The 144,179-nt window shown below is 39.5% G+C and overlaps 1 protein-coding gene across 1 annotated transcript; it reads left to right on the top strand.

Annotated features, from left to right (window-relative positions):
- Positions 1 to 1,793: 1,793 nt before the first annotated feature.
- klf7b (Kruppel-like factor 7b) lies at positions 1,794 to 118,715 on the top strand. Its single transcript, XM_041807756.1, has 4 exons — positions 1,794 to 2,249; positions 76,810 to 77,461; positions 101,088 to 101,211; positions 113,515 to 118,715. Exons 1-4 carry the CDS (start codon positions 2,148 to 2,150, stop codon positions 113,564 to 113,566), a joined length of 930 nt encoding a protein of 309 aa, XP_041663690.1. The 5' UTR covers positions 1,794 to 2,147; the 3' UTR covers positions 113,567 to 118,715.
- Positions 118,716 to 144,179: the final 25,464 nt, after the last annotated feature.

Genomic DNA, 144,179 nt, shown 5'->3' on the forward strand with positions numbered 1-144,179 from the left:
AGCTAAAGTTAACATAGATAACACACATAGCTACCTTAGCTTTAGCTAAAGCTAGCATAACTGTACTAGCTTGGTAATTAGTATTTTCACATACTCCAACGTAGCTAAGTTAGATTAAGCATTGTGAGCTCTAGCTAAAGCTAACATAGCTATGCAAGCTATGTAATTAACATTACTACATGAAGTTAGGGTAGCTAAATCACCTTTAGCAATGTGAGCTTAAGCAAACGCAGCTCAATTTAACATAGATAACATACATAGCTACCTTAGCTTTAGCTAAAGCTAACATAGCTATGCTAGCTACATAATTAACATATTACATAAGAAAATGTGCTTAATTTAGCTTAAGCAATGTGACCTTAAGCAAACACAGCCCGAGCTAACATAGATAACATACCCACATAGTTACATTAGATGTAGCTAAAGCTAACATAGCTATGCCAGCTATGTAATTAACATTATTACATAAGCCAGTGTAGCTAAATTAGCTTTAGCAATGAGAGCTTTAGCAACAGAGCTAAGCTTAAGAAGCTACATAGATAATGTATCTACTTGGCAACGCTCACTTTAGGTAAAGATAGCATAGCTATGATAGCTACATAATTAACATATAACATAAGCCAATGTAGCTAAGTTACATTTAGCAACATGAGCTTTGGAGAACAAAAGTTAAATCTAATGTAACCATGTAGCTAACAGATACCTAGCTTACACAGCTGCTTTGTGCACTTAGATTTAGTCACAGCAGCTACGTTATGATGTTGTTACACTATCTACACAGCTAATGGAGCTAACAGAGCTACGCCATGGCCCTAAAAAGAAGTTTAGTCAGGTTTTATTTTGAAAAGTTTAAGTGTGTATTTGTGTTCTGAAACAGACAGCCACTGGAATGCAGTCTCCAGCCAGAACCCTCTTTTCAAGTCAAAACCTGACATAATGTGACTTTAAAAGTACTCTGCCATTATAACAGGTGTACCTAAGAACATTTTTAAAATAATTTCTTTGTATGTCTTGAAGTACTTTAGGTAGATGTTTACTAAAGTGAAGTATCTGAACCAATCACAGAACAAACAGTTGTACTTTGTCAGGTAACAGTGATGTTCAGAAACAATACGTTCATGTCTGGAGTGTTTTTTATTTCAGTGAGGCAACAAAAATATGCTAATGAAGCTGGATGTTCTCCAAAAATAAACAAAAGGGGGATAAAGTGTAGTGAAGTGAACAGGTGGGAGGATCGTGCTGTGCTCTTCCCTCTTCTGCCTCCCTGCTCTCTGCAGACTTCACCACATGGAAACCACATGGAGGAGTCTCTGCGGTGGAGCTGTAAAACCTCAGAAAAAACAACACACATCCTATCTCCAAAATCACAGCTGCTACATCTGATCTTCAGCTGATTCTTTCTGCTCAATTATACAGGTTTTTAAACATTTTTGTTGCTGTTTCCTCACAGCTGCAGAAAGAACAGCGCTCTTGGTTTCTCTCCTTTCTGCCTGTGCAGCCTGTAATGACTGAGAGAGGAATGCTGCTGCTTTTATATAGGCCTCTAAAAATAACTCACCCCTCACTGCCATCTACAGGCAGACTGACAGCCTGCTCCAGCCAATAGCAGCGCCACATCCAGGAAAGCTCCGCCCCTCCCCTCTGTCTCAGAGCCTCCTTAATTGGACGCTAGTGACATCATCAACCCTATTTACCTTATTAGGTCACGCATGAAAGTGAGTGACAGCTGGCTCCGCCTCTCGCTCCCTCCCCTCGCGCGCCGGTCGCCTGGATTGCAGCGGGGTCCAGTCTGCTGCTGCAAGCCGAGCAAACCTGGCAACCTGGCAGCTTTTACGGGAGACCGATTGGCAATCTGGCAATGCGGAAATAGATCTGGCACCCCCGATTCCTGACTGAGGAGAGAGGCGTGACAGAGCGAGCAGAGAGGAGAGGGGATTGCATTGAGAAAGATAAAATAATCAACTCTTCTTTCCTCTTTTTCCTTTTTTTGAGTAAAAGTGCTCAGGTGCGCTCCTCCTGCACCAGCTGGGATTTTTCCAGCATTTGTTTCTTTTAATTTGACAAGTCTGAGAAGAAAGGAGGAAGAAGATTTTTTTTATCGCGCGGATTCCGGACTTCTTTACTGACTTTTCCTTTTTGCATCAAGCATGGATGTGTTGGCGAATTACAGTATTTTCCAGGAACTCCAACTCGTTCATGACACTGGTTATTTCTCTGCGATGCCTTCCCTGGAGGAGAACTGGCAGCAGGTCAGAGATACGTTTTATCATCTTGAAGGGGTTAGAAACTGGGATGTAATGTCACATGTGCGCTGGTTGCTGTTTTCTGAGTGTGTTTTCACTGTTTAGCATCAGCAGAGCGCTCCGGAGCGGCAGCAGCAGCCCCGCGTAGTTGCGTCTTTTTTTTTTTTCCTCGCTCACATGGAGCACGGCGAGGTCCGCTGACAGGAGAAAACACATACACACATAGAGGGGGGAGAAAGGGGAGGAGAGGGGAGAGAGGATACAGACAGAGCTTTACGCACTGATGGCACTGATGGATAGACAGCGTTTTAAAACGCGTAAAAACATTCTTTACTTTTACGCATGGCCACTTTTGCACTTTACGCAAACCCACCTTATTGTAAGGTACCCTTTACACTTAAGGGTTAACGAAACCCTTAAATCATTCATGTTAGAGCAGGAGCACGTTGTCTTATGAAATCATGGCCATGCTCAAATTCATCCAAATGTACCAAGACTTTACATGGCTCTGACAAAAAGCCTTAAACTCGAGGAATCAGGCAAAAAATGTTGCTTTCTCTAATAAAAGTGAAATTTCTTTCCTCAATTCGACATCCTAAGACGACTCAGACTGCTTACCCCAGACTTACCCTTTTATTTCACCCCTTTTCACTGCAAATAGGAAGATACCTTTGCAGCACATACATAAATAGCAGTTGTTCTATCTAAAACGCTATAGAGATCTGCAACATTTCTTTCAAGTTGGTCCAAAATTAGCTCCTCTTGTCCCTTTAACTCACTTGCAGTGCATATTTTACCTCAGTATGAGCGTTGAAGTTTAAGGGGGACTTCAAGGGTTATACAACACACACTCCCCTTTGGGCTTTACATCAACAATTCTTAATTTTAAGGAGTATTTGAACATTTAAAGGTTAATTAAACCCTTAAATAACTCCTGTTAGAGCATGAGCGCATTGTCTTGTGAAATTATGGTCATGTTTAAATTGATCCTAATCTACCAAGACTTAAGATGGCACTAAAAGCCTTAATATCAAAGAACTGTGATAGAAAAAATGCTTTTCCTTGAAACATGTTGATTATTTCCTTAATTTGACACCCTGCGGATCGAGCAGAGCTTGTTTACCCCTCACTCAACCTTTTAATTCCCCTCCTTCATTGCAAATAGGAAAAATCTTAGTCAAATATACATTAATTGCAGTTGATCCATCTGAAAATGCTATTCTGTTCTGCATAATTCCCTTCAAATTGGCATTTTGGACATAAGAGCAAGATTTGATGGTCCAGTCAGGACCAAAGTGAGCTCCTCTTGCCCCTTTAAATCACTTATGTAATGCATATTTACCTTCATACGAACACTGAAAGATAAAGGGGGGCTTCTACATAAAAAAGACATTACACACTCATTTTTGTGATTTCCCTTAAACCATGCCTTAATTTTAGGGTACCTTAAACAGTTAAGGGTTAATCAACCCATAAATCATTCATGTTAGAGCAGAGCACGTTGTCTTATGAAATCATGGTCATGTTCAGCATGATTTTAATCAACTAAGACTTTGCGTAGCACTAAAAGCCTTAAAATCAGGGAGAAATGACAAGAAAATGTTTATTCCCCTTAAAAATGGTTCATTATTCTTCATTATTCTTAAAAGCCTTAAAATCAGGGAGAAATGATAAGAAAATGTTTATTTCCCTTAAAAATGGTTCATTATTCTTCAGTGTGACATCCTTATAATGATCAAGCTCAGCTTGTTTACCTCTCACGTAACCTTCTGATTCCCCCCTTTTCAATGCAAACAGTGAATAACTTTTAAAAACATACATGAATTGCAGTTGTCCCATCTGAAAATGCTGTTTTGATCTGTACATTTTCTTTCATGTTTGCCGTTTGGAGGTAAGAGCAAGATTTGATGCTCCGGTGGGGACCAAAATGAGCCCCTTTAAATCTCCTATGCAGTGCATATTTTACTTTAATATGTACATTGAAAGCTCAAGGGGGCTTCTAGGTTTAAAAAATGTATATATCCCTTTGTTTTCCTTAAAGGCACAGGTGATTTAGACTCTTTTAGGAGTGCTGGAGCACCCCTGAATTTCATCAGTACCTTACCAGGTAAAATTTGACTCAAATTTAGAAAAATCTTTAATCTACTTCTAACCTCATGATTTAAAGCCCCTCTATAATGAACGACAGAGAAACTCATAAGTAAATGATGCAAAAGGTAAGTTCTGTATTTTAGGGACAATATAAACAGTGTGACAAGTCCTGCATAAGTTGATATAGTGTGGTTGAACTATGGCTCATCAATGAGTAGACTAATGGTGAGGTAGTAGGAGGATTTTCTTGAAATAAGTGGTTTAGCAGGAGGATTGCACACTTGAAAGGAACTCTGCATGCCACAATGTGATGCAGACCTGAGAACCCCTAAACGCCTGATCCTAAAATTGCCCCTGCTTAAAGCTTTTGAGGTGTTTTGTCTTGTTAAATGTGCATGAAAGAGACTTATTGCTGTGTTTGTCTTTCATTGACTGCTCATACAGTGAGTGAGTACAGATTGAAGGTGAAAGTGGAGTGATTTTTGCTTTGCAGTCTGAGCTGATGCTGGAGGAGAAAAGGCTCTTTTTAGAGTGGCGGATCTGATCGATAGACTGTCTGTCACTCTGATATGTTTGGATTATCACACATGCACACACACTGAACACACATCTATATGTTTATATATAGAGAGAGACACACAGATGCCACAGAAGATGGACACATGCCTAACAGCGAGTGACTGGTTCTTAAATAATATATCCACATCTGCCACTGTTTGTTTGCAGATAATCCTGCTGAATAATACATTATATGCCACTATAGAATATTTACCAGACTCTGTATGAGGGTTATTACATTTTCTGCCATGTGAAAGCCAGACTGGATTTATAGAAAGTGGAAGAAATAGAAGTTATGGTTATTATCTGTGCTCCAAATCCAAGTAAAGCAGCTGTGTGGAGACAATCATCATTGGCCTGTTCTGGTTTCTCAAATTTAAGTGGGTGTTTTAAACAGTTAAAGGCTCAAAAATCTTCTGCACACCATCTGTTTGACTATTTATAGTAGAAAAATGCAATAACAGAGGTGCTACAAATAATTTCCCTCAAGTTTCTCTGCTTGAACATGTCAATGGAAGCTGCTTATTTGTAGCCATCTTCCTGAACCTGATTTATCCACCATTTTAAGATGACTAAAGTATATCAAATTGTCCCAGCCTAGGTAAAAATCAGCTCACATGCTATTTGGTTGGTCAAATGTGTGTATTGAAAGTGGCTGGACCACGTGTGCACATATGCAAATCCCAGTGAATGAAGCCCAGCCATCATCCCTCTTCTCTGACTGTCTTACTGACACAAATTCTCACCGCCTCGTCCTATTTTTAGTCAAAACAGCTCGTAGTTTCATCCCCTGTAACCTATTTTTTCCCCGTCTGTAAGCATATTGTTAATTGATTGAGAGGTTTTGTAGAGTTTGGGGTTTTGATGTCATGTCTCATTTTACGCAGAATGGCTGGAAAAGCTGTTTAAATTGGTGCCTAGAGACAGAAATGTAGACCTGGGAAAAAGCAATTCTACCCAGTTTATCCACACTTTTATTGGCAGAAAGCTGTTTTACATATTTCAGCCTGGTACAAACACTGTTAGAGTGAGATGTGGGTGTTGTTGGGTTGGGAGTTTAACAGCAGTACCAATGGGATGGTAGAGTTTTAGGCAGTGAGACCAGACGTGAATGTAGCACCAGCCCATAGGCTGTAATGCCACATGGGCAGTCTTAGAGATTGTTTATGATTTGGATCCTCATTAGTGGTTTTCCTTGCAACAGCTAGAGGCAATAAGAGGTCATTGGAGACAATTAAAAGCTTTTTTTAAGGGAGGTCTGGCATTCTCTGAAATTATATTTGGTGGTCTTATTAGGATAAAATAAGAAGCTGGATACTAGTTTACCATCTGCATGTCCAATACAGAGTTAGCTCTTTAGCCTAGCTTGGCTAAAACACAAAGCAATGGAAACTACCAAATACTGTAAAGGGGCATTCCGCTAGTTTTAAAACTGTCAGAAGTCCACATAGTGTTGTGTGTATTTAACCTCCTACGTCCTAAGTCTCTGCATATCAATAGGACAACATCACATTTGGATTTCCTACAACATAGTAATCATTTCTGATAGTTAAACATTTTCAGATAATTTTCCAGAATGAGCATTTAAGTTTACTTAATTTGGTTTAATGGTGGAAGAATTCCCTGAGATTTTTGGAGGATTTTTCATGGAATTTTTAGATTTTTTTTTTTTTTTTTTTTTTTTTTTTTTGCATATTTTGGGCATTTCTATGGAAATTTGGGAAGTTTAATTTTTCATCTTTTTGGATTTTTTTGGTGGAAGGCATTGCTTAGAAAATTGTATTTTTTCATGGAATTTTTGGAAATGTATTTAAATAAGTTTCTAAGAAATTGAATTTAAGGATTTTTCATGGCTATTTTAGATTTTGTAGATGTTTTGGGAAATTTGCTGTGAAATTTTCAAATTCTTTCATGGAAATTTTAGGGAGATAATTTTATATGTTGAAGAGTTTCATTTGAAGTCTTGGGGGGGTTGCTCTGACTTTTTGGGACATTTTCATGGAAATGTATTTGTATGTTAAGGGGAATTTGTTTGGAAAATTTGGGGACTTTTTTTTTTTATTTGTCATTTTGTGGAAGAAGTTGCAGAGAAAATTTATTTGTTAATTTTGTGGATTTTGGGGGGGACTCTTTGGGGGGTACCTTTTGAAATTTTCAATAATTTTCAAAGAAATTTTAGAGAAAATTGGGGGCATTTCCCATTGTTTTCAAAAAATTTAGTGAATGTATTTCTACATTTTGGGGAATAAGCTTTGAAATGGGGGTGATTTGCAAATTTTCAGGAATGAGGAAAATAATTGGAATGTTTTGGCTTTATGATAAAGTTTCACTGAATCATTGGGGAATATTTGAAAAAAAATCTGATATTTTTTATGGGATATTTTGATAAAGTATGTTTAGAAACGTTCACAAAACTTTTAAGTAATTTCTTTAAATTTAAGTTAATTTGTGGATTTTGGAAAAGAGAACTTCCCAGAAACGTAGAACTTGTAAGTCCATCATCAAATTTACTTCCCTATCCTTCTCTCAATGACTGAGAGCATTTCTGACAGATTGAAGACCACCAACACCTGACCAACTGAGTGGGTCTGATGGTGATAAACCAAGTTATGTGATGCTCTGATGGCTCTGCCAAATCATCCCTGTCTTTGAACCTAGAGTAGCACCAAATCTACAATGACAAAATTCACTTTCTGTAAATATGCATGCTGTACTGCCCAAGCATTGTATCCTCATGCATTCACCCCTGAAGTGGGTGAGAGGTGTCACAACCTTCAATTTGCTTCTTATTTGGCCTAAATTCATTTAGCCCACAAGCTGTCAACCTTTAACTAGGCTAATGATGCAACTTTAGTGTTATCAACCAAAGAATGCTAAAAAAACTGTAAATTAGCAACTCTCCATTTAACAAATTTCCTTAAAAGTAAGAATGAAGCCAACAAAGTCTATCTGGGAGAAACTGCCATCTCTGGGGAATAATGCACCAGCTGCCATTTCTTCAGCTCCTTTAATTTGTAGTTTTTGTTTTTACAGGGCAGTCATTGGACAGTAGCTTTCTTAGTGCATAAAAATATCTAACAGCAGCATGGCAGCTGTTTTACTCTCATATAACCCCCCAGCCATACACCAAGCAGCAGACAGCTGGCAAAGAAAGTGGAACAAGCAGCAGCTAAAAAGAAAGATATTTTTATAAGCACTTGGGGGAGACCTCAGTGATGGTTAATATTGTATCATTGCTAGACAAAACCGGCTAATAAAAACCCATTTATTTAATTCTGAATGTGGCTTGAATAGAAACAGTTTCTGTATTTAGTCGTCTTGACCATTCACAAATATATCTTTGCTAAGATGCACGTCTTAAATCTGCTCCCTTTGTCCACTGAACCAGTAAAGTTAAATAATGTCTCTATGTATGTGAAAATAGTAAAGCTAACAAGTTAGCAGTAGATCTAAACACAACCCAGAGCAAATAGTTTGCTACTTTGTGCAAGCTAGCTAAAGAAACAACAAGGAAAGATGTGATTGACATTGTTATTAGACCACTTCTACTCGAACTTACTTGCTAGCTGTGTCAGACTGCTTTAAGTGTTTGTGCTTAGGTTGGCTAACGACATAAGGCCTGACATAAAGATGATAGCCTACATATTTTCTAATTTTCTGAGCCTCAGATTCTGGTAGTGTTGCTGCCTTCAGCAGCCTCCTATCATGGTTGATTTTAGCTTCTAAAAGTGTCTCCAAAATCACAACAACTAGCTAAAGCATGCGATTGTATCTTGCTGAATGCAAGTTATAGAGACAGAAAGATTTTCCTTATATAGAGGCTAAGTGACAACCATGTAAAAGTCATAATATTGATGACCATCTCATTAACTTTAACTCCTGTAGCCAAAATAACCCTGTGATTGATTAAACTTTTGGTTTTATTAGCAAATAACTAAGCCAATGCTCAACAAAACTCTAGTTATATAAGTCTTTAGTCCCTGACCAGTTAGCTAAAGCTACAGTAAGTTCAAACACAATTTAAGCTAATGGTAGACTACTTTTGCCATGTTTTTTTAAGCTATTTCTACCTGCTTCAAGTGTTCATGCTAAACCAGGCTAACAACATCTTAGACTTGAATTTTAGCTAGTAAATGTTTTCTAAATCAAGCAGCTCAAATATTCAGTGGATGTTTCTGCTTTTAGATTTTAGATTTACTCCCTTTTGTTTTTGCTTTTAGATTAAAAAAAATCTTCAGAAACACAACTACTTGCTGACTCATGCTAACTTGCTACATGTCTTGGACAGTAATGATTTCTTTCTTTAGTTGCTAAAACCATTTAAAAACATAATTTTATGTTGCATGTCTTTTGTAGCTTCTGTTTTTTGCCTAGTGATCTGGTTTTATGAGCAAACAAGCTAGGCTATTCTATGCTAGTTAGCTAACCAAAGTAAATTAAGAAACTATTTAAGCTAACCGTAGACTACTGTTGCCATGTAGCTATTTAACCCTGTTTCAAGTGTTTCTGCTAAGCTAGGCTAACAATATCTTTGACTTGAATTGGTGGATAAGCATTTTGTAATTCAAGCAGCCTAAATGTTCTGCGAATAAACTGTTTTTAAATCGTTTTCCATCATATTTTTGATTTTAACTTTTACGAAGTATCTCCAAAAACACCACTACTAGCTAATACTTGTTATTGAAACTTACTAGATGTAGGGCTTAGACATTGAAGATTTCCTACTTTTGTTTCTAAAAGAAAAAATTTAAAAGCCATAATCGAATGTCTCTAACTCCTGTTTTTGGCCTAATAGTCTGCTTTTATCAGCAAAAATCCAAGCTAAAAATATCAACACTCCTGTGCTATTTTGAGCTAATTAGCTAGCTAAATATAGTAAGTTAAGATACAATTTAAGCTAATGGTAGACTGCTTTTCCCATATTTTTAATCTAGCTGTTTCCACCTGCTTCAACTGCTTGTGCTAAGCTTTGCTAGCAACATCTTGGACCTGAAATGCAACTGATAGACATTTTGCTGTTTAGGGATGAATCCCATCATGTTTGGAGTGAGCTTTCAGAAAATAGCTCGATTTTATTCATACAAACCAGTGCAGTTTTTATATTCTCCAAGAGAGTCATTAAGATTCACGCTCAGATTTTCAGAGTGGAAAGTGCCAGCTTATTGAGTATGGAAGAACACAACTGAGAGGAAAAGATGAGTTTCCTCAAATTTATCTGCACCAGTGGGGACAAACACTCACAGTGAGAACACACACACCCACGCTTTTTCCACTCCTGCTCCTTCTGTCTCCCTCCATCCCCTCCTTCCCTCCATCACACACACCCACACCCACACACACACATGCTCGGCTGGCATGCACTAATGGAAAGCTATGGTCTGGCAGGACTCATCCCGCCACTTTCGACAGTAATTGGCCGTTTGCTGTCAGACGGACCGAGCTGCACACACGTCCACAACCATGCACAAACAAACAACAGGATTTGTGTGCGTCATTTATCTTCCTTGTCTGTCGCTGCATCATGCTCCTGGTCTTTGTTTCCTCGTACTGGCTTCTTTTATCAGCTGCTTTGCATCATGGCTAAACATGTGGAAAACACACACTCGCATGCATGCATAAACACACACTGATTCTCTCTCTCTATTCCTCTCCTGTCTATCAGCCTTGTTGCCTCTGACAGCACTAGTCCATGTTCTGCATATAATTGCTGCATCTTTGCAGGTTGAGAATGATGTGATGGGCTTTAGGGATTTGTGTGTGGTGTCCAAGGATAAAATGGCAAACCCAGACTTCCCAATTAGATGTAATCCATTTATTTCAAAGCAGAGCCACGCCAAAGTCGGATGAGTAGGAGTGGAAAACAGACACAGTGAAAACTAAGGCTACATGGAGTGGAAAACAGATGCAAATGCTCAGGTTTTATGCTGCTGTTTTAGCTTAAAGATCCACGTTTAAAGACTCACACTGCGTGCAGGTGCAGTGCTTTACACGGTCAGATTCTCTCACCGTCTCCCTCTCATCCTGTCTCTTAATTTGTGTGCACGGTGTGTCTGTAGATCTTCTCAAGCTGATTGATTTATTTGCTGCGGGGTCGTTACAGCACGATGCTTCCAACCAGCTCCGTGTTACTGATACACACAGTCTCCATTAAGGCCCTGCAAGCCTGCAGCCCTGCACCTCTCTCAGGAGTGCAATCTGTGCGTCGTACATACAGCAGTTCATGATGGCAATATAGCTGCTGCTTTAACCATTTCATGTCTCATCCTCACAGGAATGCTGCAAAGAAACACGATCAGAAATCTTAGTTAAATTGATCTTTTTTTTTACATTAACGTATCCATTTCAAAATAGAAGCCCAAATTCAGAAACTTGCCCTCGGAAGTTGCCTAGAAAACTCCCTATGGTCATACAGTGACAGTGCTGGTAACAGGGCTTGATATTAACACCTGCCAGCCAGCCAAATGGTGGTGGATCCCAGCCATGGCAGGTAGTGCAGCGACTCCCACTAGCCACTTTGGCAGGTTGAATTTATCAGTGACACATCCTGTGCTTTACTGTAACTGTGCTCTGCTGTTATAATGCCAGTGTTTGTGAACACTGTGACAGTGTTCTTTCAAGTGATGGGAAAAAATCTTCAAAGTTGGAGATACACTGTTCATGCACATGAAGATTTGCATATCTGTTTCGAGAAAATCTAACATGCCATCATCAACCTTGATATTAAACTATATTTACAAAAAAGAAAATTGTGGCTATTGAAAATTTTGAGTGACTAGTAACTTTGGAAAACAATTAGCCACTGTAGCTGTTAGCAAAAAAAGCTAATGTAAAGCCCTGACTGATAATATTTATTCAAGTAATGTAAGGGTTAATGACATTTTCATATAAAGACAGTACACTAAAATCAAAACCTAGTAACCTTTTAATTATTTTTACTGAATTACAAGATACAAGCTGTCCTCTTTTGTTGCAAAGGGATGTAAAAAGCTTTTATAATCATCACTCTTTTTTTCAAAGCTGTGTTTAGTTCAAAATGTAAACAGCAATATTCATGCAATATCATTTTTGGACTGGAATTCTTTGTTATTGTAGGAATGTGATGGTAATGCCTATTATTCAAGACTAAATGGGTTAAATATGCATCATATTTCAGCAGATATTGTAATCAAAAGATATGCTGATATTTACGACATAATATCCATCATACTGACAAATACAACTGGAGAGATTTAGGCAAGACTAACAGATCTACAACAGCTGAAGTCTTTTTTTCTGTTCATGCTCATTCCCTAAACTTTGAAGTGCATTTTAAAGACTGAAGTTTCAGGTCTGAACTACATTTATATGTTTTTATTTATATCTGTATGTGCTGAAATTAATTTAAAAATATTGGCATATCAGAATTTGGGAAATATTAATTATCGTGCATCCCTAAAACTGATAGCTCTTTCATTGAAGACTAGGAATCGGGCACTCAATCCAGGATGCAATATATGTCACAATATTGAATATACATTATACATTTTTTTAGTTTTTTTTTTTTTTTTATAGAAAGAAATCAAATTGAAGTCAAGTAGTAGATAAATATGAGTCTTTTATTTTAATGTTATGAGAGTAAAAATGCTACTAAGGTTAAACTTTTGCTTTAGTTTTCTTTATAAATAAATAAATATATGCTGTTTTTCCTTCATAAAAATTACAGGGATTATATATCACTAATTAAATCATAGTTTGCACAAATAGGGAATAAATCTTTAAATGTGCAGAGTTGTATTTCTGGCATTGAATCATAGACCTAAAGACTTTAAAAGTCTCTTAATTTTATCCCTCTAATACAAGTTTTCATTCGTGTTTTTGAAAGTTGGGTCATTTTTACTCACCCTTATGCTTTAATTGTCATCCACAATCCTTAATATAACATCTGTCTACACTGAAATAGCACTTATTCATACAAGTAAGGGTTCAAATTTGCTTCCCTACATTTGTCATTGATGTGTTTTGGTGCCTTTCGCTTTGCATCTTGGTGTGGTTTTCCCATTTGCTTTACATGCTGCATTGTTGTTGTGCTATTTGGACCATTTATCAGTCTCTTTCAATGCAGTGTTTCATCATATATTTGTATGATATAATATAGATAGACCATATTTTTCTCATCCTTTGTTGTTTTGTAAGGTACTGTTCCATGTTGAAGACACATGCTCGGATCTATTTAAGGAGTTTTGCATGTTTAATTCATTTAAAGTGGGCTTGCGTAACTATCCCAACACTGAAAATAATACCAAATGTTTCCTCCGCCACTAGAAGAGCCAAGATATATCAGTCATTACAAACTCAGCGGTGCAGCCTCTCTTGTGTGAGTCCATATTGTTTCCCCTCCCTCTCATCTCTCCCTAACCTGTTAACCTACTGAAGGACCCCCTCCATGAGCTCTGTCTTCTCTCTGTCTCTCCCTCAGTTCCTCTCTCTCTCCCCCTGTTGGCTTCAGGCCGGCCCTGAGAAGTTTGACAAGATAATGAATTGCCATGCATGCTGCAGTTTTTCACATTTCACAGCCCAGTAACTCTGCATGTAGGGACCGGGGGAGGATGGATGGAGGGGATGTGGGGGGTGATGGTTAGAGAAAGTGGAGGATGAGAGAGAAACAAAACAGCGGCAGAGGTTAGAACGAGAAATGCAGGTGGAAGTTAGTCAGGAAAGAGAGGCCTTTTTCCTTTTTTATTTTAAACTTTTTGTCTCTCTTGCCACTCTTCCTTTGTTTCAACACACACTCAGAGATCGACTCACACACGCAGAGTTATGTAATTGTCTGTGGTGCACAGCTGCTTCCTCATAGTCACAGCAGACAGAAAAAGAGGAAGACGAGGGCAACAAAAACAAATGAATGGAGAGAAAAGGAGGAAAGAGATAACAGGGAGGTGGAGGAGCAACAGAGAGGACAACCTGAGCCGAGAGATTGAAAGAGGAAGGAAAGATTATGTAAAAAATACTCCATTAAAGGGAAAATTAAGATGAATTTACCATGCAGTTCCTATGCAAATCAACCAGATCTTTAATTGTTTCAATAACTTTAATTATAACAGCAGAGCAAGCATAACTAGTGCTGGAATGATGCACATATATATCAAGTTTATTCAATTAAAATGAGGAAAACAGTTTTATGAACTTAAAAAATGGTAGAATTCATCCATAAAGAGAGAAAGTACAAAGCGTCTGGTCTTGTATCATTGGCCTTGTTGACTCTATATTTTGCTCAGTAAACAGTGTTGAGGCTAATGTGTCATCACTTTTAAGGACTGTTATCACTGCCTAACTTGGTCTGGAGTGAATTACCGTAATAACTATAATATGGGTTACTGTAAAAGTGACCTTTAAAAACAGTCAACTTTTTATAGATTTTCAGGTCAGCAGGTCAAAGCTTTGATTGTCCATTACTCAAGACTACAGATAGATAGATAGATAGATAGATAGATAGATAGATAGATAGATAGATAGATAGATAGATCTGTCTCGTACTTTCTTTCAGAACGAAAGCAGGTCTGTATATAAACAGGAAGTCAGTGACTCTTTGTTTAAGACAGTACAAAAATCCCAAATGAAACAAAAAGCAGTGTTAAATGCAAATAATTGACAATAAAAAAGAGAGTTAATCACATTTTTTAAAATAAATTATTTGACAGCCCTATTTCAAATTTTAAACAAGTACTGCTTTGTAAAATATAAGTAGTGTTATGTTGTGGTATATGTATGTTAATGTATGTAGTACCTCCAAGCAGCCAATAGGCTGGAGTCATGATGTTTCTGGGTTGTCCATCCATCCAAATACAGGCTGGTTAAGCTCACCTGCACGTCGGTGTCATCTGGGCCTCCGGCCTAGTTTGCTCTAGCAGCGTTTCGGTGAACGGCGAGCCCAAGCTTCATTGCAGTTCAATTTTAGTTCGATTGGGTTTTAACTAAAAAACAAGGACTTGTTCATTCAACTCGTTTGTGGGAGTTGGTTTGATGTCCGTTGACAAGTTGGCATCCTCTCCTTCCCTCAGTGGCAGCTCCCCGCTACCTCCGCCTTGTGACGTCATTTAAAAGTGACACAGTCGCAGCTTCACGCACACCGCTGGCATGGTGCATTCAAGACATTCCAACACCGCTTAACCCAGTGTTTATTTCCAACATGAAATCCAGTCCAAAACAATTTACAAAGAGAAAATAAATGGAAAGAAGAGGAGCTCTATTTAGCATGCTTATCATTCCTAACACTTTGTACAAGTGTGCACTGACTCAAGGATGAAGTCATTCAATTTTAGAGGTCATATACACATCAAAAGTCAAGGTCACCAGGCCTCATCCTCATCCCTAGCTTTCTTACCTGGCCACTTAAGAGTCAAGGGTTGAAGAATCTTTAAGTTTCTGGTGTGCTCGCAAAACTTTCTTGTGCTCCTCAGAAACTATCTGGTGCTTAAGGGGTTCTTTCTGTTGAGCACCAGATAGTTTCTGGTAAGCATAACCATCCAGAAACTTAGTCAAGCACTCAAGAAACTATATTTTTCTGCCAGTGTCCGTACTTTTCAGGCCATTCTTATAAATGCTTTATCTTCAGCACTCTTTGAAGGATTTTCTTCAAACTTTGCAGAAATGTTCACCCTTACTCAACGATGGAATGGTTGGATTTTGGACGTCATGTCTTCAGGCCTCATGTCCACCCCCCCGTCCTACCCTTTCCTACCCTGATTCAAAGATATTACCATTAGATTTTGGAGGTTATAGTACAAAGGTCAGGGACAAAGGGGGCTTGTGTGCAACCATTAGTGATGAATGTATCTCAAGAATGCTTTGGGGGATTTCCTTAAAACTTTGCACAAATGTCCACCACAACTTAAGGGTAGACCGATTAAATTTTGGAAGTCAAAGGTCAAGGAAATACCTGAAACTTGTAGATTTTCTCCTTACACCATCTAAACTTTTTACAGAATGTTCTCTGCAGCTTGGTAGCTCATGTTTCGTATCTGTAAGGCATTTCTTATAGCAGCATATTGGAATTTAAACTCTGATATTGCCTCGCTGTTTTCCCATTTTGCTGCAATTTTATTTGAATGGAAAACCCGTCCATCTTTATGCCTCAGCAATGATTGACTGGCAATCCTTGCAGGGTGACCTACCTCTGGCCTGATGCAAGCTGGGAATGACTACAGCCCACTGTGACTCTGACAGGACGAGCCTAACGGAAAATGGATGGATTAAAGCCTAGAATATGATCGACAAGCACCTACAGGGAGTTATGAAGCATGCGAACATTTACTTCATCATAATTAGGTGTGAAATGGCCCTTTATGAAAACATTAAAGTTGAAACCCTGAAAATTACAGAGAGGAAACATTCAAAGCTGTAAAAGGTGACAGAAGTGTTCAAAAAGAAGCTTTCAGTGTCTTCTCTTTTTACAGCGTGGAAACTGGTGCCAATATTTTCCTCCTTATGAGCCGCTCTAATCACTGCATTCATTCATTTTCTCTTTTATCGTTCCCCCAAACACACACACAGTTATTGTTCTTTCCTCATAATTTGAAATCACTCGAGTCGAACCCACACACACTCACACTCGCACACTCTCGCCCCAGAGCCCATAATTCAGTAAGTGAATAAGGCGTTCAGTCTACGGTGGCAGAGATTAGATAAGAAAGTGAGCAGTCAGGCTGCTGCGGCAGGAAAGCAGAACAAATGAACTGCACTGGTGATGGAGAGAGCGCTTTTACTGTGAAAACCATCGGCCTGATCTTTCAAGATGAGTGCTTCTCTATGGAGGGCAGCTCTCCAGCACTATTCACCACAGAGCCTGATTACTACAGTTTACAAGGAGATTTAGCCATTCATCTCTCCACGCCTGCAGCACACTGTGGAGATCAGCTATTGTGCACTGAATCATCCCATTGTGTGTCATGTGTTGCTTATATATATTGATTTTCCCGTATTTATTAGGGTCTAACACTCGAGGAAATGTGCTTGTTTGCCTTGTGATCTGCTGTCAGATGAGAAAATGTACATCAGTTTCTTCTCTGTAGCTCCGGCAGAGGCAGATGTTTAGTCTGGTTTATATCAGAGACTGTAAGCAGAGGAAAACGGCTGTCACGGCACCAAGAAAAGTGAAGCTTCCGTAACGGAGCAGCTGTTCAGTTCACATAATCTTTCAGAATTAGTTTAAGATCAATTAGGGCTTGTTAAAATGCATCAAAATCTGACTGTAGCTGAGAAAAAGCTTGACTGTGAGAGGGTGCTGAAGAATATAATACTGTATCATCTGCATAAAGATCAATTTTACAGTCCCTACATTTTTCTGCATTGTCATTGATATAGAATGTAAACAGACGAGGACCCACAATTGATCCCTGGGGTACTCCTCAGCTGATCACACTGAGGGTAGTCTTTTCATTACTTGAAACAATTGTTTGAGTTCTGTTTGTTAAATTTGTATGAAACCAACCAACATGCAGTTGTATCGGCGCTAATTATAAACAACCTATGTAATAGAATTGAATGGTTAACTGTATCAAATGTCTTTGATACATCCTGCTGAGCCAGAAAAGACAAACTGCTTTGTCTACAGGAACATCAAAATCAACAAAACCCCAATTTTTAGACATCGATACTTGAATTTTAGCTCTTATCTGGTAAGTGATGTTTTAACAATGCAAACTAAAATAGAATTTACTTTAAAAGTGGCTGGGCACTATATGGACAAAAGTATATGGCCACCTGACCATTACACAAACAGGGACTGTAATGGCATTGTATTGAAATTCATGTACGTTAATATGGAGTTGCCCCCCTTTTGCAGCTAAAATGGCCTCCACTCTTCCTTAAAAACTTTCTAAGATTTTGGAGTGTTTTTGTGGGAGATTTTGTGCCCATTTATTCTGTAGAGTATCTATGAGGTCAAGCACTGATGTTGGACAAGAAGGCCTGGAACAATCTCTGTTCCAGTACATCCCTCAGGTGCTTGCTGGCGTTGAGGTCAGGGCCAGTCAAACTCAGCAAACCATGTCTTTAGAGTCCTTGCTTTGTGCACTGGGGCACAGTTGTGCTGGAATAGAAAAGGGCCTTCCCCAATCTGTTGCCACAAAGTTGGAAGCATAGCATTGTCTGTGGTATGCTGCTCTGTGATTTTACATGATCTTCTGCTTCATGGCTGAGGAGCTGTTGTTCTTAAACACTTCCACTTTCTAATAATATCACTTAAATGAATATCAGTATCATCATTTTGTTTTGAAAGTTACAGAAAGTACTTTTTCAAATAACAGTTACATATGCTTTTTATTTCTGTATCTCCAAATAATGAATACAATATTTAATAAACCTCCAAAGAGTATTTATTGTGTTATTACTCCTCTATTTTTTCTCATCACCCCTCTGTTCTCTGTTATGAGACTGGATTTCCTTTTACCCCAAACACACCAGTATTTGGGAAGTTATTTCAAAAAAGAACAGCCAAGAAGGTTTCATTTGATTCCTTTTTATTAAGAGAAATCCTCCTGGTAATCGCTGACTGAGCTGTGTTGACGCACAGATACACACAGTCACAATCACACACAGGTGTGTTGTGTGTCTCTACATCCTGCTGAGCCAGTGTTTGCAGACCGATTGGCTCAGGGATAAAGCCTTGTGACCTGGAATCCATCCAACCCCTCTCCCTCTACTCACCCCGCTCTCTCTCTCTCTCTCTCTCGCTCTCTCTCGCTTTTTGTCTGCCTGTCTTTCTTCTCCCTCACCCCGCTCTCTCTGTTGGCCCCCCAAACCTCCTTTTGTTTATGCATATTTTGAATCTGCACATTTTAAAAACAGTGAATGAAAAGACAGAGCCTAAATATAGAGTAAGTTTTTCTTGTGGTCTGAGTCAGCAAAGAGAGGAGGGCTGATTGGACACATTTTTCCAAATAAACAACGACTTTTTAGGACCTGCTTCCTCATGTTCTGCCTTCTTCTTTTTTATTTTTACCGCCGTGGTATAAAGTTTCCAGAATTCCCCCAAAACTTACTGACTTAAAGAGGGATTGAAAAAATAATAGTGCATTTGGCCAAAGAAGACAACATCATTAATCAAAATTACAGAAATATGAGTAGCTGCACATATTAAATTGTTCAAAAGAAATTCCTGCAGCTCTTTTTATCATTGTTATCATGGATATGCTGAGTTAATGTATTTAAAGCTGCAGTTAATGAACTCACATGCTCATGTTTTCCCTCTGCAGACTTTAATTTTGCACATTTGTTTTAATATCTGCACATCTGGACGGAAACACGCCTTCTTCCTGCCTCTTTAGCTCTCAGCTCCTGTGAAAACCAAACAGAGAGTACAAACACACATGCAGTACATGTGACTACTGTGTGTTTGGGTAATGACATCATTCATAGTGTGCAGAGGATGTTGACAGTGGCAGAGGAAGCCAGTGTCTCTCTGTGTGTGCTGGCCTGACCAGGCCTACAGTTGGCAGCAGGATATACAAACATGCTGCTGCTTTCAGAAAGATCTAGTCGACTACAACGCTAAATGAGACTTCAGCAAGGTGAAAAGTTACTCAAATGCTTGTGTAAAGCAAGTGAAACATCCTGATTTCAGCTGTAAACCTTCCTCCGTTCATAGTTTGTGCACTCATTGGAGATCCTTCTTTATATTCCTGCTGCTTCCCTAATGACTAAATGTTTCCAAAAAATCTGTCACTGACATTGTGATGGTGCCAGACTTTTGCCTTCTGAAGTCTTCTCCAAAGGTAAAACTTCTGTGCCATAGTAAACCCTCTGGTTGAACACACTAAATTTTCATCAGTGAGAAATGATTTTTAAAAACATACATTTTGTGTTTTCCGTTCTTTGTTATGTAAGGAAGAAAGGAAATCACAACCACTCAAATGCAGTGAAAATGCACTTGGAAGTCTCTGTAACCCAATATCTGTTGGCTTGTGAATTACCTAAAATAAAAAAGGTTGTTTTCACACCTGATAGTCTGGGGGCAATGCCGCCCATAAAGGGGGATAAAGGGGAGAGCTTTCTGGGGCCCAACCAAACTCCGACCCATGGAGGTCAGCAAGATTATGGTCAATTGTAAATGTAATCTGTGATAACAATATTTCAGTTTTAACCAGAATAATAACTACTCTTATCAAAGCAACAAACAATAGTTTCATTTGCTTTGGTACAATAGAGTCTTCTTAAAACAGTAAATACCTTTTCTTAAAACAGAATTACCTTTTTATTAGTTAATACTAGTATTATTAGTGCACAAAAATCAGAATGCCAGAAAATAAAGTAGAAGACATTCAGACAAGTTAAATAGAAAATAAATGAATAATTATAAAAAGAGACAAAACAATAGGATGAAAATTGGCCAAAATTGGGCAAAGAGTAGCTAAATGTTGGCAAAGGTGGCAAAAAGTGACAGAAAGGGGTTAGAAAAGGTAAAAACGTGGCAAAAAAGGGTTAATGTGGCAAAATAAAGAAAGAAAAACCAAGAACAATGGGTTAAATTGGCAAAGAGAAGGGGCGAAAATGGGCCACAATTGGTAAAAAGGTTGCAAAAAAATGGGGAAAATGGGTTCAATGTGGCAAAAAACTTCAAACAAGCAACCAAAAGGGGCAAAAAGCAGCAAAAATTGGTTAAAAGGTGACTGGTCAAGTGGAGTCAGTGGAGCTTGTTGGTGGATAAGACTTTCATTGGGGCTCATTGATCTTGTTTGAATGGTGTCATGCTTTCCAGATCTGATTAAAACTGTCCACAAAGCTACATTTGAGATAAAAGCTTTACCAGCTGCTGTCATTACTTATGGCTACCAATGCAACTTAACCCCACCTGCAGCTTTCACAAACTCATACCGAAGCAGGTTGAAACTCCATGAAAAGCTTTCTGTGCAATTCTTTGGACTTCTTTGTACATATTTTGCTAAATAAATATGGACCAGTTTGGATAAAATTGCAGCTGTGCCTACATCCATAGCTTAAACTACCAGCAGCAGCCATTGCTGTCAGCTTCCACTACTACTAAACTAAATCCCAAAAGTGGGTACAAATAGCTCAAGCAGATTGGTCAGATTGGTGCCTGTTCTCAGACCTGGCACAAATGTTTCAGACTGGAGCTTTGCAAGATGGATCTGCCTGTTGACAGACATGGAATCTGGCCAATCCATCTGCTTTACAAGGCTACTTTCATTTTAAAGTTTCTAGTCTGTTAACATGGAGGAGGCAGGGAGAGCTCAAAATGTTGTCCTTCACTATCGTCCTGCCATCTTCTTTTACAGATTCTTTGAATTGGAGCAAATGTTTAGTGACATCTCTAAATGTATTCAGGAGATTTTTTTGCAAAGTTTGGTGGTAATGTTTGAGTTTTTATACATAACAAAGCAATGGAATCTTTGTGGATGCTTGACTGGATAAGATGTTCTGCTTGCAAGGCAGTATCAGCATCCTGCATATATATTCTAGTTTGCATGAATATAAATCTAGCTCTACGTAGAGATAAGGCTGAAAATCTGAGCTGTATTCTTTTTAATTGACAAAATTATGAATTACAATCGGTGTACGTGAGATTAGCATAGTCTTCCTGACAGAGTTACATCAGATAAAGATTATAATAAGTGTAAAACAAAAAGTCATTATGATGTTTGTTCTGATATTGGATGGAACCTGCGGGGGATTATTAATACAGAGTGTAAACTGATGGCAGCATTATTATCTTGTCATCACAGAGCAGAGCTTAAATGTCAATATGCAATAATGTTGAACTGTTGCCTCAGAGCCTCACTGAAGTACGTCTGCATGAAACCATCTCCTGTGCAAGACTTTCATTAGGGATGTCACATCGTCTCAGGGCATTTGAGCAGAAGAAAGTCTGTGTCTGACTGCCTGTCTGCCTGACTGTGATGGCAGTGTGGAGCCAGAACAAGAGACAGAGTTGCAGTGAGGACGGAGCGTGCTAGCGTTCCGGTGCGCCTTTCTGCATGAATGCGTGGTGGTGTGTGTGTGTGTGTGTGTGGGTGCAGATTGGGACACAGTAAATGGGTCAGATGCAGCGGAGGAGGATGACCTTGGGAATTTGTCCTGTTTTTCTTCCCGAGTCTGCAGACGCAGTTCTTTGTCTCAGAGATGGAGAGAGATAAAAATACAGTGACAGCAGAATTAAGAGTCCACTTTACATTTTTATTGACTGGAAGGATTATTTCTGCAAAGTTGAAAGCACACTATTTACAGTTGAAATATGTTTTAGCATAAGAAAGCTCTTCAAATCTTCCTGAGAAGTTCTAATTTTCTTTTTTGACTTTTGTTTTTTGCTTTTTCATCAGTTTTGTTTGTCTTGTATGGTATACACCGTTTTTTTACTGGTGTCACACTGTTTGTCTGGTTAGCAGGTGCTCAAATATGCTTTAGGAGGAGAAGAAAACAGCCGTTAACACAAAGATGCTCTGAGAAAAATCAGCTTTCGCAAAACTTCTATTATTTATCTATAAGGATGGAAATGCATTTACCAAATTTGCCCAGTGTAGCCTTTATTTCTTTCACCCTGAGACTAAACTTCTCTCGACAACCAGGCTAAATAAGCTCAACTAAGAGCATCCAATACACAACAAATTGAAACTACATTAAAATGTACATCAGGTCTGAGTGGAGGCTGTACAACAGATGGTCACTTTTTCCTGAACTTAACTTCTTAACTTATATAAGGCTGATTATGATTTGCATTTTATTAGCATGTGGTTAATGGATAATTAGCAATTTATACTGTTTGCAGAGTTCACAGATAGGTGCTTTGCTGTAGTTGGACTGCTGTTTTTTTTTATTATAATAATAATAATTTGGTAGTGCTACTGAAGAGGAACAGTAGTTAAATGTGTGTGGTGCTGAAGTTGAAGACAAATTTCCATATTGGAATATTGAACTGCATCGTATGGTATCATATTATACTGTATCATATTCTATCTCATTATTTCCTATACTATTGCAGTGTATCGCATCCTGTCATACTGCATTTCATCACAGCATATCCTATCCTGTTCTGTCCTTCCATGATGCATTGTATCCCATCGTATCCTGTTCTACTCTATCGTATTGTTATTGTTTCGAATCTCATCTTATCACATTTCATTGCATCACATTTATTGTATCACATCATATTAAAGTATATTGTATGGTATCATATTGTATTCTCTTGTCATATCACATCGTATCAAATTGTATCACATGCTATCGTATCGCACAGCATTGCATGGCATCCCATGTAATATTGTATCATATTCTGTCATACAGCTGGATAAAATAAAAGATAAAAAGAATGTAAGAAAATTAAACAGCATGAATAAGAAAAGAAAGAAACCCTGTTTCACTTGCAAAGTTGAAAAAGGAGCAGTAAATAAAAATTTCAAGACCAATTTTAAAGAGCTAACTGAAAGCCCCAGATTCTGTTGTTCGTTCCACAGAAGACAAGCACAGACACTAAAAGCTTGAGAGACTCTGGTTCTGGTAGTTAAACCAGTTCCAGAAATCCTGAGAGGAGAAGGATACCTCATAAGAGATTAAAAGACATTGTACCCTATCATACTGTATCTCATCTAATCATTTCTAACTGTATCAAACTGCACTGTATTGTTTAATATGTAGCTTTAATTTGTCATCTCACATTGTATTGTATTGATCTGATAGTATGTTATCATATCCAAGCCAACCTTGTCAAATAACAAAGCTTCATTTCATTTGGTGAGTGTAGCGTAGCGTAGCGTACCATACTGCATCACATCACATCAAATCATTTCATATCATTGGAATCATAATGAACTGTATTGAATCGTATTGTATTGTACTATATCATATCAGATTGAATTGTATCATATTGATTTTATTTCGAATCGTACCGTATTGTATAGTATTGTTGTTTTACTGTGTCTTGGTGTACTATATATCTTATTGTATCAACTTTCTAACTGTCAAAATTTAACATATTTCTTAAATTTCGACTAAGTACAATTGCGCTTTGAATGTGTTTCCATTGAAGTGAGTTTTGGGCATGAGCCTCACAGTTCTCATAAGATCTCATCTCACGTGAATCCACTGCAAGGAAGCTGGACGCTCAAAACCTGTTGCGTGTTGATACGGTTATAATTACATCTACAGTGGTTGCCTTGACAGCTTTGGACAAAAGAGGCAACAGATGATAGTTAGGAGGCAGTGTCCATATATATTAACCTTGCAAAGCAGATGGATACGCCCGTTTCCTTGTTTCTCACTGGCGAATCCATCTTGCAAAGCTCTCGTCTGAACCATTTGGGCCCGGTTAGAAAGTGACAGGACCAATCAGCAACGAGGGGCAGTACTTTCGGACACAGCAGAATCATAACGTAAACAAGCAGCAGCAAGAGCTGGTGCAATCATGTCGGAAGAGATTAGCGTGGATGCTGCTAAAGCTCCAGTTTTATCAGAACTTGACGAAATTTCTTCATCAAAAGAAAAAAGAACAGCAGTGAGTTGTTTTCTTTTCAAAAATGACAAAAGTCGCGTAATGGCATGTCTATAGTCGCCATGGTTGGCGTTATTCCTCGGTAGCTGCGCACACGCATCTCGGTCGCAGCGACGTCACGTATTTTGTTGCTCTAATTGACCTGTAAAGATGTGACAGACAGAATGCTCAACCAATCACTCAAAGTATTTTTCAAAGCCTCTGCCCTTTCCCAAATGCTGAGTATTGAAGGTTTTCCAGATGGATGTGTGAAACAAATCCATCTGGCATGTCAGGTTACATATGTATGGCAAAGGCCACCTATAAGGGTATAAGTATGATTTTAAGAAAAGTCTTGGTCTCCTCTTCTGTCCACACGTACTGCAACATGTTGTTTTGGATTGAACTGGTCATCGTGCGGACACCGTGCGGTACGTCCTGTGACTTGTAAATGCAGAAAAAGTGTTTCCATTGCACTTTTGGGATATATTTCTATATCAAAATGTCAAAAAAACCTCCTTAGAAGAGCATAAAAAAATTTATTTGAGAGGTTTTTCGAAATTCGTGTGTTTCCATTACCAGTTTTTTATTGCACAGTTTAGATTTTGTGCATACCTAAGGGTAATGGAAACACAGCTTGTGTCATACAATATGATTTTTGTTTAGTATTGTTTCATATGTACTGTAAGAGTTTAGGGTCTAAAGTTTTACAAAGCTTTTGACAGTGATACAGACGATACATTTTAATGTTGTATGAACAAGATAAAGAACTGTTTTTTTTAAGGAAAACCCCAAAAGATACCATGTAAGGAGATGATAAACACAGTCCAGAGGTCCACTATAGGGCACAGGATGGTCCAGGATCAGCCTCATTTGATGAAGTCTCCTTAGGCTGGCTGTCTTTGATATCATAGCATTAGTATGTTTGAAATGTTGAACACGAACTTCTTCTCTGCTCCAGCTTTGCCTTCAAACCATAACTCTGCACATACTTAGTTTAAAAGCAAACTGTGAGGACGTGAGCTGTAACTTCTCTGCGCTCAGCTTCATTAGCCGCTCGTCTCACGTCTGCTTTTATGTTTCCCGATGCTCTGATTGGCTGAATCCACCTGATCTGATCTCTGGATATCAAACAGACGGGAAAACAGCTGCAGGGCCACGAATGTTTCATGTCTGAGTCACTAACTGAATCCACATTATGTCATTACCTCTGATGTGTTTCCTGCTGCGGCTTTTAGTCATCGACTCAGAGTTTTACAGGAGGGGAAAGTTTGAAACTAAAATAAACCTGATTGGATCGTTAATTTAAACTCATTAAAGTTCAAACAAGGAACTCTTCTAATCAAAATACTTTCAAAATCAAACATTTTCCACAAATCCTTTATGCTAGGTATCTTTTCCTTCCACTTTTTGTCACTCATGTTTGAATTTTTCTCTCATCAGGTTAACTTTTTTTTAGGATTTGTCATATTTGCATATTATGCAAGTATTTCTAAATAAAGATGTCTGTTTGTGGCTGCTGCATGTGGACAAATGTTTGTGGTGTCTGGCCCAGCAGTGCCATCCCCGCCTGCTATACTGGGATATGTGGGTCGTTGTCTATTTTCATCCACAATGTTGCCAGCAATACCGGGGGGAATAGACAAATGCTGCAGTGTCTGCATACATGTGCCTGCAGACTATAGCGACATCATAAAAAAAAAAACAAGAATAGAGATGAAATGAAGAAAAAGACTTACAATTAAAAGGTGTGTCCACAATTATGCTTCATTTGAAATTACATATTTTGTAAGTACAGAGAAACTGTTAATATAAACATGGACTTTTTTGTGAAACTCTGCACAGTTTTGGCAGATTAACACCCTATTGATCTGTCGATGTCTTTTTTGTAAGGCTGCATAGCCTGTTTTTAATTACAGGTGTTTCTTTTTACAATATTGAGTCCTCCTGTCATTTTTGTTGGTTAATCTGTGCACAAATGAAAAGTAGAGGTTGAGGCTAAGCCAGTTTCTGAGCTATTGCAATGAGAACCTTGAGGAAGTTTTAATAAAAAAGTTTCAACAATGGAGGCTGTGTTATTGCATGGATAGATGAATTTATGTAAAAAGCCTTTCCAGAGAGAGTCGGAGGTGTTTAATGGAGTGGTGGGTTTGATTCAACCTTTGTGAACTTAAAAAAAAAAAAAAAACACTTAGAAAATGTTACAATCATGCAGTGCTACACTATGTATTTAACCAAAAATATTAGGAACACCTTTTAGTAAAATGCTCAGCAGCATACCCTTACCAATTATGACACCTTCAAAATTAAACATTAAATAGAATTATCACCCTTTAGTGTGAGAGACTCCACACTGGGTGTCATGTAATCACAGATTTTACCATTTTCCTATCGTGTGAGATGAACGAGAGGATCAGCTCAGCACACCACACAGTACCAAATTCTGTTCATCGACTACCAGAGCGTCGGCCTGGTCTCTCTCAAAACGCCAAATCATGCCCAGACAAACGATACATTCGAGTGAAGAGGCTGCTGTGGTTAGCTGTTAGCTTCGTGCCAGGTCCAGTGTGGTTGCCATTCTGGTCCAGCTTCCTCCTCTACAGAACATGTTGTTAATCGCTCATTAATTGCTCGTTTTGTTGTCACAAATCAGCAAGTTTCACCTCCAATTAAAAACATTATGCTTCCTGTTCACTATCGTTGCCATGGCTATGTTCTTGATTTACTTCCTCCTTCAGTCAGCTTATTTCCTGATTGACTATAACTTAACAATGCTCATGTCTGCTCGGCTGTCCTTGGTGTTCGCCACACACTTAACACTACAGTCTTGAGTCAGTGCCTCCAGTCAGGTTAGACAGGCAAGATAATCTGAAGAACCATCTGAGGGGAAGGGAGGGTTCAGCCGGATAATAAACATGATTTTCGACCCGTACACACCTATGTCATAATTTTGCACAAAATTTGTTTTGTTGTTATTTTATACAGAGTACAAAAATATGATCATCATGAAATTCGCCTGCTCTGTGTATTTAGATCAGTGGTTCTCCATATTTTCAGCCCACAACCCCCAAAATAAAGGTGCGAGAGACTGTGGACCCCCACTGTACCTGGAGGTGGTTGTTGAACACAGTCATGCAAAGTCAAGAATAGTCTTGTACAGACAGTACTTTTTTAACGTTACTTTGATTTCAGCATAAATATCACCAAATTACCATGCTTTTATATTGCATTTAACTAAGTGGATATTTGTATATAATTGTATGTTATATGTACTATTACATATTTTTATTCAAAATTGTTGAAATATACAATTTTAGAAAATTTTGAAATATTCTTTGTTTTTTTAGAAGGCACCCCCTGTCAGTGTCTAATGACCCCTATGTTGAGAACCACTGATTTAGACCACCTTTATGCCTGCACCCTTGTCCCTTTAAAATTTCTTGTATGATCTTAATACAGGAGAGTGTTAAATTAACTACTACTATTCCTCACAGAGCCATGTAACTTCAAATTAGTAGTTCTGGTTTTATCATTGTTACTGGTTTATGGTTTCAATCGCATTTCAAACATAAATGCAAAACCGTCCTTTAGTTCATTATGTATAGAGGAATATAGCAGTAGGCTTCACATTTTTTGCCTAAGGAACACCTCAGATCAAGCCAAAATCTCTAGACACAACATATCCATGCAAAATAGCCTCTCTAGCACATGTAACCATATCTTTAATAGTTGCATAGTTTTGGCAATTATGTACAGTTGTACAAATTCTCTTGGTGTAAGGCACACCAGTGTGCTGCATGTCATTTGGCAACCACTGGTATAGAGTTGCTGCTTTGGTTGCAACTCTGTGCTTGCTTTGCCATGCTTGCACATATGCAAGCCATTCAATGCAGCCACGCTGCCACTGAATATGTGTCTGTGAATGGCAAGAGTGTGGAAGTTTTGGAGTATTCCAGCTATCTTGTTAGTGTAATCCATTGATTCACTGACTGTGAGGCTGAGATCAGCTACAGACTTGGATTCCCACATGAGGCTATGGGTTCGCTGGGCAAGGTGATGTGGCGCTCACGGTATCTGGGCAAATGGATGAAAGTCTGAGTCTTTCTGTCCTTTGTCCTCCTGGTCGTACTTTATTCTTGAGAGGTCTGGACTCACACTGGTGACCAGAGGTGCCAGATGGATTACTTTGTGAAACTTCCCTGCAGGTTGCCAAGACTGTGTGTCTAGTGCTGACGTGCTCAGGAGGGCAGGGATGGGAAGGGTCAGCTGCTGGATATGGGAGCGGCAGCTGTGCTTCTAAGGGCACCTGGTGCACTGTCCCAGGCCTGATCCAGCTCACCACATACTGGGTTAGCTGGAAAGATACCTGGAGAGATGGGGCATGGGCCTGACACAGGCCTGGATGATAGCCATCAGGAGGCCAGGGCAGTACAGGTCCAAGGTTGACGCTCTAAAGTGTCGGACCAGCAAATGCTCCCATACCTAACCTGGCCTATTGTGCACATATTTCTGTCTTTGCACTGGATTTAGGTGTTTTATTCTGTTTTCATTTGTCAAAGTTGATGTCATTTAGTGAAAAAATAGCTTGGCAAATAAAGTAATTCCCATTTAAATGTCTTAGTGGTATGTGCCAGTGTATCTGCCATTTTCTTGCATTATTAGCATGAAAATATTAAGAGCACACCTTGGAAATATTCTGAATTTTCTCAATCAGTAAACAAAAAAAATTTGCTAGTTCATGAGATAAAGTAATCTGCTTTTAATCCACAGTTAAGCAGTAGTTGGATTTCCGCTTTGAATAACCCATTTAGTTGTACTGGTTTATCACTGTTCCAGTCTACATTACAGCATGAGACCAGTATACCCTCAGAGAGTTGAGCTCTGAGCTCGGAGCAAAGACTCATTCTCAGATTCATCCACATTAGTGTGGACATGACCTCCGCTTCCAGCCGGATAAAAGGCGAACTTCACTTTGATGCCAAATGTAGAAACAATCTGTGTGTGGGTCTGTGTGTGTCAGAGACAGAGGGGGGAGCCATCTGAATTATTTAGGGATGAACTGCAGGACACAGCAAAGTGGAGAAATAGAGGGTGTTTCTCTTTTCCCCCCAAGACAACTTTCTAATGCAGAGAGGCCGTCATCAGGCCAGCGTGGAAACACACAAACACAGAAACACACAGAGGCATGCATGAGTCATGTGTCCACCCGCTATGCTTTCCAGCAAAGCCATGAGATCAGTGGCTTCCTCAAAATACAAAGAGCTCTGGAGGTGAAGGAGAGAGAGAGAGAGACCCGGTGTTAAAAAAAAAAAAAAAAAAAAAAAGGTGTGATGACAGTAGAAACGTCCCTGGAGCCATGCACATTCGCAAGCAGTGTTGATCATCTATCTTTGTGAAGGCTCTTCATTGACTACAGCAGCCTTTCCTAAACATAAGAATGCCACGGCCCATTTTAAAAACATGAAAATCTTTGAAAATGCCAGGCAGAGTTTAAGGGAGAGTCACCAGTAAGTTCAGTGCCGGTTAAACCGTAACACCAGTTCTGTACATAGGATGAAATAAATGATTAAAAGCTGACATTCAAGAGAAATCCACTTTGTATTTTGTTAATTCTGGACAATATTTGTACGGCCGTTTTGCCTTTATTACATCAGGCATCTGAAGAGAGAGAAGAAATATGAGGGGGACTAGTGGTGGAAGACATGCACCAACCAGCACCAGGATTGGGATTCAGATCTGTGACCAAGGGCCTTGCCTTCTCTACAAACTGAGCTAACTGGTCCCCATTCTGGGCCTTTTTGAAATATAAACATGTTATCGAGTATTTTATAATCATTTAAAACATGATTTCAGTTTGTTTGTGTTTTTGATTATCAGGACTAAGGCATGACTATTGACTGCAATCATATTGCACATGTGCAAAAAGCATCTTTTTGTAATTTTGCAAAATCTTGCTATATGCTATTATTACTATTTTTATTGTTTTATCATTATAATTATTGTAAAGCACTTTTCAAGTCGTCCGACTTGCTTTTACACAGCAGGTCACACCCATTCATACCCTGATGGTAGAGGTTGGAGAATGGAGAGTTAGCTATCAGTATTAGCTAATCCCATTCAATTGCATCCATTCACATTTACATGCAACCAATGAAGCAGTGGGAGCAGATAGTCTAAAGTCCCATGAATACAATCTGTAAATCAGCTTCACTCCACAACAGTAAAAACATCAAACAGCAAGGATGCTAAGTTGGTTTACAGAATGTTGCTAGCATTAGCAGTGCTAGCCTTCAGTCAAGGTTAACGTCCACATTCCTGTGCTGAAAATTGTCCCTCAATGCTTTGGTTATATGTGAGTATAACCTGATACAACCTCTAGACAACTTTCCCCCTGTTTTGTGGATCCATATAGTATTTTACGGCACTGTTTTTATGACATGCTCTCAATGCTCTGGCAGATAGCAGTTTTATCAGATTCAAGAGCATTGTGGCACTAAGGCAGTAGTCACTGAGAACAACTATAGTGGCTACTTGTGGCGGGCAGCAGCGCTGCAGTGTAGATGGTGCGTTTGATCAGGATTGTGGGCTTGAACTAATAGAAATGTTGAGAATTAATTTTATCGATCTGTAATTCTGGTACTGATAGCCCTCTAAGACCAACATTGTCATGTACAGCAGTAAGAGACACAGGTTATTAAACATCAGATAACTTTTGAACCATAAATTATAGCCACTTACTATTGTCCAATCAAGTAGCCTACCATTGTGCCACTCTAAGGACACTATCTATGCCTTTTAAATTCCTTACAGAGGCGTTTCTTGCAAGCCTGGAACTTAGCTGACTTTACGGGTATTTAAAGATAAAATCCACACCAGTAACTCAGACCTTGAACGTCTTTTAATCAAATTTTTAATCAATTTTTCAATATTTTTTGCTGCTAGCAGCTAATGCTATCCACCATTTTGTATCCCATACTGCTTTGTGATAGGCTGTGACAACCAATGGCAGGCTTTTCTGTCATTGAATCATGCTGTATCAATCTGCTCATGTCTTTACATTTAGATCCTGGTGGAGACGGCTGAATATCTCATGATAGAGAGAAAGAGAGACAGAGAGTCAGTGACGTGGCCCTCTATGTTTCTGCAAACAGGAGCTGCTTTGAATAATGGCCTAAAAAGAGGCAACACAGAAGTGCAAGGCCTTTTTTATTTTGTAAAAATGAGACATTGCCATAAAATGATGGCAAAGTCCTGTGCACCGCAGAGTGGATGTTTTACAAGCAGTAGCCATTGAGAATAACTACAGTGGCTACTTGTGGCTGGGCTCTGTGTTACAGCTTAGACAGAGCACTTGACCTGGATTGCTGGCCTGAACTGATAAAAATGTTAATAATCAGTTTCAGTGACTTGTAAGTCTGGTGCTGGCTAATTGCACACCTCCCGAGGCAACACACAAAGAAGAGGTTATTGTGTAAATGTGGCCTAAAACTTCCTCACAAATGCATCATCAGAAATCAGTGATAAAGATAAAATGCTTCAAAGTATTGGAGGCCAACAGAAAATGTATATATGTATGTGTGGGCATTGTAGGCCGTGTTGCAGAGCATTCTGGGAATCAAATGAATGTAGTTAATCTGTGTTTTCTTGAGATATTATGGACTTGTGAGCTTCTTGAAGTCATAAAAATTGACATGTCCTAAATAATTCAGTGTGATGAAGATGTTTTTGTAGCTCAGTGGTGGATTTTAGTGAGCTAGCTCTTTGATTTTTAATGTTTAGGGAGATCAGTTAAGCTCATTTGCACCCGTACAATACAAAGAAGATCACACACACACACAATCGCACACATCTGTTTCTGAACCTGTTTCACATTGTGTTACTGATTGCATGTTACAGTGCTGAATATAATGACTCAATTAATAACCCTGATATGATTTGTCTGTCTTTGATAAATTTTCATCGCTCTATTAGAGACGCTGCCATGAATTAATTTAAACGATGGAACATAAAGGAAGGGATCAGCTGCTGCCGTGCCTTAATGGATTGACCCTTTCTGTATATGAGGGTCTGTGTATGGGTGAGATAGGGGGGTGATGTGAGGGATGAGGTCATTGTGTAGTGTGAGCATGCGTGACTGTGTGTGTGTGAAACAAAGACATTGGGGAGTGTGTGTATAAGTGATGACTTCATTCGTTATGCATTTATTTATGATCAGTGTTTCGCCTCAGGCACAATGTGTGCGTGGGTGTGAGTGTGTGAGAGTGTGTTTCTCACCTTAAAGGGAATAGACAGATGAGATGATTAAATATTCAGCTTTATTCTAGTGATTTTAGACAGGAAAGTCAGTTTCCATAACTCTGCATCTTTGGACTGTGTTTTTAAGGCCGGTTTTAAAGGAACACTCCAATATTTAAAAGTAAAGCCTGCCACAATGTGGATAAAACACCCAGTTAGGACTTATTTACAGACAGTTTGGCTATCAGACATAAAACATGCTGTATGTAAAGTTGGGACAAAACATCAGAACAATATTGTTTTTCTGACTTATACAGTACTCTTACGTACCTGGTACCAAAGACGGATATTTTAATATGAAAATATGCATTCGTCTACTTCATTAATCCTAAAGGCATCATTTTATGAAATAAATGAAGGTAATCGGCAACAAAGATGTATTCTTCAGCTAATTACATGTTGTGATGTAAATTCATAGGATTGTATAGAATATATATCATTAACCACAAAATCAATATTTTGGAGTATTATCTCTGTCTTGGGCCTTGGATCATATCATGCATTGCATTGTGTAGAACTGTATTATTTACCATCATTACCTCTGCCAAGGAGGTTATTCGATCTGCTGGGTTTGTTAGTTTGTTAGTTTGTTTGTTAGCAACATAACTCAAAAAGTTATGGACGGGTTTTGATGAAATTTTCAGGGAATGGCAGAAATGGCATAAGAAAGAACTGGTTGGATTTTCGGAGTGATCCGGATCACCGTCTGGATCCAGGAATTTTTTAAAGGATTCTTTACTGTTGGGAGATAGGGCTAATTGGCGGAGGTCTGCCCTCTCCGAACTTTTCTAGTTTTATATGTAGATCATTTCTTCTGTAGATTGGATCCAAATTGTTTTGTTTTGATTCAATCCAGTATAAACTAATCATGGAATCAAAATACTTTTTGCTTGAATAACAATGACAAAAAAAAGGGGAAAACAGGATCATGACATAAAAGTCTCTTTTATAAATGAGCTCAAAGACAGACTAGGTCCCAGGCCTCCTGTGCAAACACTGATCTCTGAGTGAAATCCTCTCTGTTTCATATCACATCTGTAGGCTGTATTGATGTATTGATTATGTCACTAAATTCATTATTTTAAACAAGACATGATGGTTGTCTACCCTTGCAAAAAAAAAAAATTCCGTGGATACTATGATAACGGAATTCTTCTCCGAGTTTAAACCAAGGAGAGTGTTTACGTTCGGGTCTGTTTGTGCCACGTTTAGCGTTAGCCTCTTAGCTAAAGTTTAGTTCTGCTGTCCCAGCAGGTGGGCTTTATGAGCTGCCATTGTACTGAATCGCTTTTCTACAAAGTGTACAGACAGGCAGATATTTCGAAAGTTATCCCTTCTTTATATTAATTTAATTTAATTTATACTTAATTTTGGAGGAGAGAACTGTGACTGTATTTCACAGCCAGCTAGCAAGCACGTCATGTAAGTCTTGGTCACCGTGGGTCGGGTGAGATTCGAGATGCTGAGCCAGAGCATGGTGGAATGGGCTATGACAGAATGGTTAAATGCCTGTAGACTTTTGGGTAAAGAGAAAAGACAGTCAAAATAAGAAATCAATAAATCCTAAAACCCACGTGCTAGACATTAAAATGTGAAATAAAATGGAATTTTAAAATGTACATATTGTATGGTGTTAAAATTCATGCAGTCAATTCAATTCTGTCTTAATTTCTTGTATCGTAAATTATCAGAAGTTATCGTATCATATTGTACCATATTGTGAAGTGAATTTTCATATCATGTTGTGATACTGTCTTATCATACTTTTGATTCTGCGCCGTAGCATTTTTGTTTGAAAGTCAAAAAAATTCAGTTGTTATGGTATATACGGCATCAAGCACTATTAGATTACCCTGGGTTGTAATAAATACACTGTTGACCTCCATTCATGATTCTATACCGGTGACCTAAATAAAACTCTCAACCGAATTTCAACTAAAAGGGAAAAAAAAAAAAAAAAAAAAAATATATATATATATATATATATATATATATATATATATATATATATATATAATTAAATGTAAATGAATAAAATATGATGGAATTCTTTTTTAAAATAAGAAGGCTTTTTCATGATATCTGTTGGCCTGATCAGGCAGCAACCTCAGTCTATTGAACATTATTAGCAAAAGCAGTGGAAACCAAATACACACTGATAGAATCTTAAATGTTTTTTCCTTTGAAGTATCACAAGGTTTTTATGTTTTTATCATCATAAAATGATGTTAAAAGTGAGCAGAGATTGTGCCTCTGTTTTAAATCTATCAGTAGTGTATATCAGCCAGCTGAAGATGTGTGATAGAGCTCTGGTCTGAGTCAGGACACAGACATGCATTGCTGAGCAAAAGTCATTGATAGTTTTGCATAAAATGTGCACAAAAATAAACAGGAGTAAGTGTTTTAGTTTCTTGTAGTTAATCCAGCAGACATATCTTCATTCCCTTTCTTTCTGTGAGTGATAAACTGCTCTGAGATCAGCTGGGTGGCTCATGATGAGAGACAGTTTTGTGTTTGAAATTCAGTCCAGCTGAGCTGTTAAATGAGATTTTTCTACTTGGCTTAAGTGCTGATTTAAAGTTTCTCTTTGGTGTATAAACTGTTAAATAGCATCATCTGAGGACGGTCAGAACTGCTCTCTGATGCACATCAGCAGGTCCTCAGCATGCTCTCCCTGTTAGCTTTGATTTAATTTTAAGTGCAGGAAGCATCAGCAAGAAGTTGCTGTAAAAAAAAAATAAGAAGAGCATATTTACATTGATTCTTTGGCTGGAGAAGATTTACCGGAAACCATAATGACTCAGAGAGCCCTACCACCCTTGAAATAAAAACACAACCAAAAGATTCAATCAGATGTTTGCTGCAAAGGGCAGAATAGTTTCCTCTGGCCTCCTCAGCAAGAAAACATTTTAGGGGTTTACATAGATGACAAAGAAGAGTCCATTTGAAAAAAAAATCTCTTGAGACATGAATACAAGTCCTAGGTATATTTTATGTCACAGGCCTGGATCAGGATATGATGGAGCAGTATGGTGGGGTGTCCCATTATGATGCCTGTTTCTGTGTTAAAGTCACTGTAGTATTTATAAAGATGTTTCTGAAAGACAAAGAAAGTAGAAAAATGGGACAGCTGGTACAACCAGTAACAAGAATAAAGGAATGAAAGTTTACAGTTTGAATGTCTTTATACATCTGCCCACTCTGACCTAATGTAGACTAGTTTTTAGGGGGCTGGCAAAAAAAAAAACAGGAATTAACAGATTTTGCTGTTAGTATTTACAGAAAACCTGGAAATGGTAAAAACTACATGTTTTTTTGGAATTTTACATATTTGTTTGCGTAAATGTTGCTTATACTGTGGTCTTATGAGTTTCCACTGGGATTGTACCTTGTGGAACATGAGCACCCTCTGCTGGAGGGTGGAGCCATGTGAGAATTACTCATTGAACCCTGTGTATCATAGCCATTCTTTAGTGTGCTGTACCCTTTGTTAATTGATTTGTGATACGCTCTGCTAAAATATTGTAATGTAAGTTTATTACTACTTATCCATGTCATATGCTTATGGACTCAACACCAGGCAATTCTGTGACAACATTAATTTATTATTAAGAATTTAATCTCACCATTTGTTATGCTGTGCTCCCTAAAATGACACAATATGGTGCGACACAAAACGATATGATATGAGATGATACAGTAGCTGGGTCTCTATTACCCTTTATCGATCTTCATCGTACTTTGAACGTACCTTGAAACCAGGTTTTGTGTATTTTTTTTCAAACATTCAAGCAATGACCAACAAATTCAGACCTAAGGCCTGAAGAGGGCACCATCTTGATCTGCAGAATAACGGTCTTTATAAGGTAGTGAAAGCTTTAACTTATGATGTTATATGTAGTGACAGGGAGTCTGCACATAACATTGAGCACACAAGCACACTGTGGTAGAGTTGTTGATGTGACTTCACGCAGGGGAAAGGTGACTATCTTCTTCTTCTACTCTATTATTGCTGGGTGACTGCCTCTAACTCTATCATTTTCAGTGTGTAGATGTTTGCTTTTGTTCTCCTCCCATCTCTCATCACTCCTTTGTCTCTGTGTTGTTCTCCTGCTTTTCTTTGGCCCCCTCATCGCTGTGAGCAACGAAGATTAGCTTGGCACGTACGACCTGCACACACATACACAAAACCCACACTCGCTCCAGCGTCTTATAACAAGCTGTTAACCCCCGTTTATAAGTGTGGCCCTCTGAATTAGCTCGGTGAAAGGGAGTGTAATCCCTGCCGGACGGTTTAATGGTAATCTCCATATCCTGATTAGATTATACACAAACACAGACATGCACATACACTTCAACACACTGTCTGCCACCCTTCCAACAGGCTGAAGTAAAACCAGTTTTTACCTAAATAAGGCACATTTTCCTGCTTTTATCCAGCTGCTGTTTACTCTCTGTTTCATCTGTAGCTGTTTCTAGGTTATTCAGAGTTTTGGTTGACATTTTTTTATCTTCATGATCACACACGTCTGAAAACATCTGAAAACACACCTCTGATAAAGTCTTTTTATAGCACTAATGCCTTTATGTTTGGGTAACTGTCAGGGAAGTGACAGAAACATGTGAAGTCTTTGTGGCCTGCAGATGTGTTAAAAGCATCAATAACTCCTTTGTACCTCATATTTATTTTTAGTTTTATTTCTAACTACTTCATATTCACCCAATACAAAACTATTTTTAGGTTGGCATATTTTACATAGACTCTATGAACTTGGACTCCAACCCAAATTTTATGTTTTACAGATGATTATTTGGTAGCATTTCCGTGTGATCTGCATGTAGACAGACAAAGCTATCAGATCATCAAATGGATCTTATCAGTCGTGTCTGGCTGTATTCTGTTTCCTGTTCTGTTCCAAGAAGACCAGCTCAGTCTACTTGAAAGGCAAATTTTGCTCAAAATGCATAATGTGCATTATCCATCCATTTTCTACACTGCTTATCCCTTTATGTGGTCGCGGGGCCTGGAGCCTATCCCGGCTGTCATTGGATCAAAGGCGGGATGCACCCTGGACTCATTGCCAGTAAATACCAGGGATGACACATAAAGACAAACAACCAAGCATACTCACACTCACACCTACAGGGCCAATTTAGAGTCAGCAGTTAACCCAACAAAAAGGTTTTTTTGTCTGTGGGAAAAAACCAGAGTACCTGTAGAGAACCAACACACACACACACAGGGAAATCATGCAAGCTCATATCCTATCCTATCCTATCCTATTGTATCCTATTGTATCCTATCATATCCTATCCTATTCTATTGTATTGTATTGTATCGTATGGTACCCTACTGTATCGTATCATATCCTATTGTATCTTGTTGTATCCTATCATATCCTATTGTATCGTATTGTATCTTATGGTATTGTATCATACCCTATTGTATTGTATCGTATCCTAATGTGTCATATCGTATTGTATCCTATTGTTTCGTATCCTATCCTATCCTATTATATTCTGTCATATTGTATTATATCGTATCGTATTGTATCCTATTGTTTTGTATCATATCCTATCCTACTGTATCGTATCCTATCCTATTGTATCATATCACATCATTTAGCTTTATTTCATTTCTTTTTGTAAAGAGTTGGAATATTTGCATTTTGTGCCATATCAGATCCTATGGTATCATATCTTATGGGATCAAATTGTACGCCATTAGATAGCATCGTATTGTGTCATACCAAATTGTATTGCACCACATCGTATCTTATGCCACCAAAACACATTTCATCTTATTGTGTTGTATCACATCTTATCACACTGCATCATATCAAATATGCCATCCAAACGTATTGTATCGTATCTCATGCCACCAAAACACATTGTATTGTATTCTATTGTATCCTATCATATTTTATCATATCCAATTGTAGCGTGTCATATTGTACCAAATTGTATCATATCGTATCAACCCATATTATATTGCATTGTATTGAATCATATCGCACATGCCATCAAATTTAAAATATCCAGTCAATCATATTATATTGTATCATATCGTATATACATTAGCATTTTTATATTTATTTAGATTACCTGTGTTTAAACTCTGACTTGGGTAGTGAGTCTTGATCTGATGTTTGGAGACATGGTCTATAAGCACATTGTTAGCTGTATTTGCATGCAGACATCTATTGATATAGGTTAAGTAATGATAAAGGGTCTCAGAGATTTGTTTTTTAGTGTAGAAATCTGACAAAAGTGAAATGGGAAAACAGAATCTCTCTTCCGCAGTGAGAAACATGTATTACTTTGAGTCCTTCATCACCAACATCCAGATTTTTAATTGTTAGGTCAAGTCTGTTTTTGAAGGTTAACAGATGTGTTTTTATTATTTTTAATGAATTTATCTGCTCTGTTTATTAAATTTAATTCCATCCATCTGTTCTCAATAAAACACACCAACACTAAAGTGTGTTATGTTTTTGAGCTGTGACCTCCGCCGTGGTCGGACAGACTTCACTGAGCAGCAGAGACGCCGTTTGCACTCTCACCAGCTGCTGACACACACAGACAACACACACTCAGCCATCATTAAATGAACGTATTCTTCAGACTGCAGGCTGTCAGCAATACACCAGGAATACATCAGGGGGTAAAAGTCAGCATGTGTGCCGAACCACACTCACACTCAGAGAGCACCATGCTGCTGACATCATATATAAACACCATCATCATGCAGAACATCATTTAACAGCTTGTGGTGTCTGTCTGTGTTTAGACTGATGTGCCGGTGATAAAATCCAGCTTGTTGTTCATAGGAGAAGCCATTTAAACTAAACGATCGTCACCAACAATAAACTCATTTAGCTGCATGAGAAATGGCCGACGAGCGACAGTTCACCCAATAACTGCTGGGAGAGCTAATGAGCTCTCTGCCAGCGGCCGGATGAGAACAGGAAGTTTAAGATGCAACTGTAAGTGAGGTATTAATAAGGTTTCTGCCTTATTTACTCATTGAGAGATTTATACATGTCACTTACAACAAATTGAAAACTATTTAGGTAATCGTGCTTGGTTGCATGGCTGAGCAATGGCTTACAATTTAATAAAAATTGTCAGTGAAAGCTGAAATTATGCCAGTTTGCAGCAGCAGTATTTAACTGTAAAGATGCTTTGAATATTCATGGCCCCCTTGAGTCATAATCCAATTTTTGGTGACCCCTTAACACTTTAATTTTCATGTCAGAGGAATGCCTTTATGTAGCTTAATTTTCTTTTGATCTCGTCATAAATTTATGTTACCAAAAAAGTTTCATTTGCATCATTATTAGAGCAAAATTACCCTTCCTATCCTTATTAAATGCTCACTGAATAAACATGCAACCTGTTAAAAACAAGGTGGACAAAGGCATAGGTTTAAAAAAAAAAAAACTTTGCTCATTTTGTGAGGCCTGCATTCCAAATGTGATGGCAAAGTTGCTGATTTGATGCTGGAAATTTTGGTGCATGTCATCCCCCGCTCCCTTTTCCCCATATTTCTGTCTCTCTTCAGCTTCCTTGTCAAATAAAAAAGGTTTTAAAAATCTTCAAAATGGACACAATAACTGAAGCCAGTGCTGGCGCTGTGATTGACTAGTGAGCTTTTCAAGGTGTACTTCGTCTCTTGCCATGTCTTGAATTGGCTCCAATTCCATGTAACCCTGGACAGGATAAGGCAGTAAAAGAACATAAAATCTTAACTATTTTTCAAAAATGTGGAAGGTCACAGGTATAAGGATAGTTTAAACTGATTTTTTACTTACAGTCCCACAAATACAAGCACTAGACAGTTTGAAATATTGACTTCACAGCAGTAAATCCACAGACCATAGATCTCACAAAACTTATGAGCTCAAGTGTTACAAAAAGAAACATTTCTTGCCTGATACATAATAAAGGCACTTGTGTTATTGCTGTAATTCCACAACCTAGGCCCTTTTTTTTGTATTTCACCTGACTCTGGTGCAGGTGTTTTTGTGTTTGCTGTCATGTTTCTGAGCACTAAGAGTATACAACGTCTAGCTTATGCTTCCCAGCCTGCTTTCATTGGCTTTTGAGGGTCTCTAATCTGGAATCATTAAATGATTATACTGATCCTACACACCTGATGATTATTTGGACCAATAATGGGGAGCAACAAACCTTGAATCAGGCCATGCCTCCCCAATCATTTGGAGCCAGCCAAAGCTAAGCTGACACATTAGATAGACTGTTTCATATAGCTATTGCATGGCAATATCATATTATGTCACAGTCATTATGGGCCAATCAGAGCGACAGGACAAAATGAGGTACCAGACATGCACAGCTCTGGTAGTAACCTGAGCTCACCAGGCAGTCACTGCTGCAGTTTACAAACATTGGATATTGTTGCTGAATAAAACTGATGCAGTTGAGAAATGTGCAAAAACATCACCAAGAATGGCTTTTGTTGTGGTTCTTTTCTCGTGTTTTTATACAGAAATGTGGCCCAGTTCTGAATGAACAACCACAACACCACAACAATGTTCCAAGCTAACTGCTACACCAGAGGCCACCATGCCAGCTCACAGTACAACTTAACTCCATCTTTAACTATTGCAAACTCATGCCAAAGTTAAGAGAAGTGCGGAATCATCTTTTTTGTCATGAAAGTTTTTTAGTGCTGTTCCTTGCTCTCTTGATAAAGGAATGTGGGCCGGTCCTGATAAGACTACCACTATACTTTGGCTACATCCAAGCTAATTGCTACAAATTACATCTGCTTCCTGCGTGTAGCTACTGCCTCGTTCTCCTCAAATGACACTGATTGGTCAGGTCTGCTTACAGACCTAACAGAGTTGTTTCAGATTGGAGCTTTGAAAGATGGATCTGCCTGATGACAGACATCAAATCCAGCCAATCCAATCTGCTTTTCAAAGTTAAGCCTAAATGGTTTAAATAAGAAGTAAAGGATAGTTTTAATTCTTCCTCAGATTAGTTAGATATAGATCATATTTTCATCTGCAAGTAAGTAATAATAAAGCCACATATTCTTTAGGGCCTGTCTTTCAATGCTCAGACCAATGTCACCTACTAATCCAATTAGTTGCATAGATGTTGAACATCAGATTTATTGATCTTCTTTCCTTTAGGAATATGATAACTTGTTTTGACCCTTAGGACAAGGAGAGTATAGAGAATATTTAAAAAAAAACATTAGTTAAATTTTGCACTAATTCTAATTAGGGAGTTTCAACAATAGAGAAAAACTACAGTCTTCAACTGTGATTCCTGCAGGTTCTTGCTCAAACTGCCCCTCTAAAGGACAGATCCAGTGGGCACCAGTGACATAAATAGCTTATACTCCTGAAACCCAGCATCCACAAAGTCAGCAGCTCGAGGAGCAGCAGGGCGGGCGGGTCAGAGAATTACAGTAACAATGTTAGCCTTCGTCACATCCAGTACTGGCTCTGCCCTCTGACAGGCTCTGCAGGCCTCAGGTACTAAAGCCTGATCCTCTCACTTCTTCTCTCTGACACCAACACGGCAGAAAAAATGTCAGTGAACTCGGTCAGACCCCCCTCCAGGACCCTCCACGGGGGGGCGGGGCTGTAAAGGCCACGTTCGACACAGCTTGACTGACCTTAAACAGGCTTGTACTCCTTCTCACGCACACACACAGTTATAGATGGGTTGTCATATTGTCACAGGCTGTAGAAAATGCAGCAGTAATATCAGCATTTTCCAAAGCAGAATTCAGAGCGCTGCTACCTGCTGACAGCCGCTGATACTGAAGTCAAACTCACCTTTCTTCACAAAGCACAAGTATAAAAGTAATCACATGTGAATTTGCATACTTATCATGATTGGACCAGCTGCCGTGCACACGCGGCGGTATGTCTTTCATAGACCTAAATAAAGCCCCAGCCCCCTGTGGATTTGGATGGAAGATAAAAAAATGTGTGTGTGAAGAGTGTGTGTTTGCATGCTGGTACAGTCACACGCGTGCTATCTGCTCTTTGGCTAGTTGGCAGGAATGCAGTCTCATATCTCAGCATTTACATAATGTTCTACTTCAGTGGGTTCAGTGGGTTCAGTGCAGTGTGTTAAGTAAGGCTAGGGGGTTCAGAAATGAACTCTGTGGGACGCTTTATTATCTCAGTATTAATGTTTGAAATGTGTTTATTGGACGTGCATACAGAATGTTCTTTAATAATCATCTTTTTCTTTGAAAATATCATTAGCATATGCATACAGGATGTGCACATTAAAACGAGTGACTACACTTGCAGCAGCAGCAGCTTTATTGTCTGAAAGTTAACTTTTAATTTAAAGAGATTTCATAAAGCACATTTGTAAGCAGTTCACTAATGCAGCTTTAATGAAGGAGAATGAGAAATGCAGAAGTATTTACAATTATTCTATGTAGTTTAAACTTCTCAAACAGTGATATTTCTTTTTGGATTGTAGAAAATTATCTTAGCCATACTTTTACTTTGCTTTTAATATTTATTTTTGTCTCCACTTTGAGATTTTAATAAGATTATGAAGGTTATAGAAAGTGGGGTTGTACTGCAGTGTGTTACATTGAAATGTGTTGCATTTATCAAATGGGGCAGTCAAAATATTAGAAACACCTCGTCACTACTGCAATATACCATCCGTACATTAAAGATGCATTTACATTTATACATCTCTGATAATGGTGGTAAAATTGAATATGAATATAGATTTGTAAAGGTGAAATTCATCAAGAATTTTTAAGATTATGATATATTGAACAAACTTTTAAAATATAAAGTAAAATTAGTGTAAGATTTTATACCATCTGTGACCATAATGTAAGGTAAACAGTTAATTCTGTTTGAATTAAGGATGCAAGCACACAAAAGAAGAATGTATTTACTGTCTGCTTTGAAGAAACTCCATGTACTAAAGAAAATAAGCATACAGATATTTAAATTCTTTTGCAGTTTACCATAAGAATAATATGTACATCAAACATAGAAAAGGAGGGTAAGTGCTACATGGGGTCAAAAATATCTAGAACATTGAAACCAAGATCAGGTGCTCTTCAGGAAGAGAGGACGAGGATATGATGTAAAAAGAAGAGAAATGACTCGACAGAATACTTCTAAGTAAAGTCCATTGTAGAAATGAAAGCCATAACTGGAAATCAGAGGCACCTGATGTAAAAAGAATCTTTTATGGTACACATGAATGATAAATGAGATGAAATATTGTAGCTAAGATAAACTCAGAGAAGTAGAGATTTTTTTCCTAAGAGGCACCAAAATAGACTCAAACCAAAGATCTGTTAAAGGCTCTTTCAGATAAACATTACTACATGAGCACAGATTTAATTTTTTTGTCCCATTACTGTCATTACATCACTGACAGAACTAGTGTCACTGACAGTGATGACACATTTAAAACTGCAGGATATTTCATCCCTGAGCTCCAGAACTACACAAGACTTTTACTTTTGCACAGCACAGATTCTGTGCAAAGCAGCTGCTAGAAAATAAGAGACACCTGGTTTCCACTTTTTGCCTCACAAATATTCAACATCCAGACGTTTTTTTTCCCGGAGCGATTTTGTTGAACCTGTTTGCAAACACAAAACAGAGCGGATTGATCGGGACCAAAGCAGAGCCAGAGGGCAGGTTTCAGACCTGGTCCCAGAGAGTCTGGGCCCTGACAGACAGCGGAGGGGACAAATGAGACAGTGTCAATATTGAAACAGGCTAATGGGCTAATGAATGTGGAGAGTTGTGCCTAATGTTCCCCACAGAGCTCCTAGCAAAACCATTAAAGCACTTTTATATGACGAGACAGGCACAATGCAGTAACTCGATTTATGGGGTACTTTCATGGTCAATTAGGAAGGGCGAGCGAGGAGAGAGAGGCCTGATAGGAGAGGTTAGACTGTGTGTGGTATGTGTGTATATGTGGCTGATATGAGCTTATTAGCTTTAGACAGGGTTACGCCTGCTTTTGTCAATATTGTCCTGAGCAACGTTATCTTTGATTTGGTCGGTGAGATCAGTGTGCAGACAGAATGAACAGCGACTCAATAAATATTCTGCCAATCAAACTTCATCAGACCTGACCAGATGTAATTGGACACATGTGACCGACTGGACATTTTAAATAGACTGATACCACTTTAAAGAGATATCCGGGACTCATTACAGCCTCACAGGTCAAGCTGAATAATAAAGTTTGACATTACTTTTATGAAAGCTTTTTCCCCTCTATGGAAAATTCTTATCACCTTCAGGATTAAGTTTTATGTATCTGACTGCAGGTGTGACTTAATGTCCTTTTGTCCTAAAACATTTCCAAACTTTTTACCCTTGAGGGTCCGCCATGATGTCAAAGATCAAACTTAAAGGCATAGAGTCATCCTGTTTATTAAGACTGACACTTGTGCATATTTAAGAATCTGTTACATTTGTTTGCTCCCTGTAGTTAACACTGCATTATACAAAGCGTTGACGTAGATCCATGTTTATTTTGGGAGTTCAGACACCAAGCTGTAATCCTTAATGCTTTGACTCCCATGCTTATTGGAAATGATTTTGTTTGCGATAGATCAGATGGCACACAGGTGGTCAAGGACACCTTCATCAGCACTGGATTGGTTGTGTAGACACAAAGCTTACTGGCATGCAGTCTGGACAGGCATATGAAAGCGCTGTCTCTAGGTACCTGAAGGCCCAAAATACATTGTTAGCATGAAATATAAACATGAAGTATAGTTTCATTTTATTACTGTTACACAATTTGCACTGAGGATGATTCTTTTGCACTGTTGCCCAATCAGACCAATCAGAGCAACAAAACACGTGACGTAGCTGCTACCAAGCTGTCCCCCTACCGACGGAGTAAACTCCACATAGAACTGCAAAATGCGAACTATGGCGACTGTAGACATGTCAGTACACCACTTTTGTCGTTTTTGAAAAAGAAAACAATTCACTGTTCTTTCGTCTTCTTTTAACGATGATGGAATTGCTAGTAAGAATCACGGCAACGGGCGTATCCATCTGCTTTGCAAGTTTATGTCATTATTGAGTCAAAAGCAAATGAATGGATTGGGTAACAGACTGAAATTTGTATCAAATAAAGTGAAATTAAATACTGGAGGGCCCCTGCTCTTCCCTTAAAAATGTCCAAATGGTGTAGTCCAGCACTGCCAAATAATGCAGATTAAATCTAATCATAGTAAAAATATTGCTCATACATTGGGAAATTATGTTTCAGAAATACATTTAAACGCATAGGTATTTGCAAATATTATGCAACTTTTGTTGCTTGGCTTGCCAGCTAAGGGAGACCCTGTGTAATATTCTTTCTGGGGGCCCAAAATCCCTAGCTAGGCCCCTGATTAGAGTACATTAGTTTATTGCTTTAAATATTGGCTTCAACCTCAGGCGGTCTTCATTCTGATGTGGAAATTATAATGGTTATAAAATTGTTTCCTGTGTGTTCAGAAATGCATATTAAAGATGTTAGTTGGGGCATTTCACAGAATATAGTTCAGCTGTATTTACTTTGGTTTGCTTCCCTTTTGGTACAAAGTTTAACTAAACATTCAAACATGTCATAGATGGAAACAACAACAGCTCAAACCCTTAAATTTGTATAAAGATGGACAACACATCCTTGAATCTTCCAGTCCTGCAAAAGTGAAGCCAAATTATCCCTGGAATGATATATTACAGAGTTGGAGCCAATCTAAGCAACTTGGATCAGAAACGCTCTGCTTCTTCTACTTTCTTAAATATAAAATATATTTTATCATGTGTGGCTTGTATGGGCTTCTGCTGCAAACAGAATTGCACCTCAGGATAATAACAATCTTGAATTGAAATCATCAGAGATCCTTTACGTCGGTACCATCCACAGCAGAACAGACTATTGTGTTGGCTTGAAGCAGACAGTCATGGTTATGGAAAGTTCAGTGACTTTTGTGCTTGTTTGCTACATCTGCTTATCCTATGCACACAGCTCTGCAGGAATAAGGTATGCCAAGAGAGCTGTCAATCTGGGGGCTTCATCCCCAGTGTTTGCATCAGATAATACATGAAAACAAAACTCCCCTGAAGAAACAACATATGGGACTAAACCATGGTGATGAGAAGCAACTATAAAGGCAGAAACCGTCTGAAAAACGCATTTGTTTTGAATTTAAATTTTATATATGACTGAAGTCCCATCTGCTTTTATGGAGAGACAGAACTGATGACCTATACTGCACCGGGGGAGAGACAAACATTTTGGTTTCACTTCGAAGGAGCTGTTATGTCGTCCATCTTTTTATACAATCCATGGTTAAAACAATTCTATTGTCTATTTGTGCATGTAGCCTAGACTGCACCGAACTACAAGTTAGACCCAAAAAGTTCAATGAGGGATCATGGTTCTTTGATTTGAATGGCTTTGAGTGGAAACGGTGAAACAATAAATTGCAAAACATGAGTATTTTCCCAACACTTCCAAAGATAGTACGCAAAAACAAGAGTTTTAAAATGTGCTTGAGCTTTGCAGCAAGATCCATGAATGCCTGAACACTCCATAAGCTAATGCTGTAAGCTTGTTGACTTTATGACAAAATGTGCTCATAGCTTCCCCCTGGATGTTGAGGTTAATACAGTCATTTAAAATCAGTGTCTACCCACTTCTATCTGACACATGTCCACAGTTAAACAAAGCATGGCAGGCTTATATAAGGCTACATGTTAGGATACCGCTAAATCATCATCATTTGGCTCTCAGTGGATTTCCATCCTCTGAAAGGTCAATGCAGTTGAACTGAGGCAGGGTTCAGTCTAGAGTGTGACAGACACCCTGTCTGGAGAAGAAACATGTTTATTGGCAGATAAAACACCCAGATCCTCCACAAAATGCTTCAAAGAGTCCTTTGTAGCCTCAGATGTGACATTTGTGAATGAATTATGATGATGGATGTGTTTTGACATTTGGATGTGAGGTGTTTTATTGGATATTGAGATCAAATGTCTGTTTTTTGTACTCTGTTTATAGTTGATTCTCTGATAGTCGGCCTTATCAATCTAATCGTCCATTTATTCACCCGTGGCATTTACAGCTGCACAGATTTAATTCACAAGCATATAAATACATAGAAATGTACGCTTTTTGTTGTAAAAGCTCAAAACATCCAGAAAAATACTTCTATTGACAGCTTTTGTAAATAAATGCTGTATTCATAAAACCAGCACTGACAAGCTTTCAAAACCAGCCTGAAGTGAGATATTTTCTAAGTCATACATACATTTCTCAGATTCAGAAACACAGAAGCACTCCTCCCTCTCCTCTCTGTTGCGTTACTGTTCCCCTCAGAGAGTTGTTGCGGCAGGCAGAGCGGTGGAGGATATTTTTAGTTTGTTAAAAGCAGCTCAGGTAGTTCAGTTTCTCTCCCCTCTCTTTGAAAACAGTTTGAATGAAATGTTTCAGGGTCTGAGCAGCAATTCAGTGTTTAGCTATGACTCAGTGATCCCTGAGGTGTTGATCAGATCATGGAAATGTCTGCTATTTAGCACAATGTTAGCTCTGGCTAGCCCCAATGCTAAGAGCAGCTCTTTGTTTTTCAATGTTTGAAGCAGTATCGTTGTGGTTTTATCGTGGTTCCATGCCCAGGATGGCTGCTTCAGTAGTCATTCTGTTTTCAGATTACCCATCTGAATGTACGCACATCCCTACATACACCATGCGGACAAAAGTATTTGGTCACACCTGTTAATTATATTAATAAGTTCAGTGTGCAAGAACTTGACTGGCCCAAACAGAGCCCTGATCTTAACCCCACTGAGCACCTTTGGGGTGAACTGGAACGAAGATTGCGAGCTAGGGATTCTCGTCAAAGATCAGTGCCTGACCTACGGAATGAATGGGCACAAGTTACCACAGAAACACTCAAAATTTTCTGGAAAGCCTTCAAACATTTCATTTTGGAGGATGGTTGGTCAAAGGTCAAGATCATTGGGTCTCATGGTTTTCCCTTGCTTTTAAGATTTCTCCGAAATCACACAACTGTAGAAACCAACCCAACCCTTCTGTCTGACCCCCTTCTATAATTAAACAATTCAGGAATTTTACAGCTTTCATATCTGCTGCATATCTTCTTAATACTAGCTCTATATCCTGCATCTACTGGATGATACTTCTAGTTTATCTTTGAAGCAGTATTGTGTCATTTCTGGCTCAGAAGATCTTTAAACTGAAGCCGTACCGTGATGTTTGAGTGTTGATTCTCAGTGGGAATATTCATACAAACAGTGTTTTCGCACATCCCTACAGCCATTTGATTCACTATTCATGAGAAAATATTGTTAAATGGATCTTTAACTTTCTATATCTTGGCGCCCAAGTCTATTAGTCAAACGTTATTTCTAAAGCTTAAAACAAGTCTCTTCTGAAAGCAAGTCTCTATGTTACATAAATAATGAAAACATGAAGTATTTACAATATCAAACTGCAAGATGTTAGAGCTGAAAATATGAGCAGACCTCCCCCATGAGGGAAAGGCTAACAAGCATATTCTCTGACTGGTGTGTTACTGACAGCGGTTCGTTTGTTTATGAGATAATATTCTGTGTCAAGTCTTTTTTAATGTGCTGAGATGTTTATTTTGTTCAGAGGCTGAGCCTTGAATTTGTTTGTGAGCACTTATGTGTTTATGTTTGATGATGTTTCAGTAGATGATATAACGCAGGGAGGAAAAGTAGGCCATCGTGGTTCTTTAATCAAGCTTCAGGTGCAATTAGGTGATAGTTTCTATGCTTCCATGTCAGTAATAGCCACATCTAGAGGCGTATTGTTTTTTTGAGTTGTCTGTTGGTTTATCAGTCTGTAGTGTATTATCTCAAGAACATTTTAGAGATTTTCTTTAAATTAGGCACAAAAGTTTGTTCTAAACATGATTTTTTTTTTTTTGGAGGTCAAATGTCAAGCTCTTTGGGCTTCATGTTCATCCCCTGCATATTCATATGACATTTAAAGATTTTTTTTTTTATTTAAAAACTTTGAACTTAAGATCACTCTGAGTTATTTCTCAGAATTGTATCTGGTGTTTTTGTCACACTTTGCATTTATGTCCACTCTGACGTAAGGATGGACTGATGAGATATATGTAAGTGTTGCCAGGGCTCATGATCATCCCTTCCTTATAAACATGACACCTAGAATTTTTTAATAAAACTTTACTGCTATGTATGCTCTGATTCAAGTGTTTATTTGACCCCATGTTCATGCTTATGAAAGGGATTTCTCAGGATTCTGTCGAGTGTTTGTGTCAAACTTTGCGTTTTCATATATCTACGAAGCGCTTGGGAAAGGCAGTAATTTTCAAAAAATTCTCAGAAGATGATTGGATGAACATTCTGTCAATTTCTTCAGTTTCATGATGGGCCAATCAGAGAGACAAGACAAAATGAGGTACTACATGCAAAGCTCTAGAGCTAACCTCAGCTATACTGGCTAGCCCTGCCATAGTGAACAGCAGGGCCTATCAATGTCTTTAATTCATGCCGAAGCCCATCAGGAGATGTGAAAAAACATCTTACATCCAGCTACATCTGAGCTAACTACTACACTGAGAGAGCCATTGCTATTGGCTGACAGTACAACTAAACCCCACCCATAGCTACTACCTCATTCTCCTCATATGACACTGTTTGGTCAGAACTGTTTTCGGTTTTGCACAGATGATATGGACCGGAGCCCCATGTTCACCCCTTGAATAGGGGGTTGGGGGTCAAGGATAATCTAAATACATTTTGGAGGTCAAAGGTTAAGGTCACTGGGTGTTATGTTTATACGTGACTTCGACTCTGACTCAAGGATGAACTGATTAGACTTAAGAGGGCAAATGTTCATCTCTTGCTTGGAAATGGTATAACTCAGGACTTGTTTTTTTAGTTTTTTTTCTTTCAAACTTATCACTTTTATGCACTCTGACTCAAGTTTGAGCAAATTGTTTTTTTCAGCAGTTGAACTTTTAACTGTTGAACACCACTATTAAAATAAACCTGCAGCATTTAACACACTCGGGTGGACTTGTGGGCGGTTCGTCCCTTATCTGCCATTGGAAGAAGTAAAAATGTAAAGCACTGACAATACAGCAACTGAGCTGGCATGTCTGACTTTGTGTTCGTGAATCCCTCAGTGCTTGTTTACACACTGTGCCTTTTGTGTTCCAACAATGCTGTAACCTAATGTGTATCCACACACTGGTAGACCTTGATATCCCAATGTGGATGCAATGTGCAGGTATAAAGGCACAATGACAGACAAACCTTGTTAGGCTGCTTGCTAAACCACAATACGCAGGAGCTAGAGTTGCTTTTTTCTCAACAAATGGTGTTTCAGTTTAGCATACAGTAAAACTGTCTAACAGTGAAAGAAAATCCTCTCTGTCTAGAGCCTGCAAACTGTGAATGAGAGTTTGTGAATCACAAGTTAAGCTGAATGTCATTGTGTCGTTCATGCGAGTCTTTGTCCTCTGCCTGCTCCTGCATGAAGCTTTTATTGAAGCACTCAGCAGAAGAGTCTCTTTACCTCTCACATTTAGTCCTGTTTAAGTTTCAGAGTCAATGGTTTTCCTAAAGTCAAGAGTTTAACATTCACTGTTCATCATGGCTCTCACACTGTGGTGTGAATGGACATGAACAAAGGCACTCAGAGTGAAAACCCCTCAGAGATTCAAGTATTTCAGCCTCACTTTGAATGATAAAAACTGGATTTAGACAAGAGTAAAAACAGAGAGGGGCTTTACTATCACTGTATCCTGGAATTAGACGTTTATTGACCTCTATGGGAAAATACATGAGTCAAACTTTGAAGTATGCTGTACCAAAAACAATAAGCACAATATCAACAAAGCTTATTACAATAACTTGAACTATTTCACAAGCAAATTATGAGATTTTCATAGAAGAAAGACTTAAAGAAAACCAGTGTAGCCTAACAGTGTAGATATTTGTTATGAAAAGGCAAAGCTGCTCCAGAATGTTTGTTTGCTTGTCTTTTTTTATCCCCATGACCCATATCTTAATGATTTTGTTAATAACATCAAACAAAGATCTTAAGTGCAACAGTCAGATATGAGCTCTGCCTCGGGCATTTTTATGCAACAGACCTCCAGAACATCCAACATTCAGCTTTAATAAAGGTTGTAATGTTGATTTTTGTGTACGCTTTCAGAGATGAAGTGCAGCTGAAAAAGCATTAGAAAAATGATGGATCATTTCACATGTTCATGTTCATAACCCAAGCCTTACAGGCAGTAAATGCCATAATGCACGATTCTTTCCAGCCACTGGAGCTGGTTGGTAAATCAGACTCTTACTGAGGCCAGACAGGAGCAGACTAAAAACATTTTTTCCTGCCAAGGAAAGCCCTCAGTGCGATTCTTTGCTCTTCTTTTAATAAAGAGATGTTTTACAGTTCTGATGAAATGTCCACCAAAGCTGCATTCACGCTAATCTCTTCACCACCCGCCATTATGTACAGGCTTGCAGTCTCTGTAACTAAACCCCGCCTGCAGGTACGGCCTTGTTGATGCTGACTGGTCCGGTCATTCTCAGACTGGACCAATCAGACTGCAAAGTGTCAAACATATCAGCTTGATACTTCACAAGATGGCTAATCCAGATTGGCATTTTCAGGGTTAAAAGATTCTTTAGTGGTTCTCAATTTTTCTGATGACATATTATGATCCGTTTTTTTAGTTCAACCAGTCAAATTTATGTCATTAAGAATGAGCAGTTTGGACTTAAGATAGAATAAATCAACACGTATGCCTTTACAATCGCTTTACAATACAGTCAAATTTTTCCTAAAAAATAACCCATATTTCAGTTATTTTGTGCTGTATATTCATCATGCCTTGCTGAACTGCTCCTCACCTTCAATGTCAGTAGTTACCAAACTGGGGTCTGTGGCCCCCTAAAGTCCTCAGGGGGTGAAAAAGGCCTTGTGTGCTCTGAAACTGTCAAAATTAGATTTGCACACAATAATTAAAATCATAATAAAACACAGGGATTGCATGGCAGTGCAAGGATTAGTGCTGCTGCATCACAGCAAGAAGGTTATTGGGTCAAATCCTGGCCGAGGCGTTTCAGTGTGGAGTCTGCATGTTCTTCCTGGTGCATGCAGGACATGCTTGCTAGGCTAACTGATTACATTTGCTTTAGGTGTGAGCATGTCTGGTTGTTTGTCAGCCCTGTGAAGGGGACAAGTCCAGGGTGTACCCCACCTCTAGCGCAATGGCAGATGGGATAGGCTCCAGCCCCCATGACCCTGAATGGGATAAGCTGTGAAGAAAATGAATGGATGGATGATAAAATGCTTAATAATACTGTTTAAGATGGTGTTTTGCTAAGAGGACATGCACAGACCTACTTTTGTAGATTTTAATCAATGAAACCATTAAAACTGATGTTGTTTGTTGGCAGAAGGTGCCATGTTTTTTTATGTGGGTCTTGGTGGTCAGGGTTAGCTTAGCTCACTGTACTTGCTTGACCACGCTGACATCTCAGGCCTTTAGCCACCCTGCTACCTCCCTCTGGAACTCCCGCCCCAAAGACACCCAAACCCCACCTCAAAACCCCTTTTTAGTCTGGCATATTCACTCTGATTGTTTGGCCAACCTGCACAATATTTTTTATCCACTCTTACATCTATTGATCGTTACGCTTTATTCATTTGTTGCTGTTTTAACTTTGCCTTGTGCGGTGACCTTGAGTGCTGTGAAAGGTGTCTATAGATGAAATGCATTATCATTGCTATTATTATCATGCTCCCTCGGGGCTTTAAACATGTCCGTTTTCTTCTGTCTCTGTCATTTATCATTTGTTTGTTCCATCTAGGGTTCAAACTGCAACATTTTTCATTGAATACATGTGAGTGGTTGACAATTTTTGGAGAACTGGGTGTCAGTTTCTCATTAATGAGGTGATAGTGGGTGCTGAGGATAGACTAGTGAATCACTGCTCTAATGGATGCGTGATTTATTATCAATCACAACATAAAGGATGCATGGAAGTCTGGGTACTAATGGTTGTATCATTTAAAAGACACATAAGGAAGCACAAATGTGCATCAAGCATCTATAGATAAGGCTCAGTAGTGCAGAGGAGGACTTATGTGTATAAATTGTCTGCATATGATGTGTAGACAGTAGGCCCATCATTATTCAAGTCTGGACAAATGCCTGATGGTGGAGGACAAGATGACCAGCATGAAAAATGACCTACAGACAGAGAGAGAGAGGGAGGGGGGAACAGAGACAGACACAAAGAGATAGAGGGAGACAGACTGATAGATAGACACAGACTGAAAGTAGCTTCATTAACAGAAAGCACAACAGACAGAGGAACAGATGATTGTGCCACAGATTTCAATCCCTACATCTCAGCCAATTACTGAAATAGCTGGGACACACAGACACCGACAGAGGGAGAGGGACAAAGAGAGCGAGCATAAGCCTGGTTAAGCAGTATTAAATTATTCCTCAAATTAAAAGGCCGTACCTGCCCTGTCCTCATACGCCCCTGTGTGTTTGTGTGTGGGTGATTAAGCTGTTAATTAATTTTATGTCCCTGTATTTAATAACCGTGGACAGTGAAAATGGAGTGCATGTGCGTGTGAGCGAGCATGTGTTTAACAGAGAGAATGAGTGAGTGTGGTCTGGGTGATACCTCTGATCTGATAGAAAAGAAGAGCAGCACATTTTTATCATTTATTTCATGCAAAAGATAAATTAATGTTCTGAAAACTGCATTTTGTGTTTTTTAAATGATTTGGCTTTGCAGAAGCAATTTTTTGCAATTTCCTTGGCAATGCAACACTGCAGATGGATAGAGTTGCTCCACATGATTTAGCGAGTTATCGGTTAAATTGCCCTCTGTGTTTTGCACTATTTTAAAAAGCAATCTTAAGCTACATGCTATTTCGCTACACTGAGGCATATCATGACCCATCCATCCATTTAGGCTGAAGCCTATCCTCTCTGTCATTGACCGCGAGAGGCGGTCAATCACAGGGCTGACATGAAGAAACAAACAACCATGCACACTCACACTTACGGGCAATTTAGAGTCACCAATTAACCTGTGAGTATGTCTTTGGTGGTGGGAGGAGTACCTGGAGAGAGCCCATGCGTGCACAGGTAGAACACAGAAACTCTGCAAAAAAAAAAGGCCCTGACCAGGAAGCAGAGCAGGAACCTTCAGCTCCAATATCATGACCCAAATTTCTTAATTTTTTCAGTCATATCCGAATGTTTTGAAGGAAAAATGGGGCCATTTGAACTGACGATGTCACACCAGATTGTATAGGATGTGTTTCACACCTGGGAAACCTCCCATACAATGTGTTTGGGAAGGGCAGAACTTTTCCAAATTCTACCACAGATGTGCACCTTTAAACTGATTGGATGATTAGAAACAATGGAGATGAATTCATAATTTGTTGTTTTTCCCTTGTCTTTCAGGAATTAGAAAGTTGCTGAAAAAGCACATCAAAAAAGTTCTCATTCTGAGTTGATTGGTTTCTACTTCATTCCCATATAGCTCCAAATTAGCTCCCATAGATTTAATTAAAGTTAGAGGCACAAATCCGCATAAGGCTTTAGGATATAGTTTAGTTATATCCCATTGTTTGTTCATTTCATTTCCCATTGATTGAAAACTGATCATGCTCAGCTTAACTCTGCTTAGCCTCAGTGTGCACATGAAACCACAAGATGTGGTTCATTTTCAAAGAAATTACAATCACCAAATCAGTGTTTACCTTAAAAATCACAGAAACCAGCCAAATTAGGCAGTGATTGGTTTGACCATGCTGAAAAGATGCCGTACTTCTGCTGTTTTCAGCTCGAGAAATCAAAGGATGGGGTGAGACGAGATGAAAAGAAAATGTGGAGAAAATGGATGAAAGTAAAAAAGAGAAGAAGAAAGAGGAGCAGGCAACCTTTGCTTTGTGAATGAGGAGAAAGGAAGTGAAATGTGAGCGATGGAGAGAAAAGAGAAGAGGATGAGGAGGTGGTGTTTATAGAGGTGAGAGGGAGGTGGAGGGACGGGCGCTCACAGGCATGAAAAGACGAGAGAAAAGAGAAAATGGATAGAGAGAGAGAGAGAGAGAGTAGTTACACAGCAGGAGAGTCTGAGTGCTCTCCTCCATCAGAGACTGTTGATTAAAATTTCATTGGCTGAGGCTTGAGGTCGGAGGTGATGCTCTCTCTCTCTTTCTGTGTACAATAAAAGCACAGCGTCCTCTCTCCTTTGCTCCAGTACTCCCTCTCTCATTGGCTAATTACATCTCTTTGTCTAGTGTCTTACTGCTTTTCTACATTTTCTCTTAACTCCAAAACTACTCTCTTTGTTTCGCTCTCATTATTTCTCAACAACTCCTTTAAGGAAAGATTGAAATGTCTAATTTAGTTTCTTTGCTCAGTTTCAGTTTAGTTAACTTGTGCATGGTGGCGATCTGTTGCACTTTACTTTAGAGCAGTAGTTCTTATCAGGACCAACCACCACCACCTCCACATAAGGAATTCTGACCCATATTATTAAATTCTCAGATTTATTCAAGGAAAAATGTTGCAGTTTGGACCTTAGATGAAAAATAACATGACTGAACAAAGAGACAGACGAAACATTTTGAAAATTAGCCGTTGTAAGAGGAAAAATTAGTACAACCAAATAAACAGATGTATGCCTGTAGAGGCGTCTGTACATGATAGACTTCTTGCCATATTAATTTTTCCCTAATGTTTGAAAAATCACTGTAAAAGGGCCTTCTTTGTATGCCCCTATAGTCAATAAACACAATATGTGCCCCCTTTGGTGCAGTCTTAGTGGACATCATTTGAAAATGTGCCCCTTTAAGCGTCTTTTAAAAAGACAAAATTCCACAAAGTGCCCTATTAAGTGGCCTTTTAATGGCTAAAAATAAGACATCCTTCCCTCTTAACTGTGGACAAAGTGGACAAGGTTTGTCTAAGTGCTCTCTTAAGTGCCCTCTAAATGAACAAATTTGTCAAAGTGCCCTCCTGAATGCAATTTAAATGGACAAAATTTGATAAAGTGCCCTCTTAAGTGCCCTTTGAATCAATGAAATTTAACATAGTTCCCTCTTAAGTGCCCTCTAAATGAATAAACTTGTCAAAGTGCCCACTTAAATGCCCTTTAAGTGGACTAAATTTGACATAATGCCCTTTTTAGTGCCCACGAAATAAAGAAATTCCACAAAGAACACCTTCAAGCACCCTCTACATAGACAGAATGTGGCCCTACTAATAAAAACAAAACAAAAGAGCCCTTCTAAGTTCCCTTACAGTGGATAAATTAAAAGAAAAACTCATAAGTAATCTATAAATGGACACAGTTTGACAAATAGGCCTCTTAATTGTCCTCCCTGTGGACTAAATTTGGCTTAGTGCATTCTTAAGTGCCCTCTTATCAGACAATATACAACACAGTGTCTCAAGGTTTCCTTTGAATGGACAGTACATGATAAAGTGCCCTCTCTACTAAGTGTTAAAGTCCCCTACAGGGTTGTCTTGTGGTGGACACAGTGGAGGAAACCCCATGTCTAAGGGAAGAAAATGCAATTTAGTTCTATAAGCTCCTTGGTATAAAGTTAATGTTCCATGCCATCCTCTCTTGTGTTCCTTTGTTAAATCAGTGGTTAAATGGTTCATAATTCCTTGTCAGTTTTACAGAAGTGTAATCAATCAGGTGTAATAATAATAAAACTTTTTAAATGACGGTGCCCCACTTCACACAACAAGTGCCCTTTTAATCATTTTCGCCCCTGTCCCTCAAACATCCTGAGTCTGCCACTGCAGCAACCCACTTTTGGGTGCCGACCCACCATTAGCTCAGTATGTTTGAAGAGAGGTAGTACAGGTACTATTCAATAATAAATGTGGTTGCCACAGAGGAAGTCAGTGAGTTCATCTCCTCCTCTGAGAAACCAGCAGGCATATGAGCACATGGAGCCAAGCTAAGCTAAATACAAGTTGAGTTATACACTAAAGTTCTAAAATTCTCAATAGTTGTTTTTTATGCCATGTACTTCAAATTATATAATGGCCATTATCTTTATCTTAAAGTCACAAATTATTGTCTTATGTGTCCCAGAAATATGCAAATGTCCATGTTAGTGTCTGTTGTAGAAAGTAGAGGAGGCAGACAGCAGTATCACCAGTTCCTACCTGCAGACTTGTGACAGCTTCACACCTCTTCTCGAACACTGACAGCCTTAAAATGTGCTAAATAAAAGAGACAGAGAGCAGAATCACTGCATACCTTTCTTATGATTTTTTAATGATATAAAAAGGATATATTTTAATTTGTGTGTATATTATTTTTTAGGAAAATTTCATATTTTGCCTTTAATTGCAATGCACAACTCACTGGCTAACTTTAGTGTGTGCTTAGGGACTCTGATGTGTAGGTAGGGCATCAAAAATAACCAAATTATCTAGTGTTTTAAATTGATTTTTACAGGTACTGTGTCAAAATTCAAAATTGGACTGTCATGCATTGTCAGCAGAATAACACATAGGCTATGTGCTGAAATAGTGCTAAAACAACCCTAACCTGTACCCACTTTAATCACTGCTCTAAGGAAGCATTTCTACACTTCTTTGGGTTCTGGTCACCTTCGATTGTATTTGTCACTGTTTTGACATTTAGAGGTAAAATAATTAATTGTTTAATTGAAAAGAATCTCTCTTTTATATTCAGTGTTGATGTAATTTAATGTAACTCCAGACTGAGCAGTGTTAATTCCAGATTTTCACACCTGAGAGTCTGAGTGAATCCGGCGATGCCGCCTCGTTCCTCCATCAGGTCTCGTCTCCATTAACCTCTTTTATTATTGAAGCCCCCTCCCCCCTCCCTCCCTGGTCTGTTCAAATCAGAGCCCACAGGACTCGACTCTGTTTGTGCTGCTGGTTTTTCAATTACAGCGGAGCAAGAGGGTACCTGAACGCAGCAGCGACAGCAGACACACAGGTGTTCACACAAACACTGTCGCCTCTGTGGAAACATTGTCGTGTCAGCATCTTTATCCCTGCTGCTGAGGGTGTCATAGGAAACAGATTGATTTTGTGTTTGTGGACATAGTAAGAGAAACCAGGAGCACTGTCTGGCCCTATTCAAAGCTTTGGGCCTTTTACATTGGGGTTCATAATAAGAAATGGAAGTTCTCCCCTGTTTTTAGGTGTCTATTTTGTATTGCTGAACACATTTTTAGAAAATATAAAACGTCTCTGAATCACGATTGTTTTTAGGATACTTGATGGATGATTTGGAACTGCTTTAGCATCCACAGTTACAAATGCAGGGCATTGGGCATAACAGTAACCTGTTGAACCATCTATAGGTAAGTTATGTCTTGAAGTTATGGCATTAAGTCCACACTAAACCTAACGCTGAAACTTGCTATTTCCCTATCAGGCTAAATTGCATTTAACCGACTAGTCTAAAGTGGAGAAAATACGTAGAAAACTGTCAAATTCATCACAGCATCATTGAGTCAAGGGCTATATGATGTGAGCTCTGTATGCTGGGTAGAACGTGGCTAAAGTTAGCAGCTTGCTCTACCAGTCTTTGTTCCTTTTTGCAGATTGGCATCGAGCTTGATGTGGTTACTTATCACTTTGATTGTAGTTCAATAAACTATAATATCATGCTGTCCCTATGACATGATAACTGCTTAGCTTTTCACATAGGCGTCTGGTGAGGTGCCAGGGAAAGCTCTGACAGGAAGGAAGCAGCCATTAAAGGAACCAATCAGTTACAAGTATTTTTAACACAGTGTTTGTTACTGTGCTGCCTCTCATGTCCAAAAAATATGAACAGACTAACGGCTGAAAATAACTTCTGTTAACTGCAGTTAAACCACAAACAGTGCTGAAAGTGGTTACAAAATATAACATTTTATATGTGATTACTAAAGACTACATTCTGGCCTCTACAAAGGCCAAAAATACATATGTATTGCTTTTTGTTGGTTGGACTGGTTTAAGAAACGAATGGTTTCTTCATGTCCATGCTGCAAATTCCACCAATTTTCATGAAAATCAGCCATTTAGTTTTTCCTTAACTGTTTTTAGCACATCCAGTATATTAGTCAGATAAGTGCTTATTCACCATTTTAAGACAGCAACAGCATAAAGGGCCTAAAGATATGATCAATATATGATAGCTGTGTATAAATATAAGGAACATTTCTAAATCTGGTCTAAGTCTTGAATCACTTTCAATGATTAGGATGTACATTTTGCATATAGGGAGTCAAAAGTGATAAAATACCATCAAACTGGAGTTTGCGTATCCAAAAAGTCACTGGGATCCTGTGCCCAAAGAGCACGGTCCAAGGCTCTCAGCAGATTCACAAAAAAATCTTTGTATCAACCAAATCATAGTTAAGTAGATCCCTATAGACATAATATAACAATGAATTGGTGGATTACTGTGTGCTTAAATGGCATGCAACAAATCAAATGATTTGAATTATGGTGAAAGAAGGGATAATGCAGTGATAGTGAACATACATGTAGTCTAGAGACTTGGATGCCATTCCAAGAGCTGATAAAGTACAGTTGGCTATTTATATCTTAGGTTTTGGTGATGTCCTGTGGCTTTCTGGCTGTGTTATCTGAAAAAAGAAGCTTTAAAATCAGTTCAGAAATACTGGTAATGAATGTTTTGGGCTAAATGGGAATGGACTCATATCTCTCTCAAGGGCCTCCAAATTACCAAAAGTGCCCCTGTATGAAAGAATTGGCATAAGGCGTCAAAACAAGTCTTCAAAGTGACAACACAATTCCTAATTCCTACTAGACGGGTAGTTGAAGAGCTTTCAGTTACAAGATATCTTTTACATTTAGTGTTAACTGGTGTTACCTCTGATCCTCTGTTGTAGATCTTCTGATATTGACTCATGCCCTGTGTGAACTTTGCATAGCACTGGTTTTAAAAAAACAATGTAAATATTTAAGCTGTTTCATAAAACATATCACTCAAGCGTCATGTGTACTCCACAATCTATGTCAAAAATACAACATTAGAAGTTCAACTTAAAGTCAGAAAAAGATGCTCAGATTCAGTAAAAGCTTATCCAGGTTTTATCATCGACATGCTTCTTTCTAAAGCCAGTACGGCTAAAGGGATTTTCTTTGCACATGAGTAGTTTTTGAGTCAGAATCACTGTAGAGATGAAACACTGATGCATCAAAGCTGAGCTGTTTCGCTATGATGAACTCTGAGTCCACTAGTTCCCTAAACTTTCGTCATTCATTTTCTCTGTGGCTCTACTTGAAAAACTGATGTGCAGTTTGTTGTACTGAGTCACACACTTAGAAATATAGAAAAGAGCTGGTGTTTGATGATTAAACTATTGTGGTTTGCCCAAATAGTGGGGTGTGAATTTTTACCATTTTGCATCACTTGTTACTAAATAGTTGACAAAATGTGCATCAAGTGCATTTTTTGAGTATTACAGGGCAATTTTGGTGCACCAGTGCACAAGGATAGTGTTCACATTGGCCAAAGGCCACTATGGTGTAGCTACAATACAGAATCAAAGCAGAAATATAAACCAGTTTAACATACAATATGAAATTTACCATCCTTGCACTCCAGTGACGGTAATGCTGCTTAAATGCAGTGAAACATGAATCATACCCACATCAGAAAACCACAGAGAGGTTTTACTGGTACTTAAAGCTTTATAGTGGTTGTGCTGGAAGCAGAGGAAGGTCAAGATGGTCAAAATCCAGCAGAATGATGTTGGCTCATCACTGCAGTTGGCTCTGGAAACGGTGCTGTGTAGGCATGAGGAAACTGGTGTCTTCAAAATGGCAGCCGTCCATCAACGAGGCAGGGTCCAGGCTGCAATAGAGGATAGAACAATATGTACTGTATGCACATGGCTGAACACATTCAGACATATGTTTGTATGCATATGCTTGTATACACTTGGATTGGACTGGTTTTCATTGTTTGGTTTACAGGAAACTGTTGTATTTAAGACCTTGCTATTCAGGGAAGATGTACAGGACAATGTAAACTTACACAAAGAAGAATGGTGTCCCCATTTTTTTGTGAAGATTGTTCTCAACCCTATCCAGCACTTCTTGGATAAAGTTGTACGCCAGCTGGAAGCCATATTTTATCACCAAACATAAGTGTTAGACCTCACTTGTGCTGTTGTCACCGAATAGATCATATCCTTACAACCGGATGCCAAAATCTGATAGAAAAGTGTGAAACTAGTCGAGTTAGGGCTGTTATGGCAGAAGAATATTGTCATAAGTGAAATACTGAGGTATGACTTAATAGGCCAATGCTGCTGTTTGGGTTACAAACCAGGCTTTTTCTTCATGCAGTTTATCTTTTGCCTCATTAAGTTGAAGGTCACTAGAAATTTCTGGAGTATAAAACTTCTTAATTGTGTTTGCTTTTACACTTCTAGAGAATATCTAGTGGTTGAAACCTGGTAGTTTATAGCATTACAGGCAGCAACATTTCTCACTACCTTTAATAAGTCGTATTAATCCAGCTTCCAGTCTCTTTTTACATGAAACATGGGTTGAGAAGCTCAGATGCTGTTATAATATTGTACTGCCACAGTTTAAGGTTTGCATCTCACACCTTCTGCACTGTTGTCGTTTTAATTAAACAGGCAATAATAGTGAAAACCGTAGGGACTGGGTTATAATTGAAGTTAAAACAGCATATTTAATTATGAATACATTTCTTAGCCCAGTGAATTTCAACTGGTTTAGCCTCAGGACCCACTACCACCTCGTTAATGAGAAATCATAACTCCAAATTGTGACAAATTTACATGGCTGAAATTTATAGAATGAAAAATGTTGCAGTTTGAGCCTTGAGCATTTGGCTAACTAACATTATTTAGCCAAATTACAGTATTAGGCTTGCTAACACTTTACATTTAGTAAACAGGGTTGTGCTAGTGAACAGTAGGAGGCTTTAACCAGCAGTATTAGGCAAGTAAAGGCTAACTCACAGCAGTAGGCTAATGAACAGTATCAGGCTAACACCATTAGGCCAGTAAACAATAGGAGCTACATCCAGCAGTGCTAGGCTAGTGAACCATATCAGGCAAACTCAGTAGGCTACCAAACAGTAGTAGGCTAACACTATTAGCAAGTGAACAACAGGAGGCTTTAACCAGCAGAATTTGGCTAGTGAACTGTATTAGGCTAACTCACAGTAGTTGGGTTATGAGCAGGATTTGGCTAACATTATCAGGCCAGTGAACAATAGGAAGCTATATCCAGCAGTAACAGGCTAGCGAACCATTTTAAGCTAACTCAACAGTAGGCTACTGAACAGTAGTAGGCGAACACCATTAGCAAGTGAAGAGTAGGAGGCTATAACCAGAAGAATAAGGCTAGTAAACTGTATTAGGCTAACTCACAGTTGCAGGCCAATGAGCAGGATTAGGTTAACACCAGGCCGGGTGACTGTGCAAGCCATTTAAATGTGTATAATTTCGAGGATTCACATTGAAAAGTGGTGAGGTGCAATTTGGTAAGAATTGACACCATGTGAGGAAGGAGAAAATGATGTTATTACCTCCGACTGTATTCCAGGCGAGTATTGCTGCATCCGGTTTGGTGCTGATGGCAGGATATGCATTTGTAAGTCTATGTGACTTCATACAGAAGCTGCTGTAGTAACTCAAACAGCTCCAGCGTCTTCACACACAAACCACACTTTGTTCTGGAACAAAACACCAAACTCTCTCTGTAGCGCTGATTCCTGCTCAGACATAAAGGAGGCAGTTCGCTTCCAGTGGCACCAGTTTGATGCTGTACACGCTCCCGAGCACGAGACATTACATATTCACACACATCAGTTAAAAGTCATTATGCTTTTCTCTCTCACAAACACAAACACACCCACATCCGCCGTGTACACAACCGCATCAGCAAATTAGCTGAATAAAGAGCCTCTTTTTGCCTTTTGCTTTTGAGTGGCTAATTAGCCATCAGAGCCCGCTGTGCAGAGAGAGCGAGATCCATCAAGAGGTAGAGCTTCAAAGAGCAGTTTATAGAAGCCAAAGCACTTTAATTAGGACCTATTTGTACGAGAAAGTGGAGAGAAAAACATAATTTGAAGCCAAAAGCTGTAAAATGTGGGGGGAAAATAAACACACAGTAATGCACAGGCAGATAAAGAGAGACAGGAACAAACTGAAAGGATTAGACTGGAGGAGATGAAGAGAGGGGAAACTGACTCCAAATACTGGAACATCAGTTTTCTTTGGTATCACTGTCAATGTGAAGATGAATGGCAATGATGTGCAAATCCCATATTTGTTTCATTCAATTGCAGTAACACGGGGATACAAAATCATTAATGCTATTTACAGAGACCTCATATGACATGTCTATATTTGTTGGTTTAAAGGAACATACCACCATTTTCCTATTCTGTTGTTTTTATCTCGTCATCTGAAAGTAAAAGCACTTATGAACATAAATCTCTGCAGATATTAACCAACTTTTTTAGCTATTATATACAGATGCAGATATTATGCCGGCGGTATTGTTCATCCCTGTTAAATTGGTCATATCAGGGTGTCTTATTAATGGGTATTTTTGAAGGTTATTTCATGCCCAGATTGCATTGAGAGGGCTCTTTTTCCCAAATCTGTCCAAACTTGAGTTACAAACAGCAACAGATGCTGAGTTAGCGTGGTAAGCATACATGCAAATACAAGGACAATCATGTTGATTTTTTGTGTGGTTTTGTTTAGGCACCTGGTTATGTTTTGGAAAACATTATAGTGAGAATACCTGCCTTGATCATTTGTTTGATGTGATGTAAAGTTGTGGGTTTTATATTTGAACTCCCTGGTTCTTGGGTAGTGTTAGGTAGACTTCTAGTTTGACTGTTCAACTACATTTCTATCACTTTACCTGAGGTAGTCCTTCTGTCATTAAATCCTCTTGTAAATAACCCAATAACAGCAAACCCTAAAATTAGTTGTACTAAGCTGCTTGCACCAATCACCTATAGCTGTGTTTTGGTGAGAACAGTCTGGGTAGATGTGATGACGGATGAAGTGATTTAACTGCAGGAGAAGTTGTTTCTGTAACAGAGTTCAGCTAGGGATTTGTTCAAAACCAGACGGGGTTTCCAAAAAATCATGTTCCTGGTGGTGAAACTGTGCCTGCTGATGTCAGCCGGGATCTCAGAGTTTCAAAACTGTGCAAAAAGAGAAGACAAGCTCCAGGAGGTTTTGTTGAATCCATCAGACACATACCCAAAGCTGGAGATGGACTGGTGTAGACGCTGTTATCGCTGTTCAGCTTGTTGAGTGTGGGTTTTTTTTTTTTTGTGTGCACCTGACATTTACATCACATGAGTCCCAGCATGAATCTCCTGCTGGCTCAGCCGCTGCTGCTGCTACATCTGTCTGAGGATACATGTCTTAATTTTAAACATGGGATAAGATAAACTTGTAGAAACTCATGAATAAGCATGAGCAGAAAGTTATTTTTAAGTAGGCTATTACCAAGTATGTTAGGCTTATACGGCTGAGAAGAGGAAGCAGAATACCTTTCTGGTTGATACATAGTTTTTTTTTCACCACTTAATCTAACTTTTTGTTTGATTATTGGATGTATTTAGTTCATGCTTAATTACAACCCAAATTCCAAAAAAGTTGGGATGCTGTGTTGAGTGTAGAAGGGCAGAATATGGTGATTTGCAAATGCAGAACATATCAGATGTTGAAACTGAATCATGTTTACCATTTCATGAAAAATATTAACCAATTTTGAATGTGATGGAATCTCTAAAAAGTTGGGACAGGGCCATGTTTACCATTGTATGGCATCCCCTCTTCTTTTTTCTTTTAACAGCAGTCTGTAAACGTCTAGGAAATGAGGATACCAGTCACTGGAGTTTTCAGAGTGGAATGTTGTCCCATTCTTGTAAGATTCTAGCTGCTCAACAATCATGGGTCTTCTTTGCCAGATTTTTCCTTTTATGATACGCCAAATGTTTTCTGTTGTCGAAAGATCTGTACTGCTGACAGGCCAGTTTAGTACCCGGACTGTTCTACCATGAAGTCCTGCTGTTGTGATGAATGCAGTATGTGGTTTAGCATTAGCTTGCAAAAATATGAATGGGAACACATCTAAAACCTCTAACTACTTTTCAGCTTTTCCATTTCCATTCCATTTTGATTCAGTCCATTTAGAATGAGCTTTGGCCCAGAGAGGACTGCATTATTTCTGGATAATGTCCACATATGGCTGAATCTTTGCATGATGCAGCTGTAACCTGGATTTGTGCATGGACCATCTGACTACAGAACAGTTTTACAGTTTGCTTTTGCTCAGAGAAGATGGCAGCTTTCCGCATCATGTCTGCATATGGTACATATGGTTTCCTCAACTTTAACTTGCATTTGTGGAGGGCACAAATTTCTGGAAGTGTTCCTGAGCCTGTGCATTGATTTCCAGTACAGAATCTAGTCTGTGCAGTGCCACCTGAGGGCCCAAAGATCATGAGCATCCAATACTGACTTTCAATCTTGTCCCTAGTTTGCAGAGGTTTCTCCAGATTCTCTGAATCTTTTGAAGACATTATGAACTGTAGATGGTGGGATATTCAAAGTCTTCGCAATTTCACATAAAGGAAGATTTTTCTGAAATTGTTCCACAATTTTACTGTTTTTTGCTGATTGGTGAACCTCTGCTACCTCTGTTTTGTAACTAACTTCAGTCTATGGTCATGGTCACTCTAGAGAGCAGGAAGTGATGTTCGACTGCTGTCATTGATGCTTAAGGGCCATCTTAGCTCCAGCTCTTTGCCTGTTACTAGATTAAACAAAAGTTAGGCATTTCCATCATGGTGAATTCTTTATTGGACTACCATCTTTATTGGGCAAATGCCACGGTTGGGTGGGCTGCTATCACTATTGGGCTATAGCACGACGTTAAAGTGATGCCAGTGCGACTACTTCCAGTCTGCGGTTTTATGTATATCATTGCATTTGCCTCAGCCATAAGTTTGACAAATGACATATATAAAATTTGCTTAACTTCTGGTTTGGAAAATAAAAAAAAACATTTTGTCTAGGAAATATCTGAATGGGCTGAATCAAAGCCTCTCTGATCGTTTCTGCATTTTATTGAACGTAAAACCTTTCTCTATAGAGAGCTGTTGATGTTTCTGATGCTGTTCAGTCGCTCGTTGATGTGGCAATAACCACATGTGAAGTAGATCATTATAGGAAGTGTCACTTCACTGAATCACGTAAATTGCTTAATTTCACTGTTGTCCTAATGGAAATGTGGGTAATGGCAGCATAACTGTGTGTGCATGCAAACACAGACGGAGCATCTCCTGCTGAAACCACTTCAGTGTGTTTGCTGAGCTCTGTCCTCGATGATCTTTTGTCTGTCAAAAGCTCTTAGCGCTTCCATCCAGAGCCCTCTGCTCTCTGCATTCATTATTAATGGACCTCAGCAGGCTCAGAACACACACTCACACAACCATTACACACACATCACGCTGAGAGAGAAACAGGACCTGCACGTCACTGGTAGCTATTTTAGACCAGATATTAAATCAAACGCTCTAAAAATAAAAGGGGAAGAGGCAGTTATTGGAAGAACAGGAGGACGCAGGAGGACGAGATGGCTGTTTCTGATTGTTTTTATGAAAAGTATAACTATGAAATATTCTCACTAATGGATATTTACCATTCTGAGTTTATTGTGTATGTAAAAAAGTACCGAAAAGACATGAAAGTCTTTAAAAAAGAAAGTGGAATAAGGTTGTGACGAGCACAGCATCATACACGTTAAAAGTTGTAATGCTTCTTTTGTGACCTTTTTTGACCTTTGCCTTCAATGCTCCAATACAAATAAAGCAGAACAATGAAACAAGCACCACAGCTGTTGAAATAAGGTGAAACAGGAGAAATGCATACAGATAGTTTTTTTGTAAAGCCATGCACGCCATGGCAAGAGGCATAAACTTTTCAACTGTGCATACAATTTTGTGGTTATTTATGATTTAAATATGTAAGGAACAGCGTGAAGGAATTTCTTCATATTTGACCCAAACATCCACTTGGACCAGCTGTTGAATTAATGAGTTTATCGTGTCTGAAGGTTAAGATCTTTACAAATTTATATTTGGTCCAGTCTTCTGCTTTTTCTCTATCAATCCTCTATCAATAGAAGGACTGACAGCCTCATGTTAGTTGGTTGGTTATTTGATCCATCTGACTCACATGCCATTTGTGTGTGGCATTTTCAAATCAAGCATATGAGTGAGGAAGAAGATACAACAAAGTGTTTTTTTTTTTGTGTTTTGTTTTGTTTTCAGAGAAAATGATATTCTATTGTGATTGTTTCCCAGTGGTTACACTCAAAAACACTACCTGGTTCTACCTGAGGAGTAAACTTGGGCCAGTGCCTGACTGGTATTTTAAAGGTCACTTATTTTACCCCTTTAAGGCAAGCTTAAATTGGTCTCAGAGGTCCCCAAAACATGCCTGTGATGTTTGTTGCTGAAAAACACACCAGTATTGTATTTTTCCCTCTGTTTCAGCCCTGCTCAGAACGAGCTGTTTCTGGGCCAGCTGAACCTGGGGGCGGTGCTAACTCCCCACATGACATCATGAGGGGAAAATGTGAGAACAGCTTGTTTTAGCACAGACTTTCTGAAAGGTGAGAAAGAGAGGGAGGGAGGGAATGAATTTTTCTGGTACTTGAGGGGATTGTGGACAGGCCAGGGGCACATATTTTTATTAGAAAAACCTGATTTTTGCATAATATGTTACCTTTTAAAAAGAAATAGCAGGCATGGTCCAAAAAATGTGCCTAATTTGAAAACAGTCTTAGTTTTTAGCCCAAACTCAAATCAGCTTCACACAACTTCTTCATAGAAATAGCTCATTTAGACTCTACATCTCCAGCAGAGCATGTTAAATCAGGATAAATGAGCTTTTTCTGTTTATCTTATTTGTAACTTTAATGCAGCGTTTCATTCACAATCATAACGAACTGATACAAACTGATTGCTGTTTTCATTAGCGCTTCAGAGCGTCTCCTCTGAACTTCAGCCTCGTCTGGAATCAGACCATGAAGCTCCCTGATTGGCTATTTCTTTCTGCTGCAGACTCTTGGACTCTGTGTGACCCCTGTCCTGGAACCGTTGTGTTCCCGCCATCTCGTAGCGTTGACTTTTTGTCAGCACAGCAGAATTTCTCGCTTCAGTGTCTCATTGTTGTGATGGTGATTCAACAGAAGGGATTTGTGAGCTGAAATGCTGCAGAAGTCGGTCAAATATCAGGATTTTAGAGTAAAAATGAAAATGGATGTGACAGTCTGCCCTTGTGTTTGTGTGAGTTTGGATATGACCTTTCTCCATATGGTGTGGGACCGAGCAGAGGGACAGGAGGTGAGCCTTGCACATGCTATCAGTCTGAGCTGTTAGCCAACACGCACACATACATGCTTCAGGCCCTACATGTCATTGTTACCTGATATTCATGGTGTGTAGGAGAAACAGACCAAGGAGAAGGTCATACGTGTGATGTCAGAGGCGGTGCGTTCGCTGCCAGCCGTGGGTTTGATAGCCGCTCCGCCTCAGGCTCTCTCTACCCTCTGTCCCCCCCGCCGCCCACCTCCCACAATCCTCAGCATCAGTCCAGCCCCCACCAGGAGACACACAGACCTTTCTATTTTGGATTTCTAGTCCAAGTGGAAACAATGCTCCAGTATGCTGCCAGAAATCACAAACAGAGTACTTACTGTATCAAAGAGCGCTAATATTCATGGTTATTATGAATAATGTATATCAGACAAACAGTACCGCAGCAGAATTGTAATTTTAGGGAGTCCTGCAACAGCCAAAATCCTTCAGGAGAAAAACCTAATTTCCAGTGATATTAATGAAACAGAAAAGCTGCATAAATTATTTCAAAGTCCTCTGGGTGACCTTAACATCCTCCTGGTATTTTGAATCTGAAGCAGTGTAAATTAAAATGCAAATCAAAGTAAGTTAGGGACAATATTATTGGTTTAACCAAGATTAATTTTAAACTATGAAAGCAAGAAGGGATGAAAAAAGGTAGTTCTATTTATCTCAAATCTGATGATATTAAAATGTCACTTCAAGGATTCCATAAAAAACAATACAATGCATGTAAAGAGGAAATGTTCATGAAAATAAATGTCAGGTTTAATTGGTGCAGTTTTGATCATCATTTTAGTAAAAATTTATGGAAAAACTTTATGATAATTAAACACTATTCTAGCTACAACATGTAGAATTGATTGAAATGACTCTTCCTATGTAACCTGTGTTTTTTCTTAAAGGCTAAAATGATGATGAAATATTTTCAACAGTATGAGGAAGGAAGACAATGGATGGATGCATGGATGGATGGATGGATGGAGATGGATGAAGCTATAAGAACTGTAGTAAAAATCAGCATATGTGTATTTTTAAAGTTATTTCTGCTAAGTCAAACGCATTATAACCACTTAGAATATGTAAACGATCTCAATACTATGATGATAAAGTGTTTAAGTTCCTCTGTTTGCATTTTTTTGCATTTCTGTTTTTTTTTTTCATTTCTAACATTTAGCCATTATAATATTCATCAAAAGAAAAGACTTTTAGTACCTGTTTCTCTTCTAAAGTGTGTGCAGTAGTTCCACCCGTATACCAGTTTAAAATGCTGACCCATCATGACTGCAAGTGCAGACGCTATTATCACCCTCTGCATGTGACCTGACACTGTTGAAGGTTTGCCCTCATTATTGTGTATTGCACGGGCTGCTTCACTGCACAAAGCATGCTGGGATACAACATGGACCAGGCTGGCAGTGCCACTTTGGCCATGTTTTCTTTCTCATTAGGCCATAATATTCCTTTTTAAGAAAGTGGAGTAAACAAAGGTTATGGAAATTCAGCTTGTAGAGTGCTGGGTTTATTGAAAAGCCTCTTCAGTTAAAGATAAGACACTATTACTATGACTTGCAGCTACTGTAGTATGGTACTTGTTGTAGTTCCACTCCAGATAACCTGACGTTTGTTTCATTATCTCTGTGGAATTGGTTTCTAGCAACAATTATTTATTAGCCTCCTTCTTGACTTCATATTGTATTAAACATAGCAGCTACTGAAAGGAGTGCCAATTCTAATAAATCACAGCAACAATCTGGACAAAAGGCTAACCAGAAGGTTTCCCTCTCAGCGCTCATATCAGCTCTGCTAAAGACATTGTAACTTGGCGACATCTTTGCTTTTGTACGTACATGAGTCTCTTTTTTTAGTTTCCTCATGAAGCAGTGTAACCCCTGAAGAAATAACTTTGATTTATGTTCAAATGCAAATGAGCATCCTTAGGAAAAAAGACATTCTTTTAAAGAGGAGAAGAAAGGCAGAGAAGGAGAGAGAGGGAGTGAAGTTCAGCTTATCATCAGTCAACAGATGTTCAGACTAAATGCGTTGGTTTGTCTGTCTCGTCGCTGAGGCTGAGCGGAGCGAAGCTCCAGCGCTGGCCCGTCTGAATGAACCAAGTCAACCAGCTGCAGCTCAGAAAAAAATTCTATAGTGGCGGTAATTTGCTCCGATGGCAGAGGTGGAAAGAGCCAGGGGATCAGGATGAGAAGCGTCTGCTGCCAGAGGCCATTGGCCAAACAGAGGAAATTCATTTTCAGAGTGGATACAGTATGAGCTCAATTCTGCAGGACGCTGCAGGAGCCAGGTAGCCTGCAAAGAAAGCGCTGAGTGCACAGTTATGGAGCTGTGGCCTTTCCTCCTCTCTATACACAAAAACAAACATCACAGAAATGATCGCACTGAAGGATTTGGGTGCTACATCATAGAGCTGAAGGATTGGTTTTTAAATCTATAGCTCTTCAAGCAACAACAGATACACCTGTCTTGTTTTCCCCGCTGGATAAGGAACAGGAATTCAATAAAACAAGTGTTGCAGGTGTTTTAGATCAAAGCAGGAGCCAGATTGAGTAAACTGGGCCATGTAGACCTCAGAAGTGCAGTTTGTAGTTCTAGCAGGAGGATTCAGGCAGAAGAAGAAACTGAAAAATAAGGAGAGGAGAGGTAGTGCCTTTTAAGCCAAAGATTGGTGACACAATAAGACTGTTTTAGAAGATTACAGATGTGAGAACTTAATCACTGCAGCTCAGATCAGGCCAGCTGATGTAGTTGCTTTCAGTTCAGTTTGTCACGTCATCAACAGCTGGTTTTAGAACGTGGACTTATCATGTGTTGTAACAGCAAAACAGGAGACTGGTCATACCAGCTACAACATCGTAATGTAATTTTAGACACTTTGGTCCAAGGTAACATACATCTGGGACAGTTTCAGTCATTAATGTTTGCTCTGCTTATCAGAGGCAACACCAGTTCCTCTTTACTAGGATACTGCTCCAAGAAAAACTGGGAAAAAATGACAAAAGAAGGGATGTCTTTACTTAAACTGTTGTGTCAAATCACTCATGGAAAGCCCAGAAGAATGCTCAAAAGCATAATTGCATTCTTAGCTAGTAACTGAGTACCACCGTCCTCCTTCATTACATACGCTTCAGGTTATGCTGCTACAAGACAGAAAAGTAGAAGTAGAAAGTGAAGCACAGAGAGTTGTTTCTCTTTGTGCTGTGCACCTTCACTTACTGGCCTCAGGATATCATTTGATTACAGTTTCCAAGCCAACGATTTAAGCGATATCACAATGCATCAAAGTGGGTTTCAGCCTCAATGAGAAACTGAGAGTTATCTTCTAATTGCATTTCATTAAATAAAAATAATATTAGACTTAATACCTGACACGCCAAATAGACTGTGTTTAATATCCATTGCATGGGTATATTTTACATTCATCTGAGAAAGCTCCCATTCAAAGTGTTTGGTAAGGACAGGACTTTTCAAAACATTCTCAGAAGGTGATTGGTCGAACGACCTATCTGTTACAGTCATTGCTGGTCAATCAGAGTGAAAAGACAAAATGAGGTTGTAGGGAAGCACAGCTCTGGTAGGTATGTGACACTATAGTTTATGAATGGTGTTGGTGGATAAAACTCATGCTAAGGCTGGTAGGGAGGAAGTGTGAAAATATCTTCTACAGAGATAAAAGCTTTCAGTGTGGCTCTTTGCTCTTGTTTAAATGAATGAATGTGACCCAGTACTGATTAAACTGCCGCTTTACTATAGCTGCATCCAAGCTAATTGCTACACTGGTGGTAGCTATTGCGATCAGCTTTCAGAACAACTAAACCATCGAGAGCAAAAACATCTTTTTTATCATGAAAAGTTTTTTTGCTCTTTATTTCATAAAGAAATGTGGTCCAGTTCTGATAAACCTGCCATACTATACATCCAAGCTAATCCCTACACTGGTGGCAGCCATTGCTATCGTCTTCCAATACAATAAAATCCCGTCCTTAGCTACAGCCTTGTTCTCCTCAAATGACACTGATTGGTCAGGTTTGATTTCAGACGGGGCACTATTGTTCCAAATTGGAGTTTTGCAAGATGGATTTGCCTGATGACAGATGTGGAGCCTGGCCAATCCATCTGCTTTGCAAAGTTAACTGTCCTCTTATTTCAAGTAAAAGGTTTGCATTAAAAGGTTGTTTTTTTTAATAAAAGTTTCAGTTAAAACCTTAAAATAAGAATCATTTAATAATCATTTTGAATAAAAAATATTACAAATCCCTGGCATCAGGCCAGATCCTTGTACCTCCAGTTATAATTTATTTTTTCATAAGCTATTGCTATGCAGACCCTTTGCATCTGTCAGTGGGTTTTAACCAATTTTGAAGCAATAAAAAGTGTCAAAAAGATGCCTAGGAAGACTTCTGAGTCATATGATATGATATAACTTTAAGGGAGCATTGTTAGGAGGTGTTTGATTGTGATTGTGTTCAGTCAGTCAAATTGGGCTCTACTTTTTTTTTTATATCATCATAGGTACATCTGCTTCACAGTGTTGCACAGTGGCCCATCGCAAGGTTCAGTTTGTCTTAAATTGTTGGTCTGAAAAGGGCTTTAGAATTAGAAAGTAGGTCAGTAACCTGAAGGTGTTCAGCTCAGATCCACTGAGGTAATGTGGCTGATGCCCTTGACCAAAAGAGGCCACTGCACCAACAACTGTGGTGATTCTTCCCTGCTGCCAAAGCCTGGCATGCTGGCAAGCTGCCAAAAAATAGCACAGATGTCTTAGTTATCTCAGGATAAAGGTTGAAACAACAATCACTGATTTCCACACGCATTCTCCCTCCTTTCTCTCCATATATCTCTCTTCCTTCACCCTCATTCCTCTGTTTGACTTTCCCTCCATCATCCCGCTCTCCTTCCTTCCTCCACCTTGTGATATAACTTCCATGGCTGGTTGATTTGGGTGAGCTGAGGGAAACAGGCAAGGCTTCCACAGTTCAGGGCTCCAGAGAGCTCGCCCAGGCAGCAGCAATCAATCACAGACTAAATCCTTCTTCTCTCAGGACCGCCGTGTGCCAGGTGGCATGGTCAACAGCTGCGGAGAAATATAGAGCCTGCAGTCAGTATCTGGATTTAAATACACACGTACACAGGGTGTACAGAAGTGACAGGTTTGGTGGAAAAAAACTGAACAAACCAGCAATAAAAGATTCTCCTTGAATTGCTGGCTGAATGAGTTGTTTCGTCCATCTGTTGACAATCAATGTTTTTACTCAAACGACTGGTGGATAATTGTTCTTCAGAGCTTTGATACTTGTCCCACTTCCTACAATTGTGTTACTCTTAGTATGGCCACAGTCTTTCTCTCCGTAAGCATTCCCTGTTGTGTTTCCACCTGTATATGGGCAGCTATAGAGTTGTTAAGTAGTTGCCCAGTCTGTTTTATGTCTCGCCAATCCACAAGTAACAGGTGCTGCTGGCAAAGATACACACAAGTGGGCCGACAGACTTTAAAAGGAACTGATGAATGTAAACCAACAGGTTTCTAGTTTTGAAAAAGCAGCTTTGTAAAACTTTATAAAGGAAGGAAATGCATTCATTAGAACTCAAGGATACAATGCAAGAGAAAGCCTTCCAATTAAGTAAGTAGGGTTGTCTTAACTTTGCCAGACCTTTTTCAAAGATGGTGCAGATCAGAGGATGATTGATGTTGATCATGTTGGAAGGCCCCATTTGGATGGAATAAACCGATAGTGTCAAGGTTAAAATCAAGACCTTGTTATGGTGGTCAATAACTGTACTAGGATGTGCAAAATCATCAAGAAAAGAATGGTGCCGGTAGCCTGGAGGTTATGAACATTCAAGAGCTTAGATCAGACCCAAAACTTTCAGCCAACCCTACCTTAGCCTTTGCATGTTGTCGTGTAGCCTGACATTTTTTAATGTTAGCTGATATATTGAAGTTTAAACTACAATTCTGTGTTGTTTTATTGACAGATATCAGTTCAAATAAGATCTGAATGAGCACAACGTTGAGGCCTGTATTACAGACGTGGCCGATTTCTTGTTTAGGATCAAAACGCAACAAGGCTGAGAAGCTGATGATCGGATCTGTAGTCTGTTAACAGAGGCTACAGTCTGCATTGTTTTTCACTCTCCCTTCATAGGAAAAATAAGTTGCATTAGAACAAATGATCAATAGAAGTATTTGCTTCTTATTTCTTTAACTGTATGTCACTGCATGCCTCCTTTATTCGTTCCCTAGTGCAGGGGTTCTCAAACTTTTCAACCCATGACCCCCAAAATAAACATGCCAGATACCGGTGACCCCCGCTGTTCCTGAGGATGGTTAAAGCATAGTTGAACAAAGCTATGCACACTCAAGTTTAGTTGTTTGCAGACTTATATCTGAAAGATTTTTTAACATTACTTTGTTTTCAGCATAAATCTCAACAAATTACCAAGTTTTTATTTCACATTTAACTAATTGTATGTATATATGTTTAGAACAGAGTTAAAATATACATGTTGAAATCATTTTGAAATATTCTTTGGTGTTTGGAAGGCATCTGGCGGACCCTTTTCAGTGTCTCGTCCTGACCCCACATTGAGAGGGCTTCGCCCCATTATTTCACTGTGTGTTTGCTGAGAGATGCAGGTTAACAGCTCCACTTTTTATCAGCTTTTCCTCCCCATTATGTCAAAAACATATTCAAAGTAAACAGTGATATTATAGTTGGTAAATCAGCTGCATAAGTTTACTTTTTATTAAAAGGGGGGCTTGTCCAAGGCCTGGCAGTGCATCTCTTGTGATTTGTGCAGTGGTTCTGCACTGAGGGAAGTTGTTCTGAGTTTATTGCAAGAAAACTAAACAAAAACTCAAAATCCAGGGAAGAAATACAGTTATGCTGCAGGATGTCTTTGACTCCCAGCCCAGCCTGGGCCCTTAATGAGGAATTCGTCTCTCTATACCCAGTTTCGAACTCTATCTAATGTCCTCTCCATAATAAAGGCATTAAAACAAAAAATATAAAAGGCAGGGAACTTATTTCTATGCATGCATGTGCACTGCTTTGCATCTACCTGTTGTTTCTGTATTTCTATCCTGTTTGCAACTCTCGAGTGATCTCGTCATTCTCCTGTGATGTTGTAATCCTGTGATTCCAGCTCCTTTGACTGCTCTGCTGTCCTACATTGCATCAATGCTACAGTAGGGCATGGTGTGCACAGTCTGAGCAAAGCAGTGGAGTACATATTTTAGGTACATGGATACAATGAGAAATAAAGGTGTGATGTTCCTGGACTCAGTGCATTGCAATTTACAAGTCAGAGTTGAGCACAACTGAGTCCTTCGATGCCTAAGAGTTGATGGGTATCAGTTTCCTATAGAGACATGTTGAGGAGAATCGGGGCAGCAGATTTTCACTTCACTGAGTTCAAAATATGACTAAAAACTGATAACAAAGTCAACAATACCAGAATTGTTAAAGTAGTGCTCCAAGCCTCTGCGGGGCATCATTGTTCAGGATGACCTGATCCCAATAGAGACAAAACATCATGCATGAGTAAACTCTGTTCATACAGTTGCAGAGTGTATTTCTGTCTAACTTTTGGCTCTCTGTGCTTCTGTTTCTTGCAGACATGTCTAGAGCTGGAGCGGTATCTACAAACGGAGCCCAAGCGACTCTCAGAACTCTTTGATGAGGAGCTGGACTGCCTTTTAACGCCAGCCTTCATGCAGGGTGGTGACAGTGACGAGGACCTGATGGATCCCCTCCTCCCCAGCCTCCCTGACCAACCCAGCCCGCCTCCACTCCTGGTAACGCTTCCCAAGGTTCAGGCCAAAATCCTCCACGTGCCCAACCCCAGCAAGACCCAGTCAGAGGCAGGGACCGAACCCCTCATGACAAAAGATCACGTCCTCGCAGGAGTCAGTGCCGCACAGCTTAGCGCAGCTGTTACATCCCTAACACCGCCATCGTCACCGGAGCTAGGCCGCCACCTCATCAAACCCACGCAAACACTGACTGCGACAGCAGACGGCACACTAACGCTCAAACTTGTGGCGAAGAAGGTCGGGTTAGGGGCGGCGAAACTGGTGGCAGCGCGAGCGTTACCGTCACCGCCGAGCCGAGGAGGAGCCCTCAGTGACAGCGAGCAGGGAGGAGGAGGAAGTCTGGGAGGAGACATACCGGAGAACAAGAAGAGAGTCCACCGGTGCCAGTTCAACGGCTGCAGGAAGGTTTACACCAAGAGCTCCCATCTGAAGGCACATCAGAGGACTCACACAGGTAAGATCCCCTAAACGATGGTTCATTTTTTCCAAATTTAGAGCGTCACCATTCCAGAACGTTTAACTTTGAGACAGTACTCGTACCTTCTTTTGCCATGGCAATAAGTAAACTGAGCACTATAAGGTGGTTATCTTGATATCCAACTTATTCATTAGGAAGAGTCACTGAACACATGACACACTTTATCTCATAATTCTAGCTACAATAACTCAGATTTTGCCCCATTATAATGTATACACTTTCAACTGTTTTTTTCTAATAAATTACCGAAGAAGACAAGCATGCAGCGATTCAGCTCCCCGTCTTTATCGTTGATTTTTGATTTAGGTAATTCAGAGACTGTCAGCCTTTTTGAAGTGATGTACTTACAGTTAACAAACAGATCGGCACTTGGAAACAGAGACACCAGATGATATTGCTGTCTGCCTTTTCTGCTCTATCTGTTTACAACAGACACTAATGTAAAGGTGTGAACTGTGTCAGATTCTACAATGGCAGAATGAAACTGCTGTGTTTGCTGACCAGTGAATAAAACCAGAGTGGTTTAGTGGCTGTTATGAAAGGAAGAGCAAAGAGACACCAAGTAGGAAGGACAAGGCGTGACTTTGGCAACAATCAAAGAAAATCATGCTCTTTCCTGCATGTTTGTGAGGAGGTGTTGACTGGGTTTTTGTTTTTTTTAAAGCAGTGGTTCCCAGCCTTTTTTCCTACTTGTATCTAAGAAAGTTCAAGCCCCCCCAGGACTGACATGAAAAAAATTGTGTTACATTCTGGTCAAAATTAACATTAATTTCAATTCCTATGCTGTTAAATCCAAACAAAATAGCCATAAACACAAATGGTCTTACCCAAAGATCACTGCATGAGTTATCTGGATGTGTTCATGATTGTAGTTAATATGTGCAAATCTTATTTTAACAACCTCAGAGCAGACAAAGCTTTGTGCCATCACACAACATCACATTGGATGAGATACATCTGTACGTTTGCATTACATAGGGACTTTTCTGTTCACTGAAAAAAAAAATGCATGCTATTTTGTTTATTTTGTATTGAAAATCATTAAAGTATCACAAATTTTTTATCAAACTTAGTGTGAGAGAAGTGATATTGAAATGTTGTGCTTTTTCAATTTTAATTCAGTTTTAACAGACGGTCTGATTTGGTTCAGTGCAGTTTGGCACAGTAAACCCTGATCATGCTTGTGTTTCCACAGCTGACGTCTGTCCAGGTTAGGGCTGGGTATCAAAGGGTTTTTTTTTTTTCCAATGTCATAAATGATTTGCAGATTATTTTTAAAAGATGCTAGCAGAACAGGGGATGAGAAAATGAAAACAGTCCTTTATGTAAGAAGTTCACACAAAATGTATAAACTGGGATTGTGTCAGAGACCAACAGTAAGGTGTCAATGTGTCTGTTAATGTGATTATTTACTAGGTAGGAAAATGCGAGCAGAGCAGAGACAATACTCCAGAACGAAAACCATTTGAAGACGTTGGGGTGGCAGGGAATCACACTGGGGTAGCAGAGTATCAAAAATAAGTATCAATATCTGCATTGTAATTCAGTCTAGTTGGTATCACATGTGTAAATACTGGTAACATGTCGGTACTGGATTTCAATACTTAACCCTAGTCTAGGTTCAACCTAGCTCAGCTCAACCTAGATCATTTGGCTCAGCTAAGTAATAAGAGCAGCTCTTTTAGCTCCTGAATAGTTATTCATTCTGTTCCAGTTTGGCTTTTTAAATGTGGATCAAATAACAACAAAACTTAAAAAAAGGACAGTGGCTCTCAAGCAGGAGCCAGCTCTCGTCTTTCATATAAAACAGCTGGCTCATAGAAGCAGCACAATCACAAATAAGACATCATTTCTCAGTTGCCAATCCCACAAGGTTTCATAATAGATCAGTGCTTTCATTACAAGCATGGTTATTATAAAACAAGGGAGAAAAGCTGCTAAAGAGGTGCAGCCAGCCTTCAGGTATTCTTCACTTCCTGCCCTCAGTCTGACTTTTGCAAGCCATCAGGATCATGTGACTGCAGTCCAGCTTTTTTAACTTTATACTGATGTGCAAGACAACATGCAATGAAATTTCGATGCCACCCCTTGAGAATTAATTACTAAAAAATTTGAAACGATTTAGGAAATAGCTAACATTTAAAGCAGCTTTCACAGTGGATAGAGTAGGAAATTTAAGTAGCGACTGAGGAATGACATGCAAGAAAGGGGCCAAGAGTAAGAGTCAAACCCAGGCTACCCACTTCCAGGACCGCTGTCTCTGTAAATGGGTCACATGACCTAAATGTGAGGCCATCTACTGCCTCCCTCTTTTAAAAGTATTATTATTTCCATGACAGTCAGATTCAAAGCATGACACCATAAAAATGTTCAATCTGCATTAAAGTAGAGCTCAAAAATGGCTGTAGTTCTCCCAACTTTGAGGACAATGCAGCAGAATAAATACAGACGAGGCAACCAAGCAGTTTTATAGCTAAACATTTTTGGATGTCCGGTTGAATCACAAGACCTCAGTCCAACTGATTGTGTGTTTTGCTGCCAAAGACCAGACTGCAGGCAAATGAGCAGCCTTGAAATAAAAGCAGAGCTGGCTGCAGTGCACGCCTGGCAAAGCATCAACACGAAAGATACTAATCGTCTGATGATGTCTGGGAAATCTGGCATCATGAATATAAAATGATGACCTTGTTCAAGTTCAAACAGCTTGTCCAGTAACTTTCAGTCCGCTAGAATAAGGTGACCATAAATGAGAGTGACTAAAACTCCTCCACTGTCGACACAAGCTCGTCCATTTTTGCTGATGTGATTGGGTTCAGAGCCAACACAGTTAAGAATGACAACGTCTTCAGACACTTCCCCCCCGTTGAATGAGAATGTATCAACTTTTGTCCTGTACTTACACCTTAGGCCTTGAGAAAAGCACAAAACCGAGCCCATGTACCCAAAAGATCTTTAAATTTTTGGTTGACTTGGTTGAGTTTCAGGAGAAAATGGCATAGACAACATCTCAGACTTCATTTTTCTTCATTAGAGATTAGGACCTTCCCCTCCCTCTCCTGCTTCTCTGTCGATCCTCCAGCTTTATTAATTTCCTTGTGAGCCTTGATTCCAGCTCAGTGCCAAAAAACCTTGCCTCAATAATTGCCTGATGATTGATAGAGTGGTAGTAAATGACATTGCGAATTCAGCTGTGTCCAACCGACTCTGACACGCAGCTTTGCCTGCTAACTACAGCTGCCCTCTTACTGACCCTCAGATAGACCACACACCAGGCTAATGTGTCCAGGGGCCATTTGCTGTGAGCTTTCCAAAGTGTTAGTGCGTGTAGAGTGAGGCTAAAGAATAAGACGTATACAGTAAGTGGGAACAAATTTGACAAATACAGATTATGTAGTGATGATTTGCCTCAGTTTAAAGAGTAATAGCTTAAGAGTTATTGCTTATAGGACATGGGAAAAGGAAATTGAACCAAGTAAAGAGAGATTTTTTTGCCATCAGTCCATGAATAAACGATTTTAAACAGCTTTGTTTGACATCCGTTTATATATACATCGTCCATAATGCATATCCTCTGCAGGGTTGCTTTCATTGAGCAGTAGCTGGAGTATATTATGGATTGGTCACCAGTCAGTCAAAAGGCTGATAGACACAAACAGGTGGCTACACTTACACTTACGGGCAATTTAGAGACACAATTTAACCCCCTGTTACGTTGCCTTTCATGCCAATTAATGCCACTTTTCAGCAATTTTTCCACTTCTTAAACCCTTACCAACACTTTTCTGCACATTTTTGCCTCATTAACCCTTTTTTTGCTGTATTTCAATCCTATGTAACTACATTTCCTGCCTAGTTTTGCCATTCTGATCACATTTTTGCCATTTTAACCCTTTTGTCATGTTTGAATCCTATGTCACCACATTTTCTGCCCAGCTATTTTGCCACTTTTCAACCCCTTTTGTACACTATTTCTGCATTTTTTGCACCTATTAATCATTTTATACCATTTTTAACTCACATTTCATCATCTCTTATCCATTTAACAACTTTAAAGCCATTTTTGCCATTTAAACCTTTTTTTCACCATTTTTAATCATATTTCACCACCGTTTCTGCCCATTATATCTGCTATTTTAACCCTTCCCAACACTTTTTCTGCAAATTTCACCACCTGCCCTGCCCGTTTTTGCCACTTTCTACCTGTTGTTGCCTCTGTCAACCCATTTTTGCCATGTAAACCTTTTTTTTCAGCATCTTTCAACCATATTTCCTGACCATTTTTGCCTATTATAGCCACATTTTTGCCATTTTTTTGCTCCTGTAAACCTTCCCAACAACTTTTCTGCATATTTCACCACCTGTTCTGCCATTTTTGCCACTTTCTACCTGTTGCTGCCTCTGTCTTCAACATGTTGAAGAAAGCTATATACTAAGGCAATCATAAATATTACAGGTATTTGTCACTTTGACAATAGTGTTTTTATCAGATATGGTTATCACAGCTTAACTTTAAACTTGACCATGATTTTGCTGATCTCTATGGCCCCCACATTTTGCTTGATACCAGAAAGCTCTCCCTTTTATCCCCCCTTATAGGCAGCCTTACTCACAGAAATGTGACATTAATGTGCCATGTATTCACAGAAAACTGAGTACTGCTGTCTGGTGTGTTGCCTTGTGTTATCTGCCTCCTGTCATTTTCAGTGCAAGCTAAACTCATATGACACCTCAGCACAGCTTTAAACTGTAAAATAGTTTGTCTGAAAACATACTTATTCACTCTGCAGGTTGTTTTGATTTATGTTTGTTGCCTCGAGCTACCTTACCGCTTATAAAATGACAGAACCCTGTTTACCACAGATTTGTTCACTTTTAGGAGTCCAGTAATCAGTTTTCATGACAAAATTCCTCCTGGATTGGACATATTTTACCCTACTGAGGCTGAATCCATCATTTATCTACAGCATGAGGCCCGTGCAGACTTGTACCACCTGAAGCTAGCATTATTCAACTTTAGTGTTAGCCGCAGCATCATTTACAATATCTGTAGTGGTTCATGGCCTCTGGTAGTCATCACCCAGTGTTCGCAGTTTCCTTGGTGTTCTCTTGGATTATGCTGCATAGCCTACAGACCTTCTCCTGTATTAATACTGGCAACCTGGGCATCATTAATCCAGCGTGTTACAGGCTTATATGATCCTAGCCACCATAGCATGGCTTTAAGTATAGCATTACATTCCAGGGCAGCACCTAGCATAGCCTCGGGAACCTGCAGCTGTAGCTTTATTATTCAGAATATAGCTGCTAGCTTCCACTTAGCCTGGCCGCTAGCTGCAGTATCTTTAATCTGGTGGTTCTACAGTCGAGTCATGCCAACCAAAGTCGAGCTTTAGAGGCAGGATCATTCACTGAGGAAAGAAAGACACCCTGAAGCCATGCAGCCTCTTTGCTCCATATATGTGTGTGCGTGATATAAATGTGGGGGCGGCGTATTCCCTCCCGATGTGTTCACTACAAGCACAGCACTGTGGTTTAATTAGCTTAATCCTCTTTTTGGGTTATTATGACCATAAATCATTGAACATACATGTAGGGAGGGATTAGCGTAGCAGAGACTGCAGGGAGGAGCAACTGCAGAAAGCCTGCGCAACATCAATGCACTTACTGTCACAGAGAGCACACCAGAGGCCATTAGAAACATCATTACAGCGAGGTCTGTCAGGAGGATACAGTGCATGTGCTGCAATTCCACATAATGTTGGTAATAATTTTCCTCTGTTTGGATCCAATACCATATCCCTGAGCTGCAGCTACAATGTGAATTCAGGTATATATCCTGATACTGAATGAAAATGTTCAAGTAGGGATGAGCTGCTGCATTTAAACATGCACCAATTAATTAAGTGAAGCTTTCAAGTACAAAGAAGATGTTCTGAGTCAAAGCCAGGGTTTTTCCAGCCTACTCGTTGTCTTTTTCACTCTCTTGGATCAGATAGGATCTCTGAAAAACAGTAATAATTGTATCATCCTTGTTATTGAAGCAGCAGGCCAAAAACAATTCACTTAACAACACACTTGGCAGCCAAGATAGAAGAATAGATGTGCAGTTTTTGGAAGGAGTTTAAGAGTGTCTTTCAAACGTCCTAGCTATACTTAATGAAATTTTTGAGGGGAGCATTTACTCACAGTGTGGGCGTCTTGTCCTACTATTGCAAAATTCACTTAGTGAACACATTGTGACAAACATGGGCACACTAAACATTTTGGGAAATACACCCAGCTGCTGTCAGATAACTGTTTCAGAGTAAAACAGACAAGTTAAGCTGGAAACAAAGACTGGAAAAGATGGAAAATGCTAGTTTAGCTCCATCTAACAACTCTTAATCTGTCTAATTTACATACGTCGAAGTTGTAACTCCTCCATATTTAAATGTGTGGCAATATTGTGGTCAAAAGTAAGTAAGTTGTTCAAAACAACTCCAGAACACTAATATAACCCCCTTGTCCTTGAACCAACCTGGTGTGGTTTAATTTGGTGGGCAATTATATGATACAGCACAACACGAAACAACAGGTTCTTAAAAAAAAAAGGTTACAATAAGAGACGGTTCAATACATCAAAAAATCCAATATGATATGATGAGTATCAATTTAAACGATCGATATGTTACCCACATTATGTCGGATCACAGGACACGTTATGACATGATTTTAGACAATACAACTCTGCATGTCACAAAACAAAATGATGTAATATGATACAACATGATATGACACAAAAATAACAATACATATAATACAAAATGATCTGACATGTTATGATAATATATGATGCAATACAACCAAAAGACGAATTACAATACCATACTATACCATCCAAGCTATGACACCACACTTAAGGACACTACCCTACATGCCATTAGAGGAAAGGATATGATACATCACAATATGATATGAATTCTAGTTGTAAATTTATCTGTAAAGGAAGCTACCTTATCTGTAAAGAACCCCAAAATGACTTAACAAAGGATATTTGTTACAGCATATCTTCATTCATCAACAAAGAAACTTCAAACTATCTTTTTCTAGAAGATAAACTGAGTTTGTTTGGATTTATCTTCTCCAAACCCTTCTGTTGACCAAATTTAAGAGTTCAAACCATGCACAGATTTGAGATTTTTGTGGTGAGACCTTTCTTAAGGCCATGAGTCTGTCAACATGTTCAAACGTCTGGCAGTTCAATGTTGTTTGACATTTAAATGTTCCCTTTTGACATTTAAGGTGTGCAAACAGATTTTCTTACCTTTTGGAAGTTATGCCTGATGTACACACAGTGATCCATTTCATTTCATCCAGCTGTTAAGAGTTGTCACACCCTCAGATGGAGCCTGGGCCTGGTACAGGCCGAGACGATGGCCATCAGGAGGCCGGAGTAGTACAGCGCCAAGGTTGACACGGCAAAGTGCCGAACCGGCATTGGCTTCCAAACCTGACCTGACACCCACATCAAGACACTTTCATGTACTCAGAATGGATGAGTGATAACATTTCTGTTGTTTACACAGTTATTTCTGCAGTTAAGCTAATCAGTTAACATGGGACCTAATTAGGATTCCTTGGCTTTTGCAGCCAGCCTCAAGTGGACCCTTGAGGAAGTCCAGTTAGTAGAACTTATGCATTAGCATCTTTTTCAACTCTGAAGGTTACAACTTGGTTTTTACCCACTTTAATAATTTCATTGTTGGGCTTTTTGCCTTCATTTGGACAGGATAGATCAGTGGGTATCATAGGAAATTAGGGTAGAGAATAAGGAATGACGAGGGGAAAGGAGTGAATGAGTGGGATGTCTTTGGTCCAGGGGTTCAGTTTGTCCGGCCTAAAGACTGACCGTTACATCTGTCATGAGAAATCACAACCCAATTTTCTGAAAATTTTTAAAGAAAAATTTATTTGATTAAAAAAAAAGTCACAATTTGGACCTCAGATGTAACAAAAGAAGCAGGGCAAACTGGTTAATAATACATCATTACAGAAGTTTGAGGGCATGCATTAATATATTTTTCCACTGCTTTTTGCAGTTTGGTTACTTTCCAGAGATCCTGATAAACTAATGGAAAAACCAGCTGTATTTGCTGGGTTCTGCAGAAGTTCCTTCCTCAGGGACTTTGTTTTTAAACCAGATGGTTGTTAGTTCAAGCCCATAGCAGAAAAGTTTGGACTGAGACCTGGAGAGGTGCCCACTACAGCCTTAATGGTACATCATTGCATGAGTACAAGTACTGTTCTTTTATTTGTGTGTACATCAACTCATATTAATATACTTCTAAAATTGTGATTGCAAAGGGGATTTAGGGGCTCTTTGGCCTTTGAGAGCACTGAGATTGGGATTTGATGCTTCAAACAGTGTAGAGGATTGTAGCCTTTGGTGCATCCCAGTTAGTCTTGGAACTAATTCCAGGATGCCATTCATCCACTTAATTCCCAGTACCCCCTGAACTCAAAATTCCAACTCACCATTTGTAAAGAGGGGAACCTTCTCTACCAATCAAAATGATTCATTAACAGCGTCTCCCTGTTTATCTTTCAGTTTTCAGAGTTTCTTTTTCCCCATGATGGTTCATGTAACTGAAGCATATTTAAGGGAACATGCTTTTTGATTTTGGAAATACATTCATGCCTGAAAAGTTGGGACACAAAGTAAAATATGAAAAAAAATGTGTTGATTTGCAAAAAGTAACCATATTTAATAGGAAAGATATACTGTGTGTCCCCTTTGAAAACATAGTTGCAACACTTTTCAAAAAAATTGGGATTGTAAAAAGTCTAGGTGAATAAATTGTAATGGTAAATGGACTTGAGCTTGCATGGTGCTTTTCTAGTTGTCTGAATATCCGTATTAGCTTATCCCATTCATACACTCCCATACACAAGTGTCTTGCTCAAGGACACATTGACATATGACTGCAGGAGCTGGGATCCAACCTTCTGATTGCAGGTCAGTGGGTTCTATCTATTGAGCCACAGTCGCCCCAAAATGTAGTGAAAAAAAAATCTTTCTTTTATGTGCAATTATCTGAAATTTTGTTTTTAAAAATGGTTTAAAATGACTGAAGCCCTCTGGCATGGATACTCTTACTTAGGTTTGACTTTTTAATTCTTCAGCCTTTGCCCCACCCCCGCCCTCAGCAGGTGCCTCCCCACTTGTGTGGATTTAGGAAACCCCCCGCTGTAATCCCAGACCTCCACTCACTCACATATACCACCTTACTCATCTATACGCCCACTGAATCAACCTGCTCTCTCTCTCTCCCTCTACTTGCTCATTCAGTTTGGGTTGCCAAGCAACTGCATCACACTCCTCCATAATTGGTTGGTGGCTGCTTGATTGTCCATGCCTGTTAATCTCTCTCTCCCTCTCTCTCTCTCTCCTACCCCCCCTCTCTCTCTTTCTCTCAGTTGCTAGGTGACTTTATCACGCATCCTTGCCTTGCCGTGCTATAATTGGCTGGCGTCATGGTTGCCGTGGCGTCAGGCCCAAACTGGCCTTGCCTCATTCCTTCGACAGTGTGTGTGCTATAGCTTCTATATGTGTGTGTGTTTGAGAGTGGCCCTATTGAAGGAAGAGTGGGTGCTCCGGCCAATTACAGAGGACGGGTGTGAAACGGCCGCCTGTCTGGCACCTGCGGCCCCCGCTCATACCCCACATCTACACAGACTCAGAGCCGTGCAGGTTGAGAGAGGAGAATTTCTCCAACAGGATCAGCTGCCAAGTGGTTTTCTATTGTATGCAGGAAATATCAGTCCTGAGTGAGGAAGACTCTGAGGAGTGAGTAGGAGGAATCACACTTTCAAATATCACTGCTGAAGATTCAACACTCAGGATTCCTGGTTTACTAAAATCCTAGAAAAAAAAATCTGTTTAAGAATCAGATGCTTTGAATTTGTCTGAGACTTTCTTTTACTAAGTAAGAGAAGCACACATTTGCAGATTTTTCTTTTAAAACTGAAGATATAAGGGCCATTTTTAATGAAAATTTGAATATTTTGGTTCCTCAAGGCAGACCTAGCACTCCCCCATACATACAGTTTACCAAATCTTTTATAACCCCTGCAGATAGGCTTTATCTAGAATATCAATATTAGTACAAGAGGCTGCAGGCCAGTGCAGTGAGGATGATCCTGGTTTGGATATAATCCTTTTCTTCTTCAGCCCAGAGAACTTCATGGCCATTATTTCCAAAAACATTGTGCAACACTTGTCATGCAGTGTACAGAGGTGTTTGATGGCCAACCACAACTCAACTATGGCCTGACCAGTTGCCCCCAACTGGTCAGATGGATTTCTGGCATGTTTAAAATCCACTGTGGGAGTGTGTCCGGCTGCCCACAGTCCCCCAGTGAGAGCTAGCTATTAGCAGATAACCTGACACACCAGATAGACTGTTTCACATGTGTACTGTATGAATATATTTCACATTCATCTGAGAAAGTTGCCATAGAGAGCGACTGGGAAGGGCAGGACTTTTGAAAAATTCTTGAAAGATGATTGGAGGAACATTTTGTCCGTCACATTCACGATGGGCTGATCAAGGCAGCAAGACTAAATGACGTTATGCACATGCACAGTTCCTGAGCTGACAGGCTATTGCTGCAGTAGTTGTGAATGGCGGCGCTCCTTAGTGAATGAAATTTAGGCCAAGGCCATTCGGGAGACATGTAAAAGCGTCTTCTCTGCCGAGAGAAGCCTCACCTGTAACCATTGCAAACCCATGCTGAAGCAAACTGGGAGAAAGAAACATCTTACTGACATGAAAAGTTTTCAGTGTGGGTCTTGATTTAATAAAGAAATGTAGTCCAGTTTGGAAAAACCACCACTGTGGCTAAATCCGAGCTAATCACTCTACTAGCAGCCATTTACAATACAACCATCATCCCGTAACTGTTACAAACTCATGCCGAAGCATGTCAGTAGAAAAGCAAAAACATCTTTTCTATCATGAAAAGATTTTAGTGTTTTTTTTCTTTCTTTCTTTCACACAGAGACATGGTCCAGTTTTGATAATGCTGCTGCTATGCTGCAGCTACATCTGAGCTAATCCCCTCACTAGAGGCAGCCATTATGGTGCTGATTGGTCTGAGCATTGTTCGGTTCGGCACAAATGTTGTGGATTGGAGCTTTTCAAGATGTATTTGCCTGACGACAGACGTGGAGTCTGATGGATCTATCTGGTTTGCGAGGATAACAAGCAAAATCCTCAACCAGCCATAAAGTGTGTGCACATAAATTGTGCATGATGGTTGTGCGTCATAAACGATTCAGTCACGCTTTATGAGCTGACACTGGCAGACTATTTTAGAGTCAGCTTGAAATCATTCAGTGTATGCTCCCTTTAACTGTCAGTGGTTTCAAGTATCCCTGAGCCCATGTTGTGATATTCATCACCAAATATTTGATGCAGCTCTGCCTGAGGTGTCAAAGGTCAAAGCATTGAATGTTGGATTTCTGGTGTTCTGTCCAGAGATTTCTCCAGATTCTCTGAATCTTTTGGCAATATTACAGACTTGATATGGTGAAATCTCTTAACTCCTTGCGATTGCACATTTAGGAAGGTGTTTCATAAACTGTCACTGCTGTCTTTTACAAAGTGGAGAGCCTTGCACCAGCACTGTAAATGACTGGGCCTTTCAGGAGTGCTCCTTTTATACTCAATCATGGTACTATCACCTGTTACCAATTAATCTACCTACCCATGCAATGTTCCAGGTCATTTTGCACATTCCATAACTTTCCTAGTCTATTCCAGCTCCTGTCCAAACTTTTTTTGAAACCTGTTGTAGGCATCAAATTCAGAATGTTTCAATATTTCCACAACATAGCAAAGATGATCAGATTGAAGATCAATGATCTTTGACTCTATTTTGTGACAGGTTGCAGGTTACATTAAAAGATACTGTACTTAAGTTGTTGCAGATTTTAGGCTGATCAGTTTCAGTTCAAAACGTCGGTTTTATTTGTCTCCAAATGCCATGTTAATAATGTGCATAATAGCAAACCAGCATTAACTCTCAACTTACATTGACACTGCACATCGATAGGCCCTCTTGTGATCAAACATCTGGCCTAAAACAACCTTATTTAGAGAATACTATTCATATGCAAGAGTTTAAAGTACATCATGGAGCTTTTAATGATTTTAAAACATCAAGCGCATCAAAGGGCCAAGCAAAAACAAGAAAGACAGTGATTGAAGAGAATTTATCTCTGTGCTGTAGTCATACAGAAATACGTTCAAGTCATACAAAAAGTAAAATAAAATGGTACATTTGTGACCCATGATAATTCAGATTTTGCCACTTATAAGAGTGGAGAGGATTTTAGCCGTAAAACTCCAATGTCGGTTGAATTCTGTGACCCATCTGTCATGAGTTTTGGGTGGTTGTAATGGTGACAGTGACGGTGTTGTTTGTACCAGAGAGCTGCTCGAACACTTTCTCCAAACTCCTGGGGAGGCGGACGCATGCTGGTAGATTAAGTCTGCTCAGATTGTCCTGAGTCTCCCACAGAGTTCCCATCAAGTCTGTCCTTCTATGACAAAGGAAGTTCTTGGAAATGCTCGAGTTTGGCAGTCAGAAAATAAAGAAGAGAGAGGAAATCTCTTTCAGTGTTCTGAAATTGTATTAAAACTCAGATATGAGTTGGTTTGCATAACCCACGCAGATACGAAACAGTGAACAAACAATCCTGTTGTGTCACTGTAGTAATAAAATATGGTTTTACAAATTCCCACACCTAGACACCATTTGGGAACCACTGCACCAGGCATCACTTAACTGCTCTTAGATAAGATCTGACCCAGTAACCCATCATGCACTGATCTCAACCATCACAAGACACCTTTCATCCAATCACAGACCTACAGATCTACCTACCTAGAGCATCCACTAGCTTTACCTCTTATCCTCATCCAAGTTTCATTCATAGATGTTGTTGCTTATTTGACCTGTGGGATAGTAGAGCAGATGCATTGTGGATAAACCAGCATATAAGAAAAGAATTTCCAGCTACTACATGCAACAGGAAGTACAGTCAGTGACTAACCAATGAAAACCTTTTGCACTTATGCTGTTAGGAGCTCTCTGTAAGTCAGGGGGCCAACATGACCTAACAATGCATGCTGCTGCAGAGATGATCAAGACAGCCACACATGCAAGCACTATCAGCAAGAGGATCCAAAGTTAGGAGTGCAGTAACTTATTTCCACTCTAATGATCTAATCTTAAATGAGGAAATAACTGAATTCAGTAGTTTTGGTCATGCTTTCATTTACTTTTTATAATAAAAATATCTTAAAGTGTCCTCACATGGAGCTCCATGAGAAATCTGCCAATTTAGGGGTGTTTTGTGGGAAAATTAGAGGTAATACAGTTTTGGTGCGCATAGGTAAACAATTCCTCACCACTGTAGCACTGAGGTCCAAAGACAATCCTTTTCCCCTTATTCAGCACTAAAAAAGTTAAAAACCCTCACAAACAGAATTATATGGAGTTTTGTGGAGTTTTACCAACTCAGTGGGTTCCTATTTATGCAAAAACAAAGTAACTCAATAAAAAGAACTTCTGACCACCAGCTGAGAAACAACCCACATAATTTGTATCTGCCTTTTCTTCTTTTTGGTTGTGTGCCCCAAACCTTCCTGCCCCTTAATTATTCATGTCTGATACAAGGCCTTTATTACCGCAGCTGATGCCCTCAATGGCAATCAAACTTAACGCCCTTTGTTACGCCCCATTAGACTTTAAGAGTCGACAATGAGGCTCTGACAGTGTGCCAATCTCTAATAGAGTACTTCATCATTTTAGGATTGTACCTGCAAACAGTGTCAGATTTATAAAGTACTGATGTTGATGCAGCTAAACCAAAGCACCCACCTTCCTTTATTTTTACTAAGGATGCCCTGATTGCACATTTTCTGCTGCAGATGCCAATCACTAATTATCTATTAGTGAGATTGGCTGGCCAGATTAGATACATAATCCTTTCGGTGAGTCCTGGGGTCTTCTCTCTGTTGGATGCGCCCGGAAGACCTCCACACGGAGGCAGCCAGGGAGCGTTCTAACCAGGTGGCTGATCCACCTTAACGTGCTCCTTTTGACACAAAGGAGCAGTGGTTCTACTCCCAGCTCCATCTGGAGTCTGAGCTTCTCACCCTATCTCTAAGGCTGAGCCAAACCACCCTCCTGAGGAATCTCATATCGATCACCTGAACCCACGATCACATTTTCTCTGTCAATACCTCAGAGTTCATGACCATAGGTGAGGGTTGGAACAAGGGCTGGCTCAGCTCCCTCTTCACCACAACAATCCAGTGCAACGTCTGCAGTACTGCGCCAATCAATCTCACAGTCCATCCTACCCTCACTTGTGAACAAGACCTCGAGATACCTGAACTCCTTCACTTGAGGCAAGCACTAACTCCCCACCTGATATGGTTCTGTTGGCTGACAAAGCCAATACAACCATATCATCTGCAGAAAGTAGAGATACAATTCTGCGATCCCCCTTCCCCTATTTTGCATTGAGATCCCGTCCATGAAAACCACAAACACAAAGGGAGATAAGAATCAGAAACTGAGGAACTTGTCCAACTTTGTGGTTAGGATGTGGACACAGCTCTCACTTTTGTTATACAGGGACCTGATGACTCGCAGCAGCGGCCCTGGGACCCCATATTCCTGCAGTACCCCACATGATCCCATGATCATGATTGTAAGCGCCCACCAGAGGGTGTGCTCCAATTACGCAGTACTACTGCACAGGCTACCTGGGAACTATTACTCTAGGGTGTTGGAAAGGAGGCTCAGATTCAGGAGGAACAATGCGGATTCCGTCCTGGCCATGTGACAGTGGACCAGCTCTCTACCCTTGCACGGCTTCTTGAGTTAACAATAAACTTCTACGAAATTTGTTTAGCAGAGCAGCACAAAACCCCAAGGAGCAAGAAAAACTGAATTACACCATTTTTTGCCTCTTACCTCACATAAGAAAACAAAAGTAAATTGCATCTTGATAAATAGCTGCATTCATTAGAGTTACCTGCATTTCCTTTTCCCAAAGTTGCAATTTGATTTACAGCAATTATGTGCTTGGCAAATTGCTGACAGTCAAGTTAGCCTATATTTATCAACACAGTAATTCTCTTAGCAGCAGACACCAGAGCATTAACTAACAGGGACTGGCTTTGGTAAACATGACTAAAAGCTACCGTTACAGTCTCCAGATTTTTAAAGAAAGTCATTCAACAGTGATAGGTTCAACTGGGGCATCTGCAGTATTTTCCCTCAATGTCAAACCAGACATCAGTACCCAAAATGTGACTCAAGCACCTGCACTTGTGTAAGAGTTGTATGTGTTTAATGCTAGTGGTGGCTTAAGTAGCCTCTAGCTAGCCTAAAGGAAGAGATGAAACTTTCAGTCTGCACCTTCAACTGATGTAAGGGCCTCCTAAAAGTTTTCTTTTCACTCATAGATTCACTTTTTATGCCCCTCCAGACCTGTAAACAGTCTTTGATGTGAAAAATTGGGGGATTTTTATTTCTAAGACCCAGGGCATGTTGTTGCTGATGATGTGGGAGAGTGATTGTTGTTGTCTTTCATCTGAAGCAATATTTGATCAAGTTTCTATAGAAGTAGAAACATATTTGGGGAAAATATGGACAGAAAATCCTCCGGAGTATTATTCAGCTTTTTTATACGAGAGTGATGAAAGTAAACCTCAATGGAAACCAAATAAACAAAAAGAACAAAGAAAGAGAAGATACTTCATCTCTGACTTTGTCCCCTTAAATTTGAGCTGGAAGAAGAACCTTTCTCCAGAAATGTACAAGAGCAACAAAAGACCAGATCCCTGTTGTGGAAATCAGCAAAGCGACTGGCAGAGATTTGACTGGAGAATTTGAATATGTAAATCCAGCCCAGCTCATGATGTGGAATTCATTTAGTCTGAGAACAAGTGCGTCACCTTGCAGTCACGTTGTGTTTGTGGATGAAAGACGACGCTGATCAAAGCGACGCGGCCTGTGGAGGGAAATAAAGTGGAAGAGGGCAGCGTTCACAGTCGGATGTTCCTGTAGGACATCATCTTTTACCTGTTGTTGCATCACCTTCTCTGCACCTCACTTATTTGTCCGTGAGAAGGGCCACTTTTTGCTGCTTTGTTATTTTGACATGGGGATTCAAGACTGAATTAAAGCAATTTAAGTTCAAAAAAAGCAATTTCACATTTGGTATGGCTGCTATGGGTAATCAGCGTGAAATATAAAGGGGTGTTTTTATTTAAATTTAAATACATAAGTGTTGCTTTTAACAAGAGTTTGACTATATTTCAAGAAAGTGACCTCAGTCTGCTTTGATATGCAAATCTTAAGTGCAACCACCACATAGTTCTGAATATGCAGGCCAATGCAGAACTGTTTATCATGTAGCACCTTAAAGAGCTTTTTCATGTAACAAGTGCATTTAAACACACTTTTTAAAATGATTTATCAACAAAAGGAACATTTCAGGAGGAAAATGACCTTCTTTTAATTTACATCTGTACAAATACCAGTTGCAAATGCTGAAATAGCATCACTGTCGATGCTTTTTTAATCCAAAACAGTTGTTACAAAAACAATATCTACACTAAGAAGAATGTTTTGTTACAATTGATAACAATGATGTAGTGTAAAGGTTTAACTTAGTAAAATAGATGTTGAATAAAACATGAATACCCTAAACTTGGTTACTATCATATCTACTTCTTGGCCCATGCTTGTTCCCTAGTGGCCCTTGGCCTTACACATAGGCCCTCTACCACCTGGATCCCCTACAACTGCAGCGTCTACCTGCAGCCTAGGTAATGTAAAATTAGTCCACCACTGTTCTTTTACATCCCATTTCCCTTTAAATAAGTCTAAGTTTACAGCAGCATAACTAACTAAGGGCTGGTCCAGGCCTGAGCCAACCCTAACTATAAGCTTTATCAAAGAGGAATGTTTTAAGCATACTCTTAAAGGTAGAGAGAGAGTCTGCCTCACTAAGGAGAGGGGTCTGATTACATAAGGATCTACCTCCCATACTGCTTTTAGAGACTGCAATGATCTAGAGGAATAATACGGCACTATGAGCTCCTTAAGATACATTTATAAGAGCTTTGTAAGTAAGAAGAAGAATTTTAATTTCAGTTTTTGGTTTTATAGGGTGCCAGGGCAGAGAAGCTATGACAGGAGTAATATGATGTCTTTTCCTGGTTCTGGTCAGTACACATGCTATGTAGCATTAGATTCCGTAGCATTTGTAAGGTCATTTTTAACTATCCCTGTGCATTTAATAATTCCTTAATACACTGAAGTATCACGAATAAAACATGAAGACATGCAAGATCAGTCTCTCTTCCACCATTGTTGTTGACAAAGCTGGTAATACCTGCCCTTACCTGATTTCAATTGGTCAGCGAGAGAGAAGGGATACCGACGAGCAGGGCTCTGTTTCAAAAGATGAACTTTTTAAACTCAGAGGACTGCGAGCACAAAAACAGCAGACACCCTGGACTTGTTAATACTCAGGATGCTGAACCTTTTAAAACTGGACTACACTGTTTAAATAAAAAATGAGAATTACCATCTGATCAGTTCAGCGATTGTTGTAGCTGAATTATGACATTTTGGGCCATTGTGACTTCATTATTTGTTCTGGGCTATAAGCACAACTTTACAGCTCTCTGCATTTTGATTTTGCACAATATTCACTGTATCCAAAACTGCACATTCTAGGTTTCTTGCACTCACTTTGTGAAAGCTCTGTCTTGTTTCTTTCTGCGGTTCTTCTCAGTAATCATGCTGTTTGACCTCTAGGTCTAGGCCATGCTTTGGAACTGTGGAGCATGCTCAGAAGTTTTAGACCTTTTTGCAGTGCAAAAATAAACCCAAACACATCATACATGTTCATTTGACTTCAAGTAATTCAGCTTAACGTGATTTCAGTAAGACAGCATGTCCAGATCTGATTTGGTTCAGTTGTTTTGCCTACATGGAATCATCTATATGAACAGCTGTGTGGGTAGCAGTGCGGGGTCATTTTAGTTTATTTTGTGCTTGTTTAATGTGCAAGTTCAAAACCTTGACATTAACTGACTCACTTGTGAAGCGATCATTTCCTCCAGCAGTCAGACTCTTTTAACAGCAGAGAGTTAACGTCTTTGGTTTTCACATTTGTTCCACTTCCTGTTGGATTGGTGAATGTTTGTGTTTGTCTCCTTAAGAAGATTGGTGTGTTCTGTGATGGCAGAGCAAAGGCTGCTGGGACATCTGGCTAACTGCTGTATTACTCCCCATTAAGGGTCATTAAGATCCCAATTATAGTTACCACCCCCCAGTTCACACAGTCACACTCACCAGGGGGGCTGCAGTTTGGTTTTGACATGTTTTGAAAAATAGAGTATGCCCAGAAATTCTCTGAATCAGTGTTATAAAGTTAAAGGTAAACTGGTTTTTAAAATGGTTTGGCTGATGTTTGAGGAAAGAGGAGAAATTCCACACCTAACATCATGAGGATAATGTCATTGGGATTGAAAGGCATCAGGCTGCAGACCTCAATGGTGGGGAGTTTTGGGCTCATCTGTTGCAGACCTCCATAAAGGGGTGACCTCCACCATAGGGTGAGAAGTGATATACTAACCCTTAGTGGGGGTTCCTTAGTTTGTGGTGTGTTGTTTTTCGATTTTATCCACCTTACCCTAAACCTAACATTTAGGGTTTGAGTGCCTAACCCTAACCCCCTTCGGGTATTCCTTAGTTTTTTGTAGGTTATTTTCAGTTTTACCCCCCTAACCCTAACCCTAACCTTTAGGGTTTGGGTGCCTAACCCTAACCCTCCAGGGGTTTTCCTTAATTTGTAGTGTGTTATTTCTAATGTCATCCCTCTTTTCTTTACTCTAACCCAAACCTGTAGGGCTTGGGTGCTTTACCCTTTTTGTTTTTCCCTTAGATTTTGGTGTGTTAAATTAAGATTTACCCCCCTTAGTAAATGTTTGACTTTCAGACAGAAAATTCTGCTGTTGTGAAAATAGTCACTTACCATAACCTCTGACAACAAGAGGAAAATATGTACATCATTCTGGTTCCTGCTTGGGTAATGTATGCCACAGTCCGCCCCATGGTGGAGGCCCGCAACAGATGAGCCCAGAAGGCCCCACCATAGAGGTCTGCAGCCAGATTCTCTCGCTGTGTTTTGGGAAGCACTGTGCCTTTTTGTATTATGTATCCAAAAAAATAATCCATACTCGGTATAAAACTATAAATCTTACAAACCTTCCACTTCTTTTATATGTCAAAATCCAGCACATATTCATTGTGACTTTAGCATCTTTGCACTGCATGCAATATTTCATTAAATCTAGTTTTGCAATTATTATGTTATTTTAGTCTATTTGGGCATCCAAACATTGAGAAAAATGTAAAAACAAGATTTATATGTATAATAAGAGCGTGCAAATCTGCACTTTAAAGCTCATTCTGATTCTGATTTGGCCTCTGCAACAACAAAAAAGCAAGGTCAGTTCATTTACAAATCACTGTTCATTCCTAGAACATCCTTAAGTGGTCTATAGATTAAAAAATAAACAACTTAGGTACAACCTTCAGCAAAAATAAGATCCACCTGATATTCCCCACTAACTGGATGCTTGCACCAGTGCATCTTGGTACATGTAGGCAGTTATAGCTATGTAACAGGAGGACGCAGAGGAATTTATAGCTTTAATTAGCTTTATTTACTACCTCCACTTATTGAACTCTTCATAAAACTCTGTAGAAATTCCCTTAAACTGTCAGACATTGGATACAATAATGCTACAGCTGTAAAATCTTTCTAGAGTAGTAAAAATTTTAACTTGTGTGCTTATAAACCAGCATGCGCTGTTTTGGTGTCTGAACTCCACAAAGTGGACCCCCTGGACTGAGTTTCATTTTCTCCTTTCCCAGCCCAGATTGTGTGAGTTATAAAGCCTGTATGAAATGAACCGCAGCAGCTATATGATCAAACAAGCTCATAACAGCACAGAAACAAGATTTCCTGTAAAAGACTGCGAGTGCGAGCAGCAGGGGGGTAAATCTGTGAAAAATGAACAGACAGAAGTGGAGCTGAGTATGAAAAAAACTTTTTCTTCAGTATGATTAATAATCCTAAAATGCTTGTTAGTGTTTGTCGCTGTGTTATAGATCTGGTAACTTAATAAGAGCTAATTAAATTACAGAAATGTCTGCATAATGGCATTTGAAGCAGATTTGAGCAGCATTAGGCTGATTATTAGTTAATAGGAGGACAAATGGAGGCTGTTTTCATCAGAAAATGAATCATTTTCAGCAAATTGAAGACTTATTAGTTTAAAGCAGCATAACAACAAACATCTTTTATGGATGTAATTTATTGTTGTGGATTATTATTAATTGTAATGTGATCGTTTTTTCGTGGGGGATTGTGTAATTTTGGATGAAGGCCACATTTGCTATTATTTCTGCTGACCCTTTTTAGATTTTTGCACCCAAAGAAAGAAGCAGGCTCTTATGCAACAACTTATTCACTCCACTGGAGTTTGAAATCATTTTGCAGCAGATTTCTAAAACAAAAACAGTCCAACGGTTAAAAAAGAGACACTAGGAGGGCCTGTGGTATCCCTCAAACCACTGGTGCTGCTTCAAGAAAAACAGTGGAAATTTAATTACAACAATGCTGGCATTAAAACAACTAAAGGGGGCTACTATAGCAGGCAGTTAAGTTACTGTCTGATAAGTTTAACTGACTCGTAATTCTAGTGCTAGCAACAAAGGGATCCAGCTTTAACTGGTTAATTATGAACATCTGTAATGTCACAATGCTGCTTGTGTTAAAAAACTCCACCAGTATGCTCACAAACCCAACAGTTTTCAAAGTAAAGCCGAATCTGCAGAGCTCTCCAAAGCCACCTGCATTGTTTTCTCTCCCCTCTGGCTTCCTGCCGGTGACCCACAAATCAATCTCAGTGTGCCATCTTGAAGGATGTCTCAATTCCTTTTATGCAAGAGAACAAGGTGAGAGACTGCTCGCCTCAGGAGCTATAAGCGTGGATGCACAGTTGTGGCCTGTGTAGAAATTCTACTGTCACCTGGTGGAGGTGAAAGCCTTGTTGTAGGACGCCTGGAAGAATAGCCAATGCTGACACTGATACTAAAGTAGGAAAGCAAAAAGCATGACACAATATTGCTTAGTATAGATTAATCTGTCTTTTTTCTATCTGTCTTTTAACCGGAATGATTTCACAACCTTTGTCAGTTTTTGAATTGTTCTTTTTTTCATCAGGTCTCATCCTACTTTAATAGATTTTAATTTAAACTATCCTGAATACTTTTATTTATTATCTTTTTTCTTATTTTTCTTATCTTTTTTCAAACTTAAAATTTTTTTCACATTTTACTTAATGCACTAACGTTTATTGATATGTGTTATAAAATTCTATTACTAATCTATAATTCTGTTTCTAGTCTACGTTTAATTCTTTCATGTATGAAAGGCAATGGTGGGCTCGTCCTCCCTGAGGCCCCAATGTTTGACCAACACTGCAGAAGTGCCTGTTTAAAGGGGACATATTTTACACTTTTAAGATAAGCTTATATTGGTCTCAGAGGTCCACAAAACGTGGCTGTGAAGGCTGTTGCTGAAAAAAACACTCCAGTATTGGATTTTTGCATGTCCAAAAACCTCTCCGTTTCAGCCCTGCTCAGAATGAGCTGTTTCTATGTCTGTGGCTTTAAATGTTACTGAGCTGTCTGACTCCGCCCCTCTCAGGAAATGGATTTGGCTTTGGAAGTGGATCCTCCTCTCAGCTGCCAGCTAAGAGGAGGATCAGGAGAGAAGGTTAGAATTTTCTTCCAAGTGGGGATGGCCAACTGAACCTAGGGGCGGTGCTAACTCCCCACATGACATCGTGAGGGGAGGCTTGTTTTAGCACACATTTTCTGAAAGGTGGAGAAAGAGAGGGAAGGAGTGAATGGCTTTTTCTAGTACTTGAGAGGATTGTGGACAGGCTGGGGGCACATATTTTTGTTAGGAAAGCCTGAAAAAGCGATTTTTGCATAATGTCTCCCCTTTAAAACCCTTCATGAGAGATAAACATGATGAAGTGTCTTCCTTTGTGCCCTTCTAGAGAAGAAAATTGGAAAAAGTGCTTCCTTTGGTTTCACTGAGTGGACAAAATGACAAAGTGCTCTCTTTTGTTCCCTCTAAGTGAACTTTTTTTGACAAAGTGCCCTCTGTGGTGCCTTTGTGTGGACAAAATTTGATAAAGAGTCCTCTTTGTGCCCTCTAACTGGACAGTAGTTCATAAAGTGCTCTGTTTGATGTCCTCTAAATGTCCAAAGCGACAGCCCCCTTCAGTGGACCAAATTGAACAAAGTCCCTAATTTGGTAGCTTTAAAGAGGAAATTGACAAAAAAAGTTGACAAAGCGCCCTCCTTGGTGCAATTTAAGCAGACAAACTTTGACCATGTGTCCTCTTTGGTGCCCTTTAAGTGGACCAAATCTCTTTAGAGCCCTCTTAGTGGATAAATTTGACAAAGTGACTTCTTTGCCCCCCTTAATTCCAAAGTGCTGTAGGTTTCTTGGTATCAAGATAACTTTATTTCAACTGTATTAAAACTTTTGTGCACAGGTGCCCATTTTTCTTATTTTGACTGCTTCACAAACATCCTGAGTCGGTCACTGATAAATAGTGTTATATAAGTTGAGATCAGTAGAATATATCTGTTTTTAAAGAGCTCTAGTACCTAATAATGATGAAGCTCTTATATGGCTAAAGGTCCGTTTCCTTGAATCCTCTGCTTACATCCCAAGTTTTAAGGACTGAGACACAAGGAGAGGAAAGGAATCAAGGATGCACAAATAGAAAATTAAAAGAGTCTCTGACACTCAGTGAAAGGGTAGCTAAAGTCTGTGTTCAAATGAAACCTATGAGTGTGGCTATAGCCTCAGACATCATCAAATCCCATCTGAAGACAGTCTGCTTCAACACGCAACCCACCCACACACACCTCAAGCCAAAATACACACCAAACACACACACACAGCTGGAAGGCTTTCTATCATGGAGAGATAACTACAGGCTGAGAACAATAGAGCATCTCTTCTCCCATCTGGTGAAGTGGGGGATGAAACTTCATTTACATTTCAGATCCCACCACCTCAGGGTGTGTGTGTGATAGAGGGAACAAAACGAGATTCATTTCAGGGTGAATTTGGGATTATGAATTAACACGCCGCAGTGCTGAAAGACTTCATTTACAGCTAATTGAGTGTATTGGCTCATTGAAATGGCTGTTGTGTTAAAACTGGTCTGCATGCCTGGGCCCCTAGGCTATGAGTGTGTGTCCATATGTGTGTGAGTGTGGGAGTGTGTTTGGAGAAAGCCAGGGGTGGTAACCTGTACATTAGCGAGCAGCTGTAGTTTAGACGTGTGAAATTAGATGGAGAAATAATAATAAAATGTGACACCTCCCCCTGTTCCCTCTCTCTCTCTCTCTCTCTGTCTGGCAGGTGAGAAGCCCTATAAGTGCTCATGGGAAGGCTGCGAGTGGCGCTTTGCCCGCAGTGACGAGCTGACACGACACTACCGCAAACACACCGGAGCGAAGCCATTCAAGTGCAACCACTGCGACAGGTAAACACAGAAAACACACTCAGGCGGCGGCTGGATCCAAAAACAATGAAAAACATTTTAGTGGAGTTTACATTTTAAGGACAGTGATGCCCTTCGGCTTTCAAGGACTGTTGTTCAGCCAGTGTTTCTACACAAGTACAACTCTAAAAAACCTACAACATTCAAACAGGACAACTGGGCGGGCTTCAGGTGGAAAATTCAGCATATTTCTGTGAATTTAAAGGCTAAACACTAGAGGACCGTGGCAGTCATTTTGACTGTTTTCATATTTGTAATGTGCCCAGAGCTTTACATGAACTCAGCTTTGCAGAAATACTAGAACTGATGGAATCATGACACTTTGTACATTGTAGGTCAAGCCTGAGTCAGTCTTAGCTTAAAACTGGAAAATCATCAATAATGGTAGTCAAATAGACTTGGATAGATACAGAGTAAGTATCAATAATGTCAAGATTAAAAATCCTCACTTACAGGCTTTTTTCTGGATGTGTAAAGTCAGAGGCCAAGACTTTCTCAAGTGGACATTCGAGTAACTTACAGCATATCCCAACTCAAGCAAGCATCAGTGACAAAATCTGTTCAATTGCATTTATTTCTAATTTAGTTTCCAGACAGCTGCTTCATCCAGCCTAAGTGAGATACAGTGCACTGTTCTTGTCCTGTTTCTATTTTCTGCCTCGTTGCCTGCCTTAAAATGGACAAGGAACCAGGAAAAAGGGAGATGAGATGGCATCAGGAGTGCTGAGTGGAAAATTTATTGATTTTCTTTCACTCTTCTTACTCAACTGAGTTTGTGAGCTTGGTCTCATTTGTAACTTAGATGTTATATTCTGGCTGCCAAATGTGTGCAACACTCGGAGTAATAAGGGGTAATAAAGGGTATTGTATCATATCATATCATGTCATATCATATATCTTATCACATTGTATCATAATTTATGGTATTGTATCACATTTTATCATATTTTATCATATGATATGCTATTGTATCATGTCATATTGTGTCATGTCATATATCATATCCTGTCCTAGCCAATCCTATCTTATTGTATTGTATCATGTAATATTGTACAGTGTTAATTTTGGTCAATGACTAAAAATGTTCGTCCACAGCCTGTTTTTCATGTGAAAGACTAGACTATCTTTGATGACTAAACCTGACAAAAAAGTAAGTTTAGTTTTCATCAAGATGACTAAACTAGATTAAAATGTTATTTAGTTTTTTTGTCAGACATTCAAAATCCATATTTCTCCACTGTGGGTAAATCTGTCAAAATACAATGCATCTGTAGTTACACTGCCTCTCAGCTGTAGAAAGCAGGGACCCCAGGTTTGGCAGAGTGCAGAGAATACACTACCATGATTTTGAACCAGACCGAGGCAAAAGAATCAATGCTTGGATTAAAAGTAAAGACTAAGATGTAAGGACTTCTTTTGGACTAAAACTAGACTAAAATGTTTTTGAGTTTTTGTCAACTAAAACTAGACTAAAACTATAAAAGGTAAAAATGACTAAAATGTGACTAAAACTAAAATGTATATAGCTGTCAAAATTAACACTGATATAGTGGAATATCCTGTCCCATCATATGGCATCCTATTGTAACATATATTGTACCATACCAGATCATATCGTTTTGTATCGTATGGTATCGTAGGGTATTGTATTGTATCATAAAATTTTGTATCGTAGTGTATCCTATCCTAGCCTATCATATCCAATGCTATTGAACGGTATCATAACATATCATATCCTATTGAATTGTATTGTATCAAAGAATATCTTAGCCCATCCTAGAATACTGAAACGTGTCCTAACATATCATATCATATCCTATTGTATCATATTGTAACATCATATCCTATCATATGATATTGTGTACTGTATTGTATTGTATCATATCACAAAGTGGAGAGAGTTATCTTGTACCTTGTTCTAATGTATTACTTATGTTATTATCTGGCAGGTTAATGTTTGCAGCACTTGGAGTCCAAGACAAATTTCCCAAAGGGGGCAACAAAGTGTATCATACCGTATCAAATCATACTGTACCCTACCCTATCCTATCCTAGCCTATCCTGTCACAAAGTGGAGATAGTTATGCCATAACAATACCTATACTCATGTTCAAAATGTATCATCCTCTTATGAGTCAACAAATGCAAAAATGTTTGGCTTACTGCCATCAAATGCTTGTCTACACTAAGCACTACACTTCTGTTTCTCCACATTAGAAATAAAGCGTTGCATGTCATAATATGACAAAGGGAAATATGTAAACCTGCAGGGTAGAGAATTAAACATACAATAGGCGCAGTGTGAACAGCAAGCATGAAATGCAGTGCTTTGTGGCACTCGCACACTGTTAGGTCTAGGATTGGACAGTTTGGGAAAATAATATAATTGCAATATTTTTTCCCAAAATTGAGATTTAATCTGCAATTACTGTTTAAGTTCCCCTTCTTGTGTATTTTTCAACAAACACAAGCAATAAATTATTTTATATTATAACAAACACATTATTAGATCGATTAAACCATTTTGAAAAAGTGTGCTATTGTGACTATTTTGACTCATATCGAAAATTCAGTATGAATTATTGTATTGAAGGGAAGGATGTTTTTATGCCATTCAAACTCTTCTAGAAAGTGACACTTGAATGATTGCATGATTTCTAGGGCATAACATCTCTGCTGCAAAAAACGTTTTTAACGGGTATTTTGACACATATTTCAGGTTAAAGAAATATTGCACCTTCTGTGATCTGAAAATTGCAGCAGGACATATAGCATTTTAATCTAAATTTCAATTAGTTGCTCAGCCCTAGTTAGGATACAGTGTTACCAATTATCGGTGGAAAGGAATGGCTGAAGTGCAGCCTTTTACAGTGAAAACACAATGACTTATATTTCTTTCCCTGACTACATACATCTTATCTACAGTGCTTAACAAATTTATTAGACCACCTGTCATATTTTTCTCAAAGACCACCCAGCATCATGAAGTGCTTTAATGCGGACTCTTCCATTTTCAGTGAGCTCTCCACGTTTTACCGGTTTGAACAGGAATGAGGAATTTCAAACTGACTTTACCCAAATTTGAGCCGGCTCACTGGGCTTCTCTGAGAAGTCAGAAATTAATCAAGCATAACATTCAACCACTAAAACTCATTTTTCTGTTCAGGAATGCAGGTAGATAACTATAATTTGACATATAAATCAAGAAATATTAATGTGCTTTACTCTTTTTCTTTTTTTTTTTTTGTAAATCAGTAAATTTGAAAATTCATGGATAAATAATAATTATATTTTAGCATTAAAAATATCATTTGGGTTAAAGAGCTTCTACACATTGGTGTATTAACCATTACAGAAACATAATAAATGATTTTGGTAATTACCAATGCTGTTAATTTAGGGGCAGCTGTGGCATAAACCTTACTTTGGTTAGGGTTAGGGTGGTCTAATAAATTTGTTAAGCACTGTATGTTGTAATTACTGTAGGCTGTTTATGATATAAATGCACATATAACTAGGATTGGGCCTTAACTACCTGTTTCCTAAACCACTACTTTCCAGGAAATGGAAAAAACACTGTATTTTGACAATTATTTAACACTGAATTGGCATTGTCAGTATTATGCTGGACTCTTTTAATTAGTTGAAATTTTGTAAAACCCACTCACTGATGTAATGGGAGACTAATATCACTGATTTGTGGAGGTAAAAAAATCAAAATCATGGCAAATGGAGAGAGGAAGTTTGGCCTGATGCTGACGATATGAATATTTTCCTGCCTTCAAATCAAGTGGGAACCAGAAATGTGCAATTCCCTATGAAAATATGGTGACATTTTCAGTCAGGCTCACTGAAAATACATCTAATGGAGACAGAACTGACAATATTTTAATCTCCAACCAATCTGACTTGTGTTTTTGCACATTGGAGGGAATAATATTCCTGAAATGAACTGTTAAAGTGACATAGAACTGTGAATGATCAGTTTGATTTTAAAAGATAGTTGGCTCCCTTAGCTGGTGTGTGCACAAGGAGTTAAAACAGGCTTTCTGTTGCCTCTTGTTAAGAAAAATCATCAAAAGTTGAGCTTACAGTGTTTTTATTGATTGGTGATAAATATTCTGATGTTAAATTTTATAGAATCCAAACAAAATCCCATTTTCAGCCACAGGGACAAATTAGAGACAAAGGTTATTTTGTTGAAAGCAAACTGAGGTACACGGTTTAGGTAGAGTGTGGTTGTGTATAGCCTGTGTGTGTTTGAATGCTTACTCATGCCCCTGTGTTGGCAGTCAGATGGATTCTGGCTATTGGCAGACTGGTCGCAGCTAATTGAGTGGCACCAGATGCCAGCTCCACTTTAACATACACCCTCTGTATATGTGTGTGCACCACCTTTCTGTTGAACTACACACACACACTTTAGCCCTGGAGACAGTGTAATTGGCTGTTGTGGATTCCCTCTAGTTGGGGTTTTAGACATAAAACCCTCCAGAAACCTGCTGGAAGCTTCTAATCCTGGCTGAGAGCTGGGACTGTATTAGCTCCTTTTTGGCACACACAAACACACACACATACACAGGCACAAACACAATATGAACACACACGTGTATGGAGCACAAAGACATTTAAATGCAAAGTCATATTGCCACACATGAGCTCTGAAGGTGCAGACGTAACAAACTTGGCTGCACAATGGCACAGACGTAAGCTGTGTGGGACTCAGCCTGGTTCAGTCTGCTCACTGTTGAAGGCAGAGAAGCTCTTTAGTATGTCAGAGTTAGTGCTAATTTATTGCATGAAAACTTTTTTTACTGACGTCTGAACTCTGAGGAAAATCTACTCTTAGTTTCAGGAGGCAGACTTAGTGTATGTTTTAGATGTGCAGAGTAAAATCCATCTCTAATGAGGCATGTTAAAAAGTAACATCAGATCACAGAGCATACATTTGAGATGTTATTCTGATAACTTATCAGTTGCAGCAACAAAATGTTCTGAATATGCATTGACTCTAGTCTATTTCAACCATTAGGTGCCATTTACGATCGACTCTATGAATATGGATGTAGTCTCAGTGATTCTGAAGGCCAATGGTGGTGGTTCCAACGATAGTGTAGCAGACATTTTTGACTGGAGTGGCAACACTGAGGCAGTGATTTATGAAGAATGACGTAGCCTATGTTTTATTCCTGTGTACATATACTATATGGACAAAAGTATCCAGCTGCCTAACCATCACACAGACGGGCTGTAATGGAATGTACTTTAATATGGAGTTCCACACCTTTGGCAGCTTTAACAGCCTCCACTCTTCTTGGAAACTTTACCCAAGATCTTAGAGTGTTTCTGTTGGAATTTGTGTCCATTCATTCTGTAGAGTATTTATAAGATCAGGCACTGATGTTGCAGGAGAAGGCCTTGCTTGCAATCTCCAATCCAGTTCAGTGCTAAAAGGGGTTGAAATCAGTGCTCTGTATGGACCAGTCAAGTTCCCCACAGTTAACTCATCAAACAATGTCTCTATGGGAGGTGCGGGGAAAAATCACACCACATCAGAATCCTATATATTAATTTCTACATTTCTGAACCAATTCAAAATTCTAGTAATAATAAATATTTTGAAACCTCCTTAGTTATACATCCTGAGTGCATTTTCAATCGCAGACCTGCTGCAGGAATTATCCCAAGTGACCCGTCCTAGATGCTGATGCTGCAGGAGGTGTGTGGCTCGTATGCTGCCCTGTTAGCATTAGCAGCGCTAGCTCTTTGTGTCGGTAATGTTTTAAATGCCGCCTGCACTGTCTATGGAGCCCTGAGTTTCTCAGCTTGTCCTGTCTTCCCTAAAGGCAAGTTTTAAGACACTGTGGACTCTATAATCCCAGGTAAGAGGAAGCCTGACCTCACCTATCTGCTTACTGTGCTAATGTAAACTAATGTAACCTACTTCGGGAACGGTTCACATGCCCAAATTTACATCTTACAGACACCTTCACCTGGAATGAATTTCAGCCAACAATGCTGACCAGCAGGGAAATTAAAAACAACAGGATCCAGTGTTACGGTTTTACAAGTGACCATGTTAACTGGTGACTATACATCTAATGTGTACGGGTTACTACAGTTATCGAAAACCGGTAGAGCCCCTTTGTTTAGTTCTTCATTCAATACGGATCATCAAAAACTGACAGGATATAATGCACAGTCATTTTATTGAACTTTTGAAAACTTTAACCTCAAATGTTCTCAAAGTAGAAAAACAAAAAACAAAAGATTACATTCTCTCCTGCTGTAAAGTGTGGAACAGAGTTAGTAAAAATATCAGTTAAACATATAAAGTGTGTGTTCAGCTGCCTTTGACGTGTTAGTTTGTTCAGGTTTTCAGATTTCCCAGCATTAATATGAACAGTTGAACTCTGCTCTCTGCTGTCTCTGCTCTGGTGTTTCCCCTCAGTCCTCTACTGGCCATGTGCTTCCTCCTGCACTCCTCCAACAGTCTGTCTGAGTCTGTGTGTGACCGGACAGATGGCCGTGCCAGTTACTGTGTCACTGTTGGGCTCTGGAGCAGCCAGACCAGCTGGCACCCGCCCCCCTGCTCCTTCGTCCATCCATCCCATCCTCCTCTTCTCCTCCTCTAAACTCTCTCTCCTCCTCCTCACTTCTTTTTGTCCTCCTCCTCATCACTCCTCCTTTTTCCAGCTCTATGGAAACATCAGGGGGTCGCCGCTTGATTAGGCAGGATTAATGACAGACTGTGTGAGTGTTTCCCAGGAGAAATTGTGTCAGATTGAACATTCTATCTAATGTTAACCTCTCCATGGCTGCCACTTTCTGCCATTCTCATGGTAATATTCAGAGCTCCACCCACCGCAGATGTGAGCCTGTGTATGTCTGCGTCTTACTGTAAAACATCCTGGCTGTGTTAAGCATGTTTCCCACTAACCTGTTATTTAACATCAAAAGGGAAACGTTTGGATCTGAAAATCAAAACTCTGGATCCTTTTAGATCCACCCAGTTACAGCCTTCAAAATCATTCATAGTTTGAGGATTTTTTCCTCCATTTTTTTACTCTCTTTTTCAATTACAGCCTAAAATACAGGACTATAAATCATAGTTTACGTGCCCACTACAGCATGCACTGTCATGGCTTTCATACAGGCACGCATGCTGTGTGTTGGCTGTTTCGCTACGGCCCCAAGTAGCGCACGTGGAGGAGGGGGTGGGGGTTGGAGCGGTGATCGAATGGGTCACGAATCTCTGTTACTTCATTAGCTCTCCCACCAACAGTTTAAAAGTTTCCAGGGAATCGTTGTGATCTTTTATAATGTCCAGTTTGGTATTGTTTTGTTTAAGGAGAGCTTCTGATTCTGGTGCCTGGGCAATATTGATCTCCCAAGATAATTTTCACCTCCCCAAGAACTCTTGTGATGTTTTGATCTCGCAAGATCTCGTGGCACAAGATCTTGTCACACCCCTAATATAGGGCCAGGCCTATTTTCAGCAATAGTCACTGCCAAAAAAACACCTATAGCAGGCCAACTCAAAAAGGGGGAAGACTGTGCAAAGCATCCGTTCAATTTCACAAAACAATGCAATGCTTTGACTCCAGATAGTAAATCTCGTCACTGTACTAACATTACGCCACAACCTGTGACGCACGAGTATATAAGCTTAGACTGCTGGGACTGAGCTTTTCTCTCTCTCTCTCTCTCCGTATGGATTCCTTTCATATTACTGGATGACACAAACGTGAAATTTTCATGTACCATTTAAATTAGTGACCAGATCATCCTGGGAGTTTCTGAGCTTTGCCTCAAAGTTTTCTGTGCTACATCTATTAATGTAATAATGAAAACAATGTTATTCCCTTGTTAACTAGCTGGCAGTTATTCAGTAATTATACTGACTTTGCTTTCTTTTGGAGTGTTATGCAAACTTGAAGCGTGCTTTCATGTGTTTTGTGCTGAGAGGCTTCCATCTAGCCAGCCATAAGTCCAGATCATTAGAAGCCTGCAGTGATGGTTGTCCTTCTGGAATCTCCACACAGGATCTCTGGATCTCAGTCAGAGTTACCATCGGGTTCTTGGTCACCTCTCTTACTAAGGCTCTTCCCTCTCGATTGCTCAGTTTGGCTGGGCGACCAGCTCTTGGAAGAGTCCCGGTTGTCTTTCATTTGAGAATCCCCCCTGGCTTGCTTTCACACTAGCAACAACGAACCGTGCCAGGGTGCACTCACGTATTTACTCGGTCTGAAACAGCAGGTGGCGGTATGCACGTAGCTGGTTTACAACCTCGCAAAGGACGAGAAAGAAGAAGAAGCTACCATGACAACCACTGGGGTCATGACCTGAGCAAAGATTATTTTTTGTTTTGACCCGGCAAAAAGTCCATCCTACAGCCATGAATGATTAAAATCACTTGTAAGATGCCAGCAACATCTCTCTTCGTATCTGCACATCTACTAAAGTTCAGAGGATTGAATGGGCTTGCGCTGTGTAGATACTGCAGTTTTTGAGGTGACAGGAGTTTTTGAGGTGACGGGAGACTTTTATTGCCTTTGCACCTACTTTCACTGACTCCAACTTGTGTTCATCTGTAAGGTGTGTCACAACAGACTGTTTATTGGCTGGATTCTGATGATTTCCGCCCTTTATTGAGGAAAAATGTGAACAAACTGCCGCGCTGTGGAAAGAAGTTTAATTTTTACGATGATGTCATAAAGCTGATATGACGCTCTGTCCCGTATCCGAGCGTGGTTGCATTCACATCTCATCTGAACTGTGCCAGAGTCCACTTGAATTGCGCATGAGACCACCTCCCTAAGTGGACCCAGGCCCGGCATTTGCATTCACACTACTGAGATGAACCAGACTTTGGGCTCAAGTGCACTCGGATCCGGGACCGGGCCCCTAGTGTGAAAGCCACCTTAGATTTATTATAAACCATCAAGAAGAGTAGTTGGAGTTGTATTAGCTAACATACAACAGGTGTGTCAGATGATTGTTCAGCTGGCGCCGTTTTGCACATAAGGTACAACTGAACATTGCCATATGGACATAGAAAACTAAGTGAATCTTAGACTGTTTTTGTTTTATAGACTCCTGTTTGACTTCAGGCTGACTGACTTTCAGTTAAATTCATGTTCGTGTCGATCATTTCCTGCTGGTTTCTCTGTAATCTTTCAGGGTAAATGTGAAGCTCTCTGTAATATCTGTACTTTGGATGAATGTTCCTGCACATCTGCAGACTTACATCAAGAAAATTCAACACACAAGAAGAATCAGAGAGATTTTTCTGCAGTGTGAAAAAAACTCTCTATTGTGCGTTTTGTGTCTGGATACAAAAGCAGCCTGGCTAAACACACACACAATCACACACACACAGCTAATAGACTTGACTAATTAATAATGAATAAAGCCTCTGGCAAAGTGAATTCTTAATTTCCCATTTTATTCTCACCCACGTTTTGTTTTTGCCTCTCATTTAGTCATATCATTTGTGATGCATTTAATTGTGAATGCTGGGCTTTAACGTCTCAACAGTGATGTAGTAAAATTAAAATCATAGCGACATTACGATTCCCACATCAGCAGCACCTGGTTTTATGTCTCTCTCACACCAGGTGCAGTCACTGCAGAGTTAAATGGCCCAGCATCAGAGAGAACTGCCAGCCTGTCTGTGTTAGTGTCCATGTTCACGATGCATATCTAATCAGTTTCTACAATAGTATTGTACTCAGAGCTGCAGAGTGGTGGAGGTCTGCCTGTGATTTATGGTGGCGTTCACAGTCGTATTTAGGAAATCACTGAGCCTGAATACATAGACTTTCATCAGGGTTTCACTGCTGTGACACAATGAAGTAAGACTGCTGAAATTCACACTACTTTAAACCAGAGTGGTTGGAAATATCTGAACTTTCTTGCATTATTAAATTTGTGCATTAAGCTCCCAGCTTGGTCTTATTCTGCCAGTCTCTGTCTGTCTTCATGTTAAAATAAAACTCTCACTTTTTACTTTTCCTGTAGACTTCATTACAAATCTAAAGTAGCATTAAAACTAAACCATTTATGGAGTTAAGGAAACCAGTGTTACTGAAAAGAAGCCATAAACAACATTGTGCATCTTTGCGTATTCTCACTGATGAGCAGGAGACATCAAGCAATCCCAACATGCCTTTTAATATGCAATTTTATTTTTTAAAATATATAGAAAACTTACATTTAGTCCTTCATTTTTAAGAAGAATTTTTAGGAAGGACACGAGTTAAGCACAAACAGAGGCATGGCTGATATAACTACTAGCCAGTATGAGCTGTAGGGAGTTGTTAGCGCTGTCACGTGGCTTAAAAACCCACCTCTTTGTCTGTTTCTAGGCTAACAGAGGGTAGTTTTCAATAAAGGCACCCTTAAGTATTCAAACATCTAGATTCATACAGGCTTCCTCTAACATTTTCTACAGTTTGGGGTTTAATAACATTGGTTAAGTTTTAAAACAGCGGCTAGCATTCTTAATGTTTATGTTTCATGAACTTTATTTGGTTTCTGTCTGAAAGGAAGGGCTAGAAAAACCTAAAAACAATTTACTTTTGTAGCCTGTAGGAGACAATGCCATTTACACTATTCTTCACTTGGGCTTTTTGTCAGAGATCTTTTTTAAGCTCTTGCTAGCACCCCTTATGCTATTATTTAGCTAGCCAGCTAACTTTGGGTAGGTAAGCCTCACTTCTAAATGCACTGAGGATGCTACCAAGCTAAAAAAGACAAATTTAAAAGTTTTTGTTGAGTTTCAGCTGTCTGATAAAGCTGACATTTTCAACTTAAATATTTGTTGCAACCATTTTCAGTTGAGCCAAGTGGTTTGCATGGGGTTTTGTTATTGGGGGAAAAAAATCTGGCAGCTCAACATTTTTAGCTTTGAGCATATTTTGCCAACTAAGTGGCAATATAAAGAAATGCATTGGGCCAAATAATTCAAATAGAGTCTGAAACTTTCAAACCAAATTTTATATTTGGGTCTCATATTAATTTTTACAGTGTATTAAATATTTACTTTTTTTACCAATTTTTTGGGGTCAAATCTTTAAATAAACTTTTGTTTAAATCAAAATGAACAAATATTTGAAAAATTTAATTGTTTTATGCTTATAATGCCAATTTAAATATATGATGTCACTGTTGAATGTTTCAGGGGTAAAAAAAAGAAACCAAAATAGCTGGTGAAAAAAAATTATATGGAAATTGGGATTGGACATTTTTGTTCTAAATGACTTTAATGTGCTGTAAATTTGTTCACAGTGTATTATAGACCCATTAAAAAGTTTAATCAGAGTTTTAAAATGTATCAAGACAAAGGCCGTCTTACAAAAATCATCTCATTTGCAGAAGCACAGCCAAAATGACTGCAAAATTAAGTAGTCAAGATGTGTTTAATTTTGTCCAAAAATGTCACCCACTGGCTTCTACATAAACATTTTGAAACAGACTATGTTGGCCTCTTATTATGCAAACACATGCTTGGCTACAAGTCTGAATATCATCAGAACAGATGTCTTAAAAAATTAACTGTACACTGTTACCAATAAAGAAATAGGCTATTCATTAAAAAAAACAGTTTTTCAAACTAAGCTGTATACCTGTTTACTCCTGCTGTAAAAATGGAAGTATTAACATGGGACCTAATATTGAATCCTTTGCTTTTGGACCAATCCTCAAGTGGACACTGGAGGAACTGCAGTTTTTTATTTGCATTTCAACATTGACTTCATTTTTGTACACTGGAGGCTGTTGGCAGAGTACATGGTGGACTGTCCAAGAATTCCTACAAAATGCATGGATTTAGATACAGGCAGTGTTTAATTGTTCCAACAGTAGCAGTGTGAGTCTTCCATTAAAACACACAGAGCCAATGTTTAGCTCACAGGGGCTGGAAGTGTGGAGCATTTCCAGGAAATGCACAGTGCCGGTGGGAAGTTCACCAGAGATTATGGAGCACTCCCAAGACATGCACGGAGCCAGTGAGTGTTTCAGGGGGCTGGAAGTGTGACCCACTCATGACTAATTCACAGAGCTAGTGGCAGCCATTAGCCACACTTCACTAATACACTCTAGGACTTTGTATTTGCAATTCTATACATTTATGCAAGTTTTTGTCTTATTTATTCGAATTCAGTTGTTCTTAGTCCAATCCCTTTCTTTGTCCATGGGTGTTTGACGGCTGTTTCCTGTATTTTTACACTATTTTTGGGATATTTTATGACCATTTATGACATCTCTTGTTTCTCTCTGCAGGTGTTTCTCCCGGTCAGACCACCTGGCCCTGCACATGAAGAGGCACATCTGAGGGCAGAGGAGAAAGGAGTGGGAGAGGAGTGATGAAGAGGAGGAGGAGAGATAGGAGGAGAGAGGGATGGGGCAGTCGAGCTACCAACAGCCTGCCTCGTTCACCCCGTCCGTACACCAGTCGGCAGCCATGACGCCTGCAGGGCGGCGCATCCATCTGAGAGGGCCGTAGAAATCGAACTGACTCATGGCCGTCTTGCTGCAGACGGGGACCGGAGGAAAACGAGGAGTAGCTAGATTGTTGATTTTCTTAAAAATTACACACTCACACACTTGCAATAGTAAACACTCCACATCGCCGTCTTTGAATGCTTCATCCTGGTGAACCCCGGCTGCTCTCTGTGCAGCTCTGGGGCCTTGGACACTGCCAACATATTCTTAACTTGCTTGCCGAAACATTTACGCCGCCTTTTTTTCTTTCTCTGTAGTCAGTGTGGGTCACTTTGGGTGAGGAGATAGTTCAGTGGGGAAACTTTAAATATCCATATAGTCAGTTTGTTAGTGCTTTACCGGATCAAATACTCAATCTTTGTTTTTTCTCATTCACGGAATAAAAGAAACCATCATCTGCCGCAGTCAGCTTCAGTAAGAAAACAACAATGCCAAACCTGCAGGAGAGACACCGAACAGATTGACTTCTAGCAGAGCTGACAATCCTAAACCCGGTTTTGGACGCTTATTGCACCTAAAGGACCTGGGTCAGCGGGTGCTCCTGCAGCTCTCAGGCTCTCCTCATGTAGGTGTTTGCATCTCTCACCTTCACTGAGACGCCTGCCGCCTCCACAGGCCATCTGACAGAAATGCGCAGCGACACTTTCCTTCCTTTTTTTTCTACTTAGAGGACGATAATTCTTCTTATTGTTGTTATTACAAAGAATGACACTTTGTTCTTTTCTCTCTCGTGGAGAAAATGTCTTAAAACTCACTGAATTGTGTTTTTGAGGAAATAAAAAAAAAGAAAATCTAAGATGACTTCAACAGAATGTGTGGGATGAGAAGGAGAGCGTTGTTGGACTTTTAATCCCCATGAGCACCGGCTGTGCTTGTGCAGTCTGTAAGCAACCAGCGGATGAAAAAAAAACAGAATCATACCGGCTCAGAAAAGGGATTTGGTTTTTTTGTTGTTTTTTTTTTTTTTTAAGAAAAAAAAATGAAAGCAAGGAGTGGAGAGGTCTTCAGTTTTTTGTGCTGCTCCTGCCCTGTGATTCACTCCAGATGGAAAACAAAACCTGTGCACGACCCCGCGCGGTCTCGTACTCTGTTGGAGTCAGGCGGAGGACTTGCTTAAAACTGGAAACCTGTTTTTTTCTTTCTTTCTTTTTGTTGATTCTCAAAACCATCTTCTCACAGACTCTAATATCTAATCCTTCTGGCATCACCGCAGGGCGAGAACGGAGGCTGATGAGCCGCTTTTTCCGTAATTCACGTGGGATTTAAGACACCAACGGACCTTTTGTGAGCCGACACGGCCACACGCACGGCCCGGTCAAACTTTGCCTGTTTTTTCATTGACTGCACTGACTTTTTTTCAATGTTATCTGTGCTTTTTTTTCTCTACAAGAACAAAAAAAGGAACACAAAGACAAAAAAATGATAAAAGACTCGAAAAAATCCAATACAAAAAACAATCCTGTCTCGCTCTACACGTTGTATACAGAACAAGCACACATACTCCGTCGACACACAAACACAAACAGACTTACACTGCAGTTTCTTTGCTCACGGCTCCTCTCCAGATAAGACTAATAAGATTTAGGAAAATAATTATTAAACTAATGAACAGAGTTGGAAAACAAAACACTGCATGGCAGGCTTTAGCGCAAACACACAAACATGGACGCACAGACGCACACGCACACTCTTCCTGGATTTATATGTTCTGCTCCCAGATCTTTTTTTCACAGTAGGAATTTAGCAACTGTTGTTTAGTAGAGGAGTATCTTAGCTCTCGGCTGGAGGTAACAAACGAGTCCAAATCCTTTGAAGTGAGAAATCAGCTTGTTCTCAGTTCCAGAAATCACCCACATATCCTCGGCTACAGTTCTGCCTCTCATTTAATCAGCGTTTTTACTTCAGAGACTCTTCCAGGGTAGAAGCCACGTTTATCAGACTTTCTGTAGTAATAGAAATGATTTAGAGAGCAACAGGCCTTTTATCAAAACTTACAACACCGTTGCGAACATGACGATAATCTACGAAGCGCCTCTAATGTAGACTGAAACTGTCCTCAAAGAAATCCACGTCACTTCCTAATACAGAGACAGAAGCATTGGCAGATCAGCTATGGGTTGCACCAGCTACTTGTGAGTTCAGACGTCGCCTAGCTTAAATGTAAGCTCATACTAGACAGAGTTTATGCTTTACTATCATTGAAGGTGTTGCACCAGCTATGTGTGAGTTCAAATGTGGCCTAGCTTAAATGTAAGCTCATACTAGACAGAGTTTATGTTTAGTGGGGTATCCTTTTGAAAAGTTAAATAACCTGACGGTTTGGAGGAGCACAGAGCATTTGGCAGCTGTTTGGTGTGAGGTAATAAAAGTTTTGTATTTTTTATTATATCTGTTTTATCTTAATTTATTTGAGTTTTGACTTTCTGTGTCAAATTTTAGTTTAGTCATAATTAGATTTCCCTACTGTTTTTTTTTTTTATTTCGCAAGATGCTGTTTAATACATTTTGTATTAGTTTTATTTTCTTTGACAATAAGAGATACTTGGGGTGAGACTCAAAGAGTCAGAAAATTTAAACATCATACAATTTTTAAAGATACCTTCAAATAGGCTACTTTTTTCTTTTCTTTTCTTTGCAACTTTGCAGAGCCATTAGCCACAGTGGCTGGGTAATGTCACGCCCTGCAAACAGTGACAAAACTTGCAATAGAACTTAAAGTTCCACTGTAGGACTTTAACTTAAGACAGAGTGTAGACATAGCTGGTGCAACAGGTCACTCATTCATTAAAAAAAGAGTTTATCAGCCTTTCAGTTGTGGAAAAATTCATCGGGAAATAGCTAAATTTGGCCTTAACCCCAGAGGAAACAGTTATTTGACTTAGGAGGGTTATATTGCTGTTATTCCATTTTAAAGCCACAGCAACTACTTTGATTGACTGAATTGGAGAAAATGTTGGGTTTTTTTCCACAGAATCAGTTTTTTTGTCATGCTAGAGTCTGTTTCCTCACAGAAGCATCAACGCTATGGTACATTAGGATGAAAATCAAATTATTTCAATCATCAGTATACCTATAGTATGGAAGCCCTAAGTGGACATTCATCCATACATTTTATTTATTTTAATATATTTATATCATTGTCTCAAGATAACATCACGAGCTAAAGAACAACATTATTAACTCATTATCACAGGAAAAAGTTTAAAATCAAAGGAATACATTTATATCCTCTTAGGGCTTCTGTGACAAATGCATCCCACAGAAGAAGACTTGGTATGATAATTAGCAGAGGCCAGAAATGAACGCATTTTTATGAAAATTATCAGTGAGATGGCGTGCTAATGACTTTTTGCTAGCTTTATAGCCTACTGCAGCTAACCACTTAGCTAGCTACCTAGCTATTTGACAAAACCACAAAAAATGCTGAATGTCTTTGCCTTTTATCTGTAATATTTTGAAGTTCGTGGGCCCGTCTTCATACTCTGTTCATATTTATCAGTAAGCTGTTAGCTAAAATGAGCTACACTTCAATATACGAGGATTTCCATCTTTGACAGAGGTGTAATCACTTATTCTGAATTCTCTGGTGTAAAAATGTAATATGAGAGGCAAAAACTGTGCCAGTACATATCCACGCCTGCTTCTTTTGCTCAATTGTTGCAGATGAAATAAACCTGCCTGGCAATGAATGAGGGCATTACTGAGACGCCAACAGCAACATTTACACCACTGCTCCATCCGCCCACCACCACCTATATGCCCTGTAGCGCTTGCTAACAGTCTAATACTCACTTCTGACTGGTACAGCTGGGTGAGGGTTCAGGGTTCCTGAAGCTGGCGGGGGTTTTCGTATCCCAGCATGCCCAGTCATCATGCCAGTCGGCCTTGCCAGCCTTCATTAGGTGAAACAGTGAAAACATTCCCCTTCAAGGGGGTTTATGGTGCAGCTTGGAACAATCGATACCAAAAACCTCCAGCGTGGAACTGCCCTTCAGCCAGGGGCAGAGTCTCCCAGGTCAGGAGAGATCAGCGGGAGACCGCCTCCATATGAGGCCTCTGTATCCAGCGGCAGCTTTCTCTACTAACTCTCTCTTTCTGCTAAATACAACATAAAGCAACCCACGTTTGGATGAATCCAGTGTTTCACTTTTGATTTTATTTCATTGTTTGCTTTCCGTAACAAAAGCTGTGTTGATGGTTGTTTTCTTCAGCTTGGATGATGCAAAGTCACGCCAAAATGTCGAGACATGCAACAGGATGTAGAAGGAACCCCCTAAACAGGACATACAATCATAGAGGGACGGGGATCGTAGCACTTTTGTGAAGCTTTTGATGGCATGAATGTGAATGTGTGCATGTACGTGTGCGTGTGTCTCCAATAGGCAAACTGTGAGGGAATTCAGCAAGGTGGTTGATATCAGAGTTTTAACTGCTGAACATGTGTGCAACCTTGTGGGAGAAACGTTACTGCTGTTGAAAAATGCTCTTAATCCAAGTGATGGCTGACAATGTGTTTAGTTTTGGTTCAACCCTTCATTCGTACGTACGTTCATTCACCCACATTATCCGTGCCCACTTTCCAAACTCTGAGAATTTATTAGTATTTCAGCTCTCTAACGTAAAATTAGATCCTAAAAATACCATATTCAGCACAAACATTGTTGTTACAACCATTGTATCCTTAGTTAAAGGAAGTAGGACACATAATCTGCAGCTCATTTGCATTTTGTCCCCATTTGTCTTGTCACTTTTTATTAGCAGACTCATTTTCTGAGCTGCTAACACCAAAAGAGGACCTAATTTATGGGAAACTGATGCAAGCTGTGTCTTTTTGCAGTTAAGGCCAACATTTGCCTGTATTCAGGTGACAAGTTAAAGCTGAAATTGATCTGCTTTTTGAAAAAAAAGAATACTTAATCATGACCAATACAGTGCCTATAAATAGTATTCACCCTGTGGATTTTTTACCCTTTTATTGATTTTATGAATCAATCATGGTCAATGTGATTTGGCTTTTTGACCAAGAAAACCCTCTTTAATGTCAAAGTGAACATTGATTTCTGCAAATTAATGTCAATTAAATCAAAATAATGCTAAATAAGTGCAATAGGTCTCAGTCAGGTTTGCACATCTGGACACTGCAATTTTGCTCGATTCTCTGTGAAACTGCTCAACCTCTGTCAGGTTGCACAGAGATAGAGCATGAATAGACCTTTTCAAGTCCAGCCACAAGTCCTCTATAGGATTGAGGTCTGGGCTTTGACTTGACCCCCCCAGAGCATTCACCTTGTTGTCTTTAAACCATTTCTGTGTAGCTTTCCCTGTATGCTTCGGGTCATCGTCTTGCTGGAAAATCATCTCCCCGCAAGCCATGTTTTCTTGACTGAATAAGATTCCCTCCAGATTTTCCTACACCCTTTACAAACCTTCTAGGGCTGGCTGCTGAGAAGCAATCCCGCAGCATGATGCTGCCACCACTCTGCTTCACAGTTGGGATGGTGTGTTTGTGGTGACGTGTTTGGTGTCTGCCAAACATAGAGTCTTCCACTTGACCATGGAGTCTGCCACACGCCTTTTGGCGAGCTCTAGTCCAGATTTAATATGAGGTTTCTTTACAAGCGGCTTTCTCTTTGCCACTCTCCCATAAAGCTGGCTGGGAAGCAGTTTTTGTATCCCACTCCTAACTTATACTTTTCAATAACATTTTCTCTGACTTGCTTGGCATGTTCTTTTGTCTTCATGGTGTAATAGTAGCCATGGATACTGATTAACCAGTGACTGGACCTTCCAGACACAGGTGTCTTTATAATACAATCACTTGAGATATATTCACTGCACTCAGGTGATCCCAGTGTCACTAATTTTGAGACTACCAGCTTCAATTGGCTGGACTCTGTTAAATTAGGTCTGCCACTTTAAAGGGAGTGAATATTTAAATGCAGTCACTGATTTTACATATTTATCTTACATATTTTATTCAATTGACATTACTTTGTAGAAATCTGTTTTCACTTTGACATGAAAGTGGTTTTATTTCCTTTGGTCAAAAAATACAATTCATAATTACTGAGATTGGTTTATAAAATCAATAAAAGGGAAAAAAATCAAGGGCGTGAATACTTTTTAAAGGCACTATACAAACTGTTTTAAGAAATGCATTGCTGTATCAACACAACAAGCTTCAAATTACTTAAACATACAAAGGAGATCATGAGTTTTGCTGGCTAGCATTCAGTAAATTGAAGGAAAGGCTCTCTTTTGCTTTAATTAAAATCTATCTTGACATCCAGCAGATCTCAAAGTCACTTCAGATCCCGTTTCACATCAAGTATCCTTGCCTCTCCGCCTGTAGATGCAGGTTTTTCCATCACAGTGTAGCTCCAGGTCTCCTGTCGTCTCTCAGGCTCCTCCAGGCCAGCTAGCTGCCGTCCCACAGCTCTGATTAGCATTAGCACTCCTGGGTCCTCTTCTCCAGTTGCAGTTCAGCTAATGAGATCGCTCTGGGTCACAGGGAAACTGAGTGGTCTGGAGCACAAAAAACAACAGGGACCTTGAGTCAGGCCGATTCCAGCGCTTCATACCCAGCGGACAGATCTGATGTAGACACAGACGGTCTGTTAGCATTGAGGAGATATTTTGCCTGTGAAGGAAAAGAATTTAAAAAATCATTTTCACTCATGAATATCTAAATCATTACATCAGCCTTTGTGTTTTATCTCAAGCATTACAGATAAAATAAATTACCATTTATCTGCAAAGTCTCTACAGACATTAAATCCAACCCTTTCTCTTCTTTTAAAGTCCCTTCCTTCTTTCCCTCCATCCTCACCCCTTCTCCTCTTTTTCTGTCCACAGCAGTTGTCCATGCACTATCAGCTGCAGGAATGCACACTTTACACATTTTGCCCAAAGATTTGCATATTTGCAAGTTAACTGCTGTGAATGTAGAAGATTTAGGGACAAGAGCCCGAGAGGCAGAGGCGCAGAAAACGAGTCTTGGATGGGAGGCGGAAAGAGAGGGATGAGTTTTTTCTCACCTGATCGTCCCATTAAATCTTAATTACCAGCGTGCTCCGACTCTTCACGCTTCATAACACTCTCAGTCTCTTGTCTGCCGCTAGCTGGAGCCGAACTCATTGTTCACAAATGTAAAATAATGTTCACATGGTCTTATAGGGTGCCCAGTGTAGTGGCGCTAGCAGGGTTAGAATGAGTACAGAGGTTTAGAAAAGTCAGCTGCTTAGCACACTATGAATAGCACCGTCATGACTCATATTTAAAGGTTAAAGGTGGTCTGAAGTCTTGGGAAACTGGTTACTGTGGAAAGAAATGTCCCCACACGAACTGTGGAAGAGTTTTCCTTACAAGTATATCAAATAGTTGGAGTTCTGAGGAAATCCTAAAGGAAGAATGCCATCCTATAGGTCCATTCACACTGGAAGTTTGGTCTGAATCTGAGGTTGATTTGCCTAAAAGTTCACGTATAGTAAAGTATTTTCTGGGTTTTGAGGAAGTTACTGCAGCCAAATGCACCTGAACAGGGTTGTCTGTATATTGATATGGACAACGCATCTCCACCTCCCTCAATAGTACCAAAGTGATGCCAAAATACCCCCTCAGTAATTGCAAGACAGTCTGGCTGCAGACTGTTCATCCCTAACGGCCACTGTCTCTGAGACGTCCTTCGTATCTCAGAATAGAAATACACGCTAAAACTTTTGAAATTAAACGGGATTGAACTTTCAGCTGGGGTAAGGTAACAGGATACTAGTGTTAAAAACCTGACCTACAAAACCTGATTATGAAACCGTTAATTAAGCCGAATAAGCAGTCTGCTTACAGGAGAAAAGCTTATACTCCATGAAAACATTCTAATGCAACAAGCATAGCTTATGTAGCTGTTAGCCGCGTAAACTACGTGGATAACTGAGCTACGTAGCTTACATAGCTAAAGCTAAGCTCACAAAGCAGCTATGTAAGCTACATATCCACATAGCTAAGTTAGCCTTAGCAATGTGTACTAAAGCTCACATTGCTTAAGCTATCTTAGATACAGACAACAGAGCTACATAGCCAACATAGCTGAAGGAATACTCTGATGTCTCAAGGCTCAACACGAGGCAGTAAAGAGGAGATCTTGGTTGCCCAATGATTAGCTGCAGCTGTGACGCCTAACAAGCTGCAGCCATGACTGTCAGTGCTCTTGCCCTCTCCAAACAGCCTGCGGTGGGAGAGAAAAAAAAAAGAACTGCCAGCCAAATTGCCATTGTCCTATAAAAATGAAGGGAGAAATTTCCAGTAGATTTGTTCAGTTCCAAACCCGTATTGTTTCTTACCAAGCAGCATTAACATTTGTCCGTTTTTGTGGCCCACATACATTGGCTCAATGCTCCAAATCCCCTGCATTGATGCAGTAAATTTCTATTCAGAACGAAAGCTTTACAAATCAGTTTTGGCATGTTTTGATCACTGAAGAACACGTAAGTGCATCTGCACCATTTCAACCAGTAGTCATGAAAGTAGCCAAAAGCATTTTGGAAACAGGAGGTGAGAAAACTCAGAGTCAACCCAACAAACCCAGTGTGAAAAAAGTCTTTAAACATCGAAGGACCTCAGGCAGTTTTCCAAACATAGTCCTCTGGTGGACCAGGCTTCAGTTTCCACCACATCACTTTGAAAAAGGATTGTTAATTTAGGCAGCTTTTTGTAAATAGTGTGAGATCTTTCATACAGATCTGTACGTGGCAACAGCACTGTCTCAGACATTTCAGCATTTCTATAGGTCGGCTTTAGTTCTCGCAAACATTGCTCTACATGGTCATATTTAGCTATCACACTCTCCATGTGCACGCACTGCTAGCATAGTCTGTTGGAGCACTCTGTCAAATATCCACTTAACATTCGTCAATATTCCAGGACTGCCACCAAGAAACATTTTCACAGGTTCACATAAAACATCCAGTGAAATGCCTTTTTCATCACTGCTATTCTGGGAGAACAAACTTTCAGTCATACTGGGTCTTAGTTGAATTTTCTTGGCATCGTTGGCGTCCTGGAGTGACTTTGTCCGTTTGTTACCACTGTGTGTGTCCACGCTTGATGTGTCAGTATATAAGAGATTCACAGATCTTTACCCCTGTCCTTGTGTCTGTACATTTCACCTCACTCCTACCAAAACCCCCTCCACCCAAACCATGACTATCAGAGCCCACTGGAGCCAAGCATGCTCAGAGTCTTCAGATATCCAGCTGTTCTGGGAACTGTGCTCAAGAGCTGTGCAGCTCTGGAAATCCGAGCAGTTCTTTGAAAAGACTGCAATAACTTTTCCACTTCTGTAGCCTCAGTTGGAACAGTTTGTTTAAGTTCAGCCAACTCATGCATGTAGGTGCTTCAGCTCTGTCAGTTTATCTGCACAGCTAGATCCTGATGCTTGAGGCGTTCTCATAGGTAACTTAAAGTTCAAGAGCTTCTTCTAAAGACAGTAGTTCCTTCTTTAATATATGCAGGATGGATTGGTATCAAAAATGCATGTCTCCTATACGATGCTAGATTTTTAAAAAGGTTTATTTCTGGGCTTTTTATGCTTCGATTAGAGGACGACAGTGAATAGAGTCTGAAACAGAAAGGAGCCATTTAGCAAAACTTGAATGCAGACCAGCTCCATACATGGGGCATGAGCCTAACCACGAGCCCATCTGTACCCTACAGTGCCAAGTTTTTAAACAAAGATATGTCATGGGGGAGAAAAATCAAACAATGTCTATAACTTTTAGAAAAAAATATTCATTCTTGGCACCCGATTCTGTGTATTTCCTTGTTTTTAATTACCAAAAATGCAAAAGAAATCCTGCACAATATTTAAATTACACAAACGTGTTGTTAACATCATGGCAACTTTTGTTCTAGTACAATAATTATCATAAGAAATGACCAAAGACTTCAAGTGATTGTTAGTTTTCAATACTTTTCAAATTTCAGTCAATGATATGAAATAATGGAGATTGTATTGTGTCAAAACTTGTTATTTAAAGTGTTTAAGTAGTGTTTAAGTAACTGTGCCAACAAAACAGGCTCTAGTAATAAGAAACTTTATAAAAAGTAATACTGATTCTCCTGATGGATAATTTAAAAAATCCCTCTTCTTGTCAATCAGCATTTTTGTGGTTGTCTGGTTGTGGTATTCCTGTTGGTTATGGCTACTTCTACACAGACATTTCCAGAAGACTGAGACACGTTAAACAAGGATGTACATTATTATTATTAATACTATTAGTAGTATATTTGTATCAGCATATTATAGCTTAAAAAGTTCAAATCCAGGCGCTTAGTATCTGCTGACATGAAATTTTTTGCCAATATCACAGTCATTAAGTAAGCTGTAAATTATTTCAGCTGTGTATATATCAGCCTATATTGGCAGCAAATAACAGCCTGTATCCACTAGAATTTTCAGCCTTTATTAGCAGTTAATATCAGTCTTTGTTGGCTGTATTAATTTGCTTATATTGGCTATAAATATCAGCCTATATTAGTTGTAAATATTGGTGTTTATTGGGAGTTAATATCAGCTTTTATCAACTATATATTGACCTATGTCTGCAGTAAAGATCCACCATAATTGGCTGTAAAGAGCCAATATTAGCTGTAGAAGTCAGCCTTTTTTAGCTGTTATATTCGGCCTTTATCAGCTTTAAATATCAGTTGATCAATCAATCCATGTATCATAACCAAATTGATGTAATTATCAGCCTGTATCAGCTGTAGTAATCAGCCTTCATTGGCTGTATCAATTAGCTTATACATTGGCCTTTATCTGCTAAATTTTGGCCTATGTCATGTATGTAAAAATCAGACTATTGGATGTAAAAATCAGCCTTTATTAGGCTTAAATATCAGCCTGTATCAACCGTAAATACTGGCCTGTAGTGGAGGTAAATATCCGCCTATATCAGCTTTGAGTATTGGCCTTTATTGGCTTGAAACATCAGCCTTTATCAGCAGTAAATGTCAGTCTATATTGACCATAAATATAAATCTACAGAGGCTGTAAGTCTCAGTCTATATTGGCTGTAAATTTCAGCGTATTTTTGGGGTAAATAGCAGCCTTTGTCAGCTAAAAATATCCGTCCATATCAGACTAAAATTTCAATCCACATCAGCTGTAAATATTGGCCATAAACATCAGTCTGTATCGGCTGTAAACATCAGCCCATATCTTTTGTATTTGAGGTAAATATCTGCCTATATCAGCTTTGAGTATTGACCTTTATTGAATTTAAATATCTGCCTTTATCAGCTGAAACTATCAGCCTATATAAGCTGTGAATGTCAGACTAAATCATCTCTCAATATCAGCCTATATCGTCGGTAAATATTGGCTAACTTTATGAAAAAGTTTGTGGAGTTTTAGGTAGGACTAACAGACCTATGTCGTTTTGTTCATCCTCTCTTCTTAAACTTTAATGAGAGTTGTAAAGACTGAGGGTCATATCTTAACTAGATCTACAGTAGATATGATAGTGGTATCGGCTGACTCACCTGCATATAGGATATTGGCAAAAATCCAATATGGTGCCTCCCTTCATGTAAATGTGATCTAAAAATACAGTTTTAAAAGACTGATAATTCCCATGTTGCAAACTTTGGGTTGGGGTCAACCCATCTCTAAAAGCAGTCTGTCAGTAGTCACACTATTATTACCAACAAGAATTACTGTTAAAACTAAATACAGATACAGCCAGGCACTTAAACGTCTCCGCAACCTTACTGACTAGTGTTTGTGCTCTCATATGCCTCTTTATATTTGTGTTAGTCTTGATGGATAAAAACCAACTGAAATTTGTGTGTATTTGATTACATGCACAAGGCTACTACAAAAGTAAGAGTAGACATTTGAGCAAAATTTGAAAAAATCATTTTAAGGTTAGTGACATATCACATTTACAAACTAGTTATCAATTAGTCCCAATGACCTTGACCTTTGATTAACATCCCAGACAGACAGACAACCCAAAAACATAAGCCTCCAGCTCTGGCTATTGCTGGCATGTAGGCGTTATGATTCCCAACTTTAATTTGTTTTGAATATCAAACAATCAAACAAACAAAATCCTGGTGGAGGCACAGAGAAGGCTGCCAACGCTAATGCTACACATTAAGAGAAGTGACCAATCCTTACTTGTCTTTAGAGGAAGCTCTGTCAAAGCACCTTTATATCAACCAGTGTATAAACACACGACTCAAACCATAATCACTGAAGAATCCCAGTTTCATTTTACCTTGGGTGAGTTGACATGTAGAGAGAAAAGAGATGACAGCAGATGTGTTTTTACCATCCCAGCATCCCTTTCACCTGTCTCTCTGGGGCTCTGTTACTCTGATACTTTTCATTTCAACCTTCAATCCATAAACCTTCACTCCACACACCCACCCTTCCTCTCCGCCGTCACCGTCACATCTGTTGGGTTTTTATTTGATACTTTGAGTTCTCTTGTTTTACTTACAATTTTTGCTGTACAAAGTGTTTAAAATATTATTTGTATTATATGATGTTAGTATGGTAATGTTCTTTATTAAGGAAGAAGAAAATTTATTTTTGTTACTGGTCTGTTTCATAATTCTTTTCTAAATTGGTATTGTAAGATATCTATGCAAGAACTGTTAAGTGGAGCATTTTTATTTAAGAATGTAATATGTGTAATAAATGGTAGAATCTGATCATGGCTCTCTGGTATTTTGTTTCATTAAATGTCATTTAGACTAATCCTGTTTAAATCCATCTTTCACAGTTCTGAACACATATTCAAACTGGTTAGTTACTTTCAGAAGAACACAAATGTTGGTGATTCTGGCAAATGAGAGGGATTACCTTAAGATGATCTCATTACATGGTAAACAGCCTTTATCTGTACAAATACAGTGATCTTAGATGCAGAGTATGTAAATTATAGTGCCAGGATCACAACAGTAGCTTAAAATGAGAAAGGCCGTGGTAAAAGATGTGACCAAGAACCTGATTGTTAATCTGACTGATCGCCAGAGATCCTGTGTGGAGATGAGGCAAAGTTCCAGAAGGACAACCATCACTGCAGCCCTCCACTCTCTGGACTATGTGCCCAGACAGAAGTCCCTATAGAAAAAACACCACTGAAAGCCTGCCTTGAGTTTGCATAAAAGACCTGAAGGACTTTCAGCCAGTGAGTCTCTGGTCTGATGAAACAAAGACTGAACTGTTTGGCCTCAATTCTTATTGTTTTGTCTGGAGAAAACCAAGCACCGCCCAGCTAGTCAACCATTCTGGTAGTTGAGCATGGTGGTGGCAGCATCATGCTGTGGGGGTGTTTTTCAGCAGCAGGGACTAGGAGACTCATCAGGTTTGAGGGAAAAGCTGAGCAGAGCAAAGTAATAATATATCCTTAATAAATGACCCTAAGCACACAGCCAAGACGACACAGGAGTGGCTTAGGGACAAATAATCAGAACTCTGGTAGCACCTGGGTTGATAGGTTAGTATATTTATCAGTTTATTTTAGATTATTTAAAGAACTGATGGTGTATTCATATTATGTTTTTTAACATTATATAAATTCTAGAACTTGGCTTATTAAGTTAGTTTAAAAAGAGGCAAAAAGTATGACTTAAATGTCTTATAAATGTGACTGAAACTAATAAGCATTTTTGACTAAAACTACTACTAAATCTAAAATAGTTGCTAAAAATAACACTGATCTAATAATGACATTTAAAGCTGTCCAAACTTCCTTGAACAAAATATACCCTGTAAAGATGACTGCTGGGAATTTATGGACAGGACTATTATTTTAGCACAGGTATCCAGTGAGTAACAAGGCCCAGGAAAGACATTGCGATGTCCCAAACAAAAGGCCAATACCCTTTATGCCACATTTTTATAAATGTGTAAATGAAAAAGAAGACAAATGTTTGTTTGCTATTGATTTATCTACAAACTTCCAGCCCATCCCATTTAAGTACACCCTTGGGTGCTGTAAGCACTTGAACATGTATCTTTTCCCGCAGAGGTTAAATTTCTGATATGTCACATTTTTCATCCCACCGGGGTATACTTTGCCTTTGCTTTACAAGCATTAAACTTAGAGTATAACCTTCTACTAAATGACTGAAATCACCCCTGTCTGGACACCCAGACGACTTTAATTATGAGCACCATGGTGGCGCGTTATTCTTTCTTAATGGCCATTTAAGGCAGATGGACACATCCTGTCCAGCCGCTGGCAAGAGCACAGCCGTATGGAGACCCAGCGTCGCATTACTACAACAGAAATGCCCATATTCTCAATAAAGCTGCTAATTTAAATCTTTATTACAGATTAAAACAATCTCATGAATTTCTATGGCTCTCCCCTGCCTGCAAATGGCTGCTTATAGTGTCCTGGTCTTTAATTAGAGCCGACTTGTCACCGACTGAGCTGACACACAAACCAGTGACATACCAGTAAATGAGGTAATCAAATAATTAATGGCTAATTGGGGATCAATTAAGCAGAAGTAAGGGAGCTCGTATACATCATATCTGCTCTGTGAGTGTGTCCTCTTACATAGAAATGCCTAATTAACTAATTAAAGGGACCTCACTCTGCTGTGGGAATTGTATTTCTGCGGAAGGACAGACTTGATATCCATTCATCCGGTTTAAATCATCTTAACCGGTCATTCGGCTTTCCTGTAAATACAGATTTTGCATTTCCACACATGCTTACATTTTCTTTGCTTACAGAATGCTTAAGATGCTGGATGAAGACATTTCAGCAAAGCCAACGCAGAGGATTATTATCGTGTCTCAGCAGTGGGCTGTGTTGGCTGGAAAAAGGGGACTCACAATGATGATTAGTGTGGGCATTTTGAAGTTTTGCAAGCTTATTCAGTTCTTGTCAGAGGTAGAAAAGCAAGACGAGTGAGCTGTTTATAATCTTATTCAGCAGCATTAGTCTGTGTGGTGTCGGTAAGTGTTTACAGAAACAGCAAGCATCAGCTTTCCCCAAGAGCAGAAATAAACAGGGATGTGGTGAATTGCCTCATAGCATATTCTGTACATCTCTCCCAGAAGAACAGTGTCAGCTCATTTGTGCGACTGCACTGTCCACCACCACCAACGACCAAACAATGCTGCTTTGTGATGAGAGAGAAAGAAAGACAATAGTTATGTAGAGAATAAAAGAAGCTCTGAAAATATTATTTTCAACTAGGGCTGTATGTGCTCATGCATTAATCGTCATGAGATTAAGGACCATTACTGATGTTTTGAACTGCATAATCACGGCCTCAGAAGGGGGGACAGCAGCTCATCACTCCTCACTTTATCATCTTCCTGCTAGTAATTTGTACACTGTGGAAACAAACACTTTACCTTTTTATTGTTGTGATCCATAGTAAAGTTTTTCAAGACAGTCTGCTGACTGAGGAGCTCTGACCCCCCCCCCCCCCCCTTAGCTGCATTAGCTTTAGCTAAAGCTTATCTACACCAGATTGATAGTTGACGTTACTACCTACACCAATTTAGCTAAGCGAGTGGAGCACAAAGTTAGCTAACACAGCTATGTAAGGTACTGATACACAGCTGTGTAGCTTACGTAGTTAACTTTAGCTAGATTGCACAGCTTACATTAGTTACAGGAGCTATGTAGCTAAAGTTAGCTTCATTGCTTCAGTAGTATATTTATGATTTTAGTTATTTAGCTATGTAAGCTATGTAGCTCCATTTTCTATGTAGCTTACACACCAAACAAAGCTATGTAAGCTATGTAAGCTACATTTGCTCCATTAGAATTTCTTCATCAAGATCAAGCTTTTTCCTGTAAGCTGACTTTTTACTCAGCTTTATTAAACATTTTTTAATCAGGTTTTGCAGGCCAGGTTTTTAAGTTTTCATCAAGAACTGGCATAAAAATTGCACTGCTAAGCAGTTCTTTTGGCAGAGTATTGCAGAGCAACATGGACAAAGCAACAGAAGTATGTGGTGCTGACAATAGTGTAGGCCACTACAGGGTTAGGTATGGCATAGACTCAACCCAGGTTTCAGGCAGTATAAACTACTACATGAAAATATAGCAAAGAACATCTGCTTGTGAAATCTCTCAGCTAAATAGTTAGCCTTGATTGAGTTACTTAGAGAGAATAACTCTAAATGCTGTCACATTGCTTTTATATTTCAGTTCAGTCAAGTAAAGTGGATGAATAAGAGCTACTTCTAATTTTTGTCCAAAGTGAAGCTGTTGGTTAGCAATCTTATTTAAACCAGCTTAAGCTAGCTTTGCCTTAATTCACTTTCAGTGTTACTTTCAAAGTTATATGTTACCCAAAAAAGTAGGCTCTTCCAAGCCCAATTACCTTAAGATTTACCTTAACATTTGGCTAGTCAATGGGGTTGAATGGTATGGTTAGCTAGTTAAAAACGTGTGTCTTAAGTTACCAGTTAGCTAATTTACTGTAGCTTTGCCTTAACTAGCATTCAGCTGACTAAAATGACCTTTACTCAGATTTGGCAGGTGCATGGATTAATTGTGCCATAGTTACAAACTCTGGTCCAAGGTCCAGATGACCAAAAAATAGGCTTTAAGCTAATTTTACCTTAACTAACATCTAGCTAGTATACTGACCAAGCTTAAATGCTCTTTTCTATCTACTTCTATACTCAGACAAGATTCTGTCAAGTGTATTTGAACAAGCGGAACCTTAGCTAGTTACTTTTTCCCAATGTTAGCTCCTTTATTATATGCTGGTACAAGTCAAAATTGCTTTATCTCACATTTGGCTAGTTAATCTCACTTACCTTTGTTTTATAATTGTTGCATGTTTCTGTGTATGAATTCTGTAACTAGCTAGTTATTAATGTTTACCATAAGTAGCCTAAATAGTTAGCCAAGTTACAGCACTGTGAATATGTTTTAGGCATGTTTGGGCCAAAAATTGAGGCTACAGTAAGGTGTAGATTTGGGCTAACCTGACACGCCAGATGATGGTAAACCTCCCATTGACAGTGTTTGGGAAAGGGCAGAGCCTTTGAAAAAAACTCAGAGGGTGTGTAGTGCCACATTATGTAATAATGCCCAATTATGTAATAATGTAATAAATTTTCAATTCATTACGTAGTAACGCCACATTTTGTAAGCCACTAAGCGGTTAGGGTTAGGGCAAGGTAGTAGGGTATACCCTGGAGCCCACCTTAAGTCCTAGGGTTAAGGTTAGGTGTTTAGTCTAGAGCCCTGAAGGGGGGGTTAGGTTTAGGCATTAGTCACTAAGCGGTTAGAGTTAGGGCAAGGTGGTTGGGTAGGGCATACCTTAGAGCCCACACTAAGTCCTATGGTTAGGGTTATTACATAATGGGGCGTTATTACATAATGGTGCTACATGGTGATTGGATGAACGTTCTGTATGTCACACCTTTATGGGCCAATCAGAGCAACACAAGACGTCACATCGTAGCTGCTACCAAGGTGCGCCCCTAACCGAGGAATAAATTCCATAAAGAGCTGTATAACGTGAACCATGGCAACTATAGACATGTCAGTACACCACTTTTGTCGTTTTTGAAAAGGAAACAACTCAATGCTGTTCTTTGTTCTTCTTTTAACAAAGAAATATCATCAAGTTCTGATAAGACTGATGCTTTAGCAGCATCCATGCTAATGTCTTAATGTCTGCCAATTAATAATTGCACCGGCCTCTTCTCGCTGCTTGCCTATGTTACGACTCTGCTGCACTCGAAAAGTACTGCCCCTTGACACTGATTGGTCCTGTCACATTCTAACTGAGCCCAAACTGTTCAGATGGGAGCTTTGTAAGATGGATTCACTGGTGAGAAACACAGAAACGGACAAATCCCTCTGCTTTACAAGGTTACCTGAGGGCACCTGAGGCAGGAAGAAGGATTGACCCAACCTTGGTAGGACTCTGGATGTCCTTGTATATTACCAGGGGCATGAGTGGTGGTAAAAATAGCAAAGTCACCACCTTTAGGGCGGAGTAAGGGGTGAGATCTCGAGTTAGCATGGCCTATGCCACCATCTGGTAGTAAGATTGCCATGCCATAAGTACCTTATGGAGAAATGCCGTCGAGCTTGACCTTAGCAACACAATTAAAATAAAAACTTAGGCTGATTAAAAGTGCAAACTAAAAAAAGCATTAGAAGAGTTTGGTTACCAGCCTTGGCTTAGGAACAACTAATAAAGGTATTCTGGAGGATCTTTGATCCAAACTTGGGGGCTGATTGCTCTGATAAATACAGTAAGGCCAGGGCGCGTTCTGCTTTGAAAGTTATTTAAGAGCCTTTAAATCAACGCTGTATGTATCAGGCAGCTAATGAAGAGAGGAAAACATTGGAGTAAATTGTGACCCACAGTTATCCAGCTTCGGTCAATTTTGGCTTCCCAAAATCTAGTAAAGTAATTTAAGTTGGTTAATGGTGTGATTTTTCATCTACAAAGATGCACCTAAGGTTCGGCATATCACTATTCCTTTAAGATATCCTCTATTTCCAATGTTGTCCATATAACCATGAAGAAAAATCCAACCCAGATGGTCAATAAGCACCCTTCACACAATTAATCAGTGTTTAGAGTTGCATTAATGACTGCAGGAAATGGATATAGAAGCAGAAACATTGCATTAGAAAAATCACATGCTTTGTTGCCTGCACCATATAGTCATCAGTTTCGGTCCATTTAGATGTATAACCATATGGAGGCACACAAACTAGCACAAACACGTGGATAAAGAGCAGTAGGCTGAGATGCTGAATTGTGATTCCTCTACAGCAGATCATTAAATAAACACCCAACCATCTGGACAAGTAAGCATTTTCCCCACCAAAGACTTCTTTATTTGAATATGAGCAAAACAGTTCTTCTATCCAGGAAACCTATTCAGGAATGGTGAGTTAATGCTTTCCACAAAAATGAATAATAGTGGATATGTTTTTTAGACCCTTGCAAGATCAACACGAAAAGGTCAAAGAGAATATGGAAAAAGAAGAGCTGGTAGGCCTTGTGTGTATTCTGACTATTATAATACAGCGGGACATGATACAATGTGCAGCTTAAAAGAGTAGGATAACATAAATGATTGATAAATGTCTTTTGACCAGATGCTCTGCAGCCAGACTCTTATTAATCCTTTATTAATATTTCCTCCATTGCAGCCGACAGAGGAGTGTGATTCCATGATGTGTTTTTGATGAATAAAGAAACCCTGAGCGCCCACTGCGCTGCCCTCGGACAGGTGGATGCTTCTCTGCTGTTGGTTTCTTGGTGTTCTGGGTCGTTTCAGGCTGCCAAATTTAATCCAGCTCCTTCCAGCATCGGTGGGTAGGAACTCTGATTAGTTTTGACTTTGTCTCCCAGAGTTTCAAACTCCAGCTTCGTGATGCAGGCAGCAGAGAAAGCGTTTGCCTGCTCGCCTCCTGAGCTCACTTTTTCCTCCTTTATCTCAAACATATTGGCTTAAAAATAGTCTTTTCTGCGGTAACTAGCAGTGGCTTAGTCTGCAGAGGTCTGAGGTGGAGAGAGTGAACTCCCAGGGGTCAGGGGGAGACTAGCGGAGTGGTCTGTGTAAGTTCCCTCTATACATGTTCAGACAGATGAACTCATTACAGCGAGTGTCTGCCGAGGTCCACAGACAATCAGGTCTTTAGCTTATCTGCTGCTTACAGCCACTCAGGAGGTCAAACACACATTAGCCCGCTATCACAGCTAATCTCTGTCTCCGCCGTCAGTCTCTGCTTCCTGCTCACTCCACTTCAATAACCCTGTCTCTAACACAAGTCCATGTTTTGTTTGTCCCGATTTAATCAGGTTGTAGCAGTGGGCTGCACTGATTTCTTAAATGTCATCTGAATGAAAATAACTTCATTTTAATAAAACTTTTAACAGATGCAAGGAGGCTGCACACATTATCATGCAAATAAAACAAAGCAGAAAAGCAGTTTGACTACTGATCGCTAAAATGTGGGTAAAAACACTCTCTTATTAATCTACACTCAGCATCATGACGGTGAAAACAGAATTTCAGAATTTTTTGCAACTGAAATGTCACATGTACATCAGTATTCAGACCCTTATCCCAAGTTGAATCTCCTTTGGCAGCAATAACAGCCTTGAGTCTTTTCAAATATGATGCAACAAGCTTTGCACACCTGGATTAGGGGATTTTCTCCCATTCATCAAGCTCAGTCAGGTTGGATGAGCAACATCCAAATGAACAGCCATTTTCAGGTCTCTCCAGAGATCTTTAACAGGACTCAATCAGGGCTCTGGCTGGGCCACCTTCACAGAGTCGTCTCTAAGTCACCCCTGTCATCTCAGCTGAGCGCTTAGGGTCACTGTCATTTTGGAAGGTGAACCTTTGGCCCAGTCTGAGGTCCTGAGAGCTGCGGAACAGGTTTTCATTGACAGTGTCAGTCCCTGCTGAAAAACACCCCAACAGCATGATGCTGCCACCACCATGCTTCTCTGTTGGGTTGGTAGAGCAGGTGATGAACAGTGCCTGGTTTCCTCCAGACAAAATGAATAGAACTGAGGCCAAACAGTCTAGTCTTCGATCATCGTCATCAGAACAGGGAATCTTGTTTCTCATAGTCTAAGGGCGCATTCACACCAAATCATGTTTGGTCCACTTTAAACAAACTCTGGTCCATTTTCCCAGATAGTCCGGTTTGTTTGGAGTGGTGTGAAAGCTCACACGAACTCTGGTGCGGACCAAACAAGAGGATTCTGGTCTGGTTTTGTCTTCTTCAACACCTTCTGTTCTTCTTGGTCGCCGTGTCTTTGTGATTACAGCGCCCCCAACGGGCAGAGGTTGTAGGTGTTTAGACAGTTTGGTCCGTTTGACCAAGAGCAGTGTGAATGCAAACCAAACCAAAGGAAAGTGCAACAAAGTTGCAATATCCGTTCCAAAACGGACTGAGTCCCCCAGACTATCAGGTGTGTAAATGACCTTCGAAAATAGTAGGCCTTCATGTGTTTTGCACTGAGGAGAGGCTTCTGCCTTGCTATTCTGCCATAATGCCCAGATAGGTGGACGGTTGCAGTGATGGTTGTCTTTCTGGAACTTTGTCCCATCTCCACACAGGATCTCTGGAGCTCAGTCAGACTGACCATCGGGTTCTTGGATGCCTCTCTTACTGAGGCCCTTCTCACCTGATTGGCCCATACAACCAGCTCTTGAAAGAGTCCAAATTTTGCCAAACTTCCCATTTGAGAATTACAGAGGCCACTGTGCTCTTGGGAGCCTCCAGAGGAAGTTATTCACCCAAATAAAAAAAATACAGCGAGCAAAGTTCCAATATTCACTCATTCAGATTCTAAATTCTGTTTAGATTAATTACATTCTGGCTGCAACATAACAAAATTGAAAGAAAGCGAGTGGGATCTTAATACTTTCTGGATGCACAGTATTTTAATGGAATAAGTGGTTAAAAGATGTCATTAGTGTGTAAGATAAGGAGACGTGCATGGAGACAAACAGTGAAAAATAAGTGAAAGGCTGCTTGGATGATGAAGTAGAGCTGAGGTGTAATCAGGTAATGCTACAACTTTTTCTGGAACAATCATCCACTAAATCATCCTCTTTTTTGCAGACGATGAGCGCTCCTTGTTCCTCTTATCACACAGAGTCAAATATCAAGCCATGATGTTTCTTCCCTTGTCTCAGTCAGAGCCTCTGCCGTTCAGTTGACTTTATCACCAGCTGTACTGTAAAGCTTTAAATTATTCAGAGCATGCACAGATCCAGAGAGGGTGGGGGGGGGGCATTATCTCTGACAGCAGCCTCTATTTCTCTCCTCTTCCATCTCACTGCACATCGGGTCAGACGCTGTTTACCAGAATAAACTCGGTCCTCCTTCCTCTTCTCTGCCTTCCTGAGGACGGTCCCTCATGCTGGTGTTTACTCTGTGCTTACATTACAGGACTGAAGTGCTAAGTTTACTCTGCAGCTGTGGATTAGGTAACGTGGACACTTTGTACTCATACACTAATGTAGGTAAACGGAAACAAGATGTAAACTCTTAGAGAAAGGGGGCAACAATCCTGGGATTTAGAGGATGCTGTATCCAAGACTGTTGGTATTTTTGACTTAAAGACAAATAAGGGCATGATTTTTTCCATAGCGTGCCTGTGCATACTTGCTCCCAAATTTGAGTGTAAATGAAGCCAATTTAACAGGGTATGTTCTCTCACCTAAAAAGAGGTCTAGTCCCCTCATAACAATGATGTCAGGCAGTGATACAAGCAGAGACTGATGTGTTAGTGGAGTCTCACTGTCAGCCTTACTCATCTAAGATCTGGTAAACAGCAGCAGACTACTTATTATGTTTTCAGCATCTCATTCTCTGAATCATTTTTAACTCTCAATTTTGAGATCATGAGTCTAAACTGTCACCACAGAATCTGAAAACACCACTCTGACTCCCATGAATAAATCGTGTGTGGTCCTTTTTCTTTTCCAGGAAGCCATTTAAACAGGTTCAATTTGATCTGACAAGTGCTGTTATATCTAAAGTGTTCCTCTTTGGTTCTCAGTGTTTGTCTTTCTTTCTCTCTTGTTTCACAGTGCAGGATAATGTGTGTTAATTTACAAAATGCACTGTTATTTCCATATTTCTGAGCTGTATAATGCCCTATAATTTGTTTTGTTTTTGTGTGTGTGTGTGTGTAGTCATACAGCACTATTTTTAAAATGATTTTTAGTAGTCCATAATTTGGTACTTTTTATGGAAACAAAGCATGCAAAAAATTTGTAACGCTATCTTCATGATCTAAAGACCACATGTTAGTTATGCAAGTGTCTCAAAAAATAACCTTAGATATCTTAAGATAACCAATCACCTATAAAGCACTCACGAGGACTTTTTCCTTAAAGTAGTCGATGTCTTGCGACCCAGCGTCCTCATATGATGACATGACATTTTCTGGTTCCCAGCCCCAATACTATTTATTTTGCGCAACTTTGACCTGTAAGCCTCATTTGTGGACGTTTTGTCTGCCATCTTGTGGTCACAAAAGTACATTGCAATATCAGTGTACATTCACACTAGTCACCATTCCAACCAAAATGCATTACAGTTGATCTCAACACAAATCTGGTCAAGGTACAGCAAGTACTCATAGGAGGACACAAGGACTATATTGAACGATAATTTAATACAGCTTGGGAAGACTGGAAAGAGACCAGTTTATATTGGTCCCAGAGGTCCCAAACACATGCCCGTGTAGTTTGTTGCTGAAAAAACCACACCAGTATTGACTTTTTACATGTCTAAAATCCCCTCTGTTTCAGCCTTGCTTAGAACTAGCTGTTTCTGCGTCTGTGGCTTTAAATGTTAATGAGCTGTCTGACTCCGCCCCTCTTAGGAAATGGATGTGGCTGTCCTGGATCAGAAGAGGAGGGCGAAATTTTCTTCCAAGCGGGGAGGGTCACCAAACCTGGGGCGGTGCTAACTCCCCACATGACATCATGAGGGGAAAATCTGAGAACAGCCTATTTCAGCACACATTTTCTGAAAGGTTGACAAAGGGGGGGTGGCGGGGGGGGCTTTCTAACATGTTTGTTAGAAAAGCTTGAAAAAGTGTATTTTGCATAATGTGACCTTTAACTTATTACATATCAGGAGCCTTAGTAAATGCTGGATTTGTGTTAATGACATATCAGTCCCTTTCTGCAGAATTTGGATGATTTATTGATCTCTATATTTGTATGCCTGCATAAACTGACACTAATACTTAATGAAGAACAAACATTTTAATTCCGCTCTTTTTACTTTTTACAAATCTTCATTATTATTTTGTTTTCACCTTATTATTGCAAATGAATTCCTAGAAAATTGCTTTTATTTTGTGTCCATACTGTTGAAGTGAAGGACAGTGAAGCCTCAGCGTAACTTATTATTTATAGGGGAACTGAGACTCATGGTGGCGACAGGTGAAAGGTGCGGTGTGTAAAATTGGGAATATCAACAGTTAATACTAGAATACGGTGCTAATTTTTATTTCTCTGGTTATATCTGTGGTAACCTTTCTTTAATGTGTACCAGTGATTTGTTTTCTTCTGGCTTCCCAAAGCCAGGCTACCATAGAAACATGCACAATGCAAAAATCCAAGCTGGCAGCTGGAGGAGACCCTCCCTATGTATGAATGAATGAATGGCTTATTCTGAGTTGATGGTTTTAGTGTTTGAGTATTTTAGGTATTAGTTTAAAGTTATTAAAAATAATGGGGGGTTGTATTAAGATTACTAAACTCTTACTTAGATAGCACTATTCATTAATATTATGTTTCATTTTTACCAAGTTTGTTCTGCTTAATGCTACTAGCTAAATATTATGCACTGCTCCTTTAACCCTAAAAGCTAAAACTCAAGTGCTACAGATAACGGAGCAACGTAGCCAACATCAGTTTAGTTACATTAGTTACATAGCTTGAGGAGTTAACAGAGCTACATAACTAATGTAACTAAAGCTAAGCTCACAAAGCAGCTATGTAGTCTATGTAGGTGCCTTATCTACATAGCTATGTTAGTTTAAGCTACTCAGCTAAAGCTTACATTGCTAAAGCCAACTTAGTTACATTGGATAATGTAGTAATGTTAAGTGTGTAACTATCATAGCTATATTAGCTTTACCTAAAGGTAATGAAGCTAAAGTGAGCCACCATTTGTGTGTCTACTTGTTAAAGGGATCTAAAATAAAGATTAAATTAAAAAAAAACAGAAATGTGTTGGCATTTCTGCATCTCAGAGGAACGGTCTGTGTGAGGGGGTCCTCAGAAATGTACAGTCTGACCCCTCTCGATGAAGTTGTTCGTAGGCTGTCAGGGTATGTTCACTTGGCAACCAATGCATTCAGTGATGACATTCAAGGATATGAGCCAGTGGTGCACCGCTAATGTTTGCAATATCCTGCAAAACATCTTTGCATTACTTAGTCACTGTCACTGCCACTTCAATAAAGAGTGCTCGATTTGAACTGTTTCCTGAGTGTTTAACTCAAGCCTAGTCAACAAAATGCAATCATAATTTGCAATCAAATGCAATTTAACCAGATTTGAAATCGCTTAGGATGATCAGTATTATGCTGCCGCATGATATGTGAAGGTAAATGTATAAAACAGACAGAATAAGCAATCTCTGGAAAAATATAAAAGAAAATTGAAAAAAGAAGGACACTCAGGTGTGCAAAATGGAGAGATCCCTTCAGTCTTTTGTGTGTAACCTTCATTTGTATGTATCTGTTTAAAAAGTGCTTGTACTTGTGAGTCTGCACCTGGTGCATCCTGCAGCAGCCTATTGTGTAAGAGGAAAAGGAAGAGGAAGCCCGTCCTGACACACATGCACATACACATAACCATTCACTCGCATACACAATCAGTTCCTTCTTAGTCAAGGTCTCAGGTCAAATGTGCTCTGAAAGAACTGGAACAAGGAGCAGAACAATATCAACAAACGCTGTGCCACATCCAGCACAGTGTGGAAATTCTTTATTTCCCTCATGTCGTCACAAACTGAGGGCTGCTGTGAATTGTTCCTGAGCTCAGAACGCTTCTTGTGTAAATATATGTAGGTGATAAATGTGCTTAAATATTTAAAGTTGAAGCAGAAATCCCGTTTTGAGTCTGAATTATTCATGTTTAACTTCTTGAACTTGTAGGTCTCATCCTTCTCCTCGTTCTGTATCTCACTACATCTCTTCCCCGGGACAACCCAAATTTATCTCTGAACCAGGCCAGACATAAGGCTCTCAGTTAGTATATTTTTAAAGCTGAATTTAAAGCAATGTTTGGCAGTAAGGGGTCAAAAACAGTCCACAGCGCTGAAACAGGTTGTCCTGCTGGACCACTGGCTGTGAACACTTCCGGTTCATTTCTTAACATCTGACAACAAATTTTAATCCTAAATTTTTACATTATGCTTTGTCACATTTGTATTTTAGATGCAAATGGTAGATCTTGTTTTTGGTCTCCTCTTGAGCAGATATTCCAACATTAAACACAATGTTTTTGTTATTTAAACTGTCCCTGTCTTGTGTCCAGCTCAAACTGTAAAAAAAAACCCTACAGTTCAAATAAATATCTAATTTTTTCTGCAGTTGTCAGGTGATGTAAACATGCATATGAAAGGGAGATCAATGGCTGCAGCATTTGTTCTAGTATTACTGTGCATAAATTCATCCAAAAAGGAATTTCAAACTATATGATTAAATCCACAGTGCTCATTTTTGTCAAAATGAATCCTAAAGTTTTGCCAAAGCTAATACAAGGCTCTGTCAATCTAATGTACCATAATAAAGAGGGAATCTTTTAAAACCACAGTATTTTTAGTATAATGATAATATTTCTCATTTGTGTTTCCCTGGATTTTTTCTTTGCTGTGCTGCAGTGGTGTGACAACACAGAGACAGAACTTTGTACTTAAAAGCTGTGACTACAGATAATCACCACTTGATCTGATTTTTCAGACTGCTAAAAAGGAGGTAGGCTTCAAAAACTTGCAAATCAAATGCTTTCAATAGTTTTTCTAAACTTGATTCAGAAACATAGAACACATCTCAAGCATCCATATTCTTCTGACTCAACCCTTTCTCCCAAAAAACCCTTTACAATTAACTTCTCCTTGTCTAAATAGGAACCACTGGGGGCTTCATGCCAAGAGTGACCCCAGAGTCTTGTCCCCTCTGGTTTCCTTACATATTACCATTACTGTTCACAACAGTCAATCCATTATTTCATAAGCCCATTTGACCTCACTAGGGTCTGTTACCTCCAGCCTTAAGTTCCCCTTTTCTCACATCATAAAAGTGAATCCCTCTATCATCGTCCTCATCACACAGCCCAACTCCCTATGCCCTTGCCCTCATACCTTTACCCTACATCCCTCTATCATTACCTTCATTACACAACCTACACCTCTCTACCCTGACCCTCATTCCTTTACTCTACATCTCTCTATCATTACCTTCAACCTACACCTCTCTACCCTGACCCTCATTCCTTTACTCTACATCCCTCTATCATTACCTTCATTACACAACCTACACCTCTCTACCCTGACCCTCATTCCTTTAGTCTACATCCCTCTATCATTACCTTCAACCTACATCTCTCTACCCTGACCCTCATTCCTTTACTCTACATCCCTCTATCATTGCCTTCATTACACAACCCACATCCCTCTGCCTTTACCCTTATTTCTTCATCCTGCATCCCTCTACCCTCATCACACAACCCACATCTCTCTATCCATACCCTCATTCCTTTACCCTACATCCCTCTGTCATTACTTTCATCACACAACCCACATCCTTGTGCCCTTACCCTTCTTCCTTTACCCTCCATCCCTCTATATTTACTCTCTCCCCTTCCCCCTAGATCTCCCTACCTCTCCCCTCCTCCCTTCACCCTATAATCCTCTACCCTTACCCCTCATCTCTTTACCCTTTATCCCTCTACCCCACCCTCGTTTCTCTACACCACATCACACTACCCTTTACCTCATCTCATCCCCCAACAATCCACTACCCTTTCCTTCATCCCTTCACCCCACATCCCTCAACCCTCACCCTTATCCTTTCACTCCACATCCCTCAACACCTTTTCTTACTTTTCACTAATTTACGTGGAGCAACTGTCAGTACAGCCAGTGAGTCTTCTAAAAGGGGGGATGCTCACTGAAATCACTGGAGGCTAATTGCACCACTATTGCCAATTATACTTCATTTGACCCACCTTCAAAAAATAAATATCCCTTTAAATATCCCCTTTACTGTCAGGATCCAGAGATCTTAAGAGCTTACATCTTGATGCCCAGACTCATTTTGGGCCTCACAGTCTAAAACACAGTTTAGCAAACTCTATCACTCTTCCAGTGAGTCATTCGATCCAGTGATTTTGTCAGAAATCATCACCTATCGCAGCCTCAGCATGTAGAATAAAATCTCAGATCATTTCTTAAGTTAGTATGTGTGATGTTGGCGCATGTGTGAGCGTCTGTCAGTCTGTCCTTGGTGTGTCCAGTGGTGACAGCAGAAGCTTTGGTCCTGTCACTGCTCATCGCTGCTTCCTATCCACAGCACTCACAACGTGTCAGTGTTTCTGTTCCACATGGGGGCCAGTGGGGCATCATTACCATCTGGCTATAAGGCTATACCCATGTCAAATATAGGCCAGCAAACACACACAGGCACCCACACACAATGACACACTGATCATCCACAGTGTGCTGTTAGCACTTGGAGAGCAACAGGGGGAAGGAGGCGACGTGGACATGAGGCGAACCGCTGTGACAGTCCGTCCAATTTGACCGCCAGCGCTCTGGTGGCAGTTGGCCTGGTTCCTTCTCATTGCTCTGTGACATTCCCTCAATCAGCACTGTAACACACATACAGAGGCTCACACATGCAGAGCAATATCCTCCAGCAGCCCTCATTGTCTCACTAGACGATCCATATGAGTCATTCTTCCCCTGACTACTGCTTCCCGTAAAAATACACTCACACGCACATGGACGTACACACTAATTTGTCCCTTTTCATTCAGCAACAATAAGGATCAACTCGTGTGGCCCGCTGGGAGAAAAAAAAGGTCAGCCATTCAGGAAAAAGGGATTCCCGAGAACAAATCTCAGAGAGATGGGGAAGACTCTGACAGTCTGGTCAATTATTTCATTCATATTTATATGCAAAATCAAAATAATTCTGTTTGACATTCACAACTTGAAAAGTTGGCTGAATGAAGTGGTTACAAAAAGTTTAATACATCTAATAGTAACAGAGAAGCATTGTGATAAGTGTGTTTCTGACTACCTTGCCAGTGTAATGTGAGTTTTCTTCTCTTTCTTTCGGCTCTGTTTTGTTCACTACCAATTCTTAGGAGATAGACCCTTTACCTGCAAAATGCTACACTTACTGCACTATCTCATAGCTAACTTTGATTGTGTGCTGTCTCATGCTTTGCAAGTGAGTTTTATGGCTTATTTTCCCCTTTTATAACAGTTAATGATACATTCCCAATACCAAAAAGTTGGGGCGCTATGTAATATGTAAATAAAAACAGAATGCAATGATTTGCAAATGTCATAAACCCATATTTTATTCACAATAGGACATAAACAACAGACAACATGTTAAAACTGAGAGGTTCTACCATTTCATGATAAGCATCTGCTCATTTTGGATCTGATGGCAGCAACATATCTCAAAACTAAAGGCTAAAGGACCATTTTGCAACTTCAGTCAGGAACACTCTCATTATGCTTATTACCATTTTATTGCAAAATGAATGCACAATTTTACTTGGTGGAGAAGGCTCTGCTCAAAAGATGCAAGCAGCATGCTTTGACTCCAGGGAGCGCTTGTCTAGAAACTTCCATATAAATACATACGTACATATATGACAATGCATTTTGAATACACTAAAATAAGTTCAGAAGCAATTAATCCATATGAGCATAAATCTCAATATTAGTGTGCAACAAGCTTTATGCTATGAAGGAGGAGGCTGGGGTGGAGGAGGTTAAGTTTTGCCAGCAGTATTGCAGAGTGGTGCATCTGCATTAATGCAAGCAGGTAAGAATGCCATTTTTTAAATACACTGTTGTGTTAAGATAAAGAGCTGTGACTGGCTATGGGAGCTGGAAGGCGATCATTAGAATCAGCTTGCCGTCAGCTGATCACAGCTAGGTGTATGACTACCATGTCCTGCACGCTAGGCTTCCTTAATTAGATTACAACTAATTCCTCTAGTTAGTAACATGACTGGTTTAAAAGGAGTCAAGAGCAGCATCTCCAAGAAGTAAAGATGGGGAAAAGGTTTACCAATCAATCAAATCATTACATTCAGTTTTTATTTGTATTTTCAAAGTGCCCAATCTTTTTTAGAAAGGGGTTTGTACATTAAAAGTCAATGCAGTTGAACTTACAGCTGGTGAAACCCATAGCTGGTGAGAGTGTTGCTAAGACAAAGGCAGGTCTCAAGGTTAGTTTGCACTTATATTTGGTGTTAGAGACAAGGCCACCCATAAGGGCGATAAAAGGGAGAGCTTCCTGGGGCAAATATTATAAGATTATTCTTCATTCTGCTCCTTTTCATTCAAAGTGAATGATTTTATGCTTGATATAAATTGTTTTGTTTCATTGAATGAAATAAATAAATAAAATGAAAATTTAAATAATAATAACTCCTATCAAAGCAGCATTATTTATGTCTGAGTATATGAACTTCTAAAAAAAATGCAAACCCCTTTGCTTGATACAGCATAAAATATTGGATTTTTAAAAAGACAAAAAGTTGGCAAAACCAAAAGTTGGTTTTAATAATAGATGTGGGTCAAAAGTGGCAAAAACCATCAGAAAAAAAAATGATGAAAAGGGGTTTCAATAGACAAAATCGGTTTAGTGACAAAAATGGGCTTAAAAAGGGA

This window comes from Cheilinus undulatus, linkage group 15 (assembly GCF_018320785.1).
Source record: "Cheilinus undulatus linkage group 15, ASM1832078v1, whole genome shotgun sequence".
Taxonomy (NCBI): domain Eukaryota; kingdom Metazoa; phylum Chordata; class Actinopteri; order Labriformes; family Labridae; genus Cheilinus; species Cheilinus undulatus.

Coding starts and splice junctions, on each gene's coding strand:
- klf7b (XM_041807756.1), top strand. CDS start 2,148: ATGGATGTGTTGGCGAATTACAGTATTTTCCAGGAACTCCAACTCGTT. Junction 2,250..76,809: donor TGGAGGAGAACTGGCAGCAG/GTCAGAGATACG, acceptor TGTTTCTTGCAG/ACATGTCTAGAGCTGGAGCG. Junction 101,212..113,514: donor AAGTGCAACCACTGCGACAG/GTAAACACAGAA, acceptor TTCTCTCTGCAG/GTGTTTCTCCCGGTCAGACC.